The 144,179-nt window shown below is 37.6% G+C and overlaps 1 protein-coding gene across 6 annotated transcripts; it reads right to left on the reverse strand.

Moving 5' to 3' along the window:
• Nucleotides 1–55,682: 55,682 nt before the first annotated feature.
• On the reverse strand, nucleotides 55,683–111,990 carry CWC22 (CWC22 spliceosome associated protein homolog). 6 transcript variants are annotated; one of them, XM_058549354.1, is made up of 20 exons: nucleotides 111,875–111,990; nucleotides 97,187–97,326; nucleotides 92,528–92,595; nucleotides 91,063–91,173; nucleotides 87,914–88,159; nucleotides 84,605–84,733; nucleotides 82,663–82,831; nucleotides 82,248–82,301; nucleotides 80,058–80,193; nucleotides 79,756–79,962; nucleotides 79,609–79,671; nucleotides 75,377–75,481; nucleotides 74,003–74,084; nucleotides 69,712–69,772; nucleotides 65,691–65,768; nucleotides 64,875–65,027; nucleotides 62,793–62,920; nucleotides 61,102–61,203; nucleotides 60,786–61,006; nucleotides 55,683–56,524 (listed from the first exon to the last, which is right to left on the reverse strand). In XM_058549354.1, exons 2-20 carry the CDS (start codon nucleotides 97,211–97,213, stop codon nucleotides 55,941–55,943), a joined length of 2,724 nt encoding a protein of 907 aa, XP_058405337.1. In that variant the 5' UTR covers nucleotides 97,214–97,326; nucleotides 111,875–111,990; the 3' UTR covers nucleotides 55,683–55,940. The 6 variants fall into 6 exon arrangements, with proteins under 6 accessions (XP_058405337.1, XP_058405338.1, XP_058405335.1 ...); XM_058549355.1 differs by lacking the exon at nucleotides 111,875–111,990 and adding an exon at nucleotides 111,125–111,723 and having other exon boundaries at nucleotides 97,193–97,326; XM_058549352.1 differs by lacking the exon at nucleotides 111,875–111,990 and adding an exon at nucleotides 111,125–111,723.
• Nucleotides 111,991–144,179: the final 32,189 nt, after the last annotated feature.

Here is a 144,179-nt window from a genome sequence, read left to right on the forward strand (position 1 = left end):
TATGTTTGCAATCAGTCAGCCACTTGCTGGGTACCCCTCACATACATGACATTGTGCTAGGCTGTGGGATGGAAAAATCAGGCAGAAGGAAGACCATGAAAATAGAATGGATTACAAGAGTCCTTAAATTCAGGGAAAATTAGAGTGTAACAGGGTAGATCGGATTATAAAAAATCAGAATTCGAAAAGAAATATGTAAATATAGTAACCAAGTATAAATGGACTCTCTATGAATTCTGAGGGAATAAGCAGTGATGAGGTGGCGACATCAAGGAAGGTTCTTGGGAGTGATGGACTTTGCTCAGGGAAGTGTTTAGGATGTCAGTAGTCCAGCTGGTGGTGGCAGGATTCCAGTGGGAGGAAATGGCACAGAGGTAGAAATGAACAACTCATTCAGACGATATCTAATTTGTTGTTGGCTGGATGAGAGAATCAGAGTCAGTGCAAAATGAGTGCCAGGGGCAAGTTGGTGAGAATAGAAGGAAAGAGGGGTGTTGATCCTTTTTAATTCGTGGGAATTCTTCACATAATTTAGATTCTGATCCTTGTCGGTTATGTGTGCTGCAAATATTTCCCTCCAGTTTCTATCTAGCTTGTCTTCTATCTTTTTTAAAAGATGAGTTGATGAGCACAAGTTCTTAATTTTAGAGTAGTCAAATTTATCAATCTTCTCCTTTATTATTAGCACTTCTGTTTCTTGTTTAAGAAATCCTTCTCTACTTTGAGGTTAGAAAGATATTCACCTGTATTTTCTTCTAGAAGTTTTCAAGTTTAGCTCTTGATATTTACATTCTTAATCTATCTGTAGTCAATGTCAGTGATCCGCATTTTTTCCTAGCTCAAGTGATTCAGTTATCTCTCATTTCCACAGTAACCTACCGTAGCCCCTCTAACATTTACTAAAAGTTGCAAAAGTCTGTTTCAGGTTCTCTGCTCTGTTCCTCTGGCCAATTAAAAAGTAACTTCCCTGACCACTGACACTGTTAAATGCTGCCTTAATTATGATAACTATAATGTATTGTTATGTTTGAAACAATATTAAATCTATAGGTCAATTTGCGTATGGTAGGTAGGTAGGTAGACTGATGGATTAGTGTTGAATGGACCAATGATGATAGTTTTTACTAACCCAGGATTATGATTAATCTAATTCTACACACTTGAGGTCCAAAGGTTGCTGTGGATGGGTAGTAAATAGGATGCTACTGAGTGCATTTTTGTTAAGGTATTTTTTTAAGTCAGGTCATATTTTAGATTATATAATGAATGACATTGAGGAAAACAAAGTTACCACAAGAAATCTGTACCAGCCAAATCAAAATTAGACAATTCAGCTATTAGTCTGAATAAACCACACTTATGAGAAAAACCTGTTACCTGTCTTATGGCTCAGATTTTTTGAGGGCATGGACTGTGTACACCCAAAACCTAAAATAATGTCTCACAAAGAGCAACAACTTGATAAATATTTGAGGTGTGAATGAATAAACAAATGAATGATTAAATGGTAGAGAGCATCATGGACAAAGTATATATTTTAAATTTGAATCTTTAATTCAAACAGTTTTATAGACTAAAATTCTTCAGTTAGGAAAAATGTCTGCATTTACAATTCCACGCAGCTAATCAGATTATATTCCTTCTGCCTTGCCATGCAGTTGTGTTAACAGTCACAGCATTTATCCGCCGTCCAGCGGAATGGACTCACCGTGCTGGATACTGGGAGGAGCTGTGAAGGGAGACACAGGAGTCAAGCAGTCATGGCCCCTGCTGTTCTAGTTTTCATTCAAGCTGAGAATACAAAATGAAGCAAAGAGAAAATGTCAGAATGCTTAGAGTAATAAGCATAAATTAACTCTGCGCAAACGGTATGCATTGGTGCTGAGAGAATGGAGGCAGAGCAGCAGGCGCCCTTTGGAAGATGAGAAGCAGTGGAGCTCCTGTAAGAGCTTTCTTTTCCTGTGGAAGGGTTCACTGCAACTTATTGTTTGTCAGACTGTAGTCACAGACCATTGGTGAGTGATGATTAACACTTACTTAAATAGAAAATACGTATATTATCTATAATTATCTATATAGATAAGTAGATATATATCTTAAATTTTATCTATAATTTATATAGATTTAATTATCTCTATATAAATAGAATAGTTTCATAAAGTGCAAAATAGAGTACATGCACAGCACATAGTAAAAATAGGAAATAAGTGTCAGTTTGTTAAACTTTAATTTCAGTGCTTTATATGGTTTTACATGTGCAGGTGTGTGCTGGCCCATAATACAAACTAAATTTCTTACTGTGGAATGATCCAACATATTTGAAAGCACTGCTTTCAAATCGAGCTACAAAAGGGTCTTGTAGCCAGCTGAAAATGTTGGTACAAGAACCACCACCCTTTCTGTCCTGTACACACACAGTGATAATTCCTCAAGGCCAGGCTCTGGTCACTCTGAGAGGCTCATACTTTGTTGCCTTGTGTTTTCAAATTTGTAGCCAGGCAGCAAACTTTGTTGAAAATAACTTCCCCCATGTCTTATAACTTCTTGCAAGGCTGGGAATTCTGGTGGCAGCTTCCCAGATATTTATAGCTGTGCCCTCAGTTTAGAAGTTGTCCCATCTTTCAAATCTTTGTTCTGCCTACTCAACTTAGAGCAACCCTCTTTGGCATAATGTGGGGATCCGGTTGCCCCTGCCTGTTCTATCATTCCTGGTGCAGCAGAGCAATGTCAAGATGAACCTCTAGACACGAGCGAATCTCACACTGTAATTTCCAAAAAGCACATGGTTTATTTTAACCATATTATGTAGAAGGAGTTTATATTCATTTACTGTAGTGCACAGGCAATTATACCATCCTCTAAGAGTAAATCTGTAATTATTCTGTAACAACTGCTTTGCATCATTTCTTTTCTAGATAAGCGTTGTAAGTTTTTGAAACTGAGAAAATAACATTTGAACTAATAAAGTATAAATTGTCAGCACTTTTCCTCTAATGCTCAATTGTCAAAAGTTCTTGAAACCATGAAAAATGAATCTTTGAAGAAACAGGATAAATGGATTCTATCTATGGAGACCAGTTGTGTTAGTTTTTTGTTCTGTTTTTTAGTATCATTTGTTTTAGTGAGAGCAAGACAATCCAAGAACCAAGATAAGGTCAGTTTTACAGATCAATCTTGAATACATCAAATGAGCACATAGTTAGCAGGTATCTGCCAAACGAAGAACAACCTAGACAAGAATCAAAGTTGGAACACAGAGCCAACAAAAGGTAGTAGGCCAACAGGTTAGAGACAGATGCCCAATTTTTGTCATTGTCAAGTATCTCCTAACTTAAATGAAAAGTCTATGTACGACTGGATTTCACGTGCTCCCATGTGAGCAGAGAAACTGCACCTGTAGGTAACAAGCAGAACATGGAGCTGCAATTATGTCCATTATCTATTACAGATGACAGTGCTAGAAGTAAATAGTACAAGGAATATGGCTCTTCACTAAGGCTAATCTACTTGAGTAACTAGAATGTGCTTTTCAATGTTATCATTTATTTTTCATAGAACGAGAGGAGGGAAATCAGGAGGCTTTGAAAATGATGTTAAATTTATTTTGACCAAGCCAAATGGATTCACTGCACTGAAAGGTCAGTTTTTGAGGTTCAAAACAGAGACATCTTCCTAGGCATACATTCCATCAACACAAGACTGGTCCTGTCCTTTCCTTTGGTGGGTGAAGCATATAAACATTCACAGCAGAAGGCATTTCATAATTCTTTTTTGTTGTTTTCCATGCTCATCAGACGTTTCATCATACTGTGATTTTCAGAGAGAGCGGCCCACGGCAGTCCTCCAGATTGCCCTTGGGATGGTCTCAACATACCAATGGTTGCAACTATATCTACCCTTTTATTTCTGGAATAATATAACTTATTGGTGATCTCTCAAAGGACACATCCTCAGAGACTTTTATTCTGTTAAGATATACTATGGATCCCCCTGAATTTGAGAAGTGTGGGTTGCCTAATAAAAACCATGAATTTAATTCTTCTCCACAAAATGAGGTAGGTTTAGTAAATTAATTATTGGTACTAAATCTATGAATGCTTAAAAGAAGACAGCCTTCCCTATGAGTAGCTTGTTGGTTTTGCAGAGTCGTCTTCTCTTACTATGTAGAGATTATTGTGGAGTTAAGAATTAAAATTATATAACTTTATAAAATATGCCTAATCTCCCTAATTTACTCTACCTGGGCCTTTTTCTTTGAAGGCTTCAAACTCCATGATGAGGTTTTAGAGGAAACATAGAATATCCTAATTCTGGATTTACCATCCTAGGTGCATAAAGAGGTAAAGAAATGTAATACTTGACATGAAAGAATTCGTCTGGTGTTGCCATCGACACTGGAGAATACCAAGACCTCTGCACTCAAAATTTGTAGGGGAAATGAGCGGTGCCTACCCGTGGAGTTCTATAAATAAATCGACAACTAACAGGGAGGTTGCTTCATGTTAATTAAGAGCCACTCAAGAATGGGTTCTTGACTTTCTGTAGAGTGTTGTAAATCTTCCCTTTTTAGAGTGCAGGATTTTTATTTTTAAAGAAAACACACATCTGTGTTTATACCAGATGGTATGTAGACATTTCCTATTATTATTCATTCTTCTGTCCATTGCTACAGATGTTATAAGTATCTTCTACACTGCTCCCCCCTCTCAAGGCTAAAAATGGAACCTAGCATTTAACATAACAGTAAACGAAGAGAGAAAAACTGAAATGAAAACCAGGTGCATAATTAGATTAATCTTGTCCTTCTACCACTTGATCACCTCAACAAAACAGCACTTGCAGTGTAGCCAAAGCTACATTTTTTTTCCTTGCATAGATAGCTCTGGAAGGTAAATGGACTCTTCCTTCCATAAATAGTATCAAATGCATACAGAATTGCCCTTAGGTTAAATATCCTAGTAGAAGACCTCTGATCTGTATGTGTGGTTCTGCTTTAATTCTCTTTATAACTTAAGAGCTGTACTAACCATGTAATGAACAAACATTTGACTCATATTTTCTGAAGCCACACCATGTAATGTTTAATTTAACAACATTATTTGGAGTCAAGTCAAATAGTACAAATTCTGTTACCACAGAATACACTGGCAATATGCTACCTAGAGATAAGCTTTAACAGAAGAACCTAGTATTGATCTAGCTACACAATGGTTCTAATCAGGACATGTTGAGGCCTTACCTGGTAGCATTCCCCAGCTCCTTCACCATCCTCTTCTCTCTGGGGATAAAGGTGAGATTGGAGAGTATGCCATGTCCTTAACCCCAGTGATTCACTGAACAATATTTATTGAGGGTCTACCATATACAGAGTTCCTCCTAAGAACTTTAATATCTTGACGATTTCACTGTCAGCATCATTTTCTTTCCATAACTTCAAGACTTTGGAGAACTTTAAAAAAACTCTTATTGCCAAAAAATTGAAGACCCCAGACCTGAGATGAGATCTTAGTCCATTCTCCACAAAGTCTTTTGTAATAAGGAGACAAGAGACTCAATTTTATCTCTGGTTAGTAGGACTAGACCTGGAGCACCAACTACATTTTAAAGATTTCTGAGGAAGATAGAAGCAAAGTATAATTTTGTTAAACTGAACTTTCGTCTACTTGGCCAGTGAAAAGATACAGATTTACTTTAAAATGGTTTTATGTAACTAACATTTTCTAAGGTTTACTCTCAGAGGAGGAAAGGCAAATGACACTGCATAAGATCACAGAATAAAGGACTTGTGTCATTGGGGTACTGTTCTTGGAAAATTAATAGGTTCCAAAATCAAGCAAGATGATTAACACTGGCTTTCATTTGATCTATAAACCACAATGACAGGCACAGCATGCCCCTGACTTTGCCTGGCATTGTGATTTAATGAACAGAGAAAGCTCAGAAGAAGACTATGAAGGAAAATAACCTTCTGTTTTGGGTGAGAAACTTCTGGATTGATATACCCACCTTCTGATTTCTAAATCTTGATCAGGAGGGTTCTGTGTATGGGGGATATTTTCTTACCAAGATAGCAGAGTAAAAGGTGTTAGTTTTTTAAACACAGAAGGAAAGTGAATGACAGTTTCATATTTTCTAAAGGAAATGTCATTTACAAAGATATAAATAATAATTCTGAGGAGAGTAGGGGAAAGCGGATGTGATAATCATGGATGTACTTTTATAATAAAATCACCATGAAATTTTGGTTAAGCAAAATCAGTTTTGGAGACCGTAATGCTTGCTGAGTTAGAAGCTGGTTGAGGCCACAGAATACATTGGTTTGAGTGAATGTACCAGCCATGCTCTATCAGGTCTCAGTGGTCTCAACTGCGGTTAAAAGACCACTATGTGGATGAGAAAGACAGAATATCCAAACACTACGTAAAAGGTTGAAGCCACTGTGGAAACCTGGAGCTGTCAAAAAACCAAACTGGTGTTACCCCCACTGCTTTTCTTAAAACTCTTGCCCTAGTTGTTGCTTATCAGAGCTCAGAACTCTGCTCCAAGATGGTCTACACCCACCAAGTCACCTGAACTTTCATGTCCACCTCTCGCTCTGGCTCCCGTAATGGACCCCCACCGCCATTCTGCTTCCTGGGCACTTCAGTCTGAGCCTGATCCAAGGACGCTTACATGCCCTGCCTAATTTTGCTTCCAGAGATTTCTTCAGAGATCATAGTTTCTTCCCTGCCTTGCCTCACTCTCCAGGGTATTTCTTTTCTTTTTTTTTTTGTGAGGAAGACCAGCCCTGAGCTAACATCCAATGCCAATCCTCCTCTTTTTGCCGAGGAAGACCGGCCCTGGGCTAACATCCGTGCCCATCTTCCTCCACTCCATATGGGATGCCGCCACAGCATGGCTTGGCAAGCCGTGCGTTGGTGCGTGCCCCGGATCTGAACCCCGGGCCGGGCTGCCGCAGCGGAGCACGCACACTTAACCACTATGCATTTGGGCGCCCCCTCCAGGGTATTTCTCAAATCAAAACAAATGGAAATATGTCCTACATTTTCACAAAGAAATGCTTTATCCTTTGATTGGATATTCACATCGGCCCAGTGGCTGGTCTTAGTGTTTTTGTATTTTCTTTCATTCACTCATTTTTCTCCACATTTATTGAGCGCCTGCTATATGTTCCGGGCCTCACCTCAGAGTTGAAGATATAGTCCTCGTTCCCCTGCAGGACTTAACCTGGTGAGGAGAACAGCCAGTTATAGATTATGGTATGGAGGGTGGCAAGTGCTTTGACGCTTGTAAACATAGGGGCTACTGGGCCACTTGAACCAGCCTGCCCGATTAGTTTGGCTGCCTGATCACAAAATCACTGGGCTGAAAGGTCACACAGTACTCGTTTTCATAAGCAAGCTTTATCCCAAAATCTCTTGGGATTATTCATTCCAAGAATATTTATTGAGTATCTACAATGAGCCAGGCACTGTTCTAAGTGCTATACTGTTAGTATGGAATGGAACAGAGGAACATTCCTGCCCTCATGGAGCTTACATTCTGCAGGAGCCCAAACTCCACTAGATAAACATGAATAGGTAAACTATAGAGCAGGGAAGATAGTGGTATGTGCTAAAGAGAAAAATAAAGCAGGGAAGAAGGATATGAAATACAGAGGGAGGTCAATATATTAGGATGACTAGAGAAGGGCCCCCTGAGAAAGTGTCTTCTGCATAATGATCTGAAGGATGTGATAGAGTGAGTCATGATGCTGTCTGAGGGAAAAGCATTCTAGACAAAGGGAACAGCAAATACAAAAGGCCCTGTGGCAGGGAAGTGCCTGGGGTGTCTAAAAACAGTAAGGAGGCCATTGTGGCTCAAGATCAGTGAAGAGCTTGGTGAGAAATCACTCTCCTTTTAAAGAAGAGAAGATGAGCTACCTTCCCGACCGGGTTTCAGGACTCTATGAGAAGACATGGCGTTTGAAGAAGGAAGTAGTAATGCTGTGATCAGGGAAAGCAGCGTGGGAGGGCAAAGCCATGTCTCCCAGGCCTGGAGTCAGCCATGTAACCATCATCCTCACTCCTTGCTCTTGGTATAGCGTTTGATGTACACAACTCTTCCAGGGAAGATGAAGGGAGGCAGTAATCTTAACAGACAGCAACAGGCATAGTTAAGTAAAGGTACAAAAGTGATTGTGCATCCTGAGTATTTAGTTTTCCCCCATGTTTTCTTCCCCCCAGGTCCTTTCTCAGCCTGACATCATCTTGCACAGAAAGCCACCATTGAATTTCAATGGAACAACTTTCTACAAGACCTACACCAATTACAGTGAAGAATTGAGTCTCCAGAGATCTTTCAACCCCAACTTGGCTCCCCTTCTAGGAAAACTTATAGAGAAACACCAATGAAACGATCTGGTCTCAGAAAATTCGAAACCAAATACACACACGCATACAAAGAAACAAGTCAAAATTCTCAACAAAACAAAAAACAGCACCTTCATGCCTGCTTCTGAGGCAGTGCTTCTTAAAGTTTCATCAATTATGGATCCCTTGGGGAATCTGATGAAAGATATGGAATCTGTCTCAGGAAAATGCATATGGTTTCAATTTCAAGGGGTTTATAAACCCCATGAAGCCCATCAATGGAGGGCTCCATAGACTTGGGATTCAGAATAGCTGCTTCGAAAGAAAAAATCCTTTCTTTTACAAAAACCATCTCTCATATTTAGATTCACTAATGTTCTTAACACTTCAGAGTTACAGCTCTACCATCTTCCTTTACTATAAACGCACTATAGTTTACAATTCAGTGATCAGAATCTAATCTCCTCTTGACATCAGGGCAGACAGGAGGCTGGAGCCGGGGAAAGGGGCTAGCGACAGAATTCAGTATCAGGAGAGGGTTCATCCAGTTCAGACCATCTGCCACTGGAGATGCCACCATCAAACAGCTGCAGGAGGCACCCTCTGGGCACAGGCTCCATGACCCCTTGGCAGCATCTCTGTGACCCTGCTAGGAGCCCTGGTCCCAGGAGAAATACTGAATTATGCAAACAGATTTAGCAGTCGTAGAAAGAAGCTTCTTTTCCTTCTCCGTATCAGTGGGTGTTCCTCTGTCCATTTATTCACTGCACTCACTTGGAATGGCATCTAGAATCTCTTTGTAAGCGCTAAGCTCTGTGCCAGCATGTAAAGGAGGATATTCAGGAGAGAGAAAGAGACATATTCTGCCTGCTGATATTTTTCTCATCTGTGTACCTGCTAACGTACCAACAGCCCTATGAATTTGCACATAAACACTGAGATTAAAAAAAAAAAAACTATAAAATTATACATCCTTACTGCTGGGAAATCGTCCAGGAGAAGGAAGAGTTTAAGCATGCATATATGCATTGCTTTTTGTTTTTGTAGAAAAAAAAAGAGGTGCTGATACCCTTATTTTAATAAAGTGCAAAATGCTTCTCCCACTCTTTTCCTGTGCCCACACACCCTCTTTTCTAGCCACATCAGTTTCTGAACTTGTTGTTCTCAGCAAAGGAGTTAGCTAGGAAGGAAATGATAATTTGTTTAGGATGATTGAAGTCAACACTGCTTTACCAAAGCAGTATCCATAGCCCTTACTTGGTAGTATGTGACACATTTGTAATCCAAGGTATTGGGGGTGTGGGGACAATTTTTGTTTTTACAAACATGTCCCCAGTGCCTTATGGGAGTGAACTGTGTCACCATCAGGGAGGTGGGGCAGCCCCCTGAGCATCCAAGACTAGGCTCTTAGGCACAAAGAGCCTCTCCTCTGATTGGGAGCCCGGGTTCAGCCTGTTTGACAAGTGCTCTGTCAGAGGCAGAAGAGAAGGGGGCACTTCTGAAGAGGACACCAATGCTCCAGTTCCTTCCATACTCTCCAGCTCTATGGAGATTCTTCTTGTGTTTAATGAGAGCAACCTCAATCAGGGATTCTTAGCACACTATAGAAAAATACAGCAGCCACGGAGACCAGGAAAGGAACTTGCTGAGTTTCTCACGGGGCATACCTAGAGGGTCTGGGGTTGCTGCAGACCGCTGTAAGGGCTGTGCCTGTACTGTACCTAGGGACTGGGTGAAAGTATGCAGACATTGTGGATTATACAGTCAGCCCCTCCTCCACAGAATGATCATGCTAGAGCAGTCGTTCTCAAGTGGGGCCGATGTCTGGAGACAGTTTTGATTAGCATGACTGAGAGGGGGTGCTACTGGCATCTACTGAGTAGAGGCCAGGCATCCTGCTAAACATCCTACAATGCACAGGACAGCTCCACTCCCTCGCCAACAAAGACTCATCCACCCAACATGTCAATAGTGCCAAGGTTGAGAAACCCTGTGCTAGAGGGAATGAGGGCGTGGAAGTTTAGGAGATGGGAGAAGCGGAATGTGTGGGAGCTGAATACAGCAGAGGACCCCAGAGGTGGTGGCAGTTTGGCCTTTTCAATCAAACATCAAAGGCTTTGAAGATTTCAAAACAGAGTGGGATATTTTTTACTGAATATTTCACTTCAGTGTCCAATTGCTGGTAAAAATTGGAGTATTCCCCTACGGCTGCTGGAATTAACGACTTGGCCCTCTAGGTAGGTCTTTCATTTCCTATGTGTAGCGTGTATGTAAAGAGAAGGGCAACAAACACAAACATCTGGAAGGAGGCAGTGTGTAAGCTGTAAATGAAGAAAACCTAGCTCCTTTGTGCCACAGACAACGCTGATAAAAATGGTTACACATCCCTTCGTGTCCAACACATTATCGACAACGGTGGGCTTAAGATAAATAAGCTGTCTCCGCCCCTCAAGACTGCAGCACTGGACCTGAAAAATTTCCTCTAAAGGATTTCTCAGGAATGACTTTTCCAAGGATAGGCCCAGGTCCATGTAAGGAGCTCCCTCCTCCATCAATGGACACTTAGGTTGTTTCCATCCCTTGGCTATTGTGAGTAATGCTGCAATGAACAAGAGAGTGCAGATATCTCTTCGAGTGATTTCATCTCCTTCACGTATATGCCCAGAAGTGGGATTGCTGGATCATACGGTAGTTCTGTTTTTAATTTTTTCAGGAAGCTCCATACTGTTTTCTATAATGGCTGTACCAATTTACATTGCCACCAACAGTGTATAGGACTCCCTTTTCTCCACATCCTCACCAACAATGTGGGGTGTGTGTATATATACATATATAATACACACACAATTGAATATTATTCACTCTTTAAAAAGCAGGAAATTATGCCATTTTGACAACATGGATAAACCTGGAGGATATCATGCTAAGTGAAATGAGCCAGACACAGAAAGACAAATACTGCATGATCTCTCTTATACGTGGAATCTAAAAAAGTCGAACTCATAGAAACAAAGAGTGGTTACTGTGGGGTGGGGGAAAAGGGGAGATGTTGATCAAAGGTACAAAATTTGGTTATAAGATGAATAAGTTCTGGAGCCCTAAGGTACAGTGTGGTGACCACAGCTGATAATAATGTATTGTATAGTTGAAATTTGCTAAGAGAGTACATCTTAAGTGTTTCCATAACCAAAAAAATAGTAACTATGTAAGGTGATGGATGTGTTAATTAGCTTGATTGTAATAATCATTGCACAATGTATATGTATATCAAAACATCACATTGTACACATGAAATATATACTTTTTTTTTTTTTTTTTTGGTGACGAAGATCAGCCCCGAGCTAACATCCATGCCAATCCTCCTCTTTTTGCTGAGGGAGACCAGCCCTGAGCTAACATCTATTGCCAATCCTCCTACTTTTTCTCCCCACAGCTCCAGTAGATAGTTGTATGTTGTAGTTGCACACCCTCCTAGTTGCTGTATGTGGGATGCCACCTCAGCATGGCTGGAGATGCGGTGCGTCAGTGCGCGCCTGGGATCCGAACTTGGGCCACCAGTAGCGGAGCGCGCGCACTTAACCGCCAGGCCATGGGGCCAGCCCCGATATGTATAATTTTTATTTGTCAATCATACTTCAATAAAGCTGGAAAAAATAAAAGATAAAATACAAAGTGAAAAAGGGCTCCTGCCTCTCCTCACAAGAACATCACTCTGGGACAATTTACCGAGGACAGAGGGCCAGGGTGTGTGAGCATGCCCATGTGAGAGTGTGTGTATGTGTGCGTGCGTGTGCATGCGCGTGTGAGTGTATGTGTGCACATTTTCCTGCCTCTGTCTTAATGTACTTTCTAAGCAGAGCATGCTCTGCCAGTAACGAGCATGCCACCTCCCATTTGGACCTTGGCTTCCTCGTAAAGAGAGGGAGTAGGATTCGATGATTTCTAAGGTCCCTTTCCAGCTCTGACATTTCTGGATTCTATGTACGCAGTCATTTTCGCGCCTGAAGAAGAATGCCAAATGTCTGCATCCTTTGCTCCCTGTCTTCAGTGGCCTTGTGAGCACTTCACTAGCACAGCAGGCTGCTCTGTGGGTGACAAGTACCCAGGGGGACCCAGGACATTTTTCCTTGCTTCCCATTCTTGCTTTGAAGAAATGCTTTATATTCCTCTTCAAGATTATGTGAGAAGGACTTTAATGGGTTGATTTTACGTGAGGATCCAATGATAGAAAAACAGATTCCAGTCAGTGCTTTACTCAGAGGATCATTCCACAGAAGCTGAGCTGTTTCTAAAATAGTCCCCAAAGTAGCTTAAATAATAATGGAGATTCTAAAACCAGATCATTTCCTGATGACAACCCTAGGCCTGTTCAATTTTTAATCTTTTCTGAAATCAGCATGGTTTTTCTTTTTCCCATAAAGGTATTTAGAATGAAGTCCTTGAATTTGCCCCTTGGACACATTTACATGTTGTGTCTAATTTCCTAATTCTTTTAATCAAGGCTTTCCTAGCTTTAAATCATAGTTAACAGTCTTTGGGGGAATTAGGGTGCTTATTCCTATTTGTCTGACAAATATACAGCATCAAATATTCATCATTTAAATGCAATTAAAATATAGAATCCCCAAAACATCATTGCAATGATTTAAATTGCTCCAGTTTTAATTAAGGGATTAGGGCAATCGGGAATTTAGAAACATAATATAATGCACAGTCAAGAAGCCATATTTCTATAAGTTTTTAATAATTTAAAACTCTTATGACTTTAAAGATAAGAGGCATGTGGTATATTTGCCGACAATGAATAATAATGATACTGGAGAAGGATAGGAAGACATGGGTAAAAACTATGAAAACTTAGATGTGCAGAGAAATTTAAAAATCTGTCTGTCCAGTGAAATGTTCAAAGTCCTGAATTCTTCCAGATCAAAAACAGTCAGTCAGAATAAAATCTCACGTATGAGTGGAATATGGGATTCAGTAAAGTTTTTAGGAATCATATCTGCATTAAAAAAAATTCTTGCAAATTATATTCCTATTTTACTAGGATCATCTTAATTTTTTTATGGCTCTGGGACTTGTGGGACCACGTTAATTTGAATGCTTAGGATTGATCTAAAATGTGGTCTGTGAATGATAAAACCTTAACACGTGGTTAAAAACTTTAAAATTAATTGACACTTTCATTATTCAGCTGGACTCCGAAATGACTCCATATAAATTCTATTGCCATATATAAATCGTTTGAACTTTAGCTGCCACATTTTCCATATAAACCAACAGCAGCTATAAACAGCAGTAAGTGAAGCGAAAAGTGGTTTCCCTATGGCGGCTGGAAATGTGAAATCTCTCATGATTTTTAGCCTCATATACTTTCATAATCAACATCTCTTGACACATTTTTAATGAAAGTGATATCAGTGCTTAATGCAATACCCACACTTGTTGGCTACCCGAGGCATACATGCAGTACTCACGTCCTGGGGCAGGCATGTGTTGGTTCTCACTTGGACCAACCTCAAATTGCTGAAGGGGCTGTTGGGCCCTGCCCGGGGCTGAGCATCCAGATACTGGCTCCAATGGACATCTAGACCTTCAGAGAATTTTTTGAACAAAAAGCTTGAGACATCACCTGGTCTAACGCTCTGACTTTTAGCAGAAGAATAAGCAAGCCCCCTGTACAAGATAGTGTTCTAGATAACCAGCATCCAACAAAAATAAAATGAAAGCCACTTATGTAATTTAAAGGTTTCTAGTAGCCACATTTTTAGAAGTAAAAAGCAAACTGGTGAAATTCTTTCTAATAATATATTTCATTTGGTCCAAATCATAATTATTTCAATAAGTAATCAATATAAAAATTATTGAATTATTTTACAATATTTTTTTTCACGCCAGGTCTTTGAAATCCAATACGTATTTTACACATGCAGCACATCTCAATTTGTACTAACCACATTTCAAATGTTCAGTAATCATATATGGCTAGGAGCTACTGTATTAACTGTGCAGCTCTGGGCTAGCAAAGTGGGCCAGAGTGGCTTTTTTTTTTTTTTTTTTTTGGTGAGGAAGATTAGCCCTGAGATGATATGTGTTGCCAATCCTCCTCCCTTTTCTGAGGATGATTGACCCTGGGCTAACATCCATGCCCATCTTCCTCTATTTTATATGTGGGATGCCTGCCACAGCATGGCTTGATAAGTGGTATGTATGTCCACACCTGGGATCCAAACCCACAAACCCTGGGCCACTGAAGCAAAGCATGTGAACTTAACCACTATGACACCGGGCTGGCCCCTAGAGTGGCTTTTTGACACTGAAGGGATTAAAAAGACTGGGAAAGGGTAGCCTCTCCCTCCAGAGAGCATTATTTGGCCCCAGAGATTCAGACAAAGCAGTAGAAGTGAGATTTTGGTGGCTGGTCGTAGTGGCAATGTTTCTTGAAGAAGGTATGTAAGTTGTGATCTAGTCATATAATGGAATAGTAGGCAATAAGAATGAATGATCTACAACTACATGTAATAATAAAGATGAGTCTTACAAACATAATATTGATTGAAAGGAGCCAAATATAAAAGGTATGTGTTTTATGCATCCAATTACATACAACACACACAAAAAAACAGGCAAAACTAACCCAAGGAGTAAAAAGTCAAGATAGTGAGTACTCTTAGTTGGAGGCGGTGACTGTAAGGGAGCACAGGCAGAGCTTATGGGTGCTGGTCATGCTCTGTTTCTTGAACTGGGCGTTTCATTTATGAAGATTCATTGAGCTATACACTTATAAAATTGTTATTTTCATTATATATGTTATACTTCAATATAAACACTTTTTACAGAAAGGTAAGATTCAAAGTATTAATTTCTACATATTTCTGTTCTGGAACATGAATACATATCATGTACCAAATAACATTATAAAAAAGATACATTCACGTTTCTGACCTAATTTTTTAAAATTTTGGATTCCAAAATAAATTACAAAAGTAAAAAATAAAATCAGAGTTCATAGGTATTGATTTCTGAAGATCAACTTCAAAGGTGGCCACGGGCTCAGGACAGAAATGTGATCAACTGGTTCAGGAACAGCCTAATAGCTCTCTGTGTGGGACTGGACACAGAAGGGACATGGGCAACCACCACACCCTCTCCTTTCCTCTGAAGCATGTCTAATCTTCTCGTCCTGAGTTTCCCCAATCGGCCCTGCATCCTTAGATTTAGAGTCTTTGCCACCAACTGAACCTAACAGGCAGAGACCTCAAGAGGAAAGCTTGTCCAACAGGCCTTGAAAGAACAAGTCTAAGGATGACAAATTGGAGCATGTTGGTAGATTTGGAACATAAGTACATCTGATTCCTAGACTCTAACAGATCTTGATCACTACCAGTTCTTTTGAACTATATCCCAATGGAAATATTATTTCCAAGTTTGGAAAACTTGTCCTAAGTTTATCATTAAAGATGCTTATTTGTATTTTTAAGGCTTATTCCTGAGAAATTTTTACCCTTGAGAAAAATTACTGACAATTCAAAATTGAAAAAAAAAACAACCAGAAGATCCATACTGTAACTCAGGATGCTGTGATTCACAACCAACCCAAAACCACTTCAAGTGAGTCTAGTTAGGACACAGTGCCTGCGCTGAGAGAGCCTAACAGGAGAAGGACCTCTGCTTGTCAGCTCTGCAGATGCTCTTACGTGTACTCCAGCCTAACCAGAGTCCTCATAAATTCTATTCATGTGCCATTGGTATTGAGCATTAGGATAAAACTTGTAACTTACAGAATATCTAAAATGTTTATTGCTGGAGTATCTCAACTTTCCTGCCCACAGAATCCCAGAGACTATTATACCATTAGAGTCTGCTGTCCTTAGCTCCCATATGTGCATGGCGTAAAGATATATATGACTCTTATAGATGTTTTTAAAGAATGTTTTAATAGTAGTTGTTTAGATGTCTCTTATGATGAAGGGTGAAACAATAGTTTAATTATTTTTGTATTATCACAAACCCTTTTGCTTAAAGCCGTATGTCTATTTCTGCTGATTTAAATTCAAAGGATTGAAAGAATATGGATTGGACTATAGTAAAACTATGCCCCATCTTAAAACACTCCTAAAATATATCATTTTGCTAGCAAAATCATTGACATCCGAAGATAAGGTTGCCTATATTCGAATGAAAAGCTTAAAAATTGTGACCCATGTTATCCAACGTCAGAGTGAGATGGCAGTCAAGCCACAAAAATTAATTTTCCAACAATTCAAGTTCTTTGTTTGTATTGCTTAAATACCATGAAGGGGCCATATTGAGCACAATGATATTTCTTGAAATCCCATTTCCATCCCCAATGTTCTCATTATTTGCCACAGCTTCTCCTACATGTCTTCCCATCAGTACTCTAATCCTTCTCCCCACCACTTTTCCTCTTTTATCAAAACTCTGTAAAGCAGTTTGCTGTTTGGAGGAGGCTGAAGGGGGAAGTAATGAAACAGGCCAAGTCTGACTCCTCTGTGGAGGAATAGGGGAAAAGAAGGCTGGGAACAAGCGCATGTTGATCATTTTTGTCCCATCACAGTGTTAGTATCAGATTAGCATCATCTCAAGTTGGATTCCTGGGGAAAGAGACTGAGACAGAGATTTGCCTGCAAGAGGTTTATTGAGGAGAGCTCTCAAGAACAACACCTCGTAGAGAGTGAGAAGGCAGGATAACAGGGCAGAGTGAGTAGGAATGTGAGACAGATGTAACAGAAGCCCCCATAGTCCTACAGGGAACTATGAACCTGAGATGGCCCTTCAGAGTTGTCCAGAACCAAGACAAGGGGGCCAGGCCTTTGTACCCCATAATTGACAGTCACTGGATGTGGGCTGCCCCAGGAGGGGGTATGACCTTGGGAAAGGCAGCTCTCTTCAGCAGAGGGTCAGGAAATGAGCTATGAGCTGACAGCAGCCAGTGTCCCATGCAGCTGAGGGAAAGAACACCTCAGCCCTGACGAGGGCATCTAGGTGATGCCTCACAGCATCCACTGCAAGCATTGTATTAAAAGTTGTCTTTTTCTACCAGATAACAGGAATTATCTGTCCCCATGTTGCTATCTATGATCATCATTCTTCACGTTATGATCTTTGGGACATCCTTGTTCTTGATTATCGTTTTGGAAGGCCTCATATAAAGTGAGTTTGCTTAATCTATTGTTTCAAACCAGGGAATGGTGCTCCCTTACATGGAAATTGTCTGGCAAATGTCTTTGAGGAGTTCTTTATGCTCAAGCCTCCTCCTACGAATGTTTTCCTTTAGCTTTTTGCACATCAGTTCAGATCTCTTCTTGCCATTTACCCTCTGCACATTTTCAAGCCAAGAAAAGTTCATTTTCAGCAGTAAAATTGGAGAGTAGTTATGCAAGTTTGATGTTGGTGATGGTAGGTAGCTGGCACAAATGAAATGGCTCTAGACTTTAACTGCTCAATACAACATGCCAAAGTCTCCCGGGCCTTTAGGAAATTTGGTTTTCAGCACATCTCAAGTCTGGCTTGAATTTCCCCAGCTATGTCGATGCCATAGATTTGTTTGATTCTATTTTTTCCTTCCCAATCTATTTAGCACGTAGTTTGACTGAGATAGCAAAAATGGGTTTTTGTTTCAGTTGAAATCCTTAGTTTCCTTGTCCATGGGACACACCATGATATATAACCTCCATTTCCTTCGGCCTGATATTCATTTAACTTGCTAGTGAGTCTGTGCTTGTCCTAATGTGTGTTAACTTCCAGAACATAGGTATGAATATAAGGCAGTCCTAAATCAGTTCCCAGCTAATGATGGAAAGAACCAGTAATGAATTCTAACTCAGATCTTCTCACTGAATGCAAGTGGAACATTATTGATCAATCCTGACATGGCAAGCCATGGCATCTTACCCTGTTTTAAAGGGCCTGTTGGAACTTTCTGGTGAACAAACCTAATTAGTAGCTGCTACAATTACCTGAATGTTATTGGGTACCCTCTCTGTTCAGCCACAATGCTAGGCATTGCATGGCACAGGTCAATGGATAATGGAAAGAACTTGGCAAGTTCTGTCCTTATTGTGGGGCCACATACTAGTTGGTGGGAGGTATGTCAAAGTGTGACACTCCAAACCCATTGATTGCCGTGTATCACAGAGTCAGACTGAGCAGCCAGAACCGAGAAAAGAACACAGATAGGTCCTGGCACAAAAATAAATAGGATCAGGTGTTCAAAGCCAATCCTCAAATCAACCACGAGTTTGAAGCTCAAAGAAATGAGAGGTCAGGGGGCAGGGGCCCCTGGAAGTCAAGACAAGGCGAGGGATCAGGTGGAAGCAACTGGAATTTACTCAGTAGTGACATGGGCATGTCTTAACTCCCTTTAGTGTCTCAAAGGCATTGGGTTGTTTAGCTTTGGCTTTCCAGACTAGTCACATCCCAAACCCATCCAGCAGTTGACCTTTCGCGCAAGGAGCTATAAAGAAGTGTCACTCTGTTCTATTCAAGCTTACAAAAACCAAAATTTTTCTTTTTGCCATCATAGACAGCTTTTAAAAATTGACTAATTAAGCTTCACACTATCTGTCAGTTAAGCAATAGATTGAAAGAAAGTACAGCCCCCTACTGAAATAAAGTCTTATTTGGAACAGAAGCTTTTTTGAGCTGAAACTAGACAGCAGTTTAAGACAGAGTGCTGAGGACAACATATGGACAAAAATCCAAAAGGATGGAAGTATGAAAATAGGACAGGAAGCTAAAATAGATGTGCACTCATTTTCTTTAGTATAAATAGCATTGTCTGGAATCTCAGGTATACAATTCAGCAATTGCTAACGGAAATCATTTCCAGTATTGCAAATGGGCAAACAGCAAGTTCATGGATTCTTTTATAAAAGTGGGAAGTGTCTCTGATGGACTTCTTTAAAACACTCAAAAATTCCAGTTGGGTTACATTTTTTTCCATTTGTTTATATATTGGAGTCCAGATCTCCTAAACCAAATAGGAGTGACTGTTTACCCACCTAAACACTAGGTTTTGATCGCTGAAGGAAGCCAATCTCAGTAAGGATGGGTGCAAATAATCCCAGAGCTCTTGGCCTCATTACAAATTCGTGACCACCACACTCACTGGGGCTCTTACTGCTGCTCTGCCATTTATTTACTCCTCGCAGGATGAATCCCTATTCCATTCACAATCAAACTTTTTCTCCCCGTCTAGCACTCAGCTCCTTTGTGCAGTCCTCATTCTCAACATAGCACCTCACTGTCTGACTTGAATTGGTCCAATTTCCTTCTCACTCATGTATAACTTTAATTTAATTTTTACCCATCTGTTCCTCAATCTTTTCTGCCTCAAAAAAAGCAGTGTCCCCACTCACATCCCAGACCAATTCTCCCACTTGATCCTATAGCCCCTCATCTTCTTTAGGGCCTTTAGGGCCTAACATCATTTTTCTCAAAAAAGTCACCTGTTCCAGTCACCTATTGCTGCATAATAAGCACCCAAAACTTTAGGGGCTTAAAGCAACAATGGTCATTTATTCACTCACAGGCCTGCAATTTGGGCAGAGCAAGGGTCCTTAGTGATCCAAGTGATATCTTCTGGGGCTGGAAAGCCCAAAATGGCTTCTTTACCTATGTCTGGTTCTTCAGCTAGGATGTCTCGAACAGCTGTACTGTACATCTCTCTCTCTCTCTGTCTCCATGTGGCATTTCCATGTGGGAATGGATGGTGTCAGGTTCAGATCTCTCACATGGCGGCTGGCTTCTCCAGAGCACAAAAACAGAAGCTGCCACGTCTTCTTAATGCCTTGACTTGGAAGCCTGTCCAAGAACATCACATTCTGTTGGTCATGAGGCCATCCCAGATTCAAAGGAAGGGGACTAGACAAGGACATGAATACTGGGAGACACAGCTCATTGGGGGTCACCAATGTAACAGTATACCATCTCGCTTCTTCATTGTCTCTTTAGAATCAGCTTTCCGTATATTAATAAAACTTTCTTTCCAACCTTATTCTCCTCAAAGAGTTATAACCCTCTCTCATTTACACTTCACCATCACTTCTCAAAAATAATTCTCTACTCTTGTTACCTCCAAGTAACACCTCTTGTTTATTCCTCAACCCGCTCCAATCTGGCTTCTGATCTCATTATGTTATTAAAAACTAACAGCAACTTTCTAATTGTTAAATCTACATGTTTATTCTTTGTCCTCATCTTACTCTATTTCTTTGAATCATTTGTTTCTGTTGACCTCCTTCTTGAAATCCTCTCCTCATTTGTTTCTGAGATATTGTGTAGCCCTTCTCCAAACTTCCTCCTTCTTAATATTTTTCTCTGACTCTTTCTCTTCCTCTGAATAAATGTAGGAGGCTTCTGCATCATCCTTACTCCCATGCTACCCAGTCTGTCACTAGGTTATCACAATCCTACCCCAGTAAAATCTAGAAACAACCCCCTCTTTCCATTCCCATTGCTCCTACACTAATTCGGAACCTCATTTGCTCCTCATTAGGTAAATATAAGGGTCTTCTATTTAATCTCCAACACTCCAATTTCTGCCCCTTCCAATCCTACGAATTGGTACAACAGTTACTTTCATTAAACAGAACAAGCTATGCTCAAAAACTTTCCCCAGTAACTAATGCCAATTAGGAAAGTTCAGTCTTCTTGTCTTAGTTTGCAAACCTTGTAATTCTGGTCTCGAACCATAATTCCAAACACCACAGCAAATTCCCATAGTCTAAGTTTTGGTCCCATGGGACATGTCATAACTCTCTAAAGATGTCTTATATTTTCCTGCCTCCATATTCTTTCTTCAGAAAATTATCCTCCATCATCTTTGCCTGTTGAAAATGTCCTCATCCTTTAAGGTCAGCCTTAAAAGCTACATCTTCCACAAAGACTTCTCAGTTAGAACAAATCACTCCACTTGCTTTATATCCATGAAATTCTGTTTAGACATTGCTTTTAGAGCATATCATATCATAAGTTATAAAGACTTGGTAATTTCAGCATTTAGCACAGTTGATAAGAACTCACTATTGTTGAGTTGAATAATATGAAGTATTTATTGGCTTTCAATATTTAGCCAAAGAGTCATGTAAAATGAGAGAAGTTTCCTTCTATATATCTGATTCAGTTGCCAGCTTAGATCAAAGGCTCTCTGTGGACAGGATTGCTAAAATTCTGCCCCACTCAAATCACTCAGTGCTGTAAATATTAAATCAAATTCTAGAAGAACATTTAAAAACTATCTAGAAGTATCAAGCAAAACAACTCTGCATTTTTCCAAATTACCTACATAATTGCCTTACTTCACCATCTTGTTTTACATTATCACTCTAGGATTTATCACTAACTGATGCTCATTAAATTTTAATAACTCTCTAGGATATATGTGACAGTGACACTGTATTTTCTTTCACAAGCAGCATGCAGATATATAAACATTTCAATTAAGTGTGTAAAATAGAATGCAAATAAATCTATACAATGGAATAAGAAAATATTGGTAAGTATTTCACTTTGTAAGAAGAAAATACTTGATTACTCCTTGTAACAACTACAACAAAATTATACCACAGGCCTGATGAGCGGCAATTAAGGCTCTACCTCACTTTTACAAATAGATTTATTCCTAAGATGTATAGATCAATAAATCAATTCTATTTTTCTGTCTCCCTATAATTTATTTAACATTCATTTCTCATCCATCTTTGTCTAACAATTTCCAACTTTTGAACATTAGGCTGTTTAACCCATCCATAGAATCTCTATCAAGTAGTTAATGGTCTGGATACAAACACTAAAGAAGTTCCTGTTTGAAAGAAATCCTAGAGTGAATACTTCTGCAAACTGAGTGATTAGATTCTAATTTGTACTTTGAAAATTCAACTTTGCATAAACAGCTCATGTATGTATCTGCAATTTATGATTACGTAGGGTTCCAAAGACAGTTTGAAAATTGATTACTGAAAAATTGGAATAACATTTTTCCATCCAAATCATTTTAGTTAAGTTCTCCAAAGCGATGAACATTTTAGTTAAGTTCTCCAAAGCACATTAACACCAATAATAAGTAGATAAACTTCAGAATTCTGGGGCCAGAGAGCCTTGGATGTCATAGCAAGAAAGAAGAGAATGGAGAACAGTTTCCTCTTTCAGTCTTTGCTGGGTGGTTCTTACCTACTCAAGAATTGTTCTCCAACACGACCAGATTATCTCCATCAATGTACAAATATACTTCCATATCTCACATTGATATTAAAAATTTTTGTCTTTGAAGAAATGGCTGATTCCAGTGTAAGACAGAAATTGTCCAAGACGAGCCTAGAATACCATGTTACACCAGATAGCAAGGAAGCTGTAAAAAACTACCAGGATATGTCAAAAGGATTCTGGGGCCAAATTGAAGAAGCTCCCACTGGACACAAACGGGGACAATTTGAGCATCAATAAGGATAATAATTACACATGTTAAATATATTTAAATCCATGAGTTCATAATATTATTTTTAAAATTATCCGTTGTTTGAGAATACTAAAGAACTTATTATTTTGAAAACCGTTAAAGAGAAAGAATCTAACATTTATTCTATTTTTCCTAAACAAACAGTAACAGTAAGTAACCAAATAAATGATGAGGAAAGTATTCCAACTAGTAAATAAAGAAACAAGGATAGAATTAGAATGTCACCATTTTGTAATCCCTAATGAATTAATGTATGTAAGCATTGAGCATCGATGGCTGCTAACATCACAAAAAGAGGGACAACCAGACATTATGTTCTTCTTGATGAATAAACATACTACCACTTACAAAATAATCTTGCCAAAAAATTTAAACCTAAATCTAAACAACCTTTTGGATCCAACTATCAATTTGGGGGAAATACAAAAGAAAATGAATATATTTAACAAAACCACAGATGTTCAATTGGGAATACCCAGACTGTAGGAAATTCTACAGAAAAAACAACCTGGTTTCTTTAAAATAAATTGCAAGGGAGACAAGAGATGGAGAGAGAATCTTTAGACTAAAAGAGATTTAAAAGACATAGAAATGTCAAACCAAAAGAAATTGCAATGTGTGGATCTTGTTTAGAAATTAATTCAAACAATTCTACAAGAGTATGACATTTATGAGACAATTTGAATTTTGAACACTCTGGATATTTGATATTAAGGGATTATTATCGATTGTTTTTAGGTGTCATAAAGGTATTGTTATTATATTTCTTTGCAAAGAGTGCTTATCTTTTAGAGATGCACTCTCAAATATGATAGCTGCAATAATGATATCTAGGATTTGCTTCAAAATAATACAAGAGGAGGTAAGTGTATAACACTACAGATTAACAAAATTGCTAATTCCTAAAGCTGCTGATGAGTATATGAGGTCTATTGTACTATTGGGTCTACTTTCTTGCATGTTTTAAATTTTCCATCATAAAGTTATTTTTAAAAATTGTCTCTTGAACCTGCATCTCTTTTTACGTACAGCCTCATACCTCTACTCCCCATTGGTGCAAAATTTCACATAAGACTCCTCTCTACTTCTCCACCTCCCATTCTCACTCTTTCCAATAAGGCTTTTTGCATCCCACTACTCCACTGAAACTCCTGCCATCCCGGTGCCCTATGACCTCCATCTGCCAAATTCAACCTTCAGTCTCTGTTCTCATCTCACTCAACCTCTTAGCATTTGACAGCAATTTGACCATTCTTGGTTTCTGGTGCTCTCCCTGTCTCACAAGCTTCTTCTAATTTCACTAGCTTCTCCATCTTTGACTCCCCTCAAACTGTTGGAATGCCTCTGGGCTTCTTATTGACATATCTTGCTAGGTCATCTCAGTTCCATAGTTTTATACCCAGTCTAAATGCCAATGACACCCAACTTGGCATGCCCATCCCTGATCCCTGCCTTGTATGTCCAACTCCATCACAAAGTCTAACAGACAGAGATCTTAAAATTAATAAGTGTACAATGAAACTCCTGATCCTGCTTCCTCCCCATTGCATACTCTCCCTACCCCACTCCCTCTTCCCATGTTAACAATGCATCACCATTACCCCCTCACTCAGGCAAAAGGCCTCAAAGTTATCTTGAATCTTTTTTCTCTACTCTGCACATTGATTCTGTCAGGAAGTCCTGTAAGTTCTAATATATCTTAAACCTGATGTCTTAGTCAGCTCAGGCTGCCATAACAAAATACCATAGACTGGGTGGCTTAAACAATGGAAATTTATTTTCTCATAGTTCTGGAGGCTAGGAAGTCCAAGATCAAGGTGCCTGCCGATTCAGTTTCTGATAAGAACTCTCCTCCTGGCTTACAGAAAACTGTCTTCTAGCTGTGTCCTCACATAGGGAGGGAAAGAGAGAGAGCATTTACAAGGACACTTATCCTAGCATATCAGGGCTTCACCCTTATAACCTCATTTAACCTTAATTATCTCCTTTTAGACCCTAACTTCAAATACAATCACATTGAGGGGTAGGGCTTCAAATACGAACTTTTGTGGAGGACACAGTTCAGCCCATAGCACCTGACCACGACAATTTCAGGGCATTCACGTTTTTCCTTCTGCCTAGAGTGCTCTTCTCTCCCATCTTCTCAGGGCTAGCTCCTTTTCAACATTCAGATCTCAGGGCAAATGTCCCTCCGCAGAAAGTCCTTCCCTGATCACCCTGTCTAAAGTAGCCACATAAATCCCATTAACCCCAGTCACTCCTGTCATCGCCTCTTGTATATTTTCTTCATAACTCCCCTCACTACCTGAAATATCAAATATTTATTTGCTCATCAAATACTCCCAGCTTCACAGGAGCAGGGGCCTTTCCTCGCCTGTTTTCCCCAGGGTGCCCAGGGCCCAGAGCGGGAGGTGCTCGGAAGGAAGTGCGGAATGAGCGGAGCCTGTCTCCTCCACGGCACTCCAACACTTCACAGCACAACTGTGCCAGCTTTGGGCGTCACTGAACTCTAGCACTTAGAACAGTTCTAAGAACAGTAGATGCTGAATAAAAAAAAATGCTGACTAAAAGAACGAAAGGGTGACTGCATCTTTGAGTTGGAACTTACTAGCCCCTCCATCTCAGCCCTAATTTTCTCCAATGTTCTTTGTAATCTGCACAACTCTCCCTAAAATACTCATTTTTTCCTCCCTTTCTTAATGACTGTATAACTTCCAGACTCCCAGATCTGCTCAATGATTCTCAAGATGATTTAAAGAATAAGTAACTAGAGACTTATATTAAAAGTATAAGAAAATATATGATCTTCCAATAATCATTATATCAAATTAGCCATGTGCTCTGAATTATTTCTATTTCTCTCACACTGAAGTTGACAAGTGGGAAATACAGTTTTTCTAACAAAACAAAAATTGAGTTATATTGTCTCAATCTTCCACTACTTTTCTTCTTTATACCTATGCATTCACACACACACTTATACATATATATGAACACTCACTTTTTTCTACTAAAAAACAGTATCATTTTATATACATATGGTCCATAATTCATTTTCTCACGTAGCAATATAAACTGGCCATTCTTTCTGGGCTATGTAGATCTAGATTGTTCTTTTTCAAGGTTGCATTATATTCCATTGTGTTAAACAGTTTCTTTATTCATGCCTCTACAGGTGGCATTGAGTTTATTTCAAATTATTTATTATTACAAAATCCTCTGTACATGTGTATTTACAGACATGTGCAATTATTTTTGTAGGCTAGATTCCCAATATTGAGATGGCTTTCTTAAATGAAATGAACACTTTCATTTCTGAATTCATGTACCTATTTCAATTCCCACCAACAATGTATGGCATTGTTCTCAACAGCTCAAAATGCTCAAAATGTTATCAGACTTTCACATTTGTGCCAAAATGGTAGACAAAATTATCTTGCAGTTTTAATTTGCATTTATTTAATTATTAATGAGATAGAACATCTTTACGTGAATCCATCGGCCATTTGTAAACTACAACTTTTATATCCATGTTGTTTTGTGTGTGTATAACAAAAATACCCTACTAAGATTTGAGAGGGTTTATAATAGAACACATATAGAACTATTAAAACTGGAAAAAATGAAACACTGGGGGAGATTAAGCTTCTGTGTTGTATAGAAGTCACAATCCCACTTCACATATGTGCACTTCAATAAATGGTTATGGGACGCTTGCTATGAATCATGCCATCCTCTAAGCCCTTGGAGGCAAAGAGTAATATGATCCTGTCCCTGAACTTGCAGAGCTTCTGAATAGCTAGCTAAGCATCCTAACAGGAGGAATTAAAATGTAAAAATGACCAGCTTGGCAGGTCCATATAAAAAATTGTAAGGTTACAAAAACATTAGGATACAGAGCCATAAATTAGATCATCAATGGATTGCTAAGGCAAAAATTCTAATGAGAAAAAATGTAGGACTAGGTTTTCACCATAGTGGGTAAATTGATTGCAAGTTAGCATTAAACACATATTAGATTTATATAATAAAAATGTGCTGAGGTTTCAGTAGGTGAAAACAAATTTAATTTCCTTGGCAGTCAGGAGAGTATGCATGAAGAGTTGATGAATTGCCTCTCTCACTTCTTAAAATCTCTGCCTATAGATTCTCTGATGGTTTTACAAATGACTGAGTCCACTGGGAGACTGCATTTGGTTTCCATATGTATTCACTCACAAAGGAGTCATAGTTTGTAATAAAGTCATTCCACATATTAAAAGAAAATGAGAGCAAGAAACGTGTGCAATTCTCTGCAAAGCTGAGAAGCAAAATTCTCTCACTTTAGACACCTTATCAAAGGCTCTAAAACGGAAAATAATTCAGTTCAGGATTTTACACTCAACATTCCATATGTCTGCACAGTTGGAAAAATGGGGCTGCCCTGATTCTGGCACAGAGTGGAAGTATTTACGAGACAAAATTCAACTTCTTCAGCTCAAAATTGCCCACAGATTATACATGGTGCAGAGAGATTGATTATTAGGGATGGACCTTTCTGATCCAAACAGGACAGTAAAATTAGTTGAAGAGTGAGACAGCCCGATAAGGAGCCCTCCCATCACATCAAAGGGCAGGCAGCCCTGGCCTTTCCATGAGAAGGAAGTTTATTTTGTTGTTGCTTTTCTTTTCCTTTCCAAGAAGACTTGAAATCATTAGGAGGCAGTGTGGACACTGAGGCTAAATGGGTAAGTTTGAGCAAAGAGTCAGGGAGAGAGGACACCATGGAAGCAAGGTCAACCTGGAGCTCTACCAGGGAGGCGTCAAATGCTATCCAGTAGAGTTCCTTCCAATGATTGGAGCTCTTTGCCCCAGACACTTCCATCCTAGAGCACCTTCAATATCCTGTGCTCTGGCAGATCCTTCTAAGGTGAGAGAGAATGCAGAGTGTGTGCTCTGTCTGGGCATTTCTGTGGCATTTTGAGTTAGGGTCTTAGCACTACCTCATTGCTCCAAGACAGTCTCAAAACTATCTGAGGGACTAGACTTTGCTCTCAGAGCCCATTACAGATGGACTAAAAAGTCAGGCAGCCTCTTTGGCCTGAGGTAAAGATTTACATGGCTACTTTGGTATTCTGATTCCAGTGCAAGTTCAGTTCCAGCCTTGCTTATGACAGATTGAGCTCTGGTGTATGCTGAACTTTTGACTCACAATGGAACTGATTACAATTTGGAAGACCAACATAAAACTCCCTGTAGTGGGTTTTATGTGCCCCCCTCCCAAATATGTCCAATTCCTAAACCTAGGTACTTGTGAATGTGACCTTATTTGAGAAGAGGTTCTTTGCAGATACAATAAAGATCTTGAGATGAGATCATCCTGAATTCAGGGTAGGCCCTAAATCGAATGACCAGTGTCCTTATAAGAGAGAGAAGGACGGAAGACACAAAGCCACAGAGGGGAGTCTACATGAAGATGGCGACAGAGATTGGAGTGATGTGTCTATGAGCCAAGAAACTCAAGGGTTGCCAGCTGCCACCAGAAGCTAAGAGAGAGTCATGGAAGGGACTCTCAGAGCCTCCAGAAGGAACCAAGCCTGGAAATGCCTTGATTTCAGACTTTTGGCTTCTAGAAATGTGAGAGATTAAATTTCTATTGTTTTAAGCCATCCAGTTTATGGTAATTTGTTATGGCAGCCCTAGGAAATGAATACACCCCACAATCTTGGTCCAAGGAGTTAGTGTGCTCTGTGTTGGCAGACTGCATTGGGAACCATGTGAAAATTGCCCTTTGGGGCACAGTTCGGGTACAGTGGACAGAACACAGGAGTCAGACAGACCTTGTTAGTTACAGCTGTGTGTACTTGGCAAGTCTCTCTAGGCTTTTTTATCTTTGTGTGAGATCAGGAAGGCAGCCTGGGAATATGGGACATAAGTCAGGTAGTATAAGCCAAGAATATATTAGAGGTTATCAACCCTGGCTGCATATTAATATCATTTGGGGAAGTTTTAAAAAATATTGTTGACAAGCCTCACCTCCAAATAATTAAATCAGAGTCTCTGGGACTGAGCCATGTGCACTGGTAATTTTTTAAACTCCCAAGACACCACTTCATACCCACTAGCATAGCTATTATCAAAAAAACAGAAAATAACAAGTATTGGCCAGGATTGGAGAAATTGTAACACTTGTGCATTGCTGGTTGGAATATAAAATGGTACAGCCACTGTGCAAAACAGTATGGTGTTTCTTACAACAACAACATAGAATTACCATATGATCTGGCAATTCCATTTGTAAATATATACTCAAAAGAATTGAAAGCATGAACTGGAACACATAGCTGTATACCCATGTTCGTAGCAGCATTATTACAATAGCCAAAAGGTGGAAACAACCCAAATGTCCATCAATGGATGAGTGGATAGATAAAATGTGGCATATACATAGAGAGAGAGAATGGAATATTATACAGCCTTAAAAAGGAAGGAAATTCTGACACACACTACAACATGGATGAAACTTGAAGATATTATTCTAAGTGAAATAACACCAGACACAAAAGGACAAATATTGTATGATTCCACTTATATGAGGTACCAACAATAGTCAAATTCATAGAGACAGAAAGTAAAATGGTAGTTTCCAGGGTCTGGGGAGGGGAGAGAAAGATTTAATGGGTACAGAATTTCAGTTTGGGAAGATGAACAATTCTGGAGATAGATGATAGGTGATGGTTGCACAACGATGTATTTAATGCCACTGAATTATACACTTGAAAGCAGTTAAAATGGTAAATTTTATGTTATATATATCTCGCCATGATAAAAAAACAAGAAAGTAGATGTTAACTACACCTATTGTGCTAATCATTTCACAACACATGCAAATCAAACCATCATGCTGTACATCTTACACTTATACAGTGATGTATGCCAATTATTTCTCAATAAAACTGGGGGAAAAAATCAAATACAAAAAAAAAAACCCTTCCTGGGCAATGCTGATATGCAACAGAAGTAAGAAACAGGGGTAAGCAGCACCCAAGTTCTGGAGGCTAAGGCAAGTCATGGAAGAGACCACCTTGTCAAAGGCCAGGCAGGAAACTCCGGGAGACCCAGGACAGGGACTCATGCCTGGGGCTGAGATGCTGAGGGTCAGTCGCAGGAACATAGTCACTGTAAGGCTGGGTCACCAGAGTCAGAGAAGGATCAATAACATCACCAATATGGTGCTGAATCAGTGATTTAAATAGTGTTCCTTCCCGACACTCTGTATAGGACAAAATCAGTCCCGACTATGGGAGAAAGCAGAAGTGTGGGGAGGGATTAGGGACGCACACCTGACAGGTGACTCAGGAAATGGAGACCCAAAGACTGTTACAGTCCCGAATCTGCTTTGTTTTGTTAATCTCTCAACTCCATCGATTCTCTTCGTGAACAGAGAAACCCTGCGAAACCTCAACTCTTAACCCCTTAGGTAAACTCCCACTCTGAACATCAGTCTGCGAGAGGTTTGAGAGCCTGCAAGCCTTGCATAAGTCTGACAGAGCAGTCTATCGATCTATTTCCAGCGCAGAGTGGGTTGCAGGGAAGAGTTGAGCAAGGGTGCGTGGGTGTGGGGTGAGGGCGTACATGAATAGACGCCGATTCTGTTCAGTTCAGTTTCAGAGGAAACTGTTTCTGACCCTGTGCCTAGGTTTGGGCGTGCACTCTCCTTGGAATGCACGCTCCTAGCACTGCTTTTGGACTCCCTTCTTTTAACAAGTGAGAATAATGCTGTCAAAACCAAATTTCAGCCTTTTTATCTGAAAAGATTACAGCAATCTTGCTAGGAATGGAAGAAAATACAGAACTTTAGTTTTAGCTATCATGCCCATTTACTCTAACCTGGGCCCGTTTCTCCCCAGCATAATGGCTGCCGTCGCGTTCTCTCTGGCCTTGTCTCTGCTGGGTTACGCCGCGTCTGTGAGAGGATATAGCTCCTCAGCATGCCTTGTGAGGGAAGCATATGAGTGGGAAGCAGGAGTTCTCCTGTCAAATGCCATCTTGGCCTGCTTCCCAGTAGCAGCTCACGCATAGATAAGGCAAGTATTTCATCTCTCCTATTTTAATGGAGTTATTAAGAGCTACTATAAACACTTCCTTCAAGTAAACTAAGAGAAAAAAAGGATAATACATCACCTTCTGTGTTTCTGATACCTTTACAGTTCTCTTTGTACACAAATGGGGTTTAATTTAGCTGGTCCTGTGCTCAGGGGTGGAGCGAGGGCAGACCACAAAGGCTGGGTCCAGGTTTGAGGGCTGGGTGAATGCTGACTCAGGCTGGTTAAGGCTGCTTTCTCCTGTTTTAGTGTGGAACCAGCAAATAGGCTGTGCAAGATGAAGGATACGCAAGGCTGTGAGTAGATTTGGCTCCCAGGGCTCCTTTGTTCTTCAGGATGAATTCCCAAAATCTGGGGTCCTGGCAGACGTGCAGAGTGAGGAATCCACCAGGTCAGAAAATCCATAGGTGTGCTCACTGACTTTTCTTTTATAAAAGGGATGGGGAGAGTTAGGGCTGCAGGGGCCTAGCAGCCTACACAACCCAGGCCTAATGCCCAGGTTTTAGGTTCAGGATTTCTTGCTGCATTGCAACTGCATTATCACCCACGTCCTCCTTCGATTCTTGTTGAGCTAAAGGGTTTACTTGGGACTTCAGTGCAACTGGCCCCGGCCGTGGCCTATTGTGGTTGTGAAGGACAAATAAAACCACAAATAACTGACTCCAAATTCTTTGTTATTTCCACCAGAGAAATCCTAAGGTAAAGAGTAGCAATCTGTCACAGTAAACATCTCAGAGCAGTTACCCCTGTGACAACATTTAAAGTCAAGCCTTGTTTGATGGGTAATTCAAAGATGTGATTCAGAGATCTGTCTTGATAATCTGAACTCTCTGGTTGTTCTAAGGGCTATTTCATCCATCAATTCCCCCATGTACACCCTACAGTAGACTTTTTCAGTGACTGGAATAATCACATCTGCCAGACGAAACCTTGGCTAACACTGGATAACACCTACAATTCTTATTACCCACCTTACCTTCTTTTCTGGGTTCCATGGAGACCCTGGCTCATTTATGTAGTTTCTCCCATTCCCCAGAATCAGGACTTCACCCCATTGATTTGATATTTTTAATTGATCTTTTGGATCATATTCATTCATATATGTATTAATTCATTTCTTCAGGATACATGTATAAAGTGTCCATTATTTATCTAAGCGGTGTTCTAGGCACTGGGGGAAACACAGAGAAAAAAGATACCATTTTTACCTTCACGGTATTCACATTCTAGTTGGGAAGGCAGATAGAAAAAAAAAAGAAAAAAAAAAAAACACCCTGATTAGAGGTCTGCAAATGTTTTCAAAATTATGTTATATATTATTTTTATCCTCATTTTGGATGGTGTTGTATCCAGTCTCCAAGATGACCTCCAATGTCCTCACCTCCTGATCTTTATCCTCTTATAAGGCCCCTTTAATCAGTGCTGGTCTATGTTACCAACAAAATACAGCAGAAGTGACTTCTGAGGTCATGAAAGGTATCTCAACTTCCACCTTGGTCTCTTGGATTGGTCACCAGCCTGCCACATATTATGAGGACACTAAAATGGAAAGACTGCTTGAAGAGGAATGGAGACCCCTGGCCATAGCCAGCATCAATTGACCAGTCATATGAGTTGAGCACCTTGGCAGCAGATACTCCAGCCCTAGTCAAACCTTCAGATGAGCAGCTCTGGCCAGCAGGTGATTACAACCTCATGAGCGATCCCAAGCAGAACTGCCAGCCAAGCCAATCCCAAATTCCTCATCTATAGACACCATGAGAGATAACAAATGATTATTGCAGTTTTAAGCAAGTAAGTTTGGGGTGTGGGGGGGTGGGGAATTTGTTACACAGCGTTAGATAACTAATACAGATAGGCTATGCTTCTGTCTTCTATTATGAGTTTTTCTCCTGTGTGGATCCCTCTGTATATGTCTCCAACTGCAGCTTCCTTACCTTTTAAGGCACAAGAAAAATATTACCTATTCTAAGAATGCTTTTCTTAATTATAATGCTTTTCTTAGTTATTTTACCAATCTCAGATCTGTACCAGTTATTTGGTACACTAAAAATATTACAATTACTTGTCTATTTGTCACAATTATTTCTAGATTATGAGCAACCTAAGGACAGGCTGTGCTATATTCCAAGTTTATATCATAGCACTAGTCTAGGGTCTTACACATCATATGTGTGCAATAAATATTTGTTAAATGAATGATATGAGTGATCAATGATAGACTGTGGCATGTACACAAAATGCGTTGTATTAATTTTTACATTTTTATGTTTCATTTCAAGGGCTCTTTTGTCTTTTAAATTTATTTTTCCTGTATCGAGGTTAGACTGGAGCATGAACCTCATCTATTATATCTTTTCTGCTTGCCTACAGCATCTAATATAGTGCTGGATACTCAATGTGTGCTCAATAAAGGTTGACTGACTAAGCATTTAATACCTTAAAACAGAAATTCAATAAATGTAATCCCAGTGACCTGAAAGAGTAATGTTTCTCCTTGTGTGTCTAATGGATTACCAAGGAGTATCTTAGAGCTAGGATTTTAGAAACAATTGTCAATGCCAAACTCAAGGACACAGCTATCACCAGAAAGGGCCTGCCTCAGAGAAAGATGATTCCCAAAGGATAACAAAGAGCTGAAGAAATCAGCCTGTACTCAGTCCATAGAAACCTAGACTCCTTACATGTAAAGGACTCCCTCTGACCCCTACACCTGCCCTGAAATCAAAGATTTCCTATTAGGAGAGTGAACATCCCATGCCAGGGCAGGGAACAGTCAGAGCCTCAAGTCAACATTAGTAACGAAGCTAAGAAATATCTGAACTGCCGCAGTGAAAGGGGAGCTCTCTGCTGAGAATTCCTGTCAAAGCAACACCCACAAACTCCAGCGACAGTCTACTCAGTGGGCAGCGTTGACTCTGCTCACCAAGAAGGCTCCATGCCTCTTGCTTGTGGTGCTGCCCCTCGGCACATTGTCCTAAAGAGTCACCTTTACCCCCTAGGATTCAAAGCCCTTAGCTCAAGCCCTGCCCGTGACCGGCTTATTTCTCTTCATTTTCCTTCATCCATGCTGTCTTAACCTTGACTCACTGGTTTACGTCTCCCGGATGAATTTCCTTTCATCCACTCAAGTGCCACTTACGAATATGTGAGTAATTCATTCATTCTCAGTTTCCAAAGTAGGAGTTTTATTAATTGGGGAGTAAATGCTGATATTATCCAAACTTTTAAACAAGGAATCAACTGACTTTTTATTTATTTATTATTTTTATTTTTTAGTGAGGAAGATTGGCCCTGAGCTAACATCTGTTGCCAATTTTCCTTCTCTTTTTTTTTTTGCTTGAGGAAGAATGGTCCTGAGCTAACATTCGTGCCCATCTTCCTCTATTTTGTATGTGGGATGCCACCACAGCATGGCTTGATGTATGGTTTATGTTCGCGCCCAGGATCCGAACCTGTGAAGCCCGACTGCCGAAGGAGGGTACACTGAACTTAACCACTACGCCACCAGTCTGGCTCTCTCAATTGACTTTTTAAAAGAAGGCAGCCTGAGTTCTGATGATGAAATTATTCTTCAAAGATACTTATTTATGATATTTGGTATAGTCAGGGTTATGGAAATGATAATATTTTTGTCAAATGAGAGAAAAATACAAAAGTGGAAGGAATATAATGAATATTCAAGCCTTATAATATACTAACATTTGCCATTCGGATTTTCAATAGTTTAATAGAGCACCAAAGCAAGTTTTTATTATTCAACCTATGTGCCTCTGGATTATCCATCAGATATATAAATGCCTCTAATTCAATCATGTGTATCTTGTACATATATTAATAACTTCAGTGTCGATGGCTTTTGGATTTGTATTCAACTGTATATTTGTTATTATGAGAACAGTATATATAATTTTATAAAAAAAGACACAAAATTATATAAAGTGGAATTATATCTGAAGGGAATGGAATAAAGTAAAAATTATTAATTGAAACAGAGCTTTAGGAAATACATTGATTTTAAAATTAATGTAATGGTACAGAAGGTTTTTAAAAATCTGTATACCCTACAAAGAATTAAAATGATTCATGGGTATCTTTTGGCTCTGAAACTTCTGAAGTTTAATAATTTAGCCTGAAAAATCCTTGGTATTTTATTAAAAAGCTCAATAAAGAATAGCAAATAAATAAAGCACGATCATTACAATCTTCAAGTGGTATTTGTTAAGCTCTTGTCTGCTTCCTTTAAAATCATATCAAGTACAAAATAAAAAATAGGAGTGCATTAAAAATTGACCTTTGTGTAGCTTCCATGTTCATTCTCATTCCTGTCTTCATTTACAGCATTTCCTACCTCCACCACCACATTTATACAGCACCCTCCATGGGTCGACAATTGTACTAATCTCTCTAACGCATAATCTCACTTAACATTCCAGACAACCCATGGCTAAGTGCTCAGTATGCTGCAGATGGGGAAACTGAGGCATAAGGAAGTTAAATAATTTGTTCTAGATCACACAGTTAGAGGTGGCAGAGCCAGAATTCAAATCATATCTATTTGACTCCAAAGCCTGAGCTCTTACTCATTCTACTAGGAGAGTGATTAAAAGTGTAGTCTCCTTCAAAAGATCTGCCCACTTCCCCAGCCCACAGAAATCTCACTCCTTTTTCTAAACCAAAGCTTTTTCCATATATATCATGTTTTCATTATATACTGCCTTATATTATGTACATGTTTAAAGTGTGTAAAATTTGTTCTTCAACTAGACTGTAAACTTTATGAAGGTAGGCTTATGCCTAATATGTGCCATATTACTATCAAAAAATAAAAGATAACAAGTGTTGACAAGGATGTGGAGAAAAGAGAATCCTTGCACACTGTTGGTGGGAACGTAAATGGGTATAGCTATTAATGAAAACAGTATGGTGGTTCCTCCAAAAATTAAAAATAGAACTGCCCTATGATTCAGCAATCCCTCTTCTGGGTATATATCCAAAGGAAATGAAATCAACACCTCAAAGAGATAGCTGCACTCCCATCGTCACTGCTGCTTTATTCATAATAGTCAAGACATGAAACAACGTAAGTGTCCATCGATGGATGAATGGATGAAGAAATTATGATGTATATGAAGAAAATATGATGTATATGAAATTATGATGTATATGAATATTATTCAGCCTTAAAAAAGAAAGAGTTCCTGTCATTTGCAATGAATCTGGAAGACATTATACTAAGTGAAATAAGCCAGACACTCACTAATAGGTAAAATCTAAAAAAATTGAATACATAGAAGCAGAGAGTAGAATGGTGGTTACCAGGGACCAGGAGGTGGAGGAAATGGGTGGATGCTGGTCAAAGGGTCCAAAGGTGTAGTTATGTAGGATGAATAAGTCTAGAGATCTAATGTACATCATAATTATAGTTAATAACACTGCATTGAACAATGGAAATTTGCTAAGAGAGTAGATTTCAGGTGTTCTCACCACAAAAAAAGAGGAGATGATATGTGACGAGATATGTTAACTAGCTTGACTATAATAATCATTTCACTGTGTATATGTATATCAAATCAGCCTATTGTACACCTTAAATATATACAATTTTAATTAAAAATAAATACATACAAAAAGTATGTGCCATATACTCTTCCAATTTACCAAACCACTATTCCATACGTAAGTACTCAATAAATACTAGATGAACTGAATTGAGTGTGACCATTTAAAATAGATGCTGATGGTTAATAAGGTATTTAGCACATTTATCCTAGCATTGTACTAAATACATATATTATTTCATTTAATCCTGGAGGTAAATTGTGAAGTACATTTCATTATGTCCATTTACAAACGAAGATATGGAAGAACTGTTAAATAATTTGACCAAGGTCACAAAGATAACTAGTGGTAGTCTGGGATTCAAATCCAAATTGTCCAAAAAAAAAAAAACCATGTTCTTATCATCTACTACACTGTTACATTAGGACATAGCTAGGGCAAGTGATATTAACAAAAATATCTTTGTTTCTGGGTAAAAGGTGAACAAGAATTGATCAAATAGGAAATACATATCATTGTTATATACTATGTGTCTGAGTACATGGGATTGAATATCAGGGATACAACTGACTGATAATTTAATACTTATTATGGAGTAGGAGAGAAGGAGGTGGGTAGCAGAGAGTCTTTCTGGATATATCACTCACCTGGGGGAGAAAAAACTGAATTCAGTCAAAGATATTATCTGTAATCCTTCTAGAACTGAAGGCTGACATTTAAATAGCCTCTGATTTCACATGAGATTGCCAATCATTTATATTGGGGAAGTAAAGTTACTTTTATTTTACTTCTACAACTTGACTTTTTGAGATGAATTAGCTTTAATATAAGAGATATTCAGATATTCCATAATCCATTGTTATTGCATTATTAAAAATAACATCTCAAATGTTCTCTTTTTGACCACAAATCTCTTGGGAAACATCACCTACTCTTCTTACCTCAAGTTTGCATTATGTTAAATATTTTATTCTTTCCCGGGGTCAACCTGGAGCTATCCTTCACTTCCTCTTACTTTGTCCTTTCCTGATAGATGATTCACCCAGAAGAGATTCAATCAAAACAAGTCACAGGGCAGCAGGAGAGATGAAGAGTGTACAGCAAGCAATGACTGACCTACATTGTAATTTCTCATAAACCGATGACTCACTTCTGTTGCAAATGCTGGCTTCACTGAGTACTTCTGCTCTTCTGTCTCTATACCCTTGCCAAAGACAGCAACAATGGACTGGCAATATCTTTATTTGCTGGGAAGTAATACTTTTGATAGTTTACAAGGTGGCCATATAAGTCATCAATATCCAGGAGCAAAATTGTTTTTAGTGAATACAGAACTGGAAAAAAACTTAGCAGATTTTTCCTTTGGTCTTTTTAAAAACTGCATTTAACTATATATTCCTTCATGGTACCATTTCTTAAATGGTTAATATATTTAGCTGACAAAGCAAAAATATAGTTCTATAAAGGATTATTAATGATGAAGAATTAGAGATACAGTAGGAAAAAGTGAGTTGCTGCAGAATGAGATACAGCTGAGCAAGGCAGAAATAAGAAAAGAGAAAAATGGTCTAATACTATAGAGGAAGATGGTTTCATTTTAAAGACAGCAGGAAAAAAATTCATTGCCCCAGGGAACTGACTAGAAGCACATCTTTATGTTCATTTTAGCATCATTTATAATGGTGAAGACTTAGAAAATAAATGATGAGCTGCTACGGTTCACTCATGTAAGAGAACACTATGCAGCCATAAAGACGGGTTGTAGAGGAATATTTAATGACATAAGAAAAATTCGTTAAATATTATAAAGAAATAAAAACCAGATTACAAAATGGTAGATACGGCATGATAGAAATTAGATAAAAACACATAGAGATACTCACATGCACAGACATGATATAAAGATGGGAAAGATAAGGACCAATGTGTTATCAGTACTTAGCTCTAGGTTATGAGCTTATGGATGATTTCAACAACCTTTTCTTTACTTTTGTATTTTTCTCAGATTTTCTACAATCAACATGTAATATCCTTACAATTACAAAATAAAAACAATACATTGTATTTTTAAAAGAGAAGATGAAAATGAAGAGAACTTCTATTTTTGGCAATAAGGTGTATAGGGCTAAAATTCTGGGCTAAAATAAAAATAAAATAAAACCCCTCCTTTTAAAACATATTGCCAAGCTGGTAGAGATAGACCAAACCTAAAACAACGTCAAAAAGGAAATCCAGGCAATTAAGTCATGTGTCGCTTAATGATGGGACTATGTTCTGAGAAATGCGTCTTTAGGAGATTTCATCACTGTACAAACATCAAAGAGTGTACTTACACAAACTTAGATAGTATAGCCTACTACATACCTAGGCTATATGGTATTAATCTTTGGGTTCTTTGTTGATCAAAATGTCATTATGTGGAGCATGATAGTACTCAACTGTCTTTCACTCTGAGGGATATACCAAATTCTGGTGAATTGAGCTTCAGTTTTCAGAGCCATGTAGAGCATCAGCAGTAAAGTGATGGAGCTGCCTACCCCAAGAGCTGACTGTACACATCTCTTCCCAACTTCATGTAGACCGACATTTCATTGGTAGTCTGAAACTGGCCATGTGAGTATGTGCAACGCGGATACAAATCTTTTCTGTGGAAACACGCTTATACCTCAGTCTTAAAGATTAGCACAAGTGAAAAATATTAGTTTACATTAACAAAATGAAAATAATACCCAAGAAAATAAGACAGTAAGAAACAAGATAGCAAAATAAGACCTGCAAAAGTTTTAAATATTTAAGCTAAGCACAAAATAGAAACAAATTTAATATAGTTAAAAAAATAAAAGAAAGAATTGTAAATATGAGAACAGAGTGAAAGTCTATTAAAGTAGAAGAAACAAACAGACTTGAGGGAAACAAATAGAACTTCCAGAAATAAAAAATCAAGCAATGGAAATTAATTCAGTGGACAAGTCCAGCAGAATATTAGACACAGCTGAAGAGAGCATCAGAAAAATCAGAAGGCAGATCTAAAGAAAGTAACCAGAATGCACCAAAAATTGTCAAAAAGTGGCAAATATGTAAGAGAGATTAACAGATGTGATAGAATGATTAGGGGGGACACGTGGTAAATCCATAAATAAAAGCATGGGAATGTCAAGTATTAAATTTAGGATAACAGTTACCTGTGGGCTGGAACAAAGCATTAGATTATGTGGGGCATTTAGGGCTTTATAAATGCTGGTAACATTCTTTTTCTTAAGATTGGCAGTGGCGATGGTGGTGGTGGTGGCAGTGCAGTAAGGAGGCAGTGGTCTGGCTTAGCCTGGCCTGGTCTGTCAGAGCACAGGCAGTGATGGTGGCAAAAAAAAAAAAAAAAAACTTGGCAGTGGGTACACAGGTGTTCCGTTTTATTGTTATTCCTTATGGCTTAAAATATATTATAAATATTCTTTTTTACGTTGTCAGTATTTAATAAAAAACATTTTTAAAGTTGCCTGAAAGGAAATACTCCATAGTGTTAATTGTAGTTGCATTTGTGTTATGAGACTATGGGTATTTTTATTTTCCCACCTTTTCTGCTATTTGCAAATTTTCTTTCACAAAAACTGTATTAAATTTACAATGAAAATATAATAATAAATACACCTAAAAAGAAAAGAAGCATATGGTTTCCCAACATGATAAATGCTTTTGCATAAAATAGAAAACTCAGATGATCCTATTATCTAGGATTTTGTCTTTTATTTAAAGATAAATAGACAAATTTTTAAAATGCTACATACAGAAGTGGAAAGGCTCTTTTGGCTTCTGTTTTTTACTCTGGTGAGTAAAAACATAATACCAAGTTTCCAGTGAATCAAGGAAGCTTTTTAATTACTCTTTGGAACTTAAGCAGGTTCTTAAACTGAGTTACTTCAGTTTCTTAATTATATTTAATGACAAATTAATTAGAGATCTGGGACTGGTAAAATTATAATAGACTGGTAAAATATAAAAGACTACTGAGATTTAAATTTGTTTCCAACAGAGTCTGTGGCAGAGATAAGATTGATTTAATTTTTCACTTAATGTGTTTATAGAAAGAAAGGGTTAGAATAAGGCCCATTGGTAAGAGAAGCACTGACACTGGTGGGTTTTTAGATAGAGAATTTGCTTAGGCTTCAAAGCATTTTTAATAACTAGTTGAATAATCAAATCATAAAAAGGAAAGAAAAAGGATTTTTTAAAGTGCTGAATTTAACTTATAAAATTACAGTTTGCAATATCATATAAGGGAAACAATGACATAAAATTTTTTAAAAATCTCATTGAAAGTTGCTTCAGTTTTTCTAACATAAACTATTTTTCTATTTTTCTTATTTTCTAAAAAAATTAGCTATCTTATAATATGCTTACGGGTGAATACTGTTTCCTATTTGAAAAGGGTAGCTTACCTTGCAATTTTTATCTTAACTATCTTTAAGTGGCCTAAATTAAGCTGTCATAAGTATTCTTTTGGTTTCCAGCTATATTTGGGTATAATCATACACAATGAAATGCACAGATATTAAATGTACAGTTCAATCCAATTTAATGAATACATATATCTGTATAACCCAGACACTTATAAAGATATAGACCCTTTCCATCACCCAAGAACTTTCCCTTGTGCCCCTACCCTGTCAACCTGCAACCCCACACAACCACTGTCCTGATTTCCGTTATCATTGATGGGGTTTGATGTTTCAAGAATCATGTAATATTCACTCTTTTGTGCCTGGCTTCTTTCATTCAGCATAATTTCTAAAAAATTGTTTCATGCTTTTTATTTCATTGTATACCACAATTTTTTTATGCATTTACCTGTTGATGGCCACCTCGGCTGATTTCGGTTTTTAGCTATTACAAATAAAGCTGATATAAATATTTCTGTATAAGGCATTGGTGAAACATATGTTTTAATTTCTTTTGGATTAAATACTTAGGTGTAGAATTGCTGGATTATAGAGTAAAAATATGTTTAACTTTTAAAAAAAACTGCCAAAGAGTTCTCCTAAGTGGTTGTACCATTTTATACTCCCACCATGATCGTATGAGTGTTTTGGTTGATCCACTCCTTGCCAACATTTTATATTGTCAGTTACTTTTGTTTGAGCCATTCTAGTGGTGTATAGGGAGCTATAATTTTCTCTTCTTGACTGTTCTTGTCTGGCTCTGATAGCAGGGAAATCTGGCCTCATAAAACATACTGGGAAGTGTTTCCTCTTCCTGTATTTTCTGAAATTGTGGGAAGTTTTATACTCATGTTTTAAATGAAGGTTTTGAGGTCTTTAACATATATAAGGCTATTGAGTTTTTCTATATATTATCATGTTAGTTTTTGTAGTTTGTATCTACTTTGAATTTGACATTTCATCTAAGTAGTTTAACTTATTGGCCTAAAATTGTTTATAATATCCCTTTTTGTCCTTTAATATCTGCAAAATTTTTAATGATGTCCCCTTTATAATTCCTAATATAGGCTATTTGTGCTTTATCTCTTTCTCAGTAAGTCCTGTTAGATACTTATCAATTTTATTAATCTTTTCAAAGAACCAATTTTTGACATTGTTCATTTATCTGTTTTTGCCCATTTTGTGTTTCACTGATTTCAACTCCTACTTTGTTAGATAATTTCCTTTACTTATGTTGGGTTTAATTTTCTCTGATTTTTCTAGCTTCTTAAGTTAGAAACATAAGTCATTTAATCTACATCTTTCTGTTTTTTCTAATAAAAGTATTTGAAGCTATAAATTTACCTTTAAGCAAAGCTTTAGCTACCTCAATTGTTTCTTGATGAAGTTACTTTCAATATAATAGAAGTTTCATGTATTATCATAGGGATTATGTCTAATATAAGTGAACCTTACCCTAAGCAAGTCTCTCAACTGTGAATCCTCTTCTCCCTCCTAGTGCCTCTCCACCGTCCTACTCTGTCACCGAGCGCCCTCCTCTAACCTGGCTTGTTCTCCAATCCCCTCTGCACACTGCTGAGACAGAATTCCTAAAACATAGAGCTGACTCTGTAACTAGCTTTGAAGCCCTTCAATGGCTCCCCACAGTGCAGTTGATGACGCTGTTTATGATCTGGCCCTGCACATGTCTACAATCTCTCCATGCTAGATCACAAGACATACAATTTTATTTTCATCCCATGACTCTTTTGAACTCTATTTTATTTAGTGGTAGAAAAGTTAATCTAGTCAATTTGGGGTAAATCCAGTGAAGTCATGGTTTTCTTGCTTGCCATTTCCTCCCCTGGATTGAGTTTCTCATTCTTTATTGTCATAGGTCCATCTTGGAACGTTTCACTTATCACCACGCTTCTACACTCCCAAATCCTGTGATGTCTGAGTTCTCGTCCAGCCTCTAATTGTGAGTTTCACACTGCATCTGCTGCTGTGCCTTCTTGTCCCTCTTATGAGGTCCCAAACCACAAATCCACAGGTTCTGTGTCATATTCACAGAAAAATCTTTCGGCTACTTCCCTTTCCTGTCTGAGTCTTTCAAGGAATCTATAAGGCTTTGTAAGATTCTTTTGTCTATTCATTGTATTCAGACGTTTCTAAAGTACTCACCAGTTCTGTGGTGATATTGAATTCTTTGGGGCTTGTCACCTTCCCAGGAAACACAAAAGGGCAGCAGGGTACAGAACTCCTTAACTCTGAGAATTTCAAATTTATATGGGATCTTCTGTTCTCCCTTCAAGTTCAAAGAATCTTTATCTCAGATGGGGGCGATAAAAACTAAGTCCGCCTCATCACATATTCTTCCAAATATGTCTGCCTTACTCTTGAACTATAGTTCTTGAAACTCAAAAGCCAAACTCTGGTTCTACTGGGGCAGCTCCCATTGAGGACAATAGGTTGCCTGTCTAACGACTTAAAGGTTGAAAAGGGTGCAATTGGTAAGAAAGTGATGGGAGGGAGGTGAAAGAGAGAAACATACCAGTTAATATTTCAAAACATTTACCACATAAATTCGTTTTTATCCTTTTCAAATTTAAAGTGGTTGAGACCAGTAGAAACAGCGAGAACAGAGATAGCCGCATTTGCTGTGATACCACTAGGGGTTGGTTTAAAGATGTGCTTTTGAGCCTCTATCAGTAGAGCATATGCTTGGGTAGGTTTTCCTATTGGGGCCACATAATTATGTTAATCATTCACCAGAGTGTCCTTCATCCTGCACCTCTGATCAGCAATACACATCAGGACAGTGGCCAAGAGATAGGGGTACAGCCTATAATGGTACAGCCAACAGAACTAATTGCTTATATAGCATTCGCCTAAAACCTGAGATTACAAGCCACAATTCTCTTAGAGTTAATAACATTATAAAAATTATTGGCAGTCCCACTACATTGCAAAGAGATGCATGTCAAATTTTCCTGGGCTTGAGTCTTTTCTTTTCTTTTTTTTTTTTGGTGAGGAAGACTAGCGCTGAGATAACATCTGTTGCCAATCCTCCTCTTTTTGCTCGAGGAAGATTGTCGCTGAGCTAACATCCGTGCCCATCTTCCTCTATTTTATATGTGGGATGCCGCCACAGCATGGCTTGATGAGTGGTGTGTAGTCTGTGCCTGGGATCTGAACCCGTGAATCCTGGGCAGCCAAAGTGGAGCGTGTGAACTTAACCACTATGCCACCAGGCCGGACTCCCGGCTTGATTCTTTATGGTGTGATGGTGGCATAAGCTGAAATCATAGGGTCTGTAGGGATTGAGATCACCTTTTGATACGCCCAAAAGGGAGAGGTCTTTCTTTCAAAGCTTAAAGGAAAGGAGATTCCACAACCCTCACAGTAAATTTGTTCAACATTTCTCTGACAGGGAAGGTATTCCTTTAAAAAAAAAAGAATCATGTAGCTGCTAAAGAGCATTTTTGACTATTATCTTCTAAACAGAAAACTGTGATCAGCATGGTTTGTAGGGAAAATCTTAACATATCTGAAGGTCATTCCTGGAGCTTTCAGAGGCTGCTATAGTAAAACAAAACAAAACAAAAAACCAGATAATGACAAAAACAGTACAACAAGCATTTTAAATATTTTAACATTTGTGAAGCTAAATATTGGGGGTTTATGTTGTAAAACTGACTACTTAGGAGAAAAGACTAGAAGAACAAGAAGAAATCTCCATCATTATTAAAAACATCTGTTAAGTATGTAATAGTATGTAGTGTTATACTACTCGCTAGGCAAAAAGTTCAGGGATCATTATTGTGTGTCCCAGTTAGCTTTCATTGCGTAGCAAACTACTCCACAACCTGTGGCTTGAAAGAGCAAACATTCATTAGTACTTAAAGTTCTGAGGGTTGGCTGGGTGGTTCTGGTCTGTACTGGCCAGGTCAGGACTTGCTCATGTCCGGTGCTTGGCAGGCTGGTTGGTCTAGAAGGGCTTCACTTATACATGCAACAGTTGGCTCAATGCTGACTAGGAAGATGGCCACGGCCTCTCATCATACAGCAAGCTAGCCTGGACTCATGCACTCGGTAAAGGAAGGATTTCCAGCATCAGGAGACGCCAAGCCCCAACGTGCAAGAATTATTCAAGCCTCCCCAGGCATCATATTTGCTAATGATCCATTGGCCAAAGGAAGTCATATACCCAGATTCAAACCTCTCGCAGAGGTGTAAAAATATATTACTGATGTCAAAGTGCTGAAATTCTAACTAGGGTTCAGATAAAAACTCAGATTCGGTGTTGGGTATCTCTTTTGGTTCCAACAGTGGAGAAATAGAGCACACCTCTTAATGATAAGGGGCATGCGGAGAGAGATTAGAGAAATTCGTGGCCATCATGCAATCTCTCACATCATGCATCTTTGTTTATAGTTAACAAGAGGCAATAATTTTCACTGTTTTTGAGTTGGAAAGAAGGTCAAAAGCACAATTTACTATAGCAGATTTTACAGTTTTATATCTTTTTTCTTTTAATTTGCTTTTGCTACTGAACAGAAAGTGTGCAAATCCTAAGGATTTACAAGTCAATGCATTAGCACAAAGTGAAGACACTTGTGTAACTAACACCCATGTCTGGAAATAGGACAATACCAACACCCCAGTAGTCCCATTTATCCCTTCTCCCAACATCATCCCACTCTCCTCCCCAAAAGTAACCCATTATTCTGACTAGATTAGTTTTGCTTATTTTCCTACTTCATATAGTTGAGATCATATAGTGTGTATTCCTTTGAGTCTGACTTACTTTGATCAACATTTACGCCTTTTAGATTTATCCATGTTGTTGAACATAGCTGTTGTTTTATCATTTTCATTTCCGTACAATATTCCGTTGCATGAGCAAACCACAAATGTATTTATCCATTCTACTGTGGACGGATGTTTGGGTTGTTTCCAATTTTTGGCTATGATAATGCTATTCTGAGCATTCTTGTACATATCTTTCGGTGCACATTTGTACACATTTCTGTTAGGAAGAAAGAAGATTGAAAATGTTCTCAGTGTTCTTACTGTTCAGGTATCTAAGTACCCAACATGCAGTACTTTTTTTTTTCAGCTTTACTGAGGTACCATTGACAAATAAAATTGTAAGATATTTAAAGTGTATAAAGTGATGATTTTATATACATGTACATTGTGAAAGGATTTCCCTCCATCAAGTTAATTAACACATCTCTGTTGTTGTTAGTGCCGTCGAGTGGATTTCGACTCCCAGCGACCCTGTGTACAGCAGAGCAGAACCCTGCTCAGTCTTTTTCTGCCACCCTCTCACCTTCTGGCACTCTCTTAGACAATGCTCTGCTGCTATTCACAGGGTTTTCATGGCCAATTTTTTTGGAAGTGGGTGGCCAGCTCCTTCTTCCTAGTCTGTCTTAGTCTGCAAGCTCTGCTGAAACCTGTCCACCCTGGGTGACCCTGCTGGTATCTGAAATACTGGTGGCGTAGCTTTCAGCATCACAGCAACAGTCACCACAGTATGACAACCGACAGATGGGTGGTGTGGTTCCCTGACCAGGAGACGAACCTGGGCCACAGCGGTGAGAGTGCTGAATCTTAACTACCAGACCATCAGGTCTGGCTTAACACATCTATCACCTCACATATTTACTTTTTTGTGTGTGTGAGAACATTTAAGTTCTACTCCCTTAACAAATTTCAGTTATACAACACAGTGTTATCAACTATAGTCATCATGTTATACATTAGATCCTCAGACCTTATTCACCTCATAACTGAAAGTTTGTACCCTTTATCAACCTCCACCTATTCAACATGCAGTATCCACCGTTCTGTTGAGCAGCTAGGAGTGGAACTGTTGGCTCGTAGGGAACATGTATGTTCAAATTTGCTGATACAGTCAAACAATTTTCTAAACTGATTTTATTCATTTATATCCCCACCACTTCAATGCATTTTTTTCTCTTTAACACACTTTCATGCATACATTTTATCTTCATTTTGGTGTCTTAGGTTTTAAGCTAATGCATTCTTGCCTTCTACTTTCTCTTGCTCTACCTTAAAATACTTGCAGTTGGACTCCAATTGGGTTAGTAGTAGTTGAACCTCCCCTTAAAATTTCATAAAATCCCAAGAATCCCAAAGTATTATCAAATCATTCTGCCTAGCAATAAATGAAAGTAATCTAAATCTTCCCCCATTCATTTATCAAATGCTTATTCAGCACCTAGAAGAGATTTTAGATTTGAACCTGGAGATACACAGGCATGTGAAATTGAACCTCTGACCTCCAAGAAGCGCCTACAGCAGTAGATGACTCTTGTCATCAGTAACCGCCTGCTCCTCTCTAGGGCCTCCCACCTGTCCTATCACTTCCCCAATACTTGCCTCCAGCCTAGGTGAGCAATGCGGGGGCTTTCATTAACCACAAACACAATTTTCCCTCCTCTCTTTTCCCTCTTTGGATAACTACCCATAAGAGCTTCGTTTTCTCTTTTTTTGGACAAAAAATAATATTAAGGACACGAGCAAAACTGTTCACAAAACTTGAGGAATGGTGGCAATGTTTACTTTCCACATTTTTTCTGTCTTTTGAGGAAGAGTCTCTGCATGTATTTGTATATAATGGGACTTTCAGACTGCATTTATATTGTGTAAGGCGATTGCAAATGTCTGCAGTGTTCTGACTGTTCAGTATTTCATATTGTAAAATGATTGGGAGAACACATTAGTTGTTAAGGTAATGTGCTCAAGTATCTTTGTGGCTTAAAGGAGGTACTACAGCTCCCAGAACAGCTGCAGTTAGTCCTTTTCACTGGTAATATGAAACCAGTTCTTGTTTGTGAAGCGAATTGTTGCATCTGCACAATATATTTCAAAGCCCAAGAAGAATGCTGTAGGAAAAGTGACGTTCTGTTATTTATAAAAATAGAGCACTAGTAATAAAATTAACCTCATTTAAAATTACTAGTAATAAAATTAACCCCATTTAAAATTAACCTTATTTAAAATCACTAGTAATAAAACTATTCACATTTTTAAAAAAATTTTTTTAATTTATTTATTTTTCCCCCAAAGCCCCAGTAGATAGTTGTATGTCACAGCTGCACATCCTTCTAGTTGCTGTATGTGGGATGCGGCCTCAGCATGGCCGGAGAAGCGGTGCGTCGGTGCGCGCCCGGGATCCGAACCTGAGCCGCCAGCAGCGGAGCGCGTGCACTTAACCGCTAAGCCATGGGGCCGGCCTACTATTCACATTTAAAATCACTCATTAGATGTTTCTGTAAAGTATTAAGAGCCACCCAAAGGTCCTGTGTTGTATTTTTTCCACAGGTCATCTTTATCGGGTGTATACTTATTTCCATCTATACTCAAAAGGAAGGGCTGCAAGCAAACGTACAGCAAGGTGGGAAGCTGTCCTTACACCCAAATGATTCCAATCTGTCCATCAATAGGAATCACCCTGAATTAATACAGATGCTTTTAGTGCAAGTGGTACAAATCCAAATCAAAGTAGCTTAAGTAGAAAAGGGAATTCATTGGCTCATGTAACTGGGAAGTCGGGCTTCAGCCACACTTCAATTTATTTAAGGACTCCGAATTGTTAGGACTCTCCTCCTCCATCTGGGCGCTGCTTGCTGTTGAGCTGCTCTGATCTTCTCTACTGCAGATCGGCTTTTTCCATGGGGCAGTGGATGCTCCAGCTTCAATAAACCCCCTTGTTGCTCTGTGTGCCCTTAGACATGGCCCTGTGTTTCATGCTCCAAATTGAAAAGCTACTGGGGAAGGACTCTGAGTGTCTCAACTTAGGTCACAGGCTCACTCCTGAACGAATTACATTGCCCAGGGGATCAAGCCACTATGTATTGGCAGGTTCACCAGAATTATCTGATCAGAGAGAAGGAACAATCCTCAGACAAAAACAGTAAATGTTCAGTACAGCCCTCACAGGGGCTTCACATGTACTGGTCATAAAAATAGTGTTAGGGAAGGGAAGATCTCTGGGTAAGCAAAACAGGGTACTATAAAAGTATGGGACTCATAGGACACCTAATTTATACCAGAAACTTGTTCCAGGATTTTTTCCAGGAAGGAAGCTAACTTGCAGGAGATTCAATCCCATTTGGCCAATCTTTTAGATCTCATAATGCATGAAATTACTGATTAAATGTCAGTTAATTCACTTTAAGAACCATTTAACTGTCACTGAAGTGTTTGATCAAAAATTAAGGTGTTTGAATATTGGATAATCTAATTCTCTAATACAGGATTAAAAATAATGCAATAGTCACAGCTGGTTGTTTTCCATTCCTAAAATGTGTTCGTTATAATAAACAGCTACAGTGAGAAACCAGAACCTAAATGAGACAATTATATTAACAAGCTAATCATGCTTCCATTTGCAGAAAACCTACCTCTTAAAATGTCGACCAGAATGTCTTCCCTAGAATGCGATATCAAAATATTTTGCCAAATAAAAACAGTTGGAATACTGCTGTCCACCACTCTAGTAAATGATGATTTCTTCATTTAAAACCAATCTTGCCCGCACAAAAATAAGAGGGCAGTGTAAGTAGACACAACCTTCTATGAGTGGACACAGTCACGTTCCCAGAACGAGCACTATACTGAAGAGTGTTTCCTTCGTGCTAGATCTACGGGAATGGTAGTCAACCAGAGACGATTTTGCCTCTGAGGGCATATTCAGTAATGTCTGGAGACATTTTTGATTGTCAAGACTGGGAGATTGGTGCTGCTGGCATCTAGCAAGGCCAGGAATGCTGCTAAACATTCTAAAATTCATAGGACAGCCCCCCACAACAAAGAATTAACTGACCCAAGATGTCACTAGTGCTGAGGCTAAGAAACCTTGGTCTACAGCAGGGTGCAGACAGAAAGGCAATGTTTAAGACAAAACTCCCACCCCTGATGAACGTATAATCGACTTAGGGGGGTAAGATAAAAATAAATGATCTCACTGTACAATATACTAGTGTTAATTACAAGGCCTTTACCACGTGTGCCTTGAATGGCATCAAGCGCTACAGAAGGAAAAGCCATTGTTGGGTTCTACGTCAGAGCAACCTTCATGTTAGTAGCAAGGTAGATGTGTGCTGAGTCTTGAAAGATGTGGATAGACAAACAGAAAAGGATATTTCAGGTGGAGGGTGTGAGGGGTGCAGAAATCCAGAGATGAGAAGGAGCAGTATCTTTTCAGGGTAGTAAATAACCAGCTTGGCTACAGCAGAGTTTGTGTGGTAGGGTAACTTTAAGAAAAAAGTGCTTTCACCTACTATGTGGGAGAACGTGGTGGATGGAGTCCTCGCTTTGCCACATCTTAGCTAGGTGGACACCATCGTATGAGCTATAAAATTGAGATATCTCTTACCTTACAGCTGTTGCTGTACAAATTAGGTACTCTAAAATGCATGCCTCACAGCAGTGCTCAAAGGATGGCACTTCCTAGAACAAACATTAAGAAAGACAGGTTGAACTTCAAAGAAACTAGAGGAACAGTCTGTCAATTTACATTTACCCTATAGGCTAGAGGAGGCACTGGACTTCAGTGTATAAGGGAGTGAGAGGATGAAATAATGCTTTAGATTAATCTGAATCTAGGTAGATGGTATATAGGTGGTCACTGCATTATTCTTTTGGCTTTTCTGAATATTTTTCAAAGTTCAAGTTTTTACTTCCTAAGCTTTATTTTCTGTTTTCCCTTGCAAGAGTTTAGGCTCAGTTGAAAACAGATGCCCTGTTTGTTTGCTCTTCGCTGTCTCCTCAGAACAGTATGTGGCACACGGTAGATGATCAATAAACTATTATGGAAGGGCAGCCACAAAGCAAAGAGGGCCAGAACTATGGTGGTGGTGGCAGTTTGAGTGGGAAGATAGGGACATATACCAAAGATTCCCAAAAGCCACGTTGATAGAATTGGTGACCAGCTTTGAAAACTCACAAGTGACCGGAGATTGATGGAATCAATTGCAGTTAGAAACAGTGCAGAGCTGAGAAAAAATGAATTGTATTTGGATACATGAAATTATAGGGAGTAGGCCAATGAAATGCAGAACTAAAACTTGATGAAAGTTTTAGCGCAATTCAGCTACAGGGAACTCCTGAGGTTAGAAAAATAAATGAGGTTTCTCAAGGAAGATGAAGGGCTATGACCTCTCACTACCATGAAGAGCAGAAACTAAAACAATGATCTTTGTATAACAAATAGTGTCATTTCAAAACTAAGTAATAAATAGTTTTTGAGGGTCTAGAGTAGAGTCACAAACTAGCTACTCAAAAGCTAATTTACCTGTACATATTGTTTTGTTTGGACTTTTAATAAAATAATTTCAGGTGGTTTTAAAAAAAAATCACCGTCAACATTTAAAAACCAGAAGCTATATACAAATGCTTATTCTTTAATTCTCTGGAAAACCAGGCAGATTTGTCAACTCCGGTCTTTTCTACAGGCACAACTGAATGGAGGTGAGGTATTGTTGCTGCCCTTCAACGACTCCAATTCACTACCTAATTCGATTTGTCTCATTTGTGCTATCCAGCTGGCCCCTGTAGGCATTTGAGTTTGCAATTCCTGGTCTAGTGGTACTATGTCAGCTTTAATGACAATAATAACAGTAAAAACAGCAACACTGAGCACTTACTTCCAGGCCCTGTTCTAAGCATGCCACAGAGATCATTCACTATTTGAGGGAGTTACTCTTATACCATTTTACAGATGAGAATACTGAGACACAGAGGTTAAAGGACTTGCTAGAAGGTCAACAGCCAGCAAGTGGTATAGGTGAGATAAAAACCCAGACAGACTTAAATATGTAGTTAGCCAGACTTAAATATGTAGTTAGCCAAACAGTATTCAAATTAAATGGTAATAAATTACTCAATATGAAACTGAGTCTTTTTCTAAAAGCAAGCACCTCTACTTCAGCCACAAAGACTTGTATTCTTCTCTGCAGTGTACACACAGACACGCACACCCCATGCAATTTTGGGTAGCTGGGCATCTCCTTTTTCCACCTGTGCAAAGCTGGCCGAAGGTGAACTCCACAGTTAGATCCCTCCCCATAAAGCATGGCCTTTGGGTGGTGGGGAGGGCAGGTGGTGGTGGTGAGGAGACTGGTCCTCACTTTCATCTCCAGAAAAGAAAAAACACATAGATGGGGCGAACTTCAAGAAATGTTATGTTCTAACTGGAGATAGCCAACGTACCCAAAGGTTTTTAAGGACATTTGAAAAGAAACACGTGGGTGGCTATAAATAGAAGCTGTAGAGCACATCCCAGGCTGAGGGGACATGAGGTCAGAATAAGGAGAGCCAGGGAAACCACTTGGAAGTGTTTCAGTCAGGGTTCGGGAGTGTGTGTGAAGATGTCCACGTTAAGGGAACAGGGTTTCCTGGAGGTCACACCGGGCACTTTGGGCTCTCTCCTAAACCGTCAGTGGACGTTAAACTTTGTTTGACTGAAGAAACAGTCAGTGGAATAAACACAGAACAGAATGAAAGAATCTGAGAGATCAGAAAGGGCACTTGACTACATTGGAAAAAGTGAGTTGGATTGGGAAAAAAAAGCATCAGGGTTCTAAAAAATCTTGACGCATGAAAGTATAAAATTATGAGGCAGACATCCATTAGGAAAAAAACACATCAGTTGAGTCAAAATGAAAATGGCATAAACAAAGCATTAAAATCAAGAATCAGAAATTCACTCATAACTATCAGAGGTAACAAAAACTTTTCCCCCTTTCTGACAACACATTTGGGAAATGTAAAAAAAGGGATATAAAAAGCGGTTTGCTTGAGCTAAAAGAATATATACACCTGGGAAAGCACTACGTTAGAAGAGTGATGGAGAATTACTCTTTGTCACACCTTGACTCCAGAAAAATCCATTCATTTTCTGTGTAGCTATTTTAACATAATTATTTTTTTTTCTTACAAAGAACTATTATAGAAACAAAGCAATCATAATGAGTCAGTCAATGAGCCTGAATTTTCTTCTAAGTCTTTGCTGTATACTGGGAAAAAAGAAAACTAGTATTTATTGAATGCCCACTTTGTGCTCCATACTATTCTGGGCCTTTGACTGCATTATTTCATTTAATCATCACCACAACCATGTAAGGTGGGCACATTTTAAAGATGAATGTGAAGGTCAGAGGTGAAATAGTTTGTCCAAGTTCACACAGCTGCTAGGTGGCCGAGCTGGTACTCAAATACTTATCTCAAGCTTCTTTCCATCCTCCAGCTGTGCTTCGGAATGAAGCTGATCTGGGTGAAAACCTGGTCCTGTTACTTACCAGCTTTGTGGCCTGAGCCTAACTAACCTCTCTGGACTTCAGTCTCCTCATCTGTAATGTGGGGAGACAAAACCAATTTCCATAGGACTGTTTTGTGAAAATTAGTTTATTCTTTCATTCCTCTATTCAAATGACAGACCACGGAATAACGGAAGTGAAGCAATGTGGGCAGGGGGATAACTAATTATAACAAAGTCAATAGATCCAAAGTTTTGATGAAGTGAAAAGATTCCTAGAAGAGCAGTACTAAAGAAGGTGAGCTGGTTGGGCAGTGGTCCAAGTGTGATGCTTAAAGGAGACATGTCAGAGGTAGTCTGGATTTTGAAGTCAACATAATGGGGATGACCAGGGGAGCAGCTGGCTAGGGATGTAGTAGGGATGGAAAAACCTTAGAGGCAAGGAAATTGAGAAACTGAAAAACAATGAGTAATGCATGCCAAATATCTGGAACTCAGCTGATCCTTAAGAAATGCTAATCCTAAAAAGTAAAAAAATTAGAAATAGCAAACACAGGCAACATGTTTCTTGTCCACATATTAAAACGATGAAAGCGAAGAATGTGCCTGAGCAGCAGACAGTGCACGTGCACACTCCTATTTGATGCTGTAGGCATGCATTGTGAAGGCACAGTCCAGTTCCTCACCCAGGCTCCTATGCACTGCGTCCTGATACGACTCACTTACACTCAAATGCTTCTGCTTGAAGGTGGTTAGGTGTTCCGTTAACTGTTTTTGTTAAAAGTAAAATAGTAAGGAGCCAAAAAAAAAAAAAAAAATTCAAATAAGTATAATAGGAAATGTTAACAAAAATTTCCAGGCCATATTTACTACAGATAAATGTCTATATCTCAGTAGTTCCTTCTCTCTCAGTTCCTCTCACAGCAATCCTCACTTCTTCAACTACATGGGCAAACATGACCTCATCAGAGACCTTCTCTACCTTCCTATGGACAATCACCCTCTCTCCACATCATACACTCTCTCCTTTCACTGCTTAACTGTTTGTTCATAGCACTTATCACCTCCAGACATGTTAGACATTAATTTGTTTACTATCTGTCAGCACTCTATCTCCAACCAAAATATAAGCCCCTTTGTTTTGTTTATTGTTTTATCTCTAGTTCCTAGAACAGGCCTGGGCACAGAGCTCAATAAATATTAGTTACCTTTAAATAAATAAGGTACTTTAATAACACTTTAAGGTCTTAAGTACTCAATAAAAAGAATGGTTGCCCAATTTTACATTTAGAAGAGAAATTATGAACTAAGGTTAGAGTGAAGAAAATAAACTAAAATTCCGAGTACTGTTTTTTCTTTTCTAACCACCTCTGGAGATCAGTGTTCAGTCACAAAAACAAACTCTCATTTATTTCCTTTAGGGCTCATAGCCTATGTGCTCCTTAAATCCAATTCGCTGAGCTTCATAGTCCTGTGAAATGCATGATGGCCACGCTAGTCTCTTCCAATGACCACTCCCCACCTTCTAACCACCACAGTAGGAGAAAATGCTAAAAGAACTTTTCCAAGCTGACATATTCAACCAATACTTTTTTTTTTGGGGGGGGGTGGGGGGAGATAGGAGGAGGAGAGGATAATATTTCTTTATTTACATGGACTTTATTGTTACTTATACTCAAGTTTTTAAACCACAAAAATAGAAAACATTTTGAATCAGAGAATGCCTGAAAGCCAAACATTAAGATGGTGGTCTCATCATTCCTGAACCCAGATATCAGCTAAAATGGATTTTATGTTCTTCGAAGTGCACAAGCACAAGTAGTCTATTTAGTAAGTAAGGTTAAATGCCTGTCAGCAAATCTAAAATTTCAGAGGCAATATTTTATTTCAAAAGTAATAAATAATATGGTCACATATTAATTAGTGAGAGTTACAATGAAGGAAACGCTTAAAATTCTTATAAAAATTAGAATTATTTCATAGTTAGGCTGTTCACATTTCTCATGACCGTATGTTTTTCAATGACCTATTAATCCAATTTAAAAATTAAACACACATTAACTCACCAACAGTGATACAACTTCAAGGCTGAGAAAAAGCACTAATCACAAAGAACTTCAACATTAACTAGATTGCAGTCCAGAGAGAAGAAATGTCATCAATGAGAGAAGTCCTAATTATAAATAATATAGCTGTGTATCTGTTTAAAGACTAACATACACCTAGGTTCACCAAAACACTTGTGAAAAAAAATTACACACACCTATTTTGTTCAAGACATAATATGAAACGTGAACTAATTCCTCTACTTTAAAAAAAGGGTGACTCCTAAAAAAGGTTCATTGGCATCTCATAAACAAAGCAAAACTGTTAAACTGAAATGGTTCATCTATTTGGGTCTTCAGTTACAAATAAAAAGCCACTAATAATTCATTATAATAGTTCTATAAATAACTGAAAACGTTATCATCAAAAAAAATTGTCAATGAAAAAAATGACTGATTCAATGAGCATTTGATCATTTTATTAACAAAATATAAGCAAGAATTACATCCCTCTCTGGTGAAACTTTTCAAATAATTTTACGTGGAGGGTCTTGAGATGTATCAGTTAAAAAACACGTTAAAATGAAAACATTTTTTAAATGTACAAATACAAACCAGTACTTTATACAAGAATTCTCTATAAAGTTCGTCAATGTAAAAAATAATTTGTTTCAACTGAATATAAAGCATGTTCAGTTTCTGCAATTTTGCAGAATTATTTTTTTTGCTTTGTTGGAGACTTTTCTCTTCGCCGGTCCTGATTTTTCTTTGATTCTCTGGATTGTTCAGAGTATCTGCTAGATTTTTCCCATCGTCTCTCGGCACCATTCTGATACCTATCTTCGTCACTTCTAGAGCCGGAATGTTTTTTATTCTTTTCTCTCGACTTTGATCTATCTTTTCTTCTAAAATTTTCACTGTCTTTATTTCGGTGTCTGTGTTCATTTTCAGAAAAAGAATTTCTTCTCTCTCCTCTCCTCTTTCTGGGATCACCATGCTTATTTTCCAAATCTACGTGCATTTCTTGGTCTCTGTCATTCCCGACTCTACTGTAACTATTTCGTTCAGAAGGAACCCCCCTGTCTGCAGTGTATTTTGTTACAGGATCTCTCCAACTTGGATCTCTTGAATTTTTATCTCTGTGTCTTTCTGACCTCCTTTCTCGTTCAGTGCTTGTTTCCTGGAGTCTTTGCTCTGGTTTTCTTTCTTCTTGTTTCCTATCATTTGTTTGTTTCCTGATCAATTTATCAACTTCTTTACGTCTGATGTTCCCTTGTCCCTTCTTTCTTACATCTTTAGCTGCACGTGTAAAATGAAATATAGTCAGCTTCTATTTTAATCTAAATTTCATAATTTAACAATCACATTTATTGATAACATTGTAAGTTTACTAATTCAGATAAACTGCATGCAAAGCTAAACTGATTGAATGGAAAGTCTGATGACAGAATATTTTACAAAATATGTAATTTTAAACAATATACAATATATCAACATTAGTTACTAAAGTTCTATTTTGATCCTGAGACTCAAAACAGTAAACAGGAACTTTACACTATAGCAAACGTGGTGAAATTTTTTATGAAGTGACTAAAACGGTATGTTTCCACTTACGAATTTTATCCAAAAACAGAAATTCCAGCCCATGTACATTATGTCATATGAACTGTTATGTCAGTTCTGGTACATAATCAAAACACAGTGATCACACACGCCGGCAACATCATTTCCTAAAGGTGCAGGGAGCAGGATGACTGGGTTTGCATAACAGCATGAACATATAGTTTTCCAATAAAAACCTCTTCCTACAAAAACAACTATTCTGCTCTCCAGGGCTATCAGAGAAGCACTAACTGCACCAGTAAGAGAAGCTAGGTGAAGATATACAATCATAGGCTCTATGAGAGCCATGATGGCTTAATTTCTGAGAAAACTCTTCTAAAAAGGGCTTGAACATTTAATTTTACTGATATAACCACAAATATAATTATTAATTACAGTGAAATAACTTAACATTTTAAGCTATAAAACAAATTTAATCACTTTATCTGTGTTATTTAGCTTGGGTACATAAATCAAAGGTGCTGAGATGACCAAAATTTCTGTCAAATTCATATATATATAGAAAGAAGAAAATGTAATGGAAAACTGCCTACCCTCATCCTACCCCCACCCAATCTCACTGTACCCACCTGTATTTCTTCCGCCAAATGCCTACCCTTGGCACAGTCAGTTGGTTTGCCACTTAGGACGTATTTCTCTGGTTCCTATCAAGCAGCTCAGCTGAGCTGCAGCTATCCAAGCAGAAACCATCTGGCTCTGCACTAAATCAACGTCTCTCTGACCCTACTCTGCACCACTCTCAGTGCTTTGTTGACTCTAAAACCCGAGCCATATAATAATATGCAATTTACTCTCTCTCTGGTGTCTGCTTTATAATTTTCTAATTTGAGGGCAGTTTGTACTGCTTTTACGTTATTTTATGTTTTATTAATAAAATTGAAAGCTCTCTACTGAAATTGTATGATAAGGCAAATTAATTTTGAATCAGCAAGCTTCCTTATTTCAGCAATTCATGCTGTGTTATCATCTGTTCTCAAAACGGATATCATGAAATAACAAATTCTTTAGAATTAAAAGAGGTGAATCTTAAATGAACAATGTCAGTATATTTCAATTCAAGAATAGACTTCCTATGAGCAAATGGAATCCTACTCTAATAATATAAAACACTGAGGGCCCCACAATTTTGGATGCCACATGGTACGTAATACATTGAAGTGACATAAGCCAGAGAACAAGAGTGTGAAGACTAGCCTTCCAATTTACTCAGGCTGCAGGGAAAAGTGCTGCCTCTCTGAAATATGCATTAGAAAACAAGAAACAACATGCATTTTAGACAATTAGACTATCTCTTATTCAGACTAAGACACTGTGATGGAAGACAGCAGAGTTGACCCTGGGGAAAACAACAAAGATCTTTTCAGAAAACGGCGCATTTGAAAAAACTCCTTTACTACAGCACTTCCACTTCCAAGTAGGATGGAGACGACTGTGGAAGACCAGAGCTCCTGCTGAAAATGCTAGAAATGCTGGATAAAAATGTAAAATCTTCTGTTTAAAGGCACTAAAGATCTGGAATCTTGAGATGCTCGAAAGGAAGTGCTCAAAAAACGGATGAGGTTATGTCAAAAGAACACAGAAGTCAACTTCAAGGAACTCCTTATTGCCAAAGCTAAAACGATTTGAACAAAATAAATGATAGTATTAGACTTTAACACACAGAATAAGATACATATCCATAGTCCACACTGATATAAATACATAGTCGAATTAATAGACAAACGGGGGAAAGAGACCACTCTTTCTTAGAGAAGAAATTCAGTTACTAAATGTAGAAGAAAAGAGACAAACAGAAAATCATCATTTGGCAAACACCATGGTAATAAGTGCTGCAGACAAGCTCCAAAGATGGATGCTAAAACTAGACAGTGAAAGTTAGGGGAGAAAGAGGAGATTTGCATACCATCAAATTATCTTCCTACAAAATATTAATTTACAGAGAAAAATAGTTTCCATGAAGAAATCCAGCAGACATCGCCTTCACCAACTGATCAAAGTTAATGTCAACAATAAGATACATCAATATTATGAACTCCTTGATGAGATACACCAAGAACACACAACTTCTACGGTATTCTGGTCAAAAATGCATAATCCCGTTCCAATTATGGGAAAACATCAGAGAGATCTCCATATTAAGGGACATTCTACAAAACAAGTGACCAGAGGACTTCAAAAGTGTCAAAGCCATTAAAAACAAGGCAAGCCTGAGAGGAACTATCACAGGTTATAGAAGAGTAAGGAGATATACAATTAAATGCAATTAAGATCCTGGAACAAGGAAAAGGACATTAGTGAAAAAACTGGTGAAATTGAAATGAGATCTGTTGTTTGCCTAACAGTACTGTTCCAATGTTAATTTCCTGGTTTTGATAACTGAACTATGGTTATGTAAGATGTTAACATGCAGGGAAGCTGGTGAGGGCTCTATGGGAATTCTCTGTCCTATTTCTGCAACTTTCTTGCAAGTTGAAAATTAGTTCAAAATAAAAAGTAAAAAAATAAAGGCATCAGAAATGCAAATTAAAACCCAATGCAGGGGCCAGCCCCGTGGCTCAGCGGTTAAGTGCGCGCGCTCCACTACTGGCAGCCTGGGTTCGTATCCCAGGCGCGCACTGACACACCACTTCTCTGGCCATGCTGAGGCCGCGTCCTGCATGCAGCAGCTGGAAGGATGTGCAACTATGACATACAACTATCTACTGGGGCTTTGGGGGAACAAAAAAAAAGGAGGAAGATTGGCAGTGGATGTTGGCTCAGAGCTGGTCTTCCTCAGCAAGAAGAGGAGGGTTAGCATGGATGTTATAGCTCAGGGCTGATCTTCCTCACAAAAAAAAATAAATAAATAAATAAATAAATAAATAAAATAAATAAATAAATAAATAAATAAATAAATGCAATACTATTACACACCCACCAGAACGGCTAAAATGAAAAAGACAGTCAATTAGGAAGAAAGGAGCTACTGGAACTCTCCTACACAGCTGATGAGGGTGTAAACTGGAACAACCTCTTGGAAAACTGCTGTATCTACTAAACCTAAATATACACACAATGTACAACCCAGTAATTCTACCTCTAGTTACATAACCAACAGAAGTGTATAGACACCAAAAGATAATGTACAAGAGTATTCATGGAAACACTATTTATAAATCTAAATTGCCATCGAGTAAAAAGTATGTTAAGTATACTGTAGTATATTCATATAGTGGAAAACTGATACAGCAATAAAATGAACGAAACATAACTAAATGCAATAATACAGATGAATCTCACAAAAATAATTCTGAAAGATAGGCCAGACATAAAGGAGTTCATAATATATAATTATAAATTTAAAAACAGGCAAAATGAATTTATGGAACTACAAATCAGAATGAGTAGCTGCCATGAAGCAGTGGATGGGAGGAGTGGTAATTATTGCAAAAGGGAACAAGGAGGACTTCTAGGGAACTGGTAATTCTTGTTCTGGATGTTAGCTACATGGATGTGCTCCCATCGTGAAAATTTATGCAGCTGTACACTTATAAAGTACGTACTAAATGTGTGGTATATGTCAACAATAACATAAATCTTCACTATTCAAAGTAAAAAACTAAAATTTCTTTAAAATATGAACTTCAGGAAAGCTCCTGTAAACTAGTTTATAGACGTTATGAATGGTATTTCAGTCACCACTCAAATAAATATTTGCCAATGAAATATCTTCATTTCTATAAAGAGGATTCCAAGGCAATTTTAGCATTACAAATGTTATAATTCACTACAGACTGCAGCAGTGACAGATGATCATTTATATTATTAATTGTGGCTTTTAAACAACTGAACTCTAAAATAAATAAGCAATCAAATTATTTTCTTCTCTCATTGTAAACATCACCAGTAATATACTTGTTAGAAAAGAGCACGATCCATTATAAATGAGTTTCAATACCTGGGGCAGAGCTCTGACTGCTGGTGGATGAAGAATCACTCTCTTCACTGGAAGACTCTGAACTGCTGTCACTGCTGTCAGAATCCGAGGCTGAAGAGTCAGACTCAGAAGAGGAGGACTCAGAGGAGGAGGAGGAGGGGGAAGATTTATTTGGCTCAACATCTGGTTTCTGTGCCACGATGACCTTTGGTGTATTTTTGAGATGCTCACGCAATTCATCCCTAATTAAAAATATAATCTCTGTTAGATTCTGCTTCAAAGGCAACTGTAAGATAATTCTGTAAGTTGAAAATAAAATTCTCAAAATAATCCTTACGTTAAACCTCCAAGACCTATAGAAGTAAAGAAGTTGATGGCAAACCGAGTGTTTCTTGGATTATCTCGGGGTAATAACCCTTCAAAGAATGGCTGTAGGGTTCTAAAACAGAAAAAAAAAATGAGCAAAAGAGAACAGATTGCTTAAAGATAAAAAGGCAAAATTCTTATATAGTCATTTTTCAGATTTTCTGTGTATTAAATTAGTAAATGAAATACCACCAAGGAAGTGATTTATATCATTTATTAGGCTAGGCTACATGCTATCTAAATGAAATGAGTAGGGTTGAGTCATAATTTACTGAACTTGATTTCTATAATTATACAATAGAGGAGGTTTCTAAACCGTTTTATACGCACACCACACACACACACACACAAAATAGAAATATGTATACAACATATCCAACATATATATCTATAAACATATGTATATACTGTACATGAATGTATATACAGAAAATGAGAAAACCTCCTCTGTTTTACATATATACATGCATGCGTACACAGCACTGTGGAGGCAATGGTCGGGGGGAAGTAGTCAACAAAAGAGAGAAATCATGAAGACTGCATATAACTACTATTTCCAGGGGAAGGGTAACAAACAAAAGACATTAACAATATAAGGTGGTTTTGGACATGTGTTTTAGAGCGCCACACTGAATGACTAGTCAGCAGAGTCAGGAAAAACTGTTTATAGAAAAAGGTGACAGATGAGAAGAATGATTAAGAGTTTGCTGGACAGAACAAGAGAGAGGATTCCCAGCTCTGGAAACAGAGGTAAGGAAGCATAAACAAGACACACTTGCTTAACAAGCTGGGCAATGTTGGTGCGGCTAGAGTGCAGCTTGCTGGAGAAGGAGTAGATGGGCCTGGTAAGGTGGACAGGGACTAATAAATAAGCGTATGAAGCCAAGGCAAGCGGATGGAACTGCCCAGAGAGAGCATGCAGTAGAAGCCAGGATAGACTTTTGGCAAAGTGGAGAGGCAGGCTGAGGAGAAGACAGAGAATGAGAGGAGTAAGGCAGAATGAGACGAAAGTGAGCAGCCACAGTGAGCAAGTGGTCAACTGTATAAGCGAGGCCGAGAAGTCCAGCAGCATGAGGACTGAGAAATACTACTTGATTTGGCAGGTAGTCACTAAGAAACTCGATGATTTCAGTAGTGTGAACGGAGTAGAAGCCAATGTGAGAGGCAATGGGCAATCTGAACAAATAGGAAATAAGAAAGCTGGGATAGGGATTATATAATAGTCCTGGAACAAGACCCTAATTCAGGGTAATAATCTGAACAATTACATGACTGATACTCATCTGTATATATTCACAACTGCCCACTGATAAAATATTAATTATCATTCTAAGGTTCAAAATTAGGGTAAAAAAAAAAAAAAACCTATAAATACTCATCACTGGAGAACTCCAGTAAGCAAGCAAAAGTAATTTTGTGTGTTCTAACTAAATTAAAAGAGGCATTAATTCTGCATTTTCTCTACTTGAACTAAAAACCATCATTAAAAATTGCATGTTGTCCTGTGCCACAGAACATAAGATTGAGAGTAGTAACTGACAGACGAAAAAAGTTCTAGAGGCTTAACTTTTGGTTTTATAACCAAGGGTGGACTTATGTGTCTAACGTGGAAGAAAACTCCTGAGGACAATAAGAATAAAAAGCGCTTCATGATAAACTTACTCATCCTTTAATCTTGCATTAAGTTTAGGAAGACCCATGTATTCACACAGTTCTTGGAAAAATATTTTAACAAAAATTCTACTGGATGATGTAGTGGTTTCTTCACTCAGCTTTATACATTCAAGAACCTGAAAATTAAAATTAAAAAGACAATTATATTTTGTTTAAAAGATAAGACAAAGTGACCAATATTTATAACTCTAAGTATCTTTTAAAATTATGATATATTCTCATTTTCAATCATAATTATATTGCTGAATATCTTCCCTTGAGCTGATATGTATTACTTCTTGGCAAAGTTTAAGACTTCTCTATGCTAATTTTCAAAATGTTAAGATGCTACAGAAATAGAGTTCATTTTCTTTCTTGAGTAATGTGCTTTTTATAGCAGGAATATATTCTGTCTTGAGTACATAATGCTGTAGCAAAGATTACTAGCTCTTAAACCTCACTCATCAAAATATGTGTGTATGAGGGTTTGGGGCAAAATGCCACTTAGAGCATTAGGCTATAGTTTGGTATAGCACACACAATACATGTAAGAGTAAAGACAGAAGGAGTGATGGCTTGTTCTGAATACTAAGACTGAGTCTTAAAAACTGAGCTCACAGAGAGATAGATGTTTTAGGGCAAATAAAACCAACCTCAGTTTTTATGAGTTATGTGTTCCAAGAGCCCATTTGCTTCAACTGTTTAAAACTCTGATTTCATATTCCCAAGGAGAGGAAAAAAGAAGCAAAAAATTATTATGATTAGGCTCTTAGGTTAGGTTACAAAATGCCTATTAATGCAGCTGGACATACTTAGCACTTAAAATATTACAAAAATCTACCCAATGTTTATAAGTTCAATAATGTTGCTTCACTCTACCATTGGGTTGTGGTTCTACACAACCATGTAGATGATCCTCTTCTTTCTTTCCTCCTGGATGTAATTTCTTTTTTGAAAATTCCTTCGGCAATCCTGCTTTTCTTATAACCTATCACTTTTTATGTTGTATTACTGCTATGGGTATATCTTACCTCTTCTCTTATCGTAAGAGAAGCTTACAATAAGCTCCTTGAAAGCAGGGACCATATATAATTCACTTTGGATGCCCATTCTCTCTCTCAGTGACTGGGCACATAGTTGGTGGCTAAATAAATGATTGTTGAATGAACAGTGGTTGTACAATAAATGCCATCTTAATGAATCAATCCTCATCAAGAATATCTTTACTTGTTCTAACTACGACTAGAAACTCCTCTCTATTGCTCACCCAAGCTCAATGTCTGCTAAAAAGAACATCCTGGGCCGGCCCTGTGGCTTAGCGGTTAGGTGTGCGCGCTCCGCTACTGGCGGCCCAGGTTTGGATCCCGGGCGCGCACCGATGCACCACTTCTCCGGCCATGCTGAGGCCGTGTCCCACATACAGCAACTAGAAGGATGTGCAACTATGACATACAACTATCTACTGGGGCCTTGGGGGGAAAAAAAAAAGGAGGAGGATTGGCAACAGATGTTAGCTCAGAGCTGGTCTTCTTCAGCAAAAAAAGAAGAGAGGATTAGCATGGATGTTAGCTCAGGGCTGATCTTCCTCACAAAAAAATAAAGAAATAAATAAATAAAACTGTTAAAAAAAAAAAAAAAAGAACATCCTGCTAGGACAATCATTTCTCTCATGTCCTAACTTAACTCCCTCAGGAAATGGGCAGTAACTCAGAGATGCATGAGCCACCAAACTATTGGTGTATGTGGATATGAGTGTGCACGCACATGTGTGTACACAGAGAGGATGAAAAATCTATAATATTTTCCCTGAAAACACTCCTAGCCATCACTATTGAAAAGTATTGTGATGTTTGGACTGTTAATATGATCCAGGATGGTATTTCTTACATTCATATATTATTCACTTGGCTTTTCGATCCCTTGTTATATGAACATAACCTCAAAGATAGCTGTTACAGTAAAAGTTTGCTATACATTTCATTTTAAATTATATTTCCTACACAGGAGAAGTATGGCTATGTTATACTTAAAATTGATTTGAGAATAACAGGGGATTAGGAAGGAAGTATAAATATTGACCCATCTACTTACACTCCATGGAAGTGAATCAGTGTATAACAGGTGAGCAAACATCTTAGCAACATTTCTCAATTTGTTCGTTTCCAAGCGATGGATGGTATCATATTGTTCTTTGAATATACTTTCAAAGGATTCCATGTATTCTTTTTTCAGCATGCAAAATCGCTAAAAATAAAAAAAAACTGAATGTCAATACTATTAAAATTGAATACGAATACCATTATGAGCATATTAAATCCTCCTAAATTTACTGAATCAAAAATTAATAAATATTTTGTATATCATATCACTCAATCTTTTTGTATGGTATGATGGGATACTCAAAAAAGAAGTTAATATGTATCATCCCTATCTACTGGGATTTATATGCTAAAACAAAATTATACAGGCAGCTGATCACAGACATATACATTTATATACTATACAAATCTATTTCTCTATGGGTAGAATTTGGATTTAAAAAATTATTTTTGTTCATGCTCCATCAGTGCTGCCTGAACATGTTCTTGACTTCAGAAACTGCTTTGAGATTTTGAAAAGACAGCATTTAATTGTCCTCTTTGGGAAATTGTTACAAAACACGTAGAATTTCTAAAAGTTCTGGAAGAGTGATACGTAATGTTAAGGGACTACAAAAACGAAGTGAGAAAGGAGGAAGCTGCAGAGAGTGGGAAAGCTGAGGCAGGAAAGAACAACTTGCTGTTAGCAAAGATATGTTATTCTATTAGACCAGACCACAAAGCAGACACATTAATTCCCAATATTCATGTAAGAATTCCCTTAGTGATTCCATTAAATTCCAACAAAAAAAATGAGGCTGGAACTCACCCCAGCTAATAAGCCAAAAAATTTCTCATATGTCCTTTGTTGGGCACAGCAGTCAAGTATCATGTTGCAGAGTTCTTTCTATGTGGAAAAAAACTGCATTAATGATTCAAAACATGATGAATCCATGCTGCATGAAAATTTATCAATACGGCAGAGACAAGCTGAATCTTTAAATAAGGTTTTAAAAACACCAAATTTCCAAAACTTTGTGAACTTCAGTTATTAAGACAAAATAAAAAAATTCAATCTATGTTAAGCCTAGTTTTTTAAAGCCTTTGGTCTGGCTGACAATTTCCATAGTCATTTATGCTAATTAGATGGATTATAAAATTCTAAATTCATGTAAGTATGAACCACTTCAAGAATACCTAGTATAGGAAATATACATCAAGAGAGACTGAATGTACTATATTCTAAAAAGATTCTATGCAGAATTCTTCTAAATACAGATCACCAATACAACATCTAACAATTCAGTTATACATCTTCCAAAGTATTAAACTCAATTATTAAGGAATATATTGAGTTAGTATGGAAAAGGCAGACCATGATAAGTCTTTACAGAAGCATAAATAAATGTGCACAGCTTCAATGTTAACCTAAATGACCCTCTGGTTGTTAAAAATAAATACATTTAAAAGAACAAAGAAAAAATACCTCTGTGGCTAAATTTTCTAGCCTCAAAATAAATGTTATGAGTATAGATCTGTCTATAGACGGATCTATACGAGTAGATGGAATCATTCTATAACTGCTGGAATAATATATTGTCTAATCAGCTATTTACGTGCCGTGAAAACTCTGTTCAACTAATAAATGAATGAATGAACCCAGGGTCAGGAAATACCATCATCACAAATGTTTATAATTAACAAATATTATTTATTAATTCTTGAAATACTTCTAATGAAATATGTATTGATTATAGCAATTTCATAGATGAAGAAATTCAGGGAACAGACAAATCAATGGAGACAAAATGAAAAAAGGTAGTAATTCATTCTCTAACCACTGCTCAGAATTGACTAAGTATCTTTCTCTACTAAACATTTCTTATTGGCAAGTTTAGAATTATTTTTTCCAAATATAGTAACCTCAATATAGTTGCTTTCTACAAATAGAAAGCAAGCCTATAAAAGTATAGTGTATACTCTTTCAGTTCATTTTTATTTTTATTTAATTTTCCCTTTATATTTTCAATTAGCAATTTTGACATTTTGTCTTATTTAATAACATGAGAGGCAACTTAAGTAAATATTGTAAATATTCTTAAAAATTAGGTCAATGAGTACTTCCTGCGTGTATCTATGTGCAAGAGAGAGGAAGGGGATCCTGGAGAAGCAAAAAACAGACACTCAAGAACTATGCTGTCCAGCATGATAGCCACTAGCCACATTTAAATTTATGGCTATTTAAATTTAAATTATTTAACATTACATAAAGTTAAAATTTTAGTTCCTGAGTCACACTAACCACATTTTAAGTACTCAAAAGCCACAGGTGATTAGTTGCTACTGTACTGGACAGTGCAGAATATGAATATTTCCATCATTGCAGAAAGTTCTACTGGACAAAGCTGTACTACAAGCTGATAATCTACTTATAAAACAATCTACTCAACGGCCTCACTTCACAATATAGGGTTCTTTTTAGATGCCATGATATTGCTAGGTTATTTTTTTTAAGATTAGTCACAAGTTACCTCATTAAATAAAATGCTTATAGAAGTATAAGTCCCAAAAAGATGACTTTATCAAAATTTAATATAGTACTAAAAGCTTAAAATGAGGTTTTTCTGAGTTATGCCATATTATGTTAATTTGATATATTAAAATGGATCTTCAACTTTTTATACCAACATTATATTTTATAATAGCATAATAGTTAATCAGGTTTTAAACAATATAACATGGTAATATGCTGACAGCACTGCTAATAAAGTTAGCACTACTTGCAAAACAAATTACTTTCTTCCCTAGACTAAATGCAATTACAAGAGTTATTTCCTGTGGCTTATAATAATTAAATATTTTAATATTTTAATTAAATATTACAGTGATTTTAGGAGAGTGTTTTGAGTGCACGAAAATAGATGCACTAAGACACTCTTCCAAATATTATCAAAATATGTTGAGGTGAGTTCTAGAATAAATATCCTCTGGATATTTTAATATTAATATTAATATTAATAATTAATATTAATAAAATCTATAATGACTAAATTATATTCCTCAAATAATGTGACAAGATCATACATTAATTTCAGTTTCAGTCATAATTTTAAAGGTTAATTCACTAATTTATTTCCTTCCAATGATGACACATCAAGTGCACCCAGAGTACAAATAGGTACACTATTACTAATATACCAATAAACAAACTTTAAGAGGGAAAAAAGAATTTTTTAAATTTGAAAAGAGTAATTTCTTCTCAAAATCCCATACCACAGCATTTCAAGAATGAATCTTTATTCTAGAACAAAGGTTGGCAAACTTTTTCTGTAAAAGGCCAAATAGAAAATATTTTAGGCTTTGGAGGCCGTACAGTCTCTGTTGCTGTAGGGCGAAAACAGCCATACACAATACGTCAACCAATGAGCATTAGTGTATTCCACCATCAGTGGTCATGGCTGTATTCCAATAAATATTTACAAAAATGGGCAGTGGGCCTGGGCCACAGTTGGCCAATCCCTGCGTGGAAATTAATAAACAGAAATCTCATTAAAATGGAGTTGGAAGGCCAAAAGGGGCAGCTCTCATACCCTATGTCGACAGCAGATCCCAACAGTAAGAAGGATTTCCTCTTTTTGCCCACCAACAGCTCAGCCAATGAGAGACTGTCACAACTCAGCCAACGAAAAGCTACTGTACTTTGAACTCTTAGTTCCTCCAATGGACTCTTTGTTTACCACAGCCCTACCAACTTCCTCTTCTCCTCTATAAAAGAGCTTCCTTGCTGCTTGGGACTTGCATGTGGCTTGCCATGGTTGCAGATCCTGAATTGCAATTCTTTGCTGATCCTGAATAAACCCATTTTTGCTGGAGAAATAACTGGCTATTTGTTTAAGGTCAATACCTATAACAGATCATATTTAAAGCCTTACAACAAAGGACGTAGACCTAATGGTAACTTAGCTCGGATAGTTAAGAAGATCATTTAGAAGAACTAGAAACCAAACAGCCTATTATCGTTGATACATTCACTCTGGCATCTGTGCTGGGTACCACATATAAGCCAAGGTGTGAAAAACAAAACCCCGAAAGCCTTGCTCAGGTTCCAAGGACGTAAAATCTCGATGGGCAGGGAGCAATACATACAAGAATACAACTAGAAAAAAACACCTAAAGGTGATCTATTCAATCCAGTCTTTATTATCCTTGGCATTAGGGTTCTATGATACTTTGAATAGTGAAGTATACTGAGTTAATAAGACTATGAGTCCCACAGGCTAAGAGGGTAATATGTACTCTATGGATCGCTGAATCCCTGACACCTTGCCGAGTGCCTGACATATATTATATGCTGAATACATTTTGTTGAATGAATTAATGAATGAAAAAAGATACAGATTCTCTATATCCAATTAAAGCAATGTAACAACCTGTATGGTGGTCTTTATAATTTCTACCACAAAAGAATGCTTTAGTGCATAAAGTAGATAGACCAGGTAATTCATTAAAGAACAAATTTCCTATTGTATTTAAGTCACAATTTGATTTACAGGCAACCACTCCGAAATATATAGAAAGTGTGGTGATTCAGAGACTTTCTCTCTTTCCCACATCCCATTCAAGAATGCAGCCGATTTAATTCACTGGAATGAGTACTATGTATGAAGTACTCCAGAACTCCTAACTTTAAAATAACTTTGAGTTATTTTAAAATTTTAGAAAATTTACATTAAAAAAATGAATATTTAGTACTGAGCTATTGTTTCAATTCATGAAACCTATTAGCTGTCTTAAACATTTTTATAACCAATATATATATTTCCTAATAGAAGAAAAAAGTATTAACTTACTGTTTGGCTTTCGGGAAACTCCATTTTTAACAATTTGTGAGCACATTCTTCAAAATCTAAACTGTAGAGACAAAATGGTCACAATAGTTAGGTTAAAAACTTGCAGCATAAATTGTAGCACTCTTTTATATACAAGAATCTTAAAATAATTTCTTTACTATCATTTCATATTATTGTATTGTGTATATAAAAAAGACATAGCTCTTGACTCTACAAAGAAGTACTGATACATATTATGACATGGATGAACCTTGAATTATGCTAAGTGAAAGAAGTCAGACACAAAAGACCACATATAGTATGATTCCATTCATAAAAAATGTCCATAATAGGCAAATCCATAGACACAGAAAGTAGACAAATTTTTATTCTACTGCTAAGTATTTCCACTTCTCTCTGATCCAAGTCAGGAGGAGGTAAAAGATACTCCAAGAGCCCAGTATGACCTCTGGTGCTTAATCACCACTTATCTTGATTCATACCCAAACACAAGGCTTCTAGATTTTATAAAAACTAAGTATAAAATAGTAAATAACCAAAATCACTTACAAGAAAACAAATTTACTTTTATACAACATTCATATAAGTTGCATTAAAAATACCTTCAATATGCTTCACCTAAGAGAATTATTGAACTCAGTGTGAACTTGACTCAGGAATAATGCTCATATATTTGCACTTTTTGTAGAGAGTACAAACCATCATTCTTTTGATAACAGCAGTATAAAATAATCTCCCACTGAAATATGATGATTATGAATTTAGTTTTATAGTTCATCTGTATTCCTCAGCTTCTGTTTCTTATGGGGTTTCATAAGCACAACAGAGGAATAATCCAGTATGGTACAACATAATGGAATTAAAAAACGTAAAATGAAGAAAGAAATATATTATGAGCTTTTATAACAGGTAATATTACACAATATCTAGCATTAAGATTAAAATATTAAACTGTAGTTGATAAACTTCAATAATTAGCAGTACCAAAAAGTATTTAAAAAGATGTGACATTTTCCTTTCTAGCTTTTATTTTTTTTAAACAGAATTAGTACTTGAAAAGATCCTTCAATTTCTGAAAAACAAGTAATTGATGGAGAAATTTTACAACTTTCCTTTTATGTAATAAGTTAAGTATCAGGTGAGCTGTATGACAGTCTATTTTCCTTGTTCTTGTTTTAATTTAAAAATCTTTGGTGAGGGGCTGCCCCGGTAGCGTAGCGGTTGAGCGCGGGCACTCTGCTGTGGTGGCCAGGGTTCGGATCCCGGGCCACCACCGACGCACCACTTGTCAAGCTATGCTTTGGCGGCATCCCATATAAAGTGGAGGAAGATGGGCACGCATGTTAGCCCAGGGCCAGTCTTCCTCAGCAAAAAGAGGAGGATTGGCAACAGATGTTAGCTCAGGGCTAATTTTCCTCACACACATACAAAAAAAAGTATTTGGTGATTTCCTACATCAAGATTATTCTGAAGTTGCATTAAATGTAAATATTAAATGAACTAAATTAGCTTGAGACTTTAGTTCTTATCTTAGGTTGCTAAACCAAATGAATTCCAGGTTTAACACAAATTAATAGCGACTAAGGGAAAGGTAAAGAAAAAAGATTGTAAAGTGGGTTTTCAAGCTGTGTTTACAAATGGTTTTGTTGATGCCTCCAATCCAAAAAATTTTAAACTGGTGGGCACCTGACAGTCCCACCTCCCTCTAATGCTACAGTTTCAATAACACAAAATCAGACTGGAACATCACTTAAAAGCAAGACAAACAGAAATGTCTAATTTTCAATAGTGAAGACAATTATACAGTTTTATGTAAAAAGAGGATCATTTAAGGAGCAGAATAGTAAGGAGAAAAGAATACTGGTAAAATCAGTCAACAAGCCTAAAAGAAAAGAAATTAAAAAAAAATCTCCACAGAGTTCAATTGCCAGATCATAAGATTTCCCAAAGTGAACGGTGTGTATAAAGTGCTCTCACCACCATCTGACTTTATGATTATATTCCATTCTTGATTTTTAGCTTGGTATACTATAAACATAAGACTTGAAAAATGCAAAAAATTGGAAAAAACAGACACTAAAAAAATCTGTAATCCAACCTCCTCTCAAGATAACCAGTGAATATTTTAATGTATTATTTCTAGAATCTGCCTGTTTATACAGTTAAGATAATACTACTGGCACAGTACTATATAGTTTTTTTCCACCTAACATTATATCCGACCACTTGCCAACATCTCCATTAACCTAATTTTCAATGGTGGCATAAACTGGACATTCGGATTATTTGTGTTGGACAATAAGACTGTCTTTTTTTTTTCGCACTTAACAATTCTGTATATATTTCTCTGTCAATATGTATTTAAGAAACACAATAAAAAGAAGGGTCAAATGGAATGAACACCTTACCAAAAGGCTTTCCATAAAGAGTCTACCAATTTAAATCCCAACCAATAATGTTTACGTGTATCTTGCTAAAATCATCATTAGTACTGAGTACTATTACTTTAAAAAACATAAAGTAAACCACTTCAGCTTTTTAATGACCAATAATAGTACTTATTTGTCTAGAGTGATATTTGTTTGACAACTAACATTTTTTTATGTCTTATAATCCCATTTCATGAATCTCCCAACCATGTCCTTTAAACACCTTTCTATCAAACTGTTTGTGTTTCTTTCCTAAAATTGGTATCAGCTTTTAAGTATAGTAACCTTTGTCATATATAAATTATTTTTACTAGGCATTTAGAGGCTGAGAACTCTTAACAAATACCAACACATAAGGCAATAGTTATTGCTACCAGGATTGGAACCACTATATAACAGTGGCTGTCACTTATCTCTTAATACTTTAATTTTTCAAGTCTTTTGTGTGATTCAGAGATTATCAAGGTTAGGTCAACTAACAAAAAAAAGGTTTCTTTTAAATAATTCTTCAAAGAGCTCCACTATAATTCTTCAAAGTTAATGTTAATAGCAATATTAAAACAATGAATCTGCTGTTTACAACTGATTACTGTTGAATTTCTAAAAAACAACAAAGAAATGAAAGGCCAAACTCTAAGAACAGTTACCTATAACAAAAATTTTTCATCTTCCACCTTAAGTTTGTATGAAAAAATATTTAATAGTTTTTTCTTTCATGTGAAAAGCAAAAAAATAGATAAGAATAAGCCAAAAACATTTCTAACCAATGTTTTGCTGTTTAATATTTCTCTTTCTGAAGATGAATCTAAGCCAAAAAGTTTTCAGCCAGACTGAAAACAAGTTGACTCCTACTTATGAATCATTATTGCTATTACATCATACTAAATGGAAATATACAAAACCTAGTAACAAAACAAAACTGAGGAAACATTCCTCCTCCAGTATAAAATGCAAACACTGTGCCCACTAAATCAATAGGTTGATTCTCATACAAAACAGATGTACTAAGCATTTAACATTTTCATTTATTTCTCTTCAAAACCAAACTCACAGCCTTCAAAGGGACTACGTTTTGTTTTCCTGACATCATAGTACTTCCTACTTAACATTACTTCAAAGGAGCCTCAAAACCTTAAGATTAATTCCTATTTCCATTTATATTCATTTCCATCTGTAGAACGAATCAGTGTCCAAAAGTTATCATAACAGTGCTTCTCTGCTTAGAAGCAGAATTAGAAACCAAATTAGGAAAAAAAAAATATTCAATTTCCACTACACAATTACTGTGCTAGCTCTGTAATACAGAGTTGTTTTTAGGTTTGTTTTTTTTTGCTGAGGCAGACTCACTCTGAGCTAACATCTATTGCCAATCCTCCTGTTTTTTTGCTTGAGGGAGATTAGCCCTGAGCTAACATCTGTGCCAGTCTTCCTTCATTTTGTATGTGGGTTGCCACCACAACATGGCTGACGAATGGCGTAGGTCTGCACCTGGGATCTGAACCTGAAACCCTGGGCCACTGAAGCAGAGCGCATGGAACTTTAACCACTCGGCCATAGGGCAAGTCCCTGAGGTTTTTATTAGTAATATTTAACTATAAGAAATGACATAGCTAAAAACAAACAAACAAACAAAAAAACAAACCATTTCATTATGTAACACAACCAAACCTTCCAAATAAGTAAACCCAATTTGCTTTTGAAGCAAAGAGCCAACAGTAGGGATCTATGAGTTTGGAGTTGGTATGGGGTAGATAGGTTGGTAGCTTGAGAGTCCTTGAAATGGTATCTACGTTTTTGCCATCAGATTCTAAAAATCCCATCCCCTATCAAAAATAAGGATCAACGGAGCTACAGTATCTTACCTTGACTGAATAGCAAGATAGATTGTACGACGAAATGAGACTAGATTAATTTCTGTTTTGTCATGAATAGTCACTTTTTGTCCTGAAAGAAATTAAACATAAAATTATGAAACTACAAAAATAAATGAAAAGAACTGAAAATGTATCTCATAATAATTTTTTCATAAATCCATTTAGAATCTACGAGTTTAATAATAATACTCTTTTCTATAGTGTAAATTAGTATTTGAAGAATTCAAAGTAACTATGTCAAGTCTTTGCCATATCTTAGAGTATTTTGTAAATTTTGCTAGCTCAAAGAAGTCCAGAACAAAATCAGAAAAACTATTTTTGTTTCTTTGTCATCTGCTCATTTAGACACTATAAAAGGCTGCACTCATGCTGTTGTTTGGTAAAATATTATTTCTAGAGTTATGAAAAGTATCTTGATAATTTAGAAGAACTATAACTTATGGGCAGAAATTCAGTTTCAGAGAACAATGGGTCCTCATGAGAGGCTGGATGTGTATTTATATACACAAATATGTGTATTTATCAAAATCTTCTATCTAATACATGAAAACTTTCCTTTATAAGTATTTAATAGTTTTATTTGAGCAGTATTTTCACATGAAACAAAGAAATTCTAAAGCTAAATGTAGTACATGAATAGTTAGGAGATGTATTAAATAAGGAAGACATTGGAAAAAATTAAATTTATTTTTATAAAATATGTTATAGAAGAGCAACTATACTCTAAGACAGAACTAAAATACAATATGCCCTGAAAGGAAAAAGTATGCCATTAATATTTTCAAATACATAATACAAGTAAATAATGACCAGTTTTAACTCAGACTTAACCAAAGTTCTGAGCTTATTTTTCTGTGAAATAATGTAATCAAAGCTAAAGAGGAAGAACATCATGCCTGCTTCTGTACAAATATAGCTTTTGGCCACTCTGCTCTATTTTGCCAAAATGAATAGCAAATATCTAGTCACTCTCATCTGTCGCATCATGCCAGGGTTGCATAAATCACATGCACTCAACATGAATGCACCTTTTTCATAGTTTATAATCAAAGGCATAAAATGTCAAATTAAAATTATGTTGATGTTAAAAAATGAATTTCCTTGTTTAATACTTTTACAGCAGGGTTTTTCAACCTTGGCAATCCTGACATTTTGGGCTGAATAATACTTAAATAATACTGGATAATGCTGTGGGGGGCAGTCTTGTGACTTATAGGACGTTTAACAGCATCCCTAGGCTTCACCCACTAGATGACAGCAGCAACCCTCCCAACACCCCCAGATTGAGAACCATTGTTTTAGAGGGAATTAACTTAATTTCAGAATATTTTACAGTATTATTTAAATAAGCTATACTTTTACCTTCTTCATCTTCTTCCCCTTCTTCCTCCTCTTCTTCCTCCTCCTCCTCACTACTTCCAGCATCTTGGTCTGTGTTTGAGTCACTATCCCCTTCATCAAGAATTTCTAAAAGAACAAAGGAAATTTAGGAAAATATTAACGAGCAAGTGATAGACACGCATCTCATTCTGAGAAGGTAATTCTCAGTTCACTGAAATCCAGTGGTGTAACAGTTTATCAGCCAACAAAGATGATCGCACAGACCTCAGGTTATTACCTAGCTGGTCACATGGCATTAAAACTAATTTGATGAGAGAGAGTCATATGGAATTCTTCTGCCAGATAGAAAGTGGCCAAGAAACAAGGAAGGGATAAGAAAAACAAAGAAAAATAGATGAAGGTATTCCAAAAAAGCAAGAGCAGTGGAAAAATAAATTACGAATGGAAACTAGCATATTGAAGTCAAAATATTACTAGTTCATCATCAGAAAAAGACAGTCTATCATAAAAAGCTAAGGGTAGATATAGAAAAGAAGAATTTAGGCTAAGAACGTTTTATGAAAGACTAAAAAGGGAGAAGAAACAGTTGCATAATTTAGTATTCACTTTAAATAAATAAGTAATGAGATTTTTATTAAAATGTATACCTATTAAATAGAACACTATAATAGATGTAAAGACTTTCCATATGTAAAACAGAAACAGAAGTTTAAAAGCCTCTAAGGAAATTGGTAAGATGAGCACTTTATTGCATAACTCACATTCAGAACTGGATGAAAATAGTGATGTAAATAAGAGACCACATAAAGCCAGTCATCATGTTAATAGTAACCAAATGATAAAAACTAAAATTATATTTTGCCCAATGGTGGGTGCTCTATTAGCCTGACAAAAGATTTTACAAACACAGTTAACACTTCACTTTTGCATTTCTATTATAATCAGAGAACTTTTAATTCAAATTTTAAGGCCAAGTCCTTTCTAAGAAAATTCTAATTTCTTTATATTTAACCAAGCAGTATACATCAGGAGTCATATATAATATTTAATATTAGCAGAGAACTTCATACTATGAGGAATAAATCATTTTACAAAAATGCAGAGTTGTCATTCAGCCCTTAGCTGACACACAAATCTCCTCAAGAATATTCCTAACAAATGTGACTTCAAGAAATAATCTGAAGTGTCTAGTTTATTATTATATAACATGGCTTAGACAGACCTTTAAAAGAGGGAACTATTTAGTATTCAAGAGTAGGAAGACAGGCCCTCCTGCTGTTTTCCCAAATGCTGTAAGACCTCAGGCCCGGGTACACCTGGGCCTCTCTAAGGTGCTAATTACTAAAGCTGTGCCCACTTCCTGCTGCGGCCATTTTTTTATGCCAGCTCTAGAAGGAAATTTTATGAAAGAATGAAGGTCAAATGAATTGTCTAGTCGTTTACATCATCCTCTCCTCATCTCTCCACTTTAGAATCTATTTACTGAAATCCCCTAGGCAATGACAATTGGATTTCATTAACTGAATGAAGCAGTGGTTTCAAAGTACATCTATGAGTCCCCGGCGGGATCAGTGGGCCCTGTCAGGCGGTCCCTGAGGTCAAACTATTTTCATCATAACACCAAGGCATTACCTGCCTTTTCACTGTGCTGACATCTGCATTGATGGTCCAAAAGCAATGAGGGTTAAAACTGCTGTAACCTGAGCCAAATCAAGGCACCTAGCAGTCACTGTGCTCTTCACTGCCACATTCTTGTGGTAGGAAAAAAAGACAGTTTCACTTAAGAATGCCCTTGAAGAAGTAGAAAATTATTAATTTGATTAAATTTCAGCCTTTGACTATAGGCATTTATAATAATCTGAGTAACAAAATATGAAGTTCATATACAGTAATTCTGTTAAAGACAGACGCACGATGGTGATGGTTATCTCAAGGAAAAGCATTTGTGCAATTGTTTGAGGTACAAGATGAATTAGCTATTTTTTTCATTTTTACTGGAAAGAATGGCTGATATACTATAGTTGTTAGATACCTGACAGATATATTTTCTCAAATATAAACAAAGTGAGACTGTCGTTTCAAGGAAAATAACAGTATTTGCCACCATGATACAATTAAGAGTTTTCAAGAGAAAATTAGAATTTTGGAAAACTTGTATCCATCCCTATCAGCTTGATAGCTTCCCAACACTTGCACTTTTCTGATAAGATAGGTGGTAATATTAACAAACATAATTTCTTCATATTGTATTAATGTGTTAATTTAATTTTGATAATGTTAATGTGGAAGACGTGAATAACACTTAGAAGACGTGCATAACTCAGTGAATCAGTATCTTCCAAATGACCAATGTAACGTGTTACAAAGTCGTGCATGGGTAAAAGATCTATTCAAAGTGACAGGCCAATAAATTTTAACGTAACAGAGTATGAAAATTCACGGATATTTTTTCAGGTTTCACATTGCAACAAACCTTTTAAGAAACTACTAGCTATTAAATATCGACACAGTATTAAGGAGGAATACACACAATTATCTGAAAAGGCTATTAAAACACTCCTCCCTTTTCCAACTACATATCTGTGTGAAGCTAAATTTTCTTCATACTCTTCAACCAAACAACCTATTGCAATAGACTGAAATCAGAAACAATATGAGAATCCAACTGTTTCCTATTAAGCCAGACATTAAACTGTACAAAATATATAAAACATGCCATTCTTCTTAAATTTCTGTGTTTTGTAGTTACAATTATAAAAATATGTAACTTATGTTAACATGTACTAGGTTTATTATTATTTTGAAATAATTTACTATTTTTTATAGTCTCAGTTTTAATTTCTAATAAAGTAAATATCAATAGATATAACCCACATAAACAAAAACTCTTTGAAGTCCTCAATAACTTTCAGGAGTATAAAGGGATCCCGAGACCAAAGAGTTTAAGAAATCCTGTACAAAAAGGAAAGTGCTACTTTCCCGGCATTGGCCAACTGCCGAGACCCTAAAGAAACAAATGTGGAATTCCCAAGTTAAAAAAAAAAAAAAAATCGTACCAGGTATAATAAGAATTCCAAAAATCACTTAGCATCTTTTAGGGAGACTGTAGAAAAAAAAGTTCCTAAGAAAAGAAAATGGGTCTAATGAGTTCTCCATGTTCGGAAACTAAATTATAAGAGAAAAAGGAATCTGGCTGTTGCAGTGAAATGCCTCTAGGAAATCAGCATCTAAGGGGAGAAAACTACTTATTGTACCAGACTTTTAGGGTAATGTGTAGAAATGGAAAGTTGCTTACACTTTTACTTTCCACTTCAACATCCCACTTCTAAGCATGACTACAGCATAGCATGCAGACGATGACAGAGTTCTAGGTCTCTGCTCTCTCTTCCTAAGAAGCTTTCTGAGCTCAAGTACTTCTCAGGTAAAATCATAACTCAAAGGAAATAAACCCATAAAATTATTATATTATTATACAATACAATATAATTATAATAGAATTATATAAGTAGCCCTTCTTCCCTTATTAGCTTTGGAAGAAAAATAATGATACAAACGTGAAAAAAAAATAGTATCAGTGTCTACATACTTGCTCTGCGGCAACAGAAAGCAGTGTATTTTCTTTATCCTACACAAACAGCTAACATTTAATCTTACATCAAATGAGTAACTTGTTCCAGGTCACTTAGCTAATAATGGGAAAGACAAAATACAAACCAATATCTGTTCAATGTTAGCACTTACAATACATTAATGATGGACACATGATAATAATCAATTTATCCATTTATTAAGCACCGATGCCGTATCTAGCACTGTGACAAATTTTATCAGAAGGCTATCAACCTGCTCTCAAGAAATAATAAAGTATAGCACTTAACAATAAAGTATAGCAGTTAACTGAATATTAAATTGGGTGGCAATTTAAGCAGTAATTCTTAAGTGGTTGTGAAGTTAAATAAAGGCCACTAGTAATATATGAATATTTCTTAAGCGGCATGAGACTTAAGGGCTGAGTAATTTAAATAGAGGGTAAGAAGATAGAGACGAGGTAAATAATTTAGAATGAAGTAACACCACAGACAAGCACCAGACAGAAAAATAACGCATGGGCAAACAGTGAAGAGAATGGCTTCATAAGAGCAGAGACTTTATTAGGTGGGCGTCAGTGATCTATTTCTTTCTACCAGTATTATATAACTACATAAATTGCTTCTTCTTATCCAAAATAAATTATTCTATAAAATTCTACATACCCTTCTTAATAGCTTTGTACTTCTCTTCATTCTCCATAAAATTAGGATCCATCTTGAAAACATCTTAAAAAAATAAATTAAAAGTGTTTATTTTCTATATTTACATTTGTTTGTGCCCCACTTCCCAACTCCCGCCCCCTGACTTACTAAGAACATCTTCTGGATTATAGTCATCCTCTAGAGGCAGCATATGGGTGAACTGATCATCTTCTTCCACTAAGTCAAGTCCTTCTAGGATAACAGGGTGGTCCTTGAATCCATCCTTCCGTACTGCAAACATCACTTCAATCATATACTGAACTCTTTTGTCAATTTCAGATTCATGGAGAATGTTTCGAAGGCGTTCAAATATAGCTAAAGTTAAACAGAAAGAGAAGACAATAAAATAAGCAGTAAATGTTACAATACTCAAATAAAAGCTCAATATCAAACCAAGGATATATACTTACCATTAATTCCTCTTGGTGACACTTGTGTTAATTTAAGGCCACATTCCTTAAGAAAACCAATAGCTACTTCAACACTATCATCTGTGGGTCTTTCCAAGAGCAAAGTGAGCATCTCTAAGCATAAAACTTCATGTGCCTTAAATAGAATGAAGACATATAGAAAATGCTTTTACATATATTAACCTACTACTAATATTAATTTAAAAAATTAGCAAATCTGGTTTCTGCAGTGATAATATTGTACATATGATGAGCAAAGTTTTATAATACACATAGAAATACTCCAAATATGGGATAAAATTTTTCTTTCACTTTCATTACACATCTGTTAAGAAATTCCTGATGATTTTTCCAAAAATCTTAATTTACTACACTGAATACAATTATTTGACTTATCACCAGAAGAAATATTCTTCTTACACTTATACATAGGAAATATATCCTCTACAGGAAATGTCATAAATTAACCTCAAAACACGTTAAAAAATCATGTACTAATTTTTAATCTGAGATATGTTCATAATCACTATACGAAGAATGGTAATACAGTTCTTTTTTTTTTTTTCTTTTGCTAAGAAAGATTAGTCCTGAGCTAACATCCACGGCCAATCTTCCTTTTTGTATGTGAGCCACCACCACAGCACGGCTACTGACAGATGAGTGGCATAGGTCCACGCCCAGGAACTGAACACAGTTCTCTGAAGCAGAGCATGCCAAACTTAACCAGTAGGCCACCGGGGCTGGCCCAATACGATTCTTTTTATAACATCCTTCTCCACGACCACAACTCTTTATATCCATTTTCCAATTTATTCTATCAGCAACTTGGTTAGATAACAAATAATTCTTAAGTTACATGAATACTAACTTTATCAGAAAATATCTTTCTGGTAGTTTCTGGTATACAATGACCGTTTTCAATACTCCCTCTATTTTTTTTTTAATTAAATCAAACTCTTTATACTGGCTATATTCAAAATTTAATATTTATAAACAATGCCAGGTAGAGTGGGAATAAAATTCTACTGAGAAACTTTGCTGTAAAAGAAAATGAACTTTGGAAGCATATTCAAAACACCATACATATGCCTTTTTAGAGTCAGACTCTTATTTGAGATGGGGGAGAGGAAGTAAACCTCAACTCAAGTAAATGTCCTCTTCACATTGAGCACAACTTCAAAAATACATACTGCTTTTATTTTGGGTGGTGGAGCGGAGGATGAACAGTCTTACATTAGTCACAAGATAACACTGCCCTGCACCACTGTTGGGAAGATGTAAAATATTTATCATTTTAACTGTTTCGTGGCAATGCCAAAAATACCTCCAATATAAGTGTAACATACATTCAAAAACTGAAATATCTGAGCTGTTATAGACATGTGAAATTCAGTTTCCATCGTCTTAAGTAGCAAGTTATCATGTAATAAAATAATCAGGTTAAAATCTAAAAGGTTTATAAGAGTGAACACTGGAAAGAACTTCATGTAGGAAAGAATGAAAATATTACTTAATGTTAGAGAAATAAGATTAAGTGTGACTTCAAAATTCTTCCTCTTTTGTATAGATGTAGTTAAAAATGATATATATTTGAAGGAAACCTTTGAGCACGAAAAAGAGCAATTTTATTATTTTCAAGTTTAAATAGAAGCTAAATCAAAACTCTCCAATAGTAGATGAATACAAAATAAACAACTACTAAACAATAAAATGATAAAATTATTTGAATTTAAAATAGATTAAAGTTACTTAATCTACTACATTTTATAAACTGATTCTATGAATATATGACTATATATACTATGTAGTTACAGGGAATAGAATTTTTTATAGAATATCAGATATTATTAAGTTCTCACGAACACCAGGTACAGGGGAAAGTAATGGAAGAGATACCAACCTCATTTTTTATATGATTAAATTACATTCATTGAAGGAATGATTTGCAGTTAAGTAACCATGTATAGTATTAAGAGTTAGATCAATGTGATAAAACACTTGTTCTGGGTTCCTCTTTATATTAAAGAGTATTAAATGCATTTATTATAGTTTTAACACTAACACATCATCCAATATACTTTTCTGAAGGACTATAAATCAAAACAAAAATAGCGAAGTGTCAGTGAAGTGACATCAATTCTGTAGTCTAATGCCACTGAATGGCACAAAGTTTTGAAGATAATTACTTACCACATTTTGGTTAATAAGATGTGCCACAAATTTTGAAGCAGTCAGACAAAGTGGCTGAAAAGTGAAGGCAGAGACAAAGTTAATCTATAAACTAAAACCAGTTTTCATTTATCTCTAGAATCTACAGCTTACACACTATTTAAAATATGTAACACACAAGGATATTTCTTATAAGAAAGTTATAAGATAAAAACTAATATTTACGGCTAAATAGTTATAATTCAAGAGTTATAGCCATCATTTTTGCTGCTCATCATCAGAGGCCAGGGATATTTAATAAGAACACAAAAAGTTCTCATGAAATACACAGTTTTTAAGAATTCCTATGTAGAAATAAACATTGCTTACTATCGTTGATACTGGTTTATTAGTCTGTCCCTATGTGACAGTCTAGTTACAAGCCCAGAATATATACCTTATCATTTCTTCTATAGCCTTTTCGAAAATTAAGAATTAACCTCTTGAGGATTAATTCTCCAATTTGTGGAAATTTGGAGTTGATAATCGCCACTAATGCCGCATAAACATGGGTGAAGATTGGAGAAGCACTCTGTGCTTGCAAAACAGATCTGGACAGCAGGCCTCTGTTCAAAAAAAAAAAGTCAACAATAATCACCAATTTAATTAGAAGAAAAAAAAAACTCATTTGAAATCCAGCAACACTACTCCTCCGTAAATATCACAAAAACTAAATCAGGACTAAATTTCTACCACTTTATCTAGGGGAAGAGTTTGTCTCACTAGTAAATAAAAACTGCTTTTGAGAAAACAAAACTTCAATTGGTGCTTTTCTAAAATAGACAGATTTTACTAAAATTTTTCTTCAAAATTTTTTCTCTAAATATAATTTCTCTTTTCCTGCTCCTGTATGTTACATCTAATCATGAATTTGAGGTTTTTAAACTTCTTATATTAATATTTTCAAAAAAGTGAAGGGAAAAAAGACCTGCTTCAATAGTACTAAACTTGGACTTAATGTAAAATTTCTAGTATGGGTCCATCTTTTATATAAAATTAATACTGATTAAAGACAAATTTGGGTGGGTTCCATTTTTAAGCCTATTTTTACTGAAATAAAAATGAAGATGTGGGAAACTCCTCATAACAGATAAAGACATAATCAAAGTGCTACAAGAAAAATGCTGAAACGATAGGAAAATAAAAGGTTCTACTTCTAATTCATTTTGAAATGGGCATGTTTCCACACACATTTGATAAGGGGAGAGATACAAGTGGGCTAATTGAAGAGTTACTTTTAGCAATGTAATCACAAATAATTATTGGATTGCCGAAAGGCAGGAAAACAACGTCTTAAGAGTCATCAGGTTTAGGTATGACAATTGAATCACTAGAGTAAAAACAAGAAAAGAGAACACAGATTACAAACTGCAAGATCTTAAGCAACCCATACAACTTCTGAGTCTGCTTCTTTCTGAGTAAAATGGAAGAGCTCTCCCTACCTTTGAGGATAGCAGCTGCCTCTTGGCCAACTTTCTAAACCCCCACAACACGCTACAGCTTGCTTTATAGCTCCAATGGTTTTTTTTTTTCTTTCCTTCTTTGGTGAGGAAGATTAGCCCTGAGCTAACGTCTGTTGCCAATCCTCCTCTTTTTGCTGATGAAGGTTAGCCCTGGGCTAACAACCGTGCCCATCTTCCTCTACTTTATATATGGGATGCCACTATATATTGGTGCGTAGGTCCGCGCTCGGGATCCAAATCTGCATACCCTGGGCTGCCGAAGTGGAGTGTGCGAACCAAACCATTACACCACTGGGCTGGCCCCTCCAATGGTTTTGAGATGATGAATCAAGGTCATGTGAAATGACACAGGAAAACAGCCATCAGATTTTTAAAATAATAAATAGAATATAGGATATTTCTAATTTCTGACCCTTTAAAATATCACAACTACTTAAAACCACACAGAAAATGGCTAAGTCATTCCCTTCTGCTTTTCTAAAATTTATTGCTGATCTTTCTCATTTCTTTCACATTCTCACTATGCTTTCCTTAGAAATTAAATTGGTTTGAGGTAGCTCCTTCATATATATAAATACAATATTCATTATTCCTCATGAGTTTAAATTATTGGAAGCATTCAGTAACAAATGTCTATGCAAAAATCATTACGTGATATCAAAACTTCCCAAAAAGCAAAAACTCCACACAACCCCTAACAGTTAGTGAAGTATAAGTTATTTGTTAGTAGCTTACATTTTTACAGGAACTGCATTTTAAATAAATATTCTCAATTATCTTTGCAATAAAGTACCACAATGATTACCGTTCACGTAAATATTATGTCCCTTTGAAAAACTGCTATGAAATACTACAAATAAAATAGCTGATGCTTACCTTCCTCTAACTATATTTTCTTGAAGAAGTTCTTGAATAATAATACCTATATTAGAAATGTTGACTTTGTTGATAAGACCATTGATTGACTTCTTTAGGGCCTCCCAGCTCATCCTCTGGTATGCTAAGCTAAAAACAATTGATTTTAATAAAGATGAAAACTTAGTCAACAATTACTATAACAAGAGGTTATAATAACATAAAAAATAGCGTTCCTTTATTTTTAACAGTTTTCACAAAATGACCCCAAAGTGTAGTAAAATATGACTATATGAATACACAGATTATATCCTTACCCATATTTGATGTTGTGTACATATGATGCTCATCTACAGACCACTTCTCTTTAATAACATAATAAGATCATATAAGAAGATGTAAGGATAATGTTTTGTTCTTATGTCCAGGTACATTGTAATTTACAACATTTGTTAGTCAGATTTAACACACGTTTATTTTACATTATAAAACTTCATTTACTTAAACTAGCCTTTAAGGGGAATATTTTTAAATAAAAGCAATTATTTTTTATTTTAAATTACAGTATGAAATACCCAAATATAAGCCATAAAAAGGAAATTTTTATGTCCCTTCTCCTAAAAGCGTGATAGAGAAAACAAAATTAAATGTTTTAAACTATCAAGAAATGGTAATAATTCCAAGAAAAGGGAAAGTCATATGAAATTATGGGGTTGAAAGACTGTTCTAAGTATTTTAAAGAACACTTCTGCGTTTAGGCAGTAGTCCTACAGCTGAATGCTAAATAGCTATACTGTTCTTTAACTTACATCTTAGGTACATTATTTAGCCTAACTGGGTTTCTTTAGGTTGAACTTGACAATATCTAAGATATTTTAAAGCTCTAAAATTCTATGATTTTTATAATTATTTCTCTGTGGAATATGATTTAAGCTGCAGGAAGTCTTAGCTTGTTTTTCTTCCTTACACCTCTCTGGCAGTCTAGCGAAGCTGATGCACTTTTTGGAATAACATACACAAATACACAGGATTACAAAGGATATCTATCATATTGAAATACAGTTTTCAAAGCATGAAAAGAACAAAAGTTTCACATAGTATTTTATGTGCTTCTTGATATATTAAATAACAAGAAGTGGCAATAGATCTAACAACTAATTTCCAAATAGCAAGGCTAAAAACAGAATTTTGAGATATTTGCAAGAAATAATCTGTTAATACTATTGTCTATTGTCTACATTCCCAGTAGAAACACATGCTAAATTGTAGTTAGAGATTGGTAACTAATTAAGATGCTATTTTTTTTCCCATTCACGTTCAGGGACTGCCTGAATTCTATTCATGGACCTCTTAAAGGTCTGTTGGTTAAGAACCCCTACTCTAGAGCTGTATACCAAAGAGAGGCGATGAGACTAGTCTGTTCCGGTGGGGAGGGGTATTTTATCACACATTGTCCTCAGCAGACACTAAGGATAAAAGCAGACTGACTTCTATAGTTCATTGTATTACTGTTCTAAATTCACTATATATCATGTGCTACCTTACTGCCTGCACCCAAGGTGGACCACTCTCACTGTTGCCCAACCCTTTGGTAGGTCACTATCTCTAGAGATATGAGATACATGGCTTAACAAATGTCTCATCAATAAGATATTGCTGATACATAATCACAACCTCTCCTATTAAACTTTAGTCAAAAGCCTATAACAAGTACAAGTGTACTTCCTAACTAGGAAGCCTACAATTCACCTGATTAAGTATCTACTCAGAGCAAAGACTACAGACTTCTTTTAGAGACTTCTACTTCTCCTTGCCCCTTTTACATCCTGTGAACAGACTTCAACTGTAGATAAAATTGTCTTCCAGGAATCTGATTAAAATTCCACATACTGCTTACTCTCCTCTGCCCACTTTATTTAATATAAACGAAATGAGACTTGGCTTAACAACGTTTCTGGTCTTTTACAATTAGGATTGCTTTGGACTAGATTGGAGAAAGTGAATAACTCTCACTAAGGCCACCAGTGCCTTCTACGGGAGCAGAATGCCCACATGATCATGAAGCTCCCACTAACCACAGAAGCCACTGCCAAATCCCTTCTCAACACAACACACCAGACATTACAACCAAGTGCTGGAATATGACACATAAAGAGAAACTTATTAGTTTTAAATTTAATGTCATCTAATGTCCCTTCTAGCTCATAATTTCTTTTAATTTTAAATCTTCATACTTTATATAGATGGCATTTTTACTTCAAGTTAATTCTTGAAACAAATTTAGATTTCATTTATATAAGGTTCTTAAGTACTTTCAAGTTGCTATTAAAATACCCATGAAAGACGTGGGAACACTCTTTCTTGGCTCACCATGAATCTGTTATTCTTAAAGTGTAGCTACCCTCTATCCCAATCTTTTTTACCAACTACCTGGCAACTGTAGTGACCAGTTCAATCTTGGAACATACTTTTCCTGGTTGTTATCTCATTCTACTAGAGAAAAAGGTCTTGAAAACTTAGCTGTATTTTTCTACATAGCTCTTTACGACCCCAATTATTTTGAAAAGGGAAGAAAAGGCATTTTGAGTGTAAATGTTCACAGGTGAATTTTGATAGTCTTAGTGTAGCAAAAAATTACAGTCTAAGAAGTTATGGTCTAAGAAATGGAGGGAAAAGAGAAAACTGTCAACTTAGTTTTATAGATTAGTACAGGGGTTGGCAAACTATACTCATGAGCCAAATGCAGCCCACAGCCTGTTTTTATAAATAAAGTTTCATTGGAAATTTATAGCCACACTTGTTTATTTACACATTATCTTTGGCTGTATTTGTACTACAACAGCAGAGTTGAGTAGCTGCAATAGAGATAGAAGAATGCACAAAGCCTAAAATATTTACTATCTGGCATTTTACAAAAAAAGTTTACTGATTCCTGGTTTGGTACAACTGAAAAGATACATTTTAAGTCTAAAATATCAATAGTACTCTCGATTCTCTATGGAAAATGGAAACTACTAAAGGCATGCAGGCAATTATGAAAGGAATAGTTTGAAAATAGTAATAAAAAGATCAGTTGATATTTCCTCAAACTTTTTAATTCATTCATGCAAAAAAATAAAGAAATTATGAGCTAATTCAGGGCAAATTTGTCAGGGCAAATAGTATGCAGAGCTCCAACAGAGTTTATGGAGTAAAGAAGGGAAGAAGTCTAATTTGAGGCCTCTATTATTGTGGACTAATGTAAATTCTCAACAGCCAAGGTTAATTAGACCATGGTGATTTTTTTCAATGAGGATATCACTGCCTTGTATATTAGTGATGTTGACATGCCTGTTTTTATCTGTAATCTGTTCTTGCATCATCCTGAGCTTTGCAGGAGGAATATACGCTCCACCAGTTCGTGTAAGGAGAGGATCCTGCTCATCTTTCTTCTTCTTTGCAGTAGGTTCATCCTGAGCAGAGGAACTCTGGGTTACCGATGGTTCTGGGCTTCTTCTCCTAGGAGATGGGGATTTCCGGGACCTTTTCCGATCCATATCTCTTTCTCTTTCCTTGCGTTTGTCATGGTCCCTACTTCTGCAATTTTTTTAAAAAAAAAAAAATGGAGAAAAGACAACATAAAATACATTTTTAAAATAAACTACGTTCCAAACGAGTGAGTCCCTAACGTGAGTCCCACAAATTCAGACAAGGAAAAGTGATTTGGAATGGAGAGGAAGTGCTTCACAGAGAAAAATGTAACTAAACAAGGTCTTCAAGGTTTGATAGGATTATAGTGGGGGCAAGGTGGGGTAGGGAGGACGGAGAAGGGAGGATGGCATTCTGCAGCTAGTAGAAGACAGAGTAACTACTGAAAAAGTGAGCAAGGGTGTTCAGGCCAGAATGAGTAGGACAGTGAGGAAACAACAAAGAATCATGTATAATGGTAGTTGGAAAGATGAGTTTGAGTCACACTCTAAAATCTTAAAAGGCAAGCAACAGACTTTAAGTTTTTTACACTGGAGGTAATGGGGGATCATTAATAGTTTCTGAGTGTGATAGTGACATGAAAGTAATGTTTTAAGAAGACAAATTGGCCTGTGATGTACATGATAAATTATATAAAGGAGAAACCAGAGTTTAGCTTCAATAATGGCAACTTAGGAGTAAGACTGTTATAAAAAAATGTAATCTTTGAAATTGTTTCTTGATGGAACTGATATTTTTATTAGAAATCACAGAATATCAGAAGCATCTGGTTATTTGAGACAATGTAAAAAAATCAACCATTTTTAGCCACAATAAGTCTTTCCTACTAATGCAGGTGAGTATCCTTTCTTAAGCTAACACTGAAAACAATCAGGCTATTGTTCTCTGACACTATCAAGAACTAAATGGAAAGAGTGAATCCTTGCTTTTTGCTAGCCTTCCCCAGAGAAGGGTTTGTTCGCTTACTGATTTTTACATATACTGCCTTAGAAACACAGATCATTCTACTCATGCTTTGTGCCACCATAAATTATATATACAGTAAATAAAAACAAGTTTCATATTATCATTATATTAATGCAGGTGCCACATTACCAAGAAACCGCTGGATGGATTTTAGCTAAATCTAGAGGGTATATTTGAGACAGTCTATCTTAATATATTGTAATACAACCTTCATGCAGAGAAAAAAGCAGTCAGTTTTGAAACTAAAGTATAAAGAGACTTGAGGGGCCAGGCCTGTGGTGTAGTGGTTAAATGCGCATGCTCTGCTGCTGGCGGCCGGGGTTTCAGATCCCGGGCGCGCACCAACTCACCACTTGTCAGGCCATGCTGTGGCGGCGTCCCACATAAAGTGGAAGAAGAACGGGCACGGATGTTAGCTCAGGGCCAGTCTTCCTCAGCAAAAAGAGGAGGATTGGCATGGACGTTAGCTCAGGGCTGATCTTCCTCACACAAAAAAAATAAAAATAAAAAAATAAAGAGACTTGAGTGCCTTCCCATGAGGATAGACAGTCTGTATATACTAAGAGCGAACAGAGGGGGAAAAATGCGGTTTCAAATAGAAACCCCAATTAGTCACAAAGGCAGGTGCTCCAAAATCTAGGCACTGATTTGCAACTGAGTTGCTTTTTATTGTGAATGTAACATGTTCCAAGAAAGGAACTACAACAGGGATTTACTGACACTGGTTATGATTCTTCTGAGGAACACCAGGTAAGACAGCTAGCTGGCTGATAAAATTGTGTCCTTACAATTAAAGCGTTTGTTCCTTTAGAGTGCAAAAGTAATAGAAGTAATAGAAGACTCCAATAGACTTCTTGGAGTCTAAATAGAATCATTTCTCTTCGAGTGCTTTTGTACTGTTAGCCTCTATATTCTACCTAACACACAGCCTGCTTACTTCACAGTGTGACGGTGTGGATCAAATGAGACTTTATGTACATACACTGAACCAAACAGTTACAGTGAAGTAATACTGTCAGTGGTTATGAAAAAAACATGGGCTTTGGAGTCAGAATTGAGTTCAAATCCCAGTTTCATCATCCACCAGATAGCTAACTGCAACCTCAGTAAGTCAATGACTTCAAACCTCTTTCCTTATTTGTAAATTGGGAAAAATACCTAGTTAGTAAGAGTTTTGACAGTATTTGAGAAAGTATGAAGAATGCCTAGCTCACCAATTATGGTGGTAGTAGCTGTTCTTATTAAGGTGTTACTAACGTGACAGCAGATGAGCCTGGCTTTTGGACGTGAATTTAATCTGACGTTTTAGGATTGGGTATATATTAGAAAGTAGGTAGTGAGCAGGAAATTTTGGCTGCAGATATCAAATAATGTGCTTAGCTCCAAACTGCAGAGGAATTTGATCAAAATTCTAGTGGGGGTTAATCTTGGTAGTCATGGAGTGGATAATACGAGAGAGATTAAAAAGAATATAGAACTTTGTCTATAATAAAACATGGTAGACAAGTTTTTGAAACTGGATGACTAATAAGGCAGGTAGTCAAGTGCTCCAAGACTCAAGTAAGAATAATTTATATTTAAATAAAAACTATAGATTGGTAACTTCATTCTTCATGTCCCTCTGCCATTATGCAGGAAAGTAAATTTAGATCACTCTATGTCATATAATAGAAATTACTTTCTTTCATTTGATAAGGCATGTCAAGAACTCACATAAGCCAACTCCTCACATAGTCCAGGATAATGAATAAGAGCTTGGGCTCTAGAATCAGACAGACCTAGACTTGCCACTGATAAGCTTCTAAAACACAAATGAGTAAACTTCCCTAAGCCTCAGTTTCTTCAGCTATAAAAGAGACATAACAGTATCTACTTCATGTATTTATTGCCACGAGGAGTTAATTCACATGAAGTCCTTATTAGAAACCCTGGCACCTAAGAACATTCATTTAATTCTAGCTGTCATCATTATTGTTTTTATTATAAAGCACAAAGAAAATTTAAGCAAATATAATTTTTCTACAGTTAAAATTTGGAATACTAACCGTGACTCCATGCTACCGTCATAAGAACGCCCTCTTCTAGAATGCTCATAGTCTGACCTGCTGTAATCAAAGTAATCTCTGTCCCGAGGGGATCTTTCTTGTTCTGCATATCTAACACATAAATAAGAAAAGCAAAGTTATAAGCTGAAAACAACTACTTAGGACAGTCACATACTGTTAATAGTAAAGCAACTCTATGACTGAACAATGTCTTATCAAACCGTTTTTAACAAACAGCTCATTTTGTTGACTTCCATTCATTCAGTGTTTATCATAAAAGCTTTCAGCTTGTGCACAGCAAAACAACTCCTGCAATTCACTTAACCAAACTTGTTCATCTTGATTCACACTGTCCTCAGTGAAAGATATTATCTCCGGATATCACTTACAGTTAGCATAAAAAAGGCTATCCTGCAAATGACTCCTTTTGCCTAGTTGGCTCATTTTATCAAAGCACTGGACAAATGAGACCAATGTCATCGGGTGGCCTCTATAAAAACCAGTTTAACTCCACTCCAAAAAATTATATTCATTAGCTGTTATTCTTGAAACTGTATTACAGGATAGCAGTGATTATGGGTTGAAATTATTAGCAAACAAGGATGGACAGTATAAGATCTGCTATTTGACTCTTAAAAGCCAATAAAATCAGAGAACCTTAAGAGAAGTTAAATACCTACACAGATAATAAATATACATAGTAACAGTCCATATCTTATATACACATCTATGGTTAATTTATACATACACATATCCATGTGTGTACCTGTGTGTGGAGATTTTTTTTTTTATCTAGGGAGTAAGTGATTGATGAGAGGTAGTAAGTAGTTGCAGACCAAGGCAATTAACTTGATGTCCATAAAGCAAAAGTTTTTAGAGACAGGAGAGTAGAATAGGAAGAAAGCAAATGGGGAGTAATAAGAAGAGACTAGACAACTGAAAGAAAAGTTTGGAGGATGCCTCTCCCTTCATAAATTATTTTTAACGGTCATAGCTAAGTGAAATAACTGAAGTCCTACCATGAATGCATGACGAACATTAACCGGAACATTTCTAGATGTTTCATCTTAACACGATTATGTTAAGGTACAATATATACCTAAATATTCTGAAAACTATAAAGAGTTATGAAGTGTAAAGGATAGCAGTAATAGCAAAGGCAGCACTTCAAAATAATGTGATTTCAATTCAGTTTTCCATTTTATAAACTTTGATTCTACTTAGTATTTGAGATATTAGAACTATGCCCTCTCACCTAAAAAATTACATAAAACCTAGATATATTTACTAGAAACTCTAGAACAGTCACTCAAGGACAATTCATCCTCGAGCCCACTCAAGTCATACTGTTTATAAAATCATCAAAAAGCTGTTCATCCTAAAATTAGGAACCTAAGAGCTAAACAATTTTTAAAACTTATTATAAAAAATTTAAATTGCATTTGGAACACGTAAAACTACTTACCTGTCTTCTGGAGAAGAAGTCCTCTGATATGAAGTATAGTTTTCCCTTCTGTCATGACCAGAAGAATGCTTTTAAAGGGAAAAAAAGAGGGGGAGGGGGCATTTAAAAATTATGTTAAAAAACATATGGACAATGAAATATGTATTTTGGAAATTTGGAAGAACTTTAGAAATTATTTTAAAACATTTTTTTTAATCATAAGAATAATTCATGTTACCTAAACAGTATAACAGATAAAACAAAATTTTCAAGCCATCTGAGGTAAATGTCTATGGCAGATACCTGTTTTCACTATGAACCAAATACTTTTTTTAACCAAAAAGATTCAAGGTGGAAGAAAATAATTCTCAAATTTTCAATGCCACAATCGATATTTTATTCCTATGTAATAAGTTATAAATTTATAGAACACCATTTTTATATAGGCCTTCTGGTAAAAAACAAGACCAAGGGCCAGAGGTTTTCTAGCAAAAGCTCACTTTTGTGTTATGTTCAAGTCTTACAATATTGCACGCACCTCCTTATCTCCTTTGGCTTATAAAAACCACAACTTTAGTCTCAGTTACTAAATCTAGATAAAATAAATAGCTAGAAGAAACTGAATCAAATATATTTATGAAAATTCATTTTTGATTTCAGCAAACATTATTTGAGTATCTGATAAGTAGGGCACTAAATGAGGATCTAAGGATTTGAGAAACATGACTCGTAAGATATAGCTCCTATGCCAGATCCTTTGAAAAATAACAGACACACAAATACATAACTTCAATGTAATATGTGATTGAAGGGACATGTGACATGAGACGGAGATACGAACCATCCAGTTTGATAACTTAAAAATCTACATACAGTTAAGAAGCCAAAATATTTATCTGTATAAATAGGTCAATTTTTTTATACCACTGGTCAACATCATATTGACAAGCTTCTTTTTTTTTTAAGAAATAAAATAATTTTGGGCCAGCCCGGTGGCGCAAGCAGTTAAGTGCACACGCTCCGCTGCAGCAGACCGGGGTCCGTCAGTTCAGATCCCGGGCGCGCACCGACGCACCGCTTGTCGGGCCATGCTGTGGCGGCGTCCCATATAGGGTAGAGGAAGACAGGCATGGATGTTAGCCCAGGGCCAGTCTTCCGCAGCAAAAAAGAGGAGGATTGGCATATGTTAGCTCAGGGCTGATCTTCCTCACAAAAAAAAAGAAAGAAAGGAAAAATATTGTTTTTTTAAAGTATCTCAATCTTGAAATCTAAGGAAAAGTAAATCAACTAATAAGTAACTTGTTCTGCATACTTACATGCTTGCTTTCTTAATGGGAAAAAGATACATTTAAAAATAGAAAATTATACTGTACAGAAATCTAAACAAGCTCCAATTTACTCTTATTTTACGACTATCTAATAAACAGCAGTTTGAGTCTAACATTCTCACAAGTAACTGCCAAACAGTCTCATTAACTACTGAAGTTTTTGAATAGTTTACACAAACTAGACTAATCAATGTAGGTGAACAAGCATATGATCAAATTTATAATTTACAGTAGCCATAGTTTGGTTGTTATTTTACAATTAATGAAATCATCTTAAAATCCCATTTCTAATGTGTTTAAGAAAGTTTTAAAAAATTATTTCACTTAGCAACACAATGAAGTAGAATTATTCAATATCTATGACACAGGTTTCCATAAAACTTGACATCAAGATCCTAAGCCAAATATGGAGCACGAGATTCATTCAATTCATGATAACATCAAACCTAGTATATACTGATCACTTACTGTAAGACCTAGCCCTTCCTGTGTAGACACTCTGGAGGACACGAAAGATAGGACAAACCCTCTAGGAACTTATGATTTTGCAGGAGAGAGATGGTTATAAACATTTCCACAATTAAACATATCAGATTATATGTTCCTGAGAGAGAGAGAGAAAAGAAGGAGAAGAGGAGGAGGAGGAGGAGAGAAGAGAGAGAGAACAATAAAACTGCATTGTCTACTTTTACTTTCACAAGCGCGGCAGTTATTATGATTACATTAGAGAGAAGGCCTCAATTCTGTGCTAATGATTTTAACACATCTCTGTAACATCTGTTGTGATCAAGAGGGAGAAACCAAAAATACCGAAGTCGTGAATCAGGATTTCATAAATATGGTCAAGTTAACAAATGACTGGCACACATAGGAAGTGCTAACAGGAAATCTTGAGTCGGGAACAGTCACTGTGGTACAGAGTACTGAGGGATGACAGCGGGTAACAGGGCACTTAAATTGGGCTTGGTAGATGAATAAGATTTCACTAAGTGAAAAATCATTTTGAGGTGTGATCCAATTAATAATAACCTGAATTTCCCTATTTCCTTTATCATAGAGTTTTAGATTATAAATCAGAGCACTAGTTGAAAATAACAGATTATCAAAATTACCTTTAAAAATTCTCTAAATTATTCATTAAGCAAACAAATATGGTCACCGTGCAGTCACCTGTAGTCTCCAAGAATGTAGAGAGAGCAGTACGAGGAGGTGAGAGGAGCAGGGAGCCTGAGTCCAGAGGCTCTGGGCATCATTAGGCTCAGGGAACAAATGTTCAAGAGCAAGGGAGAGAAGCGGCTGAAGAGGTGGGGAGCTTGCTTCTAGCTAGCCAAGGAAGCAAGTCAGGCTCAACGAGAAAACAAGGGATCCTCAACTGAAGCCTCCTGAACCCAACAGATGCGTCCTCAGAACATCAAGGGACGTTGTGGGCTTCACCTGAGGTCAGAATGGGCCCAATCCAGCTAGCAGACCTGCTTGTGGCTAACAGGATGGAGAGAAGGAGGCGGACTAAACTGAGAACTGGCTGGGAGGGCCGAGCCACAAAGTGTGAAGGGCATGCTGACAGAAGACACCCACTCCTAGGCTGGGGCGATGTCACAGAGGCCCCATCAGGACCACAAGAGGGAAAGGTGGAGAAGCAGAGCCTAAGAGGAGCAGAAAGAGGATTCTCAGAAAGACGAAACACTTCTCCCTCTGTGTAAAAGGCCTCAGTCTAGAGCTGAGTGCTCTTGTCCGACACGGCTCAGTCACGAGCCAGTGCCACACGAGCCAGTGCCACACAAGATGTCCTTTTCCTTTATGGCCCCAGCTCCTAACACAGTGGGCCAACTACTAGGCCCACAATTAATTAACTGTTTATGTGCCCACTGGACCAATGAGCACACATCCCAAAGAGGCGACTGTAGAACAATATAGCAAGGTATCCATTGACAGATGGGGCTAGCTTCAGACACAGCGAGCTGCCTGCCAAAGGAGACACACAAGCACAGGCCGGATGTCTACCTAGCAGGGAGGCTGGAGAGTGTCTTCTCATACTCAGTAGAATTTAGAAAAGATGGCAGCAGAGCCTGCCTCAGTCTGCAAGTCTATCAACTCAGTTTCCTAAGCACTTACCTGCACCAGGCCTTGTACCCGGTGCCTGCTGTTAAGGAGCTCACAGTCTACTGGTTCTCCTTAAAGGAGATTTAGGGGTGCAGAGCTGGTGGAGGAAAGGAAGGGAGAAGTGCCTGGATTTATAATTAAATAAAAATACACCTTCCCCTTTACTGACTGTGAGACCCAGGAAGGCACGTGCCTGCTTGTACACCCATGCAGTTGAAAGAAAAGGAAGCAGAATGGTGTCCTCTCCTGCTAAGTCCACTCACAGGCAGAGGAGCAGTTTTGAAAGCAGATGGAGTTACTGGTTCCTGTTACTGCTCTGTCCTCATCTCCTATTATTCTCCCTTTCCCATAACCTGCTCCACCCACACTGGACTCTGTGCCTTTGCACTTGCTGTTCCCTCTGCCTAGCACACTCTTCCCCCAGACACCTGCATAGCTAACTTCCTCATATCCTTCAAGTCTCTGCTCAAATGGATACCTTTTCAGTGGGCCCTCTCTATTAAAAATTGCAACCCCCAATGCTACTGATGAACCTTACCTTATTTCTTTCCTCCATAGCACAAGTCTAGCACTTAACACTCTAACATACTATATAATTGACTTATATGTATTAAGTTTATGATTTATTTTCCGTCTTCCCCCACTAGAATGCAAACTCCATGAGAGCAATGATTTCTGTTTTGTTCACTGTTTTACCCAAAGTGCTTAGAACAGTCACTGGGACACAGTAAGAATTCAGTATTTGTTGAATAAATGAATGTATAAGGACTAAAGTAAAGGACAGCACAGATTAAAGAGCTCATTTAAGCATATGAAACATGCAACAAAAGGCTCACTTGGAGACAGACATGCAAGAACGGTGCCCAACTGAGGAAGGAAATAGCTGTCTTCCATTTCATGCTCAGTCAAGAAAGCATGCTCTTTAAGAACGGTGGATTTCCTGCCCTGTTATTTATTTTTCTTTTGCATGTGCTCACTCACAGGCACTTTCTTGATTCATGTAGGCACTGAGGTGTATGTGTGTGTATCTGTACATGTGTGTAACACACACACCTGTATGTTCTCTCAACTGCCTTCTTGCACACTATTAACCCCATCTGACCAAGTATCTACATTTGAAATTGTGTAAGTTAGATGCGCATATATATATAATGCCACTCCACTGTCTGGTTCTAATGTCCTAATTATATAAATGCATTTTTGTTTAGGTAATTGATTACAAGTTTACGTTCTTTAAGTATCAAACACTTACTTTTACCTGTGCCACACTACTTTTCATCTTTTGTTACCAGTTGATCCAATAAATCAAAGACTCTTTAAGCTGGTCCAACTAACAAGTACCAAATGGTATGAATTCCTTGACACTTTACTTTTTCTGTCTGCAAGCGTCACCTATAAAATATACCAAAGAAAGCTTTGTTAACACTGATAAAATGTATGTGAAATAACAACATATTATTCACACACAATGAACATCTGACCACGTTATTTTTCTTAATCAATAGGCACAGATATAATCAATAATTAAATAAAAATTTTAAAAATCCTTAAATAGTTCCACATAACAATGTATAAAGAATACATATTAGGAGAAAAGACTGAACAAGAAAGCAAATAATAACAAGGCCTTATTAAGTACCATAAAGTACTTTATTCTAATGACTGAGAGCAACAAAAGTTAACTTAACTGATGTCAGATTACTTTATTCAAATTGTTCTCAGTGAAGGAGACCTACACCTACATCATAAAACAGTATTGTAACATTATAAAAAACACGTGAACAGAGGAAGCCATTACATAAGAGAAACTCTATACAAACTGAGTATAAAATAGCCAATGTTTCTATATAAACTAAGAATGAAATAGCCAATGACCTTGTAATAATGATCACTCAGAAGTAAACATACTCCACATGGAAATACAAAGTGCTAAACTAAAATAATCAGGTCTTAATGTGATCTATTAAAGGCACAAGACTTCAGATACATGGACGTATGAGAAGTAAATATTTGGCTCAGAATAAACCTAGTCATCAACATTAAACGCTGAAATAAAATGTCTTTCAAAATCCATCTGATAAGTAAATTTTAGGAATTTTTGAAAAATGCTGAATTGATAGTTCAGACGAAACTGCCATTCAAGGATTTTATTGGAATTACACACCTAATGGTTTACGGAAATGGCACATCTAAATGGTTTATGCTTTATGGTATGGTCTAAGGTAATAAAATTACAAAAATAAAATGAAATGGAAGAAAATAAAAGAAAAGAGGTAGAGAATATAGAGAAAGATCTGCACTCAGTACCAAAATAATTGAATATGACTAGGAAAAAATTTTAATTTGAATGCCAGAAGGGATGTTACAGATTATCTGGTCCAATTCCCTCTTTTTAAAGATAAGAATACTGAAGGTCAGATAAGTCATTTCAATGTCTTAAGCTATAATACCTGTTCGTGGTGGACCTCTAACTGGAAACCTAGCGTAAGGACACCCAATTAAGTATTCTTCTCACTAGCCCACACATACAAATAATCTCAACACTATAAAGTGATGTAGAGCTGCTATCATTTAATGCAGATTGGGATGTACACAAATCATTAAGTCAAGAAAAGTTTCTATTACAATGGTTAGCAGGGTGTCAAGGTTAGTAAAAGCAATATACACAAGATTCTTTACAAATTTATCAATCTATAAAATATAATTGCAATCTAAAGCACCCACCACTTATGTATTAGCAGCTGCAGCTAAAGAGACTGACGTCTCTGGGGGACTCCCAGAGGGGAGACAGCCAGAGAAGGGGAGCCCCACGTGCTAGATATAAACTCTCCCAGATCTCTGACTACCCCTGAAACAACACATGTACTCGAGTCCTGCTAAGGATTAAAGAACTGAACTGGGATGTGAACAGCTGCCCAAGAGACAGAATTTGCCATTTAAGTCTAATCAAGTTAACCGCCTAAAAAGTCACCACTCCTCAGAGGAATGTAACAGAATCCACAGTCTTAACATAATGGTAACAATGTCCAGGATACAATTAAATATAGCTCAACTTATCAGAAAACTAACCAGCCCAATCTTAAGAAAAAAGACAATCAAAGGAAACCAACACTGAGACGACCCAGATGTCAGAGTTAGCAGACAAGGTTTTAAAAGCATATTCAAAAGTGCAAAGGAAAACATGCTTGCAAGGAATAAAAACACAGAACATTGCAGCAAAACAAAAACAAAACACACACACAAAACCCAAAAAACAAAAAGACAAAAAAGAATCAAATTCTAGAACTGAAAAATATATGAAGTGAAAAATTTACTGTATAGACTTAGCAAAATGGAGATAAAGCAAAGTAAATGAGCTTGAAAGATCATGAGAAATTATCCAATCTAAACAAAGAGACAAAAAATTTAACAAACAGTACCAAGGACATGTGGAAAAACATCAAAAGGCCTCATATATGTATAACTAAAGTCCAAGAAGCAAAGAGACAAAGAATGGGATAGAAAAAATATTTCAAGAAATAACAGCCAAATTTTCCCGAAATTTGGTGAAAGATATAAATTTACAGATTCATGAGGCTCAGAAAATCCCAGGCAGAATAAATATAAAGAAAACCACGCTTACACACATAGTCATATATAGTAGTCAGTTATCAAACTGCTGAAAACCGGAGAGAAAGAGAAAATTCCGAGAGCAGCAAGAGAAAAAACCAATATATTTCAAACAGGAAAATAACAATTCAAATTACTGCTGACTTCTCATCAGAAACTAAGCAGACCAGAAACAGTGGAAAAATCTTTAAAGTGTTGAAAGATAAAACATTGTTAACCTAGAATTCCAGCAAAAATAATCTTAAGAATGAAGACAAAATAAAGATATTTACTGATTAAACACACAAACAAAAAACTAAGAAGAGAAACTAAGAGAACATATCACCAGCAGACCTGCACTATAAGAAATGCTAAAGGAAGTTCCTCAGGCTGAAGGGAAATGATACCACAGGAAAATCTGGATTTTCAGAAAGGAATGAAGAACACTGAGAATGCTAACTGTCTCAGGAAACATAAAAGACTACTTTTTCTTTTATCTGAAATACATATGTTTGTTTAAAGCAAAAATTATATCTTAACGGGATATAGTGCATATAGATAGAGTCCATATGATAAGTATGGCATACAGGATGAGGAACTAAAATGAACCTACATTAGGCAAGGTTTCTAAATTTTTTGAGAGGTCATACAATATCAACTCTAAAAAGCCTGTGAAAAGTTAAAGATATATATTGCATTCCCTAGACCAACGACTCAAAAAATAATGTAAAAAAATATAGCTAAAAAGTCTAGAGATAAATTAAAACGGAATTTTAAAAAATATTTAAATAATTTTAAAAGGCAGGAAAGAAGGAACAGGAACAAAAACCAGAGGGGACAAATAAAAAACAGACAAGAGGGCCGGCCCCGTGGCTTAGTGGTTGAGTGTGCGCGCTCTGCTGCTGGCGGCCCTGGTTCGGATCCCGGGCGCACACCGACACACCGCACTGCTTCTCCGGCCATGCTGAGGCCACGTCCCACATACAGCAACTAGAAGGATGTGCAACTATCACGTACAACTATCTACTGGGGCTTTGGGGAAAAAAAAAAAAGAGTAGAATAAAATTAAAAAAAAAAAAAAAAACAAGATGGCAGATCTAAATCTAACTCTATAAATTACATCAAACATTACAGAACAAACACCTCTGATTAAAAACAGAAGCCACTCCCCCCTCACCTGAGGCGACACAATCCTGAAGGCGCAACCTTGTCTTGGGTGGATTTTGGGCCCCACTTTCCTCCTCAGCAAGATGACTCTGACATACACACAAATTACACAACTCGGTTTTCAAAAGTTCTGTTTTTACAGCTAAAAATGTATAGAGCCATAAAACTCAAAATTTTACTCAACTAACTTTTGCCCAAAGTCAATGGTATTTTTTTTTTACCTGTACTATCATTATATCATTTCTAACATATCACCTTTATCACCCAGCATTGCTTATACATACATTCATTCAGCAACAAATAACATTTACTGCACTTCTATTATTTTGCCAAGCATCTTTCTAGGCACTCGGTAGACAGCAAAGAACAACCCTAACAAAATCCCCTGCCCACGCAGAGCTTACACTCTAGTTATAAGAAGGAAATCTATAATGCTTAGCAAAGCACTAAGCCATTCAAGCAAAGTGGCTGTTTGGGCTTTTAATGCACATGCCAGTTTCAGATCATTACTTAATAGTATAAAACTGGATCCCTAAGTCACTATGTTAAAAATAATTTGGGGGCCAGCCTGATGGCATTCGCAGGTTCGAATCCCGGGCACAAACTGATGCACCGCTCACCAAGCCATGCTGTGGCGGCATCCCACACATAAAATAGAGGAAGATGGGCATGGATATTAGCTCAGGGTCGATCTTCCTCAGCAAAAAGAGGAAAATTGGCAACAGATGTTAGCTCAGGGCTAGTCTTCCACATCAAAAAATAATAATAATAATAATTTGAATTATGAAAACTTGCATGATAGGAGAGTTACTTGTACATATACTGGGGCCCACCTGACTTACTACAGCAGAAGAGGTGGGGGGGGAGCAGGAAAGCGGAACACCTAAGCATGCTGGTTTTATGAAAGCATCCCCAAGGTAATTCCAATATCCAACTCTTCTCTATGTCTCCTCAGCTTTCCAATTCTGGATGAGAAACCTTGGTTCTCAATTTGTCTTAAATCATAAGTCACTCAGGTAAAAGACAGAGACTCTACAGCCCACCTACTTAATAGTGAAGAACTTAGACATAAATCATTTGGAAAGGGACATATAAATTCCAAATGTGTTAACCCTTAATAGCTCACTGGTAAGAAGCACATACATGCATGTAAAAGAATATCAATATCAGTCTTTTTTAAATCTGAGAAATTCTGGGCACAATTTATAGGGAGAAACTTCTCACTTGTAATGCACTGACCACACAGCACAGGTTCTTTGGAGTTTAGGATACAGGCCATGATAATTACAGCAATACTACCTACTGCAATATGATCACAAACACAAATATAAGCACAGAAATGGAGTCATCCAGATGACAAAATATGTTCATAAAATGCTTTTATTATCCTTAAAATGAATATAAAACATGAAAAATTGAGAAAGGGAAAGAAGAGAAAAAATCTACAACAACAGAGAAGTTCAGCCCTCCTAGGTAAACTAGATATAAATTTGATAATGATAAATGTTTCAATGATTACATACTTTTCAAGTTAAAAAAAAAACTTTGATATACAAAGACTGAAATAACTTCTATAAAATATTTTTTGCCTGTAAGTTTAAATATGCTTATTAATTGGTGAGATCTGAAATATACTTTATGCAAAATTAAAAGCCTAGAGAACTGTCAATGCCCTTACTATCCATAATTTATTCTCACTCCCAGGATAATCAGTGACTAAGTCCTTACAAAACTGACAACGGTATTATACCTCAATAGATGATTCCACTCTCCTCTATTCTAATAATGTTGTTATATAAATTAATCAGAGTCACTTATTATCCACAGGAGTTTCTGCTTCTTCCTTATATTCACCTAAAGACCCCTTCTATAAACTAACATCAGGAATTGAATCACCCAAAAGGAACATCAAAAGAATCCACGTAAAAGACTCTACCTAGTACTCTTTACTATTTACAGAGAATAAGCTGATGGATACTGCTGCCTTCATCACCACCACACATCACCTGTGACTGACCTCCAGGACTTTTTTGGTCCAGAAGCAGCAAACACTGAAGACTATTTCTGTCTAAGACCATCAGATTAAGGCCCTTCTTCCTCTGATGCTAGAAGCCAGTGACTGTCATGCATATTTTTGTTCTTGATACTCTTGGTTATATATTCCCCTCTCTGCTCACTGAGGCTTCTAAATCAGCACTGTACAGAACTTGCTGCATTGATGGAAGGGTTCATGTTCTGCATTGTCAATAGCCACTACACCAATACAATAGTCACTGGCCACATGTAGCTACTGAGCACTCCAAATGTGCATAGTGGAACTGAGAAAATTAACCTTATTTGATTTTAACTAAGTTTACATTTAAATATGAAGAGCTAGTGGTTACCTTATTGGACAACACAACTCAAAATGATTAGTAGTCACTCGGGCCTTTTTGTCATGGTACTCCCAAGATCCTTGTTATTGACAGTCTCCAGATATGGTACTAATTAATTCTTCAGATACCAGCAAAGTAAAATAACTCATATCCAAATTAATGGAAAAAGTCATTTGGTTATTTTCTATGGAAGATTCAGATTATGGGAAATCAGGGAAAATATAATAATTTTCCTATGTTGTAATCACCAATGTGTAATCTCCAGGGCCTTAAATGCTGCTATGCAGCTGCCATGATATCAAATGATCATTTAACATAAACAACAAAAGAACTTGGCACTAGAGATACTATTACCATCACAAACTTGACAGGCGATCATGACCCACTGAACAACAGTGCAGCTATGGATTGATCACAACTCCTGAAGACAACGGTCTATCCTTCACCATAGGCTGAGTAACCAGAAGGGGTACTAATAAAATGAAAAAACGGCTCTGATGGCAGCTATGAGGGGAGACCTGACAACTGAAACAGAAACTGCAACTTGTAAAATGGATTCCACTAATTTGCAAAACAGGAAAATTATGCCAGTCTAAGTCATGATGTACATCATGGACTATCTAAGGTCAAGTTACTTTTTCCAGTTAGTTCAGACCAATCTGTTCCAAAGTAAAACCACAAAATGATGTCTGCATGGACTCGTGTGTTCTAAAGATATGACCATTTACTGTTCCAGCACCTCTCTAGTTTACAAATTCTGCCCAATCCCTACCAAGACCACCCAATGACTACCTCTAGTCTCACAAACTCTCTAAGCACCCTTCCTTAACCCCCACTTTTTGAGACACCCCATGATTCCCTATAGTATGCTTTCTCTCTTGCTGCAGCAAATTAATAAGCTTAACTTTAACTACTAATTAGGTAAGTTACTGGTAATTTTGCATTGGTGGGTTTTAACACGCAAGACAAATGCACCAGTTTCTCCAACAATTTGATGGCATGGGAACAAAAAAAGAAAGAAAAAAGAGAGGGACAGTTGTTATAGAATAAAAGACTTAACAGACTTAACAAATGTAATGTGTGGACCTTGTTTAGATCCTGAGTTGAACAATCTGCCCAACTCTAAAATGGGATGTGTTTATACAGCAGAACATATGTGAACTTGAATTCAGCACTAACTCAATTGACTAATACCCAGCCTTCCTTCTAAAAAGGATATGGGCTGAAGTTCTTATCTCTGCACAGGGGACAAAATAATGGAAGAGAACACTTTCCAATCCAGTAAGATTGTGAACTTGCTGACAATTATTATCATATTCACAGCATGGTTTTTGGGGTAGAAGAATGAGAATAGGGTGGGATTTGGACCGTCACAATTACTTAAATCCTTATAGATAACATATTTTCTACCCAAGAGAACTTATCTTAATACGTACTTGAAATAAGACTTATTTCAAAATCACCTGTTACCTAAATAGTGTGCCCAAGTTGATAATGAAGGAGATAATCTAAGCTTTAATGCCAATAATATACAAACTTTTTAAAAGCATTTTCCTCAACTACATAACATGTATTTCATTGAGACAAGTCATTTTAAAATAAGATGATGAGTGTCCCAAAGCTGATGTGCAATGGTGAATGCAGGGTAGTATCACTGTTCAAAACAGCCAATGGGAGGACTGTCAACGTATACAGTCGCTCTGCAACAAACTAATTTACCATCTACACCTATAGATTCTACAGCACATTACAATCATGTTCCTGAGATCCAGAGATAAACTAATTAACTACATTTCTTGTTTTAGAAGTCAGAAATGTGTAGTTTAGAGTAAGATAACAATAACAACAGTAAATAATAAATTATTGCAGCCACAAAGACACTCTACTAGGTACTTCATTTATATATTCTCATTTAACCCTCATAATTTCCCTGCTGTAGTGATTTTTTAGGCTTACTTTTCAATGGGAGAACTCAGGTAAAAAGAATTGAAGCAATGTGTCCAAGTAAATTATTGCCAGTAAATGGCAGAGCTAAAATTCAAAGGGTTTATCTGATACCAAAACCATCTGACACTGCATCCCAATGAAAATGCCAACATTAATAAACTGATGCCCAATTGGTAGATTATAAAATGTAAACAGACACAGTCTCTACTGTCCAGAAAATTTTCCTATCCTAAACGGATTCGTTCTTCTAAAGTTTCAGATAGCAAAGATTTCGATGTTAATATAATGAGGCCCTACTTCTTTTTAAACATGCATAATAATTTTAAGGATTCCTTTATTTAATTAGCATACCTAGAATTCACTGTGACCAGGTACAACAGGAGCAAATAACTCACCTGACTCTATTGTGCAAGATTTAGCATACTCCTTGGCTATCCTTCTTGGGTCTTAAACCTAGTTTCTCTTCTCAACCTACCTACACATACACACACACACACACACACACACAGAGCAATTTTTTATGTATTTTATTTCAAATTACCTTACTTACTTAAATTTAATGAGTTTTCTTTCTGATCAGTGTCATCTTTCCCCCTTCCACCCTTCAACCATCATCACCAAATAATTTTCTGGCAATCAACTACAATCTGTTACATTTTCAAGTGCCAAAATGTAAGTGTGAAATTGACAATATTGTAAAGTAGATTGCTATTGCAGTTCTAAAAAAAATGCATAAAGTATTCCCATCGTCCAGATTTATACAGAATATGCCTGTAGGGAAATTCTGAGAGTTCAACATGTGCGTGCTTGATACTTAGACTAATTGGAAATTCCTGCAATGAGAGCAATTTATCTAGAGTTTATGGCTCTCGTTGCTCTTCTTAGCATCACTATGTGGATTTTACAATTATTAAATTTCTCTCTCCTTGTCACAAGTAAGCAACTCAGCAAAACCACACCTGCTCTCCCGAGCAAGGAGAATATTTTATAATAAAGAGATGTAGTTTAAAAATGATGATTTCTCCATCACTTTCAGCAAGCATCAGAAAACAAAATATTGAATAACATTTGAAAGAAGCACTGTAGACTATTAACTGGAAACTATGAAACTGTAAATTCTGCAATTATCTCAAAAATTCAGAAAATGAGAAAATATTCAACTAATGGCTGAAATACACTGCTTTCTCGATTATTTCAATAGAACATTTCCACCATTGGCCCCTTAGGTGTCCTCAACCCATGTTGGAGGAACTCACCGAAACACAGTATCACGAAATTGTTAAAAGAGAGTCAACAAAGTGGATTCCCTTTGTTTGTTCTTCTGCATTCTACCTGGTAACAGCAGGCTTGGTAAACCTCAAACATTGTAACAGAGTTAAAAAAAAACCAAACAACTTTAGTTGCCCAGTGGGGAAAATCATAATACTAAACAGTATTCAAAATAAAAACTAGTTTAAATCTGTTCTAAATGCAAAAATGTAATGGAGGGAGGTGGTAATGGGATCCTCAGGAAAATCCCCAAACAGAACGCAAGCAGTCCCTGACCCTTCCAAACAGCGATTGTCCTTCTCAGGGACCAGACAGGAGTAACAGACTGGCCACAGTTCTTAAGCATTAATGACAAGAGTGCTATGGCCTTTCCCTATCTGTACTCTTTTGTTTAAGAAAACTGCTTTCTTATTTTTTTCTTGCTGTTTTTTGGATATATATATACTGGTGAGAAATTTGCCCCATGATATGCCATATAAGGAACAACGATGTTGTAATTTGATTTCATCATGGGTTCACAATTTCAAGAAAATAAAAGGACCAAAACACTCTTACCCCTTTCAGGAAAAGTCCAAATTGGAACTCATCATTTCCTCCATCCCACCTCAAACCAGCTCTTCCTCTAAGATATTACCTACAAAACTCACCAAGTGGCAATTTCCTTTCCTCATTCCCAGTCAGTCACCAAATCTATAGATTCTACCTTCTCAGTTAACAGAGGTAGAATCAAATCTGTCCCTGCTTTTCTCCCCCATTCTCTCTGCTCTTGTATATAGAAGGTAGAGGGAAGGGTCCGTTTAGGGAAGATCCCATAAAGAGACTTAGTTTCATTTTAGAAGGCTGCAAATTGTTTCTGCCCTCTCTAGCAAGATTTCTCAGGTCTTTATCTCTAGGCTATAAGAACTTTCCCAACTTGCTCTAAAAATATAAATTACATATGTATAACACTAACTAGCAGCGTTCCATTGTATTCCACCCACGCAGGGCAAAAGGATCCTTTACATATCTGCAAACCTGCCCACAGGGAAACCCAGGCCTTCAAATTAAAAGCACATCCCACTATGTTATATTCAATACTATTCTATACTTTTCCAAATTTCCTTCTTTTAAGTTTTTAAAGGGAAATTTTGTCTCAATGCCTACTGTATCAACAATCTGTCTCTATACATTATTCTTTAATAGAACAGTTCTTCAGTAGCAGTCCCTCTAGTTACTGAACAGAAACAAATCCTAAGGGACATCTCTGCTGTTACTACACCCTCGATCACTTGTACTTAAACCCTCCTAGGCCCACCTCATCTTGCCTTAGCTTCCCCATACATCCCTTGGTTCACAGCTCAGATGCCTGGTAACAGGATTTAACTTTTGTCACCAAACCCAGCATTTCATTCATTGAACAAATATTAGGAGTTTTCTTGGTCTAGTGATTAAGCTAAATTTATAACGACAAATTTCACAATAAAGAGAAAACAAAACCTTAAATTTCAAACTGATACTATAACCCTCAACACTTAATACATGCCTTGTGGTAAAGAAATAGCTCCAGTGCTTCTAATCACCCGCTGAATGCTTCCTCCTACATTCTGTCTTCAAGTTTGTATTTGTGCAGAAATCTCCTTTGTGAGGTTATAAAAATTGAAAAATTCTGTACAGGAAAACAGAACTAAAAAATGATGAGGCTGGAACCATACTGATACTCATATTAAGCAGTGGTTCAGAAAAGTACTTACAGAGAAAATGAGGAAGTGGGAGGTTAAGAGAAAGAGCAGAATGGTCACAGTCTTTTTCTACTTTTTTACTTTACTCCCTATTCTTTGGAAACAAATTAAGGACAGAAGGTTAAAGGCAGTGTCTGTGTATGGTGGGGTGATATACATGTTAACCTGCACACAAGGCATTGAGGTCTGAGAGGTGAAGTTCCCATCCTCAGGTAGAGAAGAAAAGTCTAAGTGCTACAGTAATGTTATCAAAACAACACTAGTGGAAAAGAGGAGGTGCAACTAAGTGGGTCTGGGACATACAGAAAGAAACGGGTGGAAGCTGAATTCTGAAGGACACGCAGGGAAGGAGAGAAAGGTCATTTCCCACATGTAAAGGGGGAAAAGGTCATTCAGGCAATGAGATCAACATATGTAAAGGCTCAAAGATATAAAAGAATCTGGGGGACTCTAAGTTGTTTGAGTAAAGGGTACATACAGAAGATTGAACAGAAATGAGATGGAACATGAGGGATGCATGAAGCTAAAACCTGGAAGACCTGGGATGAAAACACTGGATCCTTTAAGTTCTTGGTCACTGCTATATATCCAGAACCCAGGACAGTTCCTGCCACTTATTAGGTTCCTATTCCAAAATTAAATTAAAAAGGGTGTGTGTGGACTTTTGATAATTATTCCTTTTTCTTCCTCCATAGAACTCCCTATAATGATATTCTGATGACTTCCTTACCAAGGCAGCCTCGTCCTACCTATCAACTCCTACTTCTAGGAACCAGCAAGCTGTTTGTCACCAATTGTATCAAGACAGCACTATCAGGTGCCATTCCCCATCCGTCTTCACCCCAGGTTAACCTGGAGAGGAGTTTGAACTAACCTCCCTATTGAGATGAAAAAAATACCAGTTCCTTAGCCACTTAGTGAACCACATTCTGTTTTAAAGACACTTGGAGGTATTGGACTCCACAGAAAAATTTATGAAGCAGCCCCTGGACACACAGCACTACATTCCACTACAGAGGCTCCTGTCACCAGGTCTAGAATAAAGCTGACCTTAACTATCAGGGAAGGACTCACAGGATAACTTTTCATGTGGAAGTGCTGAACTCTGTCTAGCCTGATCCATTTATGAATTAGGCTTAAAGTCAAGTTAAAAATGAATCTCCACTGGGTCTCTCCCTCCCACTAGCTAACCTATTCTATAATCACAGGAACCCTTATGTCCCCAGGCCAAGGCAGCCCATACCACCTTGTTGGTATGTGTTCACTGGGAAAGATTTATTACCTTGACTATAATAGCAAAGGCCTGCTTTAATCTATTGCTTCCTCTCCTGATACACTATTTTTTAAAAAAATGCTTTGAAAGTGTGCACTTTGTTGTAGGCATTGAAATGTCTCTTCCAATGTCCACTTGGGAAATGTATATACTGAGATAAGATATTTAGGCTACAGGTTTAGCAAGTCTGGAAGTATGCTGAAACTAACACTCCAGAGAAACTAATATGCTTTGTTCCACCGCCCTCCCATGCTAGGAGTCTCACACTTAAACAGAAAAGTAGAGAAATGCAACAAAGAAGCCCTGCAAGTCATCAGTAGGATCAGCTATATTACCAAAAACCACTTCATTCTTAAACTAGCTCTAGGCCAGCGATGACTTATACCAAGTTAAGGAATACACCAGGTACTACAAAATTTAGTCTAAATACAAGTGGGCAATAAACAGAAAATGTTCAAGTTAAGGCATGGGCATTACAAATACCCAATGTTATCACTGTGTACTCTCGTAGGTGGTCTCAGGTACAACCAGCCACTGCAGATCACTTGGCAACGTACAATCATCAGGGAGGAGAGTTAACCTCTAACAATTCAGCAGCTGGGAAAACTGATCGAGCTAAAAAGGCTGGTTTAGGAAACACAGTTAAGTAGTTTAGGAAATGTCAGAATTCCAGAAGTGATTGGAGGTAAACTATCCAAAGCAGGGAAGGATGTGGTGGCATAGTAACAAGGAAATACTGGCTGGCCAAAGATCAAACATTGTGGAGCAAGGAAAACAGCAAACCTGATCCTGGGGGTGGGAGTGAACCACAGTAGATCAGAAGGGGATGGGCTAGAACAGTGGCTCTCAAACTAACTGGCATGAGAATCACGTGGATGGTTTGGTAAAAAAGAAACTCATAGGCACCCCATTCCCCAGTTTCTGATTCAACAAGCCTGGGGTGGAGCCCAATAATTTACATTGCTAACAAGTTCCATGGAGACATTGGTGCTGCTGATTCAGGAGACTAGATTTGCAGAACCACTGGACCAGGGTATCGGATCAACGTTCTCAGCCTCTGAAGTCTCAGGGCCCCAGCCAACTGAGGTGGGAAAGGCTCCATGAAGGCGGCATGGGCACTTAAAAGTGGAAGGGCAACATTCAGAACCAAAGAACAAGAACTGAGACTCAGAGAGAATTCATCAACTCTTTCGCAGTAGTAACAATAATATAATAGCTAACGCTGTATGCCAGGCACCGTGCACAGTGCCTCATATGTATTTTTCTTCATCCTCAAAACAACCCAGGTAGGTACGTAAGTATTACTATTATCCACATTTTTCAGATGAGGAAGCTGAGACTACGGATGTTAGGTAACCTGCCCCAAATGACAGACTTATTTAGTGCTGAACCAAGACTGGCATCTTCGCCTTAGTGGTCCATCACTCAGCACCAACAAAAGCAGGTCTCCTTCTCCCACAGATGCTGCCTTGAGCAACGTTCTTGCGATCAAAACCACACTTTTAATGCCAATTATAAATTCGCTTTTCCATGGTAGGATGACAATTGGGGTTTACTCCCGAGTTCACAGGCAATCCTAAAACAAAACAAATTTAAATATAGAAAAGGGAAAGGCAGATTAACTTCCCTTCTGAAGCCCAAGTCTTCTTGTTTATCTATTTCTAGCCTGTAGACACCGAAAAAGGCAAAGGGAACTCTTATCGCACTTTCAATCACCTAATTCCGGCTTCTGGAACAGCTTTTCTGCAATTTTTTCCTTCTCTATTTACCTCAAAGATTTGTTGTGAGAATTAAGTGAAAATTGGTAAAGCAGTTTTCGCAGTTAGACCCAGTGAAATTAACTATTATATTACCGTTATATGCAAGTGTACTGTAGGATCCGGAGCTCAATAGAGCGGTGGAGACTGAAGACCCAAGTTTGTAAGTTACCATCGTATTGGAGGCAGATCAATTTACGGAAGGACAAAGGATGACAGAGGAAGAGCACACATAATGCGGAACGAAGAGTCCTCAGGACTAACCACTAGGAAGCATCATTATTTACAGGACAAATGAATGAAAAAGAAAAGACTAATGAAATTTTAAAGAAGCAGTCACAAGGATATTATGTCGGAAAGAGGCGCAAGAGCGGAACTTGCACTATTTTTTAATCAACTACAGTTCATTAATCCCATTCCCATGACCTGGGGCCGGGCACTAAGAAAGGGGCCTTAAGAAGCCCAAGTGGAGGCTCTAAGCGATCCGCGCCCGAAACACACCGCACACGAACGCAGAAAGAACCGGTGCTGGATTCAAGCAACAACGACACTGTGTCGAAACAGCCCCAGGACCCTCACTAGGAAGCTATCTGTCCGCGCAGGCGGGAAGAGAGTTCAGCGTCGCCTCCCCACCGCTCGGACTCCTCCGCCCGACCGGCTCTCACTCCAACCCCGCGGGCCGGCGCGCGGCGGCACGAGAGCCCCGCGCACCGCGGCGCCGCCCAGGGCCATATCAGCGAGCCCGTACCCACTCCTTGGCCCCTTTCACTTCCCACCCGGCCCGGCAACCCGCCACCCCCACTCTGGTTCGCTGCCTGCCGCGAGTCTACGGAGTTCGGTAATTACCTGGAGGGCCGCCGCACCGCCATTACACCGGAAGCACGTCACTTCCCCTTTCCGGGCCCGGCAGTAGGAGGAAGGCGGAACGTGAAATACATAAAAACCTGACGCTAAATTGGCTTTGATACGTTATCTTATTAATTTATTTTTAAATACCATATCGTAATACCAGATTCATAGCAGTCGATCCATCCACACTTTCTCCTTTCCAAGACGGCGACGAAAGATAAGTCGATACGAACTACAAAGTCCAGCATGCACCGACTGTGAGGACGGAGAAGACGTAAGCAGTTGTAGTTGTAGGCTGAGAACGCCGCAATGTACCTCGGGAATTGTAGTTCTTCTGGACAAGCGGCGGAGCGTGTATCCAGGCGGCTCGCCGGAAACCTGGTAGTGATTAGCGTTTAGCGCAATTTACTTTATCTAAAACTACTTCTCTATAGTTTGCAAGAAAGTAGACCTTAGTAGTCACTTTTCCTTGAAAATTTTAGGAAGAACAGACACCTTTTTCGGACATTTTACAATAGTTAGACCAAGAATCTATATAAGCAAAAATGTTACCGAAGGTGAAGTGCCTACTAATTTCGGAGATTTCAAGCACAAGTGCATGAATGGGAGAATATTGGAGTGAAGTAATGACGAGACGCTAATTCTGTAGAGAAGATGATGCCTGTTTTAGGTTAAGATCCAGCTGGCGAGACATCATGAGGATAACGAGATTGCCTGACTGGCTTGGAAATAGCAGTCTGTACTGAGATCAGAGTTAATCAATGAAAGTGTTTTCTTAAGCTTTAGTTTTCAATAGTAACAAAACCTAAAATTTATACTACTTGTTACTGTTTTGGGAACTATTTTCTCCTAAAACAACTGTATCTTTATGTTCCCCAACCTTGTATACACCAGGCCTGGTTTCTCCAAACACTTCTCTATTACAATTTTAGGGTGCTGGTGCTACCAACCTTTTCCTAGTGACAGAAGAGTGTAATGATTACAGATAAAGACACTGGAGCTGGACTACTTTTTAACTTGGGAATCTATGACGTACTCATGGACGATTGACCTCTGGCAGGTTACTTCACACTGTGTGCTCATTTCTTGATCTGTTCTATAGGAATAGACACTGCATAGATTTCGGTTGTACCAATACAGGGCACAGGAGGTGAATCTGGTAAACATTTGTATCCATATCTGAAAAATGCACAATACCACCTCTACAATTATCAATAGAAATAAAATTAAGTTAGAGGACCTAGAGGAGCTGGATGTTGCTGGAAAAGATGAGGTTTGCCATTTGGGACCTCCAGAAAGCAAACAGTGAGCTAGAGCTAAGACAGTAAAAAGGTGAAAGGAAAAGGGAGGAAACTGGATGGGCTAGGAGTAGCTCTAGAGCAAAGATGAAGAGTCTCATACTGAGATAAAATAGCTAGGCCCTTGTAACATGGCCTTGCTCAGTCATTAGCTAGAACCTTCCCAATAAGAGTGTGGCCTTGACTCAAAAGCTGAAGTGGACTTGAAGGTGTTAACAGTTGAAGGTTGTCACCTAACCACACTCCTCACAGCTGGGCAAACAGCCTGTTGATGAAGAGGTATCTGAGCAGCACATCTGTGTGTTTGTCACAGTGGACCCCTTGTACCATGTAGATCCACTGTCTGTACTCATTCAGGGTTCCGGTGGCCTCTCTTCTTGAAGAGAAACTTAGAAGAGAGAAGTTAGTGGGACAAACTACAGTCCCCATCTTTGCAGTTGGTCCTGAACCACAACTGCATTCATTGCCTGTCTCTACTATTCATTCTGAATTCCCCTCACTCTCAGCTACCACCTCTGCTGGTCTTCATAATTAAACTGGTGGTGTGAAAACCTTAATTCCTGAGAAATTTGAGCCCCTAGTAATAATCTCCTTTTCAGGCAGGTGTTGCTGCACTTGTCCGTTTACAGTCACTGTTGAGTAAGGGAGAGGTGCCCAAGTGGATCATTCAAGTACCACATATATTCTTATTTGCTATCATTTTGTAACATCAAGCCTACCTTCTGATGATTAGAGTTAGCTTATCCTGCCAAGATGTTGACTCCTCTTCTTGTCTGCTCGTCCCTGAACTCAAGAAGTCCTGAATGCCCAGGCAGCAGATAAAGTTAGCTCAGTAGGACCCTTGCTGTGTCCCCTAGCAAGAATATACCATTTCAGGAGACTAGGCTCTCTAATTCCACAAAGCTCAGAGTTGCAGGAATGGGAAATGCTATGTGCCCCAATAGGTTATTGGGAATGATGGTAAATGATGCTATTCCTGTTTTACCCCATTTTTTCCCGGACCCATGTGTTGTTCCTATTGGGGACCCTGAGCTGTATCAAGGTCTACTGCATCCTGGGGAACAGCACCTCATCCTAGCGGAGTATTGTGTCATAGCAAGTGCTTGAACTTCACCCTCAGCAGGCCATTCCAGTGCTCTCTTAGGCCACCGGCCTCTGGGACATGCAGCATGTGGTGCAACCAGTGGAACTCATGGTCATGGGCGCCCTCCTGCACCACCTTTGCTGTGAAGTGATTTCCCTGATTGGATGTTATACCGTGTTGTATTCCGTGCCTGTGGATCAGGCATTGTGTAAGTCCCCAGATAGTGGTGCTGGATGGAGACTGGTGGGTATAAAATGCAAATACATACCCAAAATAAGTAATCTATTCCCATTGATGGAACTGTTGCCCCTTCCAGGGTAGAAAGGTCCCAATGTAGTCAACTTGCCACCAAATAGCAACTTGATCTCCTAAAGGAATGATGACATATTGGGAGCTCAACATTGGTCTCTCTTGCTGTCAGGTTGAATTTTCAGATGAGGCAGTAGGTAGGCCAGCTGTGGTAAGTGGGCTCCATGCTGATGGACCCATGCACAGACTCCATTTTTGTTAGCATGGCTGCTTTTTTCATTTGTCCATTGTGCCAGCACTGGGGTGGCCACTAACAAAGACAGGCTAACGTCACCTAGCTGAGTAATTTGGTCTACGTAGTTGTTTAGTGCTTCTTTCATAATGTATACTTTCTGGTGGACACTGATGTGTGATAAAAAGATCTTCACACTTTTTGCCCACACTGATATGTGCATCTGCATTCCTCTAACCCTCTAAGACCTCCTTGTCTGCAATCTCTTTCTTTTCAGACACCTGACTAGCCAGCCAGGCTATTGCCATTGCCTGTTAGCTGGTTTATATTCTAAAGTTAGGCCACTTTTCCTTCCACACAAAGTGGATGACCACAGTTTTGGGCACCGCCCAAAACTCTGCCCATTAGAAAGCTTGTCCCTCTCCTCTGTCTTCATGGCTGTTCCTGAGTGAGGCTTTGACGTAGCTGCTGTCCAGTTTCAGCTTTCATCCACGTTCTTAGCCAACCCATCTGTAAACTAAGCTTGGCCGTTTTTTCTTCCTTCAGCTTGTTGTTTGAGACCCCACCCCTTACTATGGCCATCAGTGTGAGCTGAGAGAGGGGTATTGATGAAACTGTGATGGGTGACATCAAGGTCTGCACTATCTGCTCATGTAGATTATTTGTACCCTCTGGTCTTCTTTGTGCTTCATCCCAAATCTAATATTTTCATTTTATGATGAATTGTGACTGGGCCCCCTCCGAAGTTATGACATGGTAGATTCAACGAGACACATTTCATTTTGTATCACTTAGTGTCCCCATGGTCAAGCATTCTCTCCTTACCAGGAGGATGCCAAGAGCTGTTTTTCAAAAGTTGTGCAACCTTGATCCAGCACCCCAGGAGCCTGAGCTGTAATTCTCCTTCTAAGACTTCTATAAACTCCATACTGCATCTTCTTCCAAAACTGACACCTCTAACACCATAGGATCTGCTGGATCCATTAGCCCAAGTGTCAAGCAAGGCTGCTTGCGCCACACTCAGACCTGCTGCAGAGCCCTTTGTTGTGCCAGGTGGCAAAGCTGGCAGCTTTTTATGTCACCTGGTATATGGGCCAGAAATATATTCCTAGGTGTGGAGTATATTGCTTACAGAACCCAAGGCAGCCTCCTAGGCACTGTGCTTTCTTCTTTCTTGTAGGGGATGCAAGAGGCAGCAATTTGTCTTTTACTTTGAAGAGGATGCTCTAGCACTCCCTAGAACACTGGGCCCTTAAAACCTTTAATGAAGGGACATGTCTCTGATCCTTCATAGGGTTCATTTCCCACTCTCTGGAGGACAAACCTCCAGCATGCTAGCCACCTCTTGCTCAACCACCTCTCACTCAACCTCATGCATGATGTCATTGGTATAATGGATCTATATGATGTTCTACAGAATTTCCAGATGATCTAGATCTCTTTGGACTATATTATGAAAGAGATAGAAGAGTTAACATAGTCCTGGGGCAAAAGTGTCAATGCCTATTGTTGTCAGTTTATTTCATGTGGATGTTAACAATTTCTAATTGTCTTTCTTGACTGGATAGAAAGGAATGCATTCTCCAAATCAGTGGTCACATACCATTCACTTGAGGCCATATTATCCTGCTTTAGGAATAATACTATCCTTGGCATGGAAGCTGTAATTGGGGCTGCTACTTGGTTGAACTTGCAGTAGCCTGCAATCATTCTGCTAATTCTGCTTTCTGCAGAAGCCAGACTGTCAAATTAAATGGAGATGTGATGGGAAGTATTACTCCTACATCCTTTATGTCCTTAAGGGTATCATTAATCTCCACCATTTCCCTGGCGTTGTGATATTGTTTTAGATTTACTCTCTCAGCCAGGAGGAGTTTCAAAGACATCTGCTTGGCCTTCCCGCACTATGATAGCTCTTACTCCATGGGCCAAGGTACTCCAGCTGTGAAGTCAGATCCAATTATACACTTGGGACTGGGTAAATGACCACTGAGTTGATCTGTGAACCCAGTGGACCCATTGTGAGCCAGACTCTGGCCATAACTCTGTTTCTTTATTACCTGGCCTCCATATGCCTCCATTCCAATAGGAGAGACGTGATGTTGTTTCAGATCTTCAAGTATCAGTCTCAGCTCTGACCCTGTATCTAATAGTCCTCAAAATATGTGGTTACTCCTCTTTCTCCAGTGTACAGTCATTCAGATAAGTGTAAGTGAGTCCCTTTGGGGAAGGACCAGGGGAATCATTACAATCCGTGCTTGACATAGTGTTGCAGGGTGCTTCTTCCTGAGACCCAGCTGAATCTTTAGTCACTGGTTTGAAAACTGGTACAGGTCCAGGAACTGGGCAAGAGATTGTGACTTTTTATTGGAGCAACCGCTCTCAGCTTCCTGCTCATTCATTCTTTCTTTTAATTATGTATGTTAAGCAACACTCTCCTTGGTTGCCCATATATTTTGCCCTAGTGACACCATGTTCTATTAACCATTGTCACAACTCCCTTTTAGCTGCTGCTCCAACATTCTGGTCACTATGATAATTGTGACCCCCTAGCTTCTGAGGGTTGAGTTTTGCCTCAGCCTCTATTGCTTCGAGGCCCCAGTATTCTCACTGCTATTAATGAGCCAAGTTCCATGGCAGCCTCTCCTATAGTCAGCCCTGACCTATAAAGAGGAGCCAGCACTGGACATCTTTGTGATGCTAGTGCCCCTCTTACTAGCACATTCCTGTTGGCCTTGGGGAATGATATGTCCTCTGGGACCTCCTCTGGAAAACAATTTTCTGGTAGGTTTTGTGTCCTCCATAATATATTCACTCCAGCATGTCCACTTTCCTGGCCTTTTTATTTCCTTTCTCCAGAATCGGCTATGGCAGTTCAGGCATTTCATTTTCCTCAGCATGAGGCATCACTTTCTCCAGGTGTCTAGTAGTCACCCTAGCAGCAAATTTGCTCCACCCACTTGGATCCTTTCCAGAGTGTTTGATCCTATATTCCCAGAGAGCGCCCTAAAGTTGGTGAACTCTTCCTAGCTAGTACTATGTTCCAGTGCTCTCTACCAGTGAAAAGTTTTAGTAATTGCACTGCCATATTGTGCCAAGGACTAATTTTACCCCATATACCACCTGGAATGCGATGGGTATATGAATCCTTCAACAGTCAGGCAGTGAGAGATCCAGTCTCAAAATCCCAACTTACCATTTGCTTTTTGGGGTCATTCCTGGTACCGCTGTGTTAGTTGGGTCCTCTGAGAAGTGGACGCTGAGTTGGAGACAGGAGTATAAACGGTTTATGGGGAGTAACACCTGTGAAAGGAAAAGGCAGGAAGCAAGGTTAAGCAGGAAGAGTGAACAGACCACGACACAGATCTGACAAAAGTCTCTGAAAGCCCAACAGAGAGGTCCAGAGTGAGGATGACCTATTAGAAGACTCTTGGCTGAAAGTCTATGCCTTTGTAGCATGTCTTGCTTGGTTATTGACTGGGGCCACCCCATGGAGAGCATGACCTGCGCTCAAAAGCTCAGACCAACCTGAAGGAGTTAATAGCTGACGGCCACAAGTGCTTTCTTGAAGAGAGATCTGAACATCTGAAGGGTGCGTTTCTATATCTGCCACAGTAAGTACTGGCACTGGAGAGATGCTAGAAATAATTAGATTTGATTGGTATGCCATTCTGATATTATTGGTACTGTAATAAATTGACCACAGAAATTTAGTTTCATTATTAAACAGGTTTCTGTTTCTCTCTGAAGTTTCCTGAGGCTCTAGTTTAGGCAACGGGCTAGTGATTGTGTCTTCAACAAAAAAACAGTCTCAGAGCCCTATGGATAAGACTGCACTAGGTACTCTGTGCTATGAGTATTTCAAAGAACACCATCTTGGGTATAATCTTCCAAAGTAACATTGCTTAGGAAACTTTTAGACTGTACCAGTAGACCAAGTCACGATTTCCAGGACTCTTTTCTGTCCAAAAGCAGACATACTTCATCAAGGCTAACTGCTTGATCCAAGGCCTAGTGAAATAAGAATTAATTACAGTGGACTTAATAAACTAATGAGGGAAATTTTAATATGGTCATTTATTCAGAAAATTTTTGGCATTATTTTACTGTTCTATTTTTCAAAATATATGAGAGAACCCTTTCTTTTTCTTCTGAAGCTGCTTCAGATCTTCAATTTAGTGGATCTGCCTTTGGGATCTGATTCTCATTGACACCTAAGAATTGAGAACATATATTTTTACTGAGTCTTCTTATTTTCAAAGCGATATAACCTTTTATCAATAAGAATATTTCCTCCTTTTTTACTAGGGTATAATTGGACAAATCAATTGTGCAACAAGGTCCTACCTGAAGTGTCGCATTTCAGAATAAGTCTCATTTAATCATGTATCAACAAGGGTTGACTTTATATGTGGAGACCAGCTCATGAATGACACTAGCTGTTGACTTTAGCTGTGAAGACCAGCCAGCTGAGTAAAGACTGTTGCCTTGGAGATCAGAGGATCTGGGAACACTGCACTGATTTAAGGGTCGTCACTAATCCCTTTTCCTATAAAGCCCAGAGGCCATCTTGGAGAGGAGGTGAGGTGGGATGGATCTGGCATGCTAGAAGGTTTACTTAAATGCTTGAGCATTACTTAGGTGTTTTTTTTTTCAGGGAAGAAGGGCAGTACTAACCTGCGCTATATCTTAAAATGTATAAGGACTGTTAAGGTTGTCACTTTGCCAAAAAAGGCTGCTACTGGTATTTTGCAGAAGAAGGAGGTAGGGATGAGGAGGGGGCAAGGGGTGCTAAGTGTCTGCAGAGCTCTAGGAAGAACTGTCCCACCCAGCATGCCACTTGAGATATCATGAGAAATACAGAAAGGGGTTGTTTGAATCATACTATCCATTTGCATTTAGAGGAGTGGCTTAACAGTTTTGTTGTTGTTGTTGTTTTTCTTCCTACAACCCAGTGGGTAGGACTCTGGAGGAAGATATAGTTTAAATCAAATAAAGAATTACTTTTGGAGCCAGCCCTGATGGCCTAGTACTTTAAGTTCTACATACTCTGCTTCAGCAGCGTGGGTTCAGTTCCCGGGCATGGACCACACCACTCGTCTGTCAGTTTCCATGCTGTGGCAGCGGCTCATGTAGAAGAACTAGAAGGAATTACAACTAGAAGATACAACTGTGTACTGGGGCTTTGGGGAGGGAAAAAGAAAAAGAGGAGAAGATTGGCAACAGATGTTAGCTCAGGGCGAATCTTTCCCAGCAAAAACAAAAAAAAAGAATTAATTTTGCTTTCCGTATCCAGTTTATGATGTGGTTGGCCTGTGACAGCTATACTTAAAAATATAGTTAATCCAAATGCAAAGTAATTATAGCCATATTTTTAAAAGCTAGAAGTATAGATTCCTGGAAGAAACAAAAGATATTCTTTAATTGATTTGCTTTAAGATATGTTTTTCTCCTGGGTGCCTAAGTCTCAGATGATCATGTTAGTCACACTGAAAAGCTAAAGCTTTGACCCACTGTTGTGTGACTCAATTCATATCATATTTTGAACATTTTAATGAGCCTCCAGTGTTTATGTAACCCACATGTAATAACTTAAAAGTGCTCTTGGAACTATTTCTGACAGTTTCTATGAAAACGCTTTAATTGGAGTAGCCAACAGCTTTTAACCACCACCAGGAATGTTTTGATATGGGAGGTGGGTGGGAACAAAAACAAAAAATCTACTGAAGAAGAGAGTTCTCTTGCACCCCCCAAGCCCACCCCCACCTGTGTTTATCTTTCTGATGATATTTCCAGAAAGCTGTTCTTTTCAGACAAGTGTTCAAGTGTCCAGAAGGCAAATGATGCCTTTTTCTGTAAGTGAAAGCAGAAGCAGGAGAAAACACTTGACAGGAGAAAGAAGGTGGCGATGAAGAGGAAAATGGGGTCTAAGAGTAGAGAAGAGCAAAAAAGGAGCATAAAAGCAGTGAAAAAAGAGAAAGTAGAGAAACAGAGAGAAATATATGAAATGGTAACAAAAATGGATATTTATGAGTCATAACCCAAAAGGAATTATCAATAATTGACCTTGTGGTACAAGCGAGAGGACAGGGAATCTTCTTTTAGTAGAAGAGATGGAGTTGATGATGGCGTGTGCTGTGTGCTAGAATCTCAGAACTACCTGGGCCGTTGGGAAGCAAGATGGAGCACACTAGGCCTGGCTGCAAATGGTGCCCTCAGTGAGAGAAGCTGAGAGAACCAATCCCGAGTCCTAGGGAGCAGTAGAGCATGCTGGCTAAAACATCATGTCCAGAGCCAGATCATCCAGGTTTAAATTTACCAGCTGTATTATTTGTTGTCACATACCAAATTACTCTAAAGCTTAGTACTTAAAACAACATTTATTATCTCACGTTTTCCACGAGTCGGGAATCGGGTGCAGCTTAGTTAGGTCCTCTGGCTCAGGGTCTCTCACAAGGCTGCAATCAAGGTGTCAGCCAGGGCTTCAGGCATGTCAAGACCGGGAATCTGGTGCAGCTTAGTTAGGTCCTCTGGCTCAGGGTCTCTCACAAGGCTGCAATCAAGGTGTCAGCCAGGGCTTCAGGCATGTCAAGACCGGGAATCTGGTGCAGCTTAGTTAGGTCCTCTGGCTCAGGGTCTCTCACAAGGCTGCAATCAAGGTGTCAGCCAGGGCTTCAGGCATGTCAAGACCCAACTGGGAGAGGATCTGCTTCTAGGCTCATTTGCCTGGTTGTTGGCAGGCCTTAGGTCCTTGCTGGCTGTTGGCTGGAGATATCAATTCCTTGCCAGTGATGTGGACCTCTCCCCGGGACAGGCTGGCTTCCATCAGAGTGAACAAGTGAGAAAGGGTGAGAGAGGACACAGCCTAATCTCAAAAGTGACATCTCACTACTTTTGCCATATTCCTTTTGTTGAATCAAGTCACTAGGATCAGCCCACACTCAGGGGGAGGGGATGACCCAAGGTTGTGAATACCAGGAGGTCATCTGAGAGGCTGCTTTATCACACCACCTAGGTAACCCAATCTACCAAGCCTCAGTTTCCTTCACTCTAAATTGAGGATAAATAATAGCATTTCCAACATTAAACAATACAATAAACAACATTAGAGTTGTTTAAGGATGAACTAAGATGTTGTATGTAAAATGCTGAACATGGGGCCTTACACAGAACAATATTTTTGAAATGTTGACCATTTTTTCCTCCCAGGTATTTCCTTTTCCTTTCCCCCAGGCAAGCAGTGGGTTTCCTTCGCTCATTCCTCAGGAGAGAGATGTGGCAGAATAAGAAGAAGCCTGCTGGTCTTCCTGGTTTGGTTTCTAATAGCCTAGATCCATATGGAAACAGAAAGAAGTGAAGACCAAATATATGGGCAAAACAGCGGGGAAAGAGCAGGTCCCAGAAGGAAGAGTGGAGTGAGCTTTCTCCTGCTTAAATCAGGCATAATATATTAAAAAGTTCTTTGTTTTATAATTCTTTTGAATAAGCAATTTGGTGAAAATTATGGACATTTGAATAAGAAATGCAGTGAAGGAAAATGGCCAGACTATATTATGAAGAGGGAAGGTCTCTACAGTCTCATTTAGTCCTGGAGCATGTGGTCTGTAATCCTGGGGTTAAGTAGAATGACAGTAACCTGAAAAAGCAGTAATGCAGATTTCACTGCGTGAAGATGAGGATTATATTGAGTTAAAATTTGATACCACTTGGTAGTATTTTAAAAGTCATATATCCATAGTCAGCAAATTAGTTAACATTATCTTATACTGCAAATATTGTATTATACCCTGAAAGCTTTGCTAGGAAAACTGCTGACTGTTTGGATGGCTTAAGAGTCAGTGTTGGGACAGTATTGGAAAATTAAGGAATAAAAGAAATAAAGGCCATTTCTCATGTTTATGTGTCTGATGAGTAACTAGGAATTATTACTAAGCACAGGCCATGGTAAGAGGCATGATGAGGAATATGAAGTTTAGAATGTTGTTCCTTCCTGTCAAATTTTCTATGTAGTTGAGAGTTTTTGTGAAAGCTGATTTTCTTTTTCTATCTAGTTGAGAGCTTCTGTGAAAGGCCTGATTTGACATAATGTCTTTTGTCAGGTTTCCCCCTTGATTTCTGAAAATCCACAGGTCCTTGTTCCACAAACCTGTCCCAAGAGACAGGATATCATAATGGTTAAGGTGACTGGCCCTAAGGCCAAGGTGACTGCCAGAATTTATACCTTGACTCTGCCACTTACTAGCTGTTTTATCTTGGTCAAGTTACTTAGCATCTCTGTACCTCAGGTTTCCTACCTATAAAGCAAGAATAATAATTTTACTTAGGGGCCAGTCCCGTGGCATAGCGGTTAAGTGCACGCGCTCTGCTGCTGGCGGCCCGGGTTCGGATCCCAGGCGCACACCGACACACCACTTGTCAGGCCATGCTGTGGTGGTGTCCCATGTAAGTGGAAGAAGATGGGCGTGGATGTTAGCTCAGGGCCAGTCTTCCTCAGCAAAAAAAAAGAGGAGGATTGGCATGGATGTTAGCTCAGCTTCCACACACACACACACAAAATAAATAAATAAATATTAAAAAAATAATAATTTTACTTATGATTATTGTGAGAATGAAATGAGATAATCTGTGAGAATACTTAGAACCTCTTAATTCAAATGTGTCTGGCTCAGTAAACATGAGTGCATTATTATTAGCTGGTTTTTGCTCGCTTTTCTCCACAAAATCACTGCTTCAGGCTTTTCTGCTTATCACCATCTTATAAACACTTCTTCTAGTGGTTGTTCTCTTCCCGTTCTAGTTATGCCCCAAAGACAGATGTGGCTCCTAAACCTTAGTTGCTCTAAACACAGCTGTGGCATTTTATAAAACTTAACTGAAACGTGTAAGAGATGATAATACAATTCAGAAATGGAAAACCTAAGACGAAGCGTCAGGTGCCATTTCTCAAAGAGTCCATTAGTGATGATCTTCCAAAGGGCCTCCTTGGCAGGTGATCTTCATCCTCTGCCTTGCTGCCATGGTCCAGGGCTTGACTCAATTTCCCCAGATAGATGTCCCCTCACTCCTGCCCTTCTTCTTGGGGTCCACGGCACCCACCTGCTCTGTCTCCAACTTTCTCAAGGAAAAGCGAAAACCAGCCAACATCATCATCATCTCTGCAGAGATAACACATGCTCACAAGGGAAATAGAACACATTCCTTTCTCATGGTCTCAAGCGTCTCCATTCCCACTTTCTCCTCTGCTTTGCATAAATGAAAGGCTCATAAAAGTTTATTGTCCCAAAGAGCTGTCTTTCCCTCAAAATAAATTTTCTGCCACCCCTAGAACAATAGGCATAAATTTCAATCTGATTTTACCTACACCAATCTCCATCCAAAAAAACCTCTTTATAATCTCTAACACAATTACTAAATTAATGTTTTCAGTACAGAGGAAAGTGAAGAAGATATTGAATCAAAATGATTGGGTTGCTAGTGTGGGCAACTGCACACACAAAAGCTCATTTCTGCAGAAGACCCTTTAATAAACTATATACAGTGTTGCCCAACAGAAATGTAATGCAAGCCACATATGTGATTTTAAATTTTCTAGTAAGTAAAGTAAAAAAAGAAGAGATAAAATTAATTATGATATTGTATTTTGTTTAACAAAATATGTCTAAAATATTATATTTTCAATATATAATCAATAAATATATTAATGAAATAGTTTACCCTTTTTTCATACTACATCTTTGAAGTCCAGTGTGTATTTTACACTTAAAGTGTATATCGATTTGGACCAGCTACATTTCAAGTGCTCAATAGCTACATTTGCCAGTAGCTAATATTGGACAAGATAGAGAACATTCCTCAGAATTGCCCCTAACAGGACAATGTGGTCCTTCACTGACTGGGAGCGGCTCCTGGGGGAGTTAACTTCTGGCAGGCCTGGCATTCCAGCTGAACTTGCTCCTGCAGCCAGAGAAAGACCTCAGGCAGAGAGATTCCTGTGTTCACGTTAAAAAGCCATTAGGGGAACAGTCCACCAAGGTGCAGGTGACCTCTGTAGAGGCCAAGGGATATGGTCAAGGCAGCAACGGCATTCACTACAACCACTTGAACCAGTAACCGGCACCATTCTGTTCAAGACGAGGCCAAACTGGTTACAAAATTAGGACAGTGTATCAGGAAAATTACTAAACAAATGTTCTTTTTTCTCCTCAAAAAAAAAAGGTTGTTTGCTCATATATGTGAAATGATAACATGCTAAGTTTGTTTTCCCTTTACTTTCTATTTCCCTCGTTTCAAGGCTGCAGATGTCGAGACCACCCTTGTCTTTGGACGGTTGGTGATAGTTCTGGAAATAGAAGCCACGTGTCCTAAGACTTTGCTGGCTTTTGTTTTCTGAAGGCAGGCACCTCTGGAGGGAAGTATGCTGTAATGCGGGGGAAGAGAGTCTCACGTAGTGAGAGAGAGAAACGCTGCAGGGACAGAGGTGGGTGAGTCTGCAAGCAGGGGGAACTTGGGTCTCATTCAATGGTAGCGCCTTGGCGTGGCGGAGAGGTAGGATGGCAAGATTGCAGGAAAAATGACTGCTTGCACGCTTAAGGTGGTAGGACCCCAGGTTAGCAAAGAATTCATTGCCTTTAAGCCTGGCACAGAAGTGACAGTTATCATGAGTCAAGTACCAATGGGCATCTCTGCAGTGATCCATGTGGACCAAAGGCTGGACGGGGCCTTCCTCGAAATACTGCTATGGGTGACACTCCTGTACATTTGCAGGGCCCTGCACCCTAGTAAATTTGCAATCAGTTTTTTTTCTAGACTAGTTACTAAAAGGTGTCAATATTGTCTCTAAAAAGATTTCAGGAGGTTTTTTGGAAGTGTGGGCAGGATTTCTTTGAATCCCAGTCTTCATCAAATAAGTACAAAATTTTCTCCTTTCACACACTAGGTTATATCTGTTTTTCTGGCTTCCTGTAACAAAAGAGCATTTGTGTTTCAGATAGTTGATATTCTTCATAGATGCACATATTTTATATGAAATTATACACTCCAAAAATAAGACCTGGAGGCTGTAGCCAAAAAATAGCATGCATTTTAAGTAAATTGAGTGAATATTTTAATAGAAACATCCTTATTATTGCTGCTGTTTATGAATTCTGAGATTTTATTGTATTTTACTTTCATTTTAAATACACATACTTTCAGGCTTATAGAAAATTTGTAGGAATAGTACAACGAATTCTTATATACCCTTAAGCAAGATTTCTCAAATTTAACATCTTGCCACATCTACTTTATCATTCTCTTTCTCTCCCTACATACCCGCACGTGTGTGCGTGCACACACACACACATACTCTCTCTTTATCATATATATAAGAATCATTTGAGAGGAAGCTGTAAAAATGATGTCTCCTTACCCTTAAATATTTTAGCATTTATTTTCTAAAAATAAAGATATTGTCTTATATAACCACAGCACTGTTAAAATCAGGAAATTAACATTCATAAAATACTACCATCTAATCTAAGACCTTATGCAAATTTTGCCACTTTCCCAGTCCTTGATGGCAAAAGGAAATCCTAGATCACACGTTGCTTTCAGTCATCATCTCTTTAGTCTCCTTTAATCTGGATAAGTTCCTCAGATTTTTTTTTTTTTTTGCCTTTTATAACATTGACTTTTTTTTTTATTGCAGTCACATTGGTTTATAACAGTGTATAAATTTCAGGTGTACATCATTATACTTCTATTCTGCATAGATTACATCATGTTCACCACCCAAATACTAATTACAATCCATCACCACACACATATGCCTAATCATCCCTTTCACCTTCCTCCCTCCCCGCTTCCCATCTGGTAACCACCAATCCAATCTCTGTCTCTACGTGATTGTTTGTTGTTGTTTTTATCTTCTACTTATGAGTGAAATCATACTGTATGTGACCTTCTCCCTCTGACTTATTTCGCTTAGCATAATACCCTCAATGTCCATCCATGTTGTCACAAATGGCTGGATTTCATTGTTTCTTATGGCTGAGTAGTATTCCATTGTATACCACATCTTCTTTATCCATTCCTCCCTTGATGGGCACTTAGGTTGCTTCCAAGTCTTGGCTATTGTGAATAATGCTGCAATGAACACAGGGGTGCATGTATCTTTATGCATTGATGTTTTCATGTTCTTTGCATAAATACTCAGCAGTGGAATAGACATTTTTTAAGAGTATGGGTCAGTTATTTTGTAGAATGCCCTTCAATTTGGATTTGTCTGATGTTTTGTCATGATTAGATTCAGGTGATGTGTGTATTTTGATAGAAATGCCACAAAAGTGATGATATGCTTTTTTTCTCAGTGCATCACATCAGGAGGCAACTGATGTCAGTTTCATTGAGAAAGTCTTATTATGAAATAAATATCAGGTGAACTAAGTCTACCTAGTCACATAGTTGATTTACATTATGGTGTAGTTTTGTTTGTACTACCTTTAGTTGATAACAAACAATTCATGCACGCATAGCGTGCATTTGTTGATTATATTGCCAGTGTCCATTTCTCAACTTGTCCCCTTCACAATAGCCTTTAATTTTCATTTTGGGGTTGCATCTCAACCTGAAAGCAACTCCATTCTCTCACTCTACCAGAGGAGCATATGATCAGGGTTAGGTCAGTAAAAGCATTGCATCCCTCCAGAGTCAGTATTGTTACAAGGATGGGATGTGACCAAGGCAGTCTGATTATAGTGAATCTTGAGACTTTTTATGGGAATGCTGGGGCAAAGATGCTGTTTCCTTCTGGACAACATGGTAGGAATGTGAAGTCTGGAATTACTGCAACCATTGTTACTTTGGGGGCCAACTTGAGATCAAAACTGCCCAGTGAAGGAGGTAACAGTTGAATAAACTGAAAAGAACAGATCCACTATTGACTTTACAAATGTCGCAATTAAGCCTGACCTGAAGCCTACTTAAGAACTGTTTAGCAGCAGTTCTAAACCAAGGTTTCCTATCCGCTGTGGGAGGAAACATGTAAGAGTATCTTTGGTTGTGAGGGATGCTCTTGTCAGTAGGCTATTGCTGCAGGTGCAGTTCTAAAGCCAGGGATGGTAAACGTTTTGTGATGTAAAGAATAGTTATAAATAATAAAGAATTGTCCCTGCCAAAATGCCAGTAGCCATATCGTCTTGCCAATTGAGAAACACTTTCAGTTTTTTAGGTTTGGATTGGAATTTTTACTTATTTTGAACTGAAGATATTCTACCTTGCAGGGATGCTATTCAGGAAATACATATGGGTACCTCTGGACAGTGGTTTTATAACTAGCGTCTGTTTTGATGGTTGGGGCTTATTCCATCCCACTTACTAGATGTTTTGCATATTACCCCAGCCACTAGACCCAGAATTCTCTGCTCTAGGTCTGCTATGTCTGGGGTGAGACTTAGTGCTGTTAATATTTTCAATTCCCCCTTCCCCAAATCTTAATTGTATCTGCAATGTCCATATGAAGGGACTTCTATCTTGGTTTCCTGATTTTGCACTCCAACCGCTCTTCTTACTGGCTTGACTCCTAGGCCCTTCCTAGGCCCTTGGCAATTCCCTCTTCCCAGAAACTGGAGCCCACTCACCGACATCATGTTAATGATTGGAGGACTGTTTTGACCAGGCATCCAGGGAGTACTGCATTTTGCCTGTCTCTCAAAAATGCTCATGGAACACATTGTTGTAGCTGTGCCAAACCACCAGCTGAGCTCCCTCGGGTATGATGCCATCCTTGACTGACCGTGAGCTTGTCAAGCACATCTGCATACTGGGATTTGGCCTGATGACTGCATCCCACTAGGAGACCCAGTCCTGCAGTACATTTACTTCTTCTCACTCCAGTGTCATCCTGCTTCTTCAGTCTTCGCTTCACTATATCTCACGTCTGAACCTCACAGGTAATGACAGTCTCTTCAGGAATTAACTAGGACTTTCCACCCTCTCCAAGCCATAATCATCCCCTTATTCTTCTTCAGACATAAAAGAAGCGGAGAGATTCTTGAGTGGTAATGGATACTGGTAGTATATTAAACTATAGAGTGGAGATTTAAGACAATTATCCATGTAGAGAAATTTACATTCAAAAACTAATGGAGGAAAAAGAGGTAAGGTTTACTTTGTTTATAGCTACTAAAATTATCTTCTTATGTTGATTTTGTCACTGGATGAGGGGTTCCTAAATATTTGGTGAGGAAGGGTTGCTTTTAGTCTGAAGTATTTTTTTTTCAGCTTTATTGAGGTATAATTGACAAATAAAGTTACTATAAGATATTTAAAGTATACAGCTTGATGATTTGATATAGATATACACTGTCAAAGGAATCCCCACATTGAGTTGATTAACACACACAACAACTCTCATATTTACCTTTTTTTTGGTGACAGCATTTAAATTAGCAAATTAAATGAGATTAATTAGCAAATTAATCTCAGCAAATTTCAATTATACAATACAGTATTATCAACTATAGTCACCATGTTATATATTAGACCTTATTCATCTTATAACTGAAAGTTTGTACCCTTTGCCAACCTCTCCCTATTTCCTACTGCCCACAACCCCTGGCAACCATTTTCTACTCTCTGTTTCTGAGAGTTTGACTTTTTTAGATTCCACATATAACTCATACCATGTGGTATTTGTCTTTCTCTGTCTGGCTTATTTCACTTAGCATAATGCCCTCCAGGTTCATCTATATTGTTGCAAATGGCCAAGTTTCCTTCTTTTTTAGGGTCGAATAATATTCTGTTGTATACATATGCTGCATTCTCTTTATCATTCATCTGTCTATGGACACTTAGGTTGTTTCCATGCCTTGGTTATTGTGAATAATGCTGCAATGAACGTGAGAGTAAAAATATCTCTTTGAGATAATGATTTTGTTCCTTTGGATATATACCCAGAAGTGAGATTGCTGGATCATATGGTAGTTCTATTTTTAATTTTTTGAGAAACTTCCATACTGTTTTCCATAGTGGCTGCACCAGTTTACATTCCCATCAACAGTGCACAAGGGTTCTCTTTTCACCACAGCCTTGTCAGCATTTGTTATCTCTTGTCTTTTTGATAATAACCATCCTTACAGGTGTGAGGTGATAGCTCATTATGGTTTTGATTTGCATTTCCCTGATGGTTAGTGACGTTAAGCATCTTTTCATATACCTATTGGCCATCTGTATGTCTTCTTTGGAAAAATGTCTATTCAGGTCCTTTGCCCATTTTTTAATTGGATTATTTGTTTTTTTGCTATTGAGTTGTATGAGTTCCTTGTATAGATTGGATATTAACTCCTTATTGGATATGTGGTTTGCAAATATTTTCTCCCATTCCATAGGTTGCCTTTTCATTTGTTGATGGTTTCCTTTGCTGTGCAGAAGCTTTTTAGTCTGATGTATTCCCACTTGTTTATTTTTGTTTTTGTTGCCTTTGCTTTTGGCATCAAATTCAGAACACCTTTGCAAAGTCCAAAGTCAAGGAACTTACTGCCTATATTTTTTTCTAGGAGTTTTATGATTTCAGGTCTTATGTTCAAGACTTTAATCCATTTTGAGTTGATTTTTGGGTATGGTATAAGATAGGAGTCCAGTTTCATTCATTTGAATGTGGCTATCTAGTCTTCCCAACACCTTTTATTGAAAAGACTATCCTTCCTCATTGTATATTCTTGACTTTTTTTGTCATAAATTAATTGACCATATATGCAATTGTTTATTTCTGGACTTTTTATTCTGTTCCATTGATCTATATGTCTATTTTTATGCCAATATCATACTGTTTTGATTACTATAGCTTTGTAATATAGTTTGAAATCAAAAAATGTGATGCCTCAAGCAGTGTGATGCCTCAAGGTGTTTTGGCTAATCAGAGTTTTTGGTGGTTTCAAACAAATTTTAGGATTGTTTTTCTCAATTTCTGTGAAAAATCTCATTAGAATTTTGATAGGATTGCAGTGAATCTGTAGATTGCTTTGGGTAGTATCGACATTTTAATAATATTAATTCTTCCAATCTATGAACGTAGAATATCTTTCCATTTATTTGTGTCTTCTTCGATTTCTTTCATCAAAAATGTCTTAAAAGTTTTCAGTGCATAGATCTTTCACCTCCTTGGTTAAATTTATTCCTAAATGTTTTATTCTTTTTGATGCTATTGTAAATGGAAATGTTTTCTTAATTTCTCTTTCAGGTAGTTGGTGTATAGAAATGAAACATTTTTGTATATTGATTTTGTAGCCTGCAACTTTACTGAATTTGTTTATTAGTTCTAACAGATTTTTGGTCGAGTCTTTAGGATTTTCTGTATGTAATTTAAGGTCATCTGCAAATAGAGATGATTTTACTTCTTCCTTTCTGATTTGATGCCTTCTATATCTGTTTCTTACCTAATTGCTCTGGCTAGTACTTCCAGTACTATGTTGAATAAAAGTGGTGAGAGTGGACATCTTTGTTTTATTCCTGATCTTAGAGGAAATGTTTTCAGCATTTCACTGTTGAATATGATGTTGGTTATAGGCTTGTCGTATAGACCTTTAGTTTTTTGAGGTATGTTCCTTCTATACCCACTTTGTTGAGAGTTTATCATGAAAAGATGTTGAATTTTGTCAAATGCTTTTTCTGCATTTATTGAAACAATCATATGATTTTTATCCTTCATTTTATTAATGTGTTGTATCACATTGATTGATTTGTGGATGTTGAACCATCTTTGCATCCCTGAAATAAATCCCACTTGATCATGGTGTATGATCCTTTGAATTTGTTTTGTTGATATTTTGTTGAGGGTTTTGCACCTATGTTCATCAGGGATATTGGTCAGTAATTTTCTTTTCTAGTACTGTCCTTGTCTGGTTTTGGTATCAGGATAATGCTGTTCTCGTAAAATGAGTTTGGGGGGCCGGCCCGGTGGCGCAAGCAGTTAAGTGCGCGCGCTCCGCTGCGGCGGCCCGGGCTTCGCTGGTTCGGATCCCGGGCGCGCACCGACGCACTGCTTGGTAAGCCATGCTGTGGTGGCGTCCCATATAAAGTGGAGGAAGATAGGCACAGATGTTAGCCCAGGGCCGTCTTCCTCAGCAAAAAAAGAGGAGGATTGGCGGATGTTAGCTCAGGGCTGATCTCCTCACAAAAAAAAAAAAAAAAAAAAAAAAAAAAAATGAGTTTGGAAGTGTTCTCTCCTCTTCTATTTTTTGGAAGAGTTTGAGAAGAATTGGCATTAGTTTTTCTTTAAATATTTGGTAGAATTCACCAGTGAAGCCATCTGGTGCTAGATTTTTCTTTGTTGGGAGGTTTTTGATTACTGATTCAGTCTTGTTACTAGTAATCCATCTGTTAAGATTTTCTATTTCTTCATGATTCAGTCTTGGTAGGTTGTATGTTTCTAGGAATTTATCCATTTCTTATAGGTTGTCAAATTTGTTGGTGTATAATTGTTCATAGTAGTCTCTTCTGATACTGTGTATTTCTGTGGTAACAGTTGTAACGTCTCCTCTTTTATTTTCATTATTTATTTATTTATTTATTTATTTTTACCACAAAACCCCAGTAGATAGTTGTATGGCAAAGTTGTACATCCTTCTACTTGCTGTATGTGGGCCGCGGCCTCAGCACGGCTGGAGAAGCAGTGCATCGGTGCATGCCCAGGATCCGAACCCAGGCCGCCAGTAGCGGAGCGCACACACTTAACCACTAAGCCATGGGGCCAGCCCACCTCTTTTATTTTTAATTTTATATATTTGAGTCTTTTCTCTTTTTTTCTTGGTAAGTCTAGTAAAAGTTTGTCTATTTTCTTTATCTTTTCAAAAAACCAAGTCTTAGTTTTATTGACCTTTTCTATTTTCTTTTTAGTCTCTATTTCATTTATTTGCACTCTAGTCTTTGTTATTTCCTTCGTTTTACTAACTTTGGGCTTAGTTTGTTCTTCTTTTTCAAATTCCTTGAGGTGTAGAGTTAGGTTGTTTATCTGAGAGCTGTCTTTTTTCTTAATGTAAGCATTCATCACTATAAAATTCCCTCTTAGGACTGCTTTTGCTTCATCCGATAAGTTTTAGTATGTTGTTTGTTTCCATTTTCATTTGTCTCAAGAAAGTTTTTGAATTTTTCTTTGACCAATTCGTTGTTCAGGAGCATGTTGTTTCATCTTCATATATTTGTGAATTTTCTAGTTTTTTTCTTGTAATTGATTTCTAGTTTCATACCATTATGGTCAGAAAAGATATTTGATATAATTTCAATCTTAAATTTATTGACTTGTTTTATGGACTAACATATGATCCATCCTAGAGAATATTCCATGTGTGCTTGAGAGGAATGTGTATTCTACTGCTGTTGGTTGGAATGTTCTGTATATGTCTGTTGGGTCCATCTGATCTAATGTGTAATTTAACTCCAATGTTTCCTTATTGATTTTCTGTTTGGATGATCTGTCCATTGTTGAAAGTGGAATATTAAAGTCCCTTGCTATTATTGTATTGCTGTCTATTTTTCCTTTCATATCGGTTAATATATGCTTTATATATTTAGGTGCTTCTATGTTGGGTGTATAAATATTTACACGTGTTATATCCTCTTGATAAATTGACCCCTTTATTATTACATAATGACCTTCTTTGTCTCTTGTTACAGTCTTTGGCTTAAAGTCTATTTTGTCTGATATAAGTATAGCTACCTCTGCTTTCTTTATCTTTTCCATCCCTTCGCTTTCAGTCTATATGTGTCCTTAAAGCTGAGGTGAGTCACTTGCAGACAGCATATAGGCAGGTCTTGCTTTTTATCCATTCAGCCACTGTATATATTTTGATTGGAGAATTTTAGTCCATTTGTATTTAAAGTAATTATTGATAGATACGGACTTTAACTCTTGCCATGTTGTTAATTGTTTTCAGGCTGTTTTGTAAATCCTTTGTCCTTTCTTTCTCTCTTACTCTTTCTTTTTGATTTGGTGATTTTCTGTAGTGATATGCTTTGATTCCTTTCTCTTTATCTTTTGTGTATCTACTATAGCTTTTGTTTTGTGGTTACCATAAGGCTTACATAAAATATCTTATATTTATAACATTCCATTTTAAGCTGATAACAACTTAACTTCTAATGCATATGAAAGCTCTACATTTTTACACTCACTCCTACATTTTGTGTTTTTGATATCACAACTTATATCTTTTTACATTGTGTATTCATTAGCAAGTTAATGTAGTTATGGTTATTTTTAATATTTTTGTCTTTTAACCTTTGTAGTAGAGTTAATAGTGATTTACCTACCTCTGTTACAATATTATAGTATTCTTAATTTAACTATATATTTACCTTTACTGAGTTTAATATTTCATATTTTTTCATGTAACTAGTTGGCATCCTTTTGTTTCAGCTTGTGAAAGTCATTTTAACATTTCTTGTAATGCTGTTCTAGTGGTGATAAACTCTGTCAGCTTTTGTTTGTCTGGGAAAAATTCTATCTATCTCTCCTTCAATTCTACAGGACAACTTTGCCAGGCAGTGTATTCTTGGTTAGCAGTTTTTTCCCCCAGTACTTTGAATATATCATCCCACTCCTTTCTGGCCTGCCAAGTTTCTGCTGATAAATCTGCTGGTAGTCTTATGGGGGTTCCACTGTACATAGCTATTTGCTTTTATCTTGCTGCTTTTGAGATTCTCTTCTTGTCTTTAGCTTTTGACAGTTTAATTATAATGCATCTTGGTGTGGGTCTCTTTGGATTCCTCTTATTTTGAACTTTCTAGTCTTTCTGGATCTAGATGTCTGTTTCTTTCCTCAAGTTAGGAAATTGTTCAGCCATTATTCCTTTGGATAAGCTTTCTGCCCCTTTATCTCTCTCTTTTCCTTCTGAGACCCCCTATAATGTGAATATTGGTCCATTTGATACTGTCCCATAAGCCCCTTAATCTATCTTTGCTCTTTTTTATTCTTTTTTCTATTTGCCCCTCTAACTGGGTGAATTCCACTGCCCTGTCTTCTAGTGTGCTGCTCTTTTCTTCTGCTTTATCTAGTCTGCTGTTGAGCCCCTCTGTTGGAATTTTCTGTTCAGTTATTGTATTTTTTGGTTCTGTGCTTTCTGATTGGTAATCTCTTATATTTTCTGTTTGTTGAAATTCTCACTGAATTGTTCTTCTGACTCAGTGAGCATCTTTATGATCAGTATTTTCAACTCTTTATCAGGTTAACCACTTATCTCCATTTCATTAAGGTCTATTTCTGGAGTTTTATCTTGTTCTTTTGTTTGGAGCATACTCCTTTGTTTCTTCATTTTAGTTGACTCTCTGTGTTGGTTTCTGTACATTAGATAAAACAACCACCTCTCCCAGTCTTGACATGGTGGTATCATATAGGACACCAATCTTGTTAATCTTGTTGATCAGCCCAGACAAGCTCTTCATTTCCTCTCAAAACTTTGTGATTGTCCAAGCCTCCTTCTTTGTTCCTGTCGCTTCCCTGTAGTTGAGGGTGTGCCAAGACCCATCAGTGTCTCAAAGAGGATGATCACAGTTGGCACCTAGATGTAGGCTGATTAGAAGCTGGACCCTCAGAAGCTGGGAAAGTTTGTACTTTCTCCCTTCCAGGGAGAAACTGGGGGATCAGCATTTTTGCCTGCTCCCTGTGTGCTGGGCTCAAGTGGATAGCTGTGCAGGGGTGGGGTGTTCCTGGACCCATTACGAACTGTCTCTTTGCTACAGTTCTGTGGGACTTGTGAATGCAAGTCCTGTTAGCTATCAGAGCCAAGCGATCTGGGGGCTCTTCTCTCAGGTGTCAGCCACAAAAGTTGGGGTGCCAGCTGTGTGTGCAAGCTCTTTGCAGGGAGATACTAGCAACTTGGATTTATTGTTGGAGCAGGCTAGAAGAAGAAGGCAGGGGATGTCTGCTGACTTCCCCAGTCTCCTTGGATGATTGCAGCCAGGCCTTAGATATGTGCTAAAGTTAAAAGCTTAACCCTCAAGCATCAGCTTTTAAAGTAGGTAGGTAAATTCCTTTCAGGGAAAGACTGGAAGATGAGCGTTTTTTCCTGCTCCTTCTGTGCTAAGCCCTTGTGGGGGATAGCTAATTAAGAACGCTTCTTTGTTTGCTACAGTCCTGTGGGACTTGTGAATGGAAGCCACATCAGCAGTAAGAGCCAGGTGATCTGGGGACCCGTCCTTTGAGTGGCAACTGTAAAAGCTGGAGTGCAGACATCTGTACAGGCTTCTTCCAGAGGAATACTAGTGACTTGGAATAGGCTGGAGGGAAAAGGAGGGGAAGGTGTCTGCTAGCTTTCCCAGTCTCTGGAGATGATGGCAGCCAGTCCCTAGATACATGCTAAATTAGAAACCTTGCCCTCAGGCAACAGCTTTAAAGTATGCGGATAAATTCCTTTCAGGGAAAGATTGGGAGATGGGCATTTTTGTCTGCTCCCTCTGTGCTGAGTCCTGGGGGATAGCCAGTTAAGAACTGCTTCTTTGTTTGCTGTACAGTCTTGTGGATCTTCTGAATGCAAGCCACATTGGCTTTCAGAGCTAGGTGTTTTGGGGGCCTGTCCTTCAAGTAGGAGTCTTAAGTTGGAGCACTAGATGTAGGGTCCAAACCCTTCCTCCTCAGGGAAAAGCTGTCAGTTAGGGGTTCCCTCCTGATTATATGGCACTGTGCCAGAGGTAGGATTTATGGTGAGAGTTTCTCAGCCTTTCCTGCCTGTTTCAATGTGAAAATTTTCTCATTTGCCCAATATATAGGAGTAGCTCAGCTAGTTTCTGGATCTCTTTCAGAAGGAATTGCTCCATGTGTAGCTATATATTTGGAGCATCTGTGGGAGGAGGGGAGCTCAGGAGCCTCCTATGTCACTATTTTGGTCAGTTTCTGTTTTGATTATAGTCTCTTGAAATATTGAAGTCACCATGATTGGAAGCAAGGAGAATGTTGACAGTGAAGTGGGTGCATATCAGAGGAACATGGACCCTGGCATCCTGTTCTGCCTCATCATTATGTGGACCTACCATAGAGAGGAATCTTGGCAAAGAGGAGGGTAGCTAATGGAAAATTATTTAAAAACCTGTCAGATGTAACAATGAACAATACAAAAAAGGATATTAAGAAAATAATTCCATTTACAATAGCATCTAAAAGAAGAAAATTATTAAGAATAAATCTAGCCAAGGAAGTGAAAGACTTGTACAATTAAAACTATAAAACATTGCTAAAAGAAATTAAAGAAGATGCAAATAAATAGAAAAACATCCCATGTTCATGGATTGGAAGACTTAATATTGTTAAGATGTCCATAGTACCCAGAGTAATCTACAGATTCAATACACTCTCTACCAAAATTCCAACAACTTTTTTTTTGCAGAAATAGAAAAATTTATCCTAAAATTTGTATGCATTCTTAAGGGACTTCAAATAGCCAAAACAATTTTGAAAAAGAAAAGCAAAGTTGGAGGACTCACATTTCTTTATTTCAAAACATATTACAAAGCCACAGTAGTCAAAACAGTGTAGTACTAGCATAAAGACGGACAGCTAGACCAAAGGAGTGGAATAGAGAACCCAAAAGTAAACCCTCATGTATATAGTCCAATGTTTTTTGGCAAGGGTACCAAGACCACTCAATGGGGAAAAGACAGTCTCTTCAACAAATGTTTTTGGTAAAACTTGATATCCACATGCAGAAGAATTAGTTGGACTTTTATCTTTCACCATATACAAAAATTAGCTCAAACTGTATTAAGGACCTTAAGGTAAGGCTTAAGACTATAAAACTCCTAAAAGAAAACATAGAGGAAAAGCTTCATGACATTGAACTTGGCAATGAGTGCTTGGGTTATGACACCATAAGCACAGACAACAAAAGCAAAAAAGGACAAATAGAACTACATTAAACTTAAAAACTTTTGTGCATCAAAGGGTGCAATAAACAGTGAAACAGGAACCTACAGAATGGGAGAAAATATTTTGATATCATATATCTAATGAAAGGTTAATATTCAGAATAAATAAAAAACTGCTGTAGGAGCTGGCCCAGTGGCATAGTGGTTAAGTTTGCGCACTCCACTTTGGCGGCCCGGGGTTCTCAGGCTGGGATCCCAGGCACAGACCTATGCACTGCTTATCAAACCATGCTGTGGCAGGTGTCCCACATATAAAATAGAGGCAGATGGCCACAGATGTTAGCTCAGGGCCAATCTTCTTCAGCAAAAAGAGGAAGATTGGCAAGACATGTTAGCTCAGGGCTAATCTTCCTCACCAAAAAAAAAAAAAAAGAACTGCTACAACTCAACAATAAAAAATCAAATAATCTGATTAAAAAATAAGCAAAGGGTTGAATAGATATTCCCCAAAAGAAGATATACAAATGGCCGACAAGCATATGAAAAGATGCTCAATGTCACTAATCATCAGAAAATTACAAATCAAAACCACGATGAGATATTACCTCATACCCATTAGGATGCCTATTATAAAAAAAAAGAAGAAGAAAATAACAAGTGTTGATGAGTACGTGGAGAAATTGGAACCCTTGTGCGCTGTCGGCGGGACTGTAAAATGATACAACTGTTGTGAAAAACAGTATGGAGATTCCTCAAAAAATTAAAAATAGAACTATCATATGATCCAGCAATCCCACTTCTGGGTGTATATCACCCCAAGAGAATTGAAAGCACAGTTTTGAAGAGGTATTTGCATACCCATGTTCATTGCAGCACTATTCACAATGGCCAACAGTGGAAGCAGCCCAAATGTCTAGCAGTGGATGAATGGATAAACAAAATGTGGTATATACATGCAATGGAATATTATTGAGCCTTAAAGAGGGAGGAAATCCTTTTTTTTTTTTGGGGGGGTGAGGAAGATTGGCTCTGAGCTAACATCTGTGCCCATCTTCCTCTGTTTTGTATGTGGGATCCTACCACAGCATGTTTGTTGAGCAGTGTGTCAGTCTGCGCCCAGGATTTGAACCTGCAAACCCTGGGCCACTGAAGTGGAGCACACGAACTTAGCCACTACACCACTGGACTGGCCCCAGGAAATCCTTTTTACATGTGGTCACATGTTACAGCATGGATGGACCTTAAGGACATTATAGTAAGTGAAATAAGCCAGTCACAAGAAGACAAATATCATATGATTCCATTTATATGAGATATCTAAAGTAATAAAATTCATAGAAACAGAAACATAGTGGTGGTTACCAGGGGGCAGGGGGAAGGGGAAATAAGAGTTGTTGTTTAATGGGTATAGAGTTTCAGATTTGCAATATGAAAAAGTTCTGGATATCTGTTTCACAACAGTATGAATATACTTAACATTACTGTACTGTACACTTAAAAATGGTTAAGATGGTAAATTTTATGTTAATGTGTTTTTTATCACAATTTAAAAAGAACTTAAGAAAATCTATCAGGTTGTTTTTCAAAACCCATTTATTGATTCTGATGTATGCTTTGAGGATATGCCACAGATCATTTCACAAATCAATTTGACTATAAAAACATCTTCAAAACTTTATCTGATTCCTTCCTCCACTGTTAGGAAATCCTTAATTTCTTAATTTTTCCTCCACTAGTAGTCCTTAATTTTTCAGAAGGGAAAATGTAAACACAAACAAGCAAATCCCTTTCTCTTCCACATGGTCCATTTCCAGACTGCTTTAGAAATTGACTTAACTAAATCAAGCCCCATCTCTCCCTGACACTAGTTCTTTTAAGTTTAACTTTGAAAGGGCCCAGAGAAGGTATATGAAAAGGTCAGAATCTGTCTTTCTCACCACACCCCATTAGAAAATTTCTATCACTAGGTATATGTCCTTCCCTTATGGGTACAGTACAGTTTCATAAGAGTTGATTTGTGAAGGAAAGTGAAGAATAGAAAGAAATACAAGTTGCGAGAGATCTGACGTATGTCAACATTTAGAAGGCTTCTCTCAGCTATTCTGTTAACATGTTTCTTGACCGTATTCAAGTAGCTTTTTCTTTATTCTACAGCTAAAGATAAGCTTGTCTTTCTTTGGTTCCTTCTTTTGGTTCTTTTCTGCTTTATTTATTCATTCATTAATTGAGTAGGCATTGGGCACCTACAATCATCTTATGGGTTTCTATTAGGTCTTTAATTCTTCACAACATCTCTGTGACATAAGGCAGTCTGTAGATGTGATGCTATACCAGAGAGGAAGAAATGACCAGGGTTATCTACTACCAGCAAACTTAAGGGCCTATTGCCTATTTATTATCACATGTGCTCCAGATTTCCCTGCTCTCAAGTCTGTTCTTCTCAATTTGCACAGGGAGCTTTATTGGAACTATTTCATTAGAGATCATAAAAGGTTAGAGAGTAGGAGGGAGTAGGGAGGGTCTATTTGTAGTCTACCAATAGGGTCTGGTCTACCTCTGTTATTTAGAACAAACAGAGAATGAGTCTTCTTAGTTGCTAGGGATCAAGCAACATTTCTTGAATGGTCCAACAGTGCTATCACTGATATTGCCATTTTATGTTGAGATTCCAGAATATTAAGGTAGAAGAGTTTTTTGAGTGACCACAGTTGCTAGGCATAATCTTTTTTTCCCCATATAATATTGTTATGTATGTGTAATTTATCATCCTCTTTTATACAGATAGGAAAACTGAACTTGGGCATCTTGTTCAAGATCACACAACGAGTAAAGACAGGGATTCAAACTCAGGAAGTTCTGTCTCCAGTTTCTCTTAGCTTTCCGTCTTGATGATGGCCAAATTTAAAATGCTAAATAGCCACAATTTTCCCTCAAGAAGGAATAATTTTATATACCACACCAATTTCGCTTCAGGCGTTCAGAGATTGGCACTTTAACTCTTCTTTCCCAACACAAAGACATTTTCTCTTAGTAAAGACATTTGCATGAAATGAGCTAATATCTTAGTGGTTTATCTGTTCACATTTTCCTTATTCTTTACCTGGAAGCATGAGCCTCAGTGTGTGAAAGATGACAAAAAAAGAATTAATAATCAAAACCTGTAGGAGAAAGCTGGAGCAAAGAGTCCCTGGAAACCAAAATGTGTTGCGTGCAGAGGAATGACACTGAAGTTGGTAAGACTTTTTTACTGACACACACAGTGCCTGGGCCTGTGCCTGTGGTGAGGGTCATGGTAAAAACAAGGACGTGTTAAGTCTTTATTAGCCTCCAACACTTACTTTTGGAAATCCTACCTTATTCATATCAAACCACTTAAATGTACCCACATGCCACATTAAATGCAATGTCTGTGCAATGAACAAAATTTAAATGCTTTTTATAGTCTTGTTTTTGAAATTATTTAATTTATGTTTAGCTCCAATTTCTAAAGAATCCTCCTGCTTGCTAGAGAATTATTTTGACGTGAGACAAGCTAACCTAAAAATTGCTGTCCAGAGTAATTAAATTGTTATGAATATGAAATTTAATGGTCAATGAAATAAACGTAACATTTCTTTTGTAGTCATTTAACTGTTTTGTCTTGTGTTTCAAACTAGAGAAATGCCTTTTTAAAAGCAACTTTATTGAGATATCACTCACGTACTATAAAATTAAAATGTACAATTCATTGGGTTTCAGTACATTCACAGATGTATGCTACCATCACAACAGTCAATTTTAGAGCATTTTTATCACCTCAAAAGGAAACCCCATGTACTTAAGCTATTACCCTCCCAACTCGTTTGTTCATTCTCTTCCTTCCCTCTCCAGCCGTAGGCAACCACGAATCTACTTTTTATCTCTATAGATTTTTCAATTCTGGATATTTTATATGAATAGAATAATATAATATGTAGTGTTTTGTGACTGGCTTCTTTTATTTAGTGTAATGTGTTCAAGGTTTATCCATGTTGTAGCATGTATCAATAGTTCATTACTTATCATGCTTTATAATATATCCATTGTATATTCTTTTGGGTATACACAAGGTGTAGAATTCCTGGATCATATGGTAACTCTATGTTTAAACGTTTGAAAACTGCTAGACTCATTTCCAAAGTGGCTGCAGCATTTTACATTCTTACCAGCAATGTATGAGAGTTCTGATTTCTTCACATCTTTGACAACACTTGTTATCATCTGGCTTTTGATCCTAACCTCCTAGTAGGTGTGAAGCGGTGTCTCGTGGTTTTGATTTATATTTCCCTGATGATTAATGGTGTTGAGCATCTTCTTATGGGTTAATTTGGCCACTTGTGTATCTTCCTTGGAGAAATGTCTATTTAAATCTTTCACCCATTTAAAAAAGTTGGATTATTTGTCTTTTTATTATTGAGTTGTAAAAGTTTTTTGTATATTTTGGATACAAGTCCCTTATCAGATATATGATTTGCAAATATTTTTCCCCATTTTGGGGGCTGTCTTTTCACTCTTTCAGTGGTATCCTTTGAAGCACACGTTTCTGATTTTGATGAATTTCAATATATCTCTTTTTCTTTTGTCGCTTATGCTTTTGATGACATATCTGAGAATCCTTTGCCAACATAAGACTTACCCTTTGGTGTCTTCTGAGAGTTTTATAGTTTTACAATTATGTCTTTGATCCATTTTGACTTAATTTTTGTATGTGGTGTGGAGAAAGGGTCCAGCTTCCGTCTTTTGCATGTGACTATCCAGTAATTCCAGCACCATCTGTTGAAAGACTCCCCATTAAATGGTCTTGGCACTCTTGTCAGAAATCAGTTGGTGATAGACACACGATCTTATTTCTTAGCTCTCATTTCTATTCTATTCATTTATACGTCTGTCCTTTTGCCATTACCACACAGTCTTGATTACCGTTGCTTTGTAGTAAGTTTTGAGATCAGAAAGTGTAAGTCCTCCTACCTTGTTCTTTTTCAAGATTTTTTGTCTATTCTGGGTCCCATGCAATTCTGTATAAATTTTAGAATCAGTCTGTCAATTTCTACAAAGAAGTCAGTTGAGATTCTCATAGGCATTGTGTTGAATTTGTAGATCAATTTGGGGAGTATTGCCATAGTAAGTCTTCCAATCCATGATCATGGGTGTTTTTTCTGTTTCTTTAGATCTTACTTAATTTCTTTCAACAATGTTTTGTATGAATTCATACAATGTATGAAACATTGTATGAAACAATGTTTCAAAGCATAAGTTTTGCACTTCTTTTGTCAAATTTATTCCTAAGTATTTTATTCTTTTTGATGCTATTGTGAATGGAATTTTTTTATTTTTATTTTCAGATTGTTCATTGCTAGCGTATAGAAATGCATTTGATTTTTTATGTTGTCCTTGTATCTTGCAACCCCGTTGAATTTGTTTTTTAGTTCCAGTAGTTTTTTGATGGGTTCCTTAGGATTTTCTACATACAGTATTATGTCATCTGTGAAGAAAGACAGTTTTCCTTTCCAATCTGGATGTCTTTTATTTCTTTTTCTTGCCTAAATTGTCCTGGCTTGAACCTCCAGTACAATGTTGAATTGAAGTGGTGCAAGTGGCCATTTTTGTCTTATTCTGATCTTAGGGGGAAGGCAACTAGTCTTTCACCAGGTTGAGGAATTTCCCTTGTATTCCTTGTTTGCCATGTGTCTTTATCATGAAATGGTATTGGATTTTGTCAAATGCTTTTTCTGTGTTTATTGAGATAATCATGTGGTATTTGTTTTTCATTCTATTGATATGATGTGTTACATTAATTGGTTTTCAGATGTTAAACCAACTAGACTTCCTGAGGTAAATGTCACTTGTTCATTGTGTATAATATTTTTTATGTTACTGGATTTAATATGCTAATATTTTGTTGAGGATATTTGCATCCATCTTCATAAGAGAAGCTGGTCTGTAGGTTTTTTTTTTTTTCTTGTGATGTCTTTGTCTGGTTTTGATATCAGGGTAATACAGGGTAATGAGTTGGGAAGTGTTTCCTCTTCTTCCTGTTTTTTGGAAGAGCCTGTGAAGAATTGGTATTAATTCTTTAAGTGTTTGGTGTAACTCACCAGTGAAGCCATCTGGGCTTTGGCTTTCCTTTGTGGGTAGTTTTTTGGTTAATAATTCATTCTTTTCACTTGTTATAGATCTATTCAGATTACCTCTTTCCTTTGAGTCAGTTCAGTAGTTTATGTCTTTTTAGGAATTTGTTATTTCACCTAAATTGTCTAATTTATTGGCATACAATTGCTCACAGTATTCCTTTATAATACTTTTCATTTCTGTAAAGTTGGTAGTAATGTCTTCTCTTTCATTTCTAATTCTAGTAATTTGAGTTTCTCTCTTTTTTGTTGGTTAATCCATCTAAAAGTTTATCAATTTTGTTGATCTTTATGAAGAAGCAGAGTTTTGGTTTCATTAATTTTTCTCTATTATTTTTTATTCTCCATTTCATTAATTCCTGCTCTAATCTTTATTATTTTCTTCCTTTTGCTTTATTTAGATTTAATTTGCTCTTCTTTTTCTAATGTTTTAAGGTAGAAGTTTAGGTTTTTTATTTGAGAT

This window comes from Diceros bicornis, chromosome 10 (genome assembly GCF_020826845.1).
Source record: "Diceros bicornis minor isolate mBicDic1 chromosome 10, mDicBic1.mat.cur, whole genome shotgun sequence".
NCBI lineage: Eukaryota > Metazoa > Chordata > Mammalia > Perissodactyla > Rhinocerotidae > Diceros > Diceros bicornis.

Bases quoted from the DNA above. Each gene is read 5' to 3' on its own strand.
- CWC22 (XM_058549354.1), bottom strand. From the start codon at position 97,213: ATGAAAAGTAGTGTGGCACAGGTAAAA. The intron at 91,174-92,527 runs GTAAGTAGTTTT...TTTATGTGTTAG, and splicing joins ACTTCTTCTCCAGAAGACAG to ATATGCAGAACAAGAAAGAT. The intron at 82,832-84,604 runs GTAAGCATCAGC...TTTTTTGAACAG, and splicing joins GAAAATATAGTTAGAGGAAG to AGGCCTGCTGTCCAGATCTG.